Raw genomic sequence first — 144,179 nt, forward strand, 5'->3', positions numbered from 1 at the left:
ATGTGATACATCACATTAACAAATTGAACAAAAACTATGTGATTATCACAATAGATGCAAAGAAAGCATTTGATAAAATACAACACCCTTTCATGATGAAAACTTTAAAGAAACCGGGTATAGAAGAAACATTCCTCAACACAATCAAGGCAATTTATGACAAACCCATGGCCAGCATCCTATTGACTGGGGAAAAGTTGGAAGCATTCCCATTAATATCAGGAACCAGACAAGGATGCCCACTCTCACCATTGCTATTCAATGTAGTCCTGAAAGTTTTAACCTGAGCCATTAGGCAAGACAAAGAAATCAAAGGGATGCAAATTGGGAAAGAAGAAGTCAAATTATCCCTATTTGCAGATGACATGATTTCTATATATAAAGGATCCAAAAGACTTCACTAAGAGACTATAGGAACTCATAGAGGAGTTTGGTAAAAGGGCAGGATATAAAATCAATACATAAAAGTCAATAATAGCCTTTGTATACACAGACAATGCCACAGCTGAGAAAGAACTTCTAAGATCAATCCCATTAACAATAGCTACAAAATAAAATCAAATACTTTGGAATAAATTTAATGAAGGACATCAAAGATCTCTACAATGAGAATTACAAGACATTAAAGAAACAAATAGAAGACACAAACACATGGAAAAATATCCAATTTTCATGAATTGGAAGAATGTCATCAAAATGTCCTTACTACTAAAATCAATTTACAATTTCAATGTGATACCAATCAAAATACCAATTACATTCTTCTCAGATATAGAGAAAATGATACTGAAATTCATATGGAAACACAAGAGACCCTGAATACCTAAAGCAATTTTATACAACAAAAAACAAGCCCAGAGGCATCATAATAGCAGATTTCAAGACATACTACAGGGCAGTTACAATCAACACAGCCTGGTACTGCTACAAACACAGATGGATAGACTAATGAAACAGAATAGAAACACCAGAAATCAACCCATGCACTTACAACCAACTTATCTTTGAAAAAGGAGCTAAATAAATCCTGGAGCAAGGACAGTCTCTTCAACAAATGGTGCTGGGAAAACTGGTTTTCCATATGCAGAAGTATGAAGCAGGACCCCTACCTTACACCTTGCATAAAAATTCACTCAAAATGGATTAAAGATATAAATCTATAACCTGATACCATAAAATTATTACAGAACATAGGGGAAATCCTGCAAGACATTGGCACAGGCAAAGAATTCCTGGAAAAGACCTCAGAGGCACAAATGAGATTACATCAAATTGAGAAGCTTCTGTACTGTAAAAGAAACAGTCAAGAAAATGAAGAAGCAACTGACAGAATGGGAGAAATTATTTGCAAACTATGCAACTGATAAAGAATTAACAACCAGAATATATAAAGAGATCAAGAAACTCATCAACAAAACAAACAACCCAGTTAAGAAATGGGCCAAGGACTTGCACAGGCATTTTACAAGAGAGGAAATTCAAATGGTCAACGAACACTTGAAAAAATGCTGAGGATCACTAACTGTCAGGGAAATTCAAATGAAAACCACAACGAGATTTCACCTCAACTCAGTTAGAGTGGCTCTCATACAGAAATTTAACAAACAATAAATGCTGGTGAGGATGTGAGGGAAAAGGTACCCTAATCCACTGTTGGTGGGAATATAAACTGGTACATCCACTGTGGAAGACGGTATAGAGATACTTCAGAAATCTGAATACAGATCTACCATATGACCCAGCCATCCCACTCCTGGGAATCTACCCAAGGGAAATGAAATCAGCATATTAAAGAGCCATCTGTACCTCCATGTTTATTGCAGTTCAATTTGCAATAGCAAAGACATGGAATCAACCCAAATACCCATCAACTGAAGATTGGATAAAGAAATTATGGGATATGTACACCATGGAATACTACACAGAAGTAAAAAAAAAAATGAAATCCTGTCATTTGCAACAAAATGGATGAAACTGGAAAACATCATACTTAGTGAAATAAGCCAGTCCCAAAAGGACAAATACCATATGTTCTCCCTGATCTGTGGTAACTAACAGAGCACCTAAAAGGTAATCTATGGAAGTGAAATTAACACTTCAAGATGCAATGACTTTGAATAGCCCTTGTCTCGACTATTGAGTAACATTTTTGTTTTGTACAATTTGTTGAACTCTTTACTTGGTATCAGTTAATTAGATGTGTATAAAGTTAACTGAAAATATATCTTAGTGCCAGCACCACAGCTCACTAGGCTAATCCTCTGCCTGTGGCGCCGGCACCCGGGTTCTAGTCCCAGTCGGGGCACCGGATTCTGTCCCGGTTGCTCCTCTTGCAGTCCAGCTCTCTGCTGTGGCCCGGAAGTGCAGTGGAGGATGGCCCAAGTGCTTGGGCCCTGCACCTGCATGGGAGACCAGAAGGAAGCATGTGGCTCCTGGCTTTGGATCGGCATAGCGCACCGGCCGCAACGTGCCAGCCATAGCGGCCACTTGGGGGGTGAACCAACGGAAAAAGGAAGACCTTTCTCTTTCTCTCTCACTGTCTAACTCTGCCTGTCAAAAGAAAAAAAGAAAAGAAGATATATCTTAGTAACAAATAAGAATGGGAATAGGAGAGGGAGGAGGAAGAAGGATGGGAGGTGGGTACAGTGGGAAGAGTCATTATATTCCTAAAGTTGTATTAATGAAATGCATGCAGTTTGTATTCCCTACATAAAAGGTTTCTGGGGAACAAAATGTTGAGTAGGATATCCTTATGAATGCACCATCCTCACAGCCTGGTGGAATAAGCACCTTCGTCAGTGTCTCACCCTTCCACACAACTGATGAATCACCCACAAGTCTCTTCCATTTGGTGGGGTTCCAAGCCCCTTCACACACAGTCTGAGCTCTTCTGCTGACATGTGCTTCACACCTTGTCCACCTCTCTTGTTAGATATTGTTCCCAGAATTGAATATTGTCTTCCCCTAATAAGTCAGTGAGTGTGGAGAATCTGGCCCAAGGAGAAAGGATTCTGAAGCATCAAACAAGATACATTATCTGTAAAGATACTCATGATAAAGATATTACTTGCCAAGAAAGCAGAAGTGAGGTGTAGCCTGCATCTTCATTTACAAGGTGAATATGGTCTAAAGACCTTGGTATTGAGAAATTCTATGTTTCTCCTCCCTTTCACTAAAAATAATGGTACTGCTGGAAAGGGATCTATGAATGTGTTTTGCAAGCTCAGAAAACAGAACTTTTTGTTCCTCAACTTGGGAAAGCAATGTTCTGTATGCCATGAAGAATGTGAAAATGCCATCTTTTCTACTGTTGATCCATAGAGTTCAATTAGAAGATTAGCCATTTAGCCTAGTGGTTAAGCCACTAGATAAGAAGCCCACATATCATATCAGTGTGCTTAGCTCCTAATTCTAGTTTCTGGCTAGTGCAAATCCTGGATAGATCCTGGGAGGTAGCTCAAGTAATTGTGTTCTGTCACCCATGTGGGAGACCTATATTGTGTTCTCAGCTCTTAGGTTTTCCACCACCACCACCGCTGGCTGTGGAAGGCATTTGTGAAATGAACAAGCAGATTAGAGTTCCCTGTCTCCTTCAAATAAATTTTTAAATGTAAAAAATTCAATTAAAGGGCCTGGCACTGTGGTATACTGGGTAAAGCCGCCACCTGCAGTGCTGGCATCCCATAAGGGTGCAGTTTGAGACCCAAATGCTCTACTTCTGATCCAGCTCTCTGCTGTGGCCTGGGAAAGGAGGATGGCCCAAGTGCTTGGGCCCCTGTATCCATGTGAGAGATCCAGAAGAAGCTCCTGGCTCCTGGCTTTAGATCAGCCCAGCTCCAGCTGTTGCAGTCATTTGTAGAGTGAACCAGCAGATGGAAAATCTCTTTCTCGCTCTCTCTTCCTGCCTCTCTATAACTCTGCCTTTCAAATAAATAAACCTTTTTTTAAAAGAGTTCAATAAAGTAGGGTCATAGTTCTTTGAGTTCATAGAGAACATTCATCCTGGAGCAGGCAAACACATTGCAAATGTAAGCATTTCTCATGTTCTGACCTATGGGAATTTCTACCATCCCTGAGTGCATGTATTATCAGCAGTGCACGGACAATGTCCTACTCACCTTTCCCTAAAGCTTCAGACCTGGAGTGTTCTTCCCCTTGCCTTTGCCCCATGGCTACCTCAACCTAGTTCACTCCTCATAGTTCTGTGCTCACCTGAAAACCTCTTTCTCCTAACATCTCTAACATCTCAGGCCCAGGATGAATCTAACTTGTCGCTCAACCTCTTCGTGGAGGAACGACACTAGACCCTGCGCTGTTCTTTCATCTGCTCGGCCCTTCCCGGGTTTGCTGCTGGTTCTTCCCGGGTTGGCTGCCGTCCCTCCACCTCCGTGGAGGGGCGGGCCCCCTGCCACTTTCCCCACTTCCGCGGGGGAGCGGCACACCGCCGGCCGGCTCTCTCGGGGGCTGCTCAGATGTTATCCGGATGTTCCCCTTAGATGTTCCTGGTGCATGTTCTCTCTCTCCTCCTTTATAGTCCTCTTCCACCAATCCCAACTCTGCTACCCACACGCAGAGTATGCTGCTCTCCTCCAATCAGGAGCAGGATCAGCTCCTGCAGGTTACTGGTCGAACTGGAGGCAGCTGTGTAAAAGTTGTTTACTCCTCTCCCAGCGCCATATTGTGGGAGAGCAGATGCATAGAATAAGTCTTAATTCCAGTAACTTAGTCTAGTCTGAGTTGCTCCCCACACTAACTCCCATGGCATTTCCATTGAACTCTGTACCTGCTCCATCTTGAAATATAACACACAACACTATCATCTCCTTTTTGGTTTGTTCCTCTACTAGATTGCAATTTCTAAGATAATGGAAGCTATTATCTGTTTATAGTTGTAATTGAGCATAATCTAAGCATATGGTCCTGAATTAAGGCCAAAAATATATGTGCTATAAATGAGTTATTTTCCTCATTTTGGAGAGGTAGTAGGATATTAAGGCCAAGATTGCAATTAGGTCGGTTGGGGCTCCGAAGCCTGCATTCCTAGTGCACCTGTAACGGTCTCAGCACTACACTCCTACTTTGCATGCTGTGTCTCCTCACACATAAGCTACCTCTGTGAGAGACACACCCCTACCACCCCATTTAAAGATGAAGAAATTGAGCTCAGGGAGTTTAATACTCTGCCCAGGGTCTTATAACCATGGAGTCCAGAGCTAGGAATTGAGATGTTTAGGCTGCTTCCATGTCACAAAATTCCCATCTGGACAAACTGGCTGTACTGTGTTTGGTTTTCTAAACTTCATTTATTTTTAAATAGTTGAAAGGCAGAGCAACCAAATGAGAGGGGGGAAAAACAGATTCTCCACCCACTGGTTTACTCTTCAGATGCTCACAACAGCCAGCAATGGGCCAGAGACTCAATCCGAATCTCCCACATAGGTGACAGGAACCCAAAGTACTCAGGCCATCATCTGCTGCCTTCCAGCCACGTCAGCAGGAAGCTGGATGGGAAGGTAAAGGACTGACCTTAATGTGTTGTACTATGTGAATTAATGGTAAAACTAGTACCGAACAGTACTCTATACTTTGTGTGTCTGTGTGGGCACAAACTGTTGAAATCTTTACTTAGTATATACCAAGTTAATCTTCTGTATATAAAAATAATTGAAAATGAATCTTGATGAAGAATGGGATGGGAGAGGGAATGGGAGATGGGTTGGTTGCAGGTGGGAGGGAGGTTATGGGAGGGAAAAGCCGCTATAATCCAGAAGTTGTAGTTTCAAAATTTATATTTATTTAATAAAGTTTTTAAAAAGAAAAAAAAAGGAAAGGAAAGGCAGAATTCCATCCCAGGCACTTGGGAATGGGATGAGGGTTTCCCAAGCAGCCACTTAACCAATGGTACCCAACCTTCCCCCACCCCATGTTCGCTTTTTGAAAGGGAACACTGTTTGCAGCCCTGGCATCACACAGGCTAAATTCACACAAACAAGGACCTGTTCTTCCCTGGTTGTGTAACCTGGGCAAGGTTTCCAGGCTCCTCAGGCTCCACTCCTCATTTTCCAACTAAGTATGACAACCCAGTTGAGGTTACATGAGGATTACATGAAGTAATAGCACATGGAGCTATAGCACAATGCCTGGCACACGCATGCTCATTAAATGTGGGTGGATTCCTTAGCATGTTTTTGTTGCTGGTAATGGAAAACTGTGAGTCTACTAGTTTAAACAACAGAAAGTTATTGTGTCAAATAGTAAGACCAAAGCTCAGATAACTCCATCAACAAATCAGGGTTAATTCCTCAAGAGCTCACATCCCCTACGGCTCCAGTCTGTCCTTTGTGTGCTTCCTCAGAGTTCAGTTGCCCCCTGCTGAGCTCTGAAAAGTTCCAGACTGAGGGTCAGGATTTGACTCGACCAGAAGACCTGAAGTGGTGTTTTAAATCCACCCAGTGGGGCGGGTGTTTAGCCTAATGGTTAAGATGCAAATTAAGAGACCTATGTCCCACATCAGAGCGCCTGAGTTCAATGCTCACCTCTGGCTCCTCTTTCCAGCTTCCAGCTAGTGAATACCTTGGGAGACGAAGATGATGACTCGAGTAATTGAGTTCCTGCCACCCACACGAGAGACTCAAATTGAGTTCGTGGCTCTCAGATTCAGCCTTCCCCAACCCTGGTTGTCGTGGGCATTTGGAGAACGAACCAGCAGGTGGGAACATATTCATTCATTCATTCATTCATTCTCTATCAAGAGATAACCCTGGAACACAATGCTCAGTCCAAGTGCTGAGACATATGGAAGTCCTCATGTATTTGCCCTGTGTACCCAGTTGTTGCCTCCTTCCCAACAAACAAAAACAGGCACACACTTCTTCTGCCCTCTTCTAGGATCCTATGCTTGTCAGGCCTTACCTGGAAGGTTCTGGCTGTTGCTTGTTGATACAGATGCAAAATGCTGCTAAGATCCTGCTCTAGGCTTTCCAGATGCTGATATGGGGGTACTAACAGGAAGATTGGATAGGAACAGGTTAATCAGATGATGTTCCTAATAATTGCTGCCCCTAGGCCACCTTTTACCTGCCAATCCAGTATATCCACTCTCCCATGATGCACCTCTATCTCATCTGGGACTAGGAAGGAAGAGATGCCATCATGGCCATGTGGAAGCAAAGCTCTACCTGCAGAAGTCATAAAGCTCCCAGAATGCCTCACACACACCAAACCCTGCAAGACTCTCCTCTGGCCCTTTCAAGGTGGATATCTCTCCACGTAGAGTTGGCCACACTCTCACGTGAATATGTATCCACTCTCTCACTTTTAAATAAATCCTGCTCTCACTTCTGTACTGTATTTATGCCTCTTCTTTGAATTCTTATCTCTGTGAGGGCAAGAGCCTGGAATAAAATTGAGATACTTAAGCCCATAACAGTGTGAGCTGGCTAGTCCAAGTCTCTTAACCACAGGCCTATAAGAGCAGAAATTGGTGTCAATGTGCCAGCAATTCATGTCTTTTGAAACAGTTTTCATTCAATAAAAGTGGTAAAGGTAGAAATACCAGACACTGAGACTGCTCAATGAAGTGGATACTTTAGCACAACTAAACTGTTCACTTTTCCTGTAAATTTTGTTTTCTGCATATTTCCTATTATGCTTTTTCAGTTCTCATTTCAAAAGCAGAATCTCACAACAGAAAAATCTGAGGACCCAGAAAAAGAAAAACAAGCAAGCATAAAAACTTCTACCATTCCACACTATTAATAATCTTTTAATAGATAAATGTCAATGTATTTTTATACAAATACTTTGTATTTTTTTTTATTTGACAGGCAGAGTTAGACCATGAGAGAGAGAGAGACAGAGAGAAAGGTCTTCCTTCTGTTGGTTCATCCCCCAAATGGCTGCTATGGCCGGCGCACTGCGCTGATCCGAAGCCAGGAGCCAGGTGCCTCCTCCTGGTCTCCCATGCGGGTGCAGGGCCAAAGCACTTGGGCCATCCTCCACTGCACTCCCGGGCCACAGCAGAGAGCTGGGTTGGAAGAGGAGCAACCGGGACAGAATCCGGTGCCCCGACTGGGACTAGAACCCCGTGTGCCAGTGCCACAGGTGGAGGATTAACCTAGTGAGCCGTGGCACTGGCCCATTTTGTATTTTTAACAAATAGTCACATCTCTTATTCAGTTTGGTAACTGCTTTTCCAACTAAGCAACATGGCAGAAATTTTTTTATGTCAATAAAATTTCTCAAAATAGATTTTAACAGTTGCAAATTATTTCAGTGAATGGATATATCATAATGTGTTTCAGAAAGAGAACCTGTGGGACAACATTTTTTCATTACAATAATAAAAATAAAAACTAGGGGTTGGTGCTGTGGCATAATGGAGTAAGCTGCTGCCTGTGGCGCCAGCATCCTGTATGGGTGCTGGTTCGAAACCTGGCTGTTCCACTTCAATCCATCTGCCTGCTAATGTGCTTGGGAAAGCTGTAGAAGATGGCCCAAGTGCTTGAGTCCCTGCACCCATGTGGGAGACATGGAAGAAGCTCATGGCTTCAGATAGGCCCATCTATGGTCATTGCAGTCATTTGGAGAATGAACCAGCAGATGGAAGACCTCTGTCTCTAACTCTGCTTCTCAAATAAATCTTTTAAAAATGAATTAAAATTAAAAATTAGCCTGTTTGCACATGTTGAAGCAGGTGCATTCTTGAGCTTTAAAAAAAAATTTTTAGTAACATAATAGTAATACATTTTTATGCTACACAATGCAACATTTCGACACATGTAGATAACAGAAACGGATCAAATCAGGCAGTTAGCTTTTCCCTTCTTTAAAACTTTTCTTTGGCTGGAGTTGTGGTTCACTAGGCTAATCCTCCACGGCCATTTGGGGGGTGAACCAACGGAAGGAAGACCTTTCTCTCTGTCTCTCTCTCTCTCTCTCACTGTCTAACTCTGCCTATCAAAAACAAATAAACAAAAAAAAGTTTCTTTGTGTTTGGGGCCTGCCAGTTCCTCTCTTGCAGTTCTTTGTAGAGGATGTGATACGTTATTGTGAATGACACCATGTTACTTGCAGCACACTGTGATCTCTTATCCAGCACCCTCTCTGCCTCCTCCTTGCCAGCCTATAGTAAGCACAATCCTAAGTTCAGATCAACTCTCTGGGGGTTGGATCTTAAATCTCACAATGCAAGTGAGTACTAACACTTCCCGCCGTGAGACGGAATGAGGACTTTTTCTGACACTTGTTTTGCTCATCTTAAGATAGAAAGGAGACCTAGCCCCCAGGGTCATAGAACTGACACCACTGAAGGAACAATGAGAGCTATGAAACATCTTAGACATGAGGCTGATATTATTAGGATTACTCCTGGGTATGGTTATCTGAGCGTGTAAGTGAAAGTGAGGAGTCCTCCAAGGCCTCCCCGTTCACTCGTGGTCACTTTGGAAGTGACCGTGAATCATGTCACACTTTATCTGGAAGAGCAGACCTACTGTGTCTTAAAAGACTCTCCCTCATTTGATTTCTCCCCAGTCTTTCCAATGCTTCTAGTTGGAGATATTTCACTTTAGGCACCCAGGTTGTGTTCGCAGACCAGTCTCATGGCTGATACCATTTTCTTCCAGAAATCCCAACCTGTAAGCTAACTGGGGCACCCTTGACTCACTTGGAACCTTGCAGCACAAGCCATACATCACTGTCAGAGGCTGGGTGGCTTGACACGGCATGTAAAGGTTTATTTATTTACCAGCTCCCTAATGAGCAGGGTTATGTTACTAGTGCTCATGCTGTTGTCTTGCCATGCAGAAAATGTATACACTCTTGGAGGCCAAGGCTTAAGTCAGGGCCATAATATTCTGATCCCAGTGAGTGGTGATTTTCCACAGCCACAAAAAAAGCTTTAAAGAAACAGCAGCAGCAGGAAAGCCAGCCTACTGACCAGACGCTGGGGTGGAGCAGAGCTCAAACCTTAGATTTGGCTGCGATCCCCTGGGTTTCCTTCTTCGTCTGCTCCGCTCCCGTTTCCTTTCCCAACAGATCTTTTCAGGCCCCTCTCAAGTCTCTCATCTTGCATATACCTTCCTTGATCTCGTCGACCCTCTCAGATACATCTGTCCTCTCAGTTCTTTCAGCACTTAGCAGTCTATGCCGTATACAGAGGCACCTGTGAATGGTCATCTCTGTCCCTGTTCCCTGTACACTTGGGTTGTGGGGGGCTTTTTTTAACCCCACAGACAAGCTCACTCAATGAAGGACCACAAACACTTCTGCATCCAGAGGCATTAGCCAGAGTACAGCTCAGAGCTAGTGCTCAACTAGTTATTTGGGAAGACTGATTCAGAAACAGGACTGACTTTAAGTTGCATTTAACGTCAACCAGTGGTCTGTGTGTTCCAGGCTCCACACAAGACATTTCAAGGATGAGGGTAGCACCAATTCCTTCCGACACCATTGAACAATGGAGAAAACACCACTGACTATTCAGAATGCTGATGGTATGTAACACACATCTAGTAATAAGTAAACAGAGAACTTTCTGCTGCACTTGTCCATCCGCTCGATTATTTAGTGGTGCTCTTCCACATAGAATGGATACGAGACAGCACTGAAAGTGTGATAGCATCAGATAGATTGCAGGAGGAATCCAGCAAGAATATCCACAGCGTGAGTTGCCAGGAGGTTGTTCTGTGACAGAATCAGAAGAGCAAATCAAGCATAGTCAACGTGGCACAGGTCGGCAGGCCCTTGAGAACTCACCCAGTTACTCAGTGCACACTTGCTGGGTAACCTTCATGGTCAGGTGCTGCCACGGCTACAGACCGGGTGCCAACCAGGGCCTCATGGCAGTCACTGCTGCTCTGTCATCCACGCTTCTTATAAAACTGATGTCAGTGGTTTCACAGCATAGCAATGTTTGCATTTTATCACTTCCCTATTCTGCATAGGAAATATGTCTTTATAGCATGCCTAACTATTTCCTGTTATAGTGTGCCACTCATATATGGAGACTTTGGCACAGAATTCTGGGCATGTGGTAGGCATCTCAGCACATATTTACTGAAATAATAGAGAATTTAGAAAAACATGTAATCCAAAGGATTAAAAAAATGTTGCTGAAGTCATGATCACTGTCCACTTTAGTCTTGAATCCTTAATTGTAAATGCTGCATTTTAGGGTCATCTAACTTTTAAATGAAAGAAGGACAACAGATTTGAATCTCAGATCTCCATGCTATAAAATATTTATGCTAATACTGTAATAACTAACATTACTAAGACCTTCTTTTACAGAGGAGGCTCTGTCCCCCAAAGTTAAATATCCTGTTCAAGGTGACACAAGTATTTTTCAGACATCAAAATTATAGTTCTTTATGCTATAAAGTCTTTCACATTTCTCAGCGTTAGGCACTACAAAGGATGCAGTGTTCAGTGAAACAGTTATATATCAAGATTCCTCACACTAACAGACTCCAAGCTTTTAACTCATTCAGTTGTAAGGAGAATCCTAAATGAGAGTTTCTCAAGGAATGCATTTCAAGAAGACAACTCCCTATAAGGTAAAGAATCCACCAAATAAATAAAAATTCATCTAACTCTCTGAATGGTCCCTGAAGTACTTGCTATGAGAATCAAAATAATTCCTTTTTAGGGCAACATGCTCCAGCTCACAAATCTCACTTTAACTATGTGGTCCCTACCTGCAGCATTCAGTGTGTACTGGAAAACTGTACATAGTCCCAGCCTTGTCCTTGCAGGTTGCCGTAAGGAGTTGAGCCACAAAAGCCACTTGTGCACCAGTGAAAAATTTTAACAGTAACATCCACATAGGCTGATTCTACAGCTGCATTATGAATAATTAAACATTTTTTTTTTTACAGGCAGAGTGGACAGTGAGAGAGAGAGAAAGAGACAGAGAGAAAGGTCTTCCTCTGCCGTTGGTTCACCCTCCAATGCCTGCCGCGGCCAGCGCGCTGCGCTGATCCGAAGGCAGGAGCCAGGTGCTTCTCCTGGTCTCCCATGGGGTGCAGGGCCCAAGCACTTGGGCCATCCTCCACTGCACTCCCGGGCCACAGCAGAGAGCTGTCCTGGAAGAGGGGCAACTGGGACAGAATCCGGCATCCCGACTGGGACTAGAACCCCGTGTGCCGGTGCCGCAAGGCGGAAGATTAGCCTAGTGAGCCGTGGCGCTGGCCTAAACATTTCATTTTTATTTATCTATGTATACTTGACTTATTCATTGAAAATACACGTACTGAGCACTAGTATGGGCAAAGCATGGTGTTAGTAGACGTGGAGTCCTGTTTCTGAATCAGTCTTCCCAAAAACTAGTTGAGCACTAACTCTGAGCTGTACTCTGGCTAATGCCTCTGGATGCAGAAGTGTTTGTGGTCCTCCATTGAGCGAGCTTGTCTGTGGGGCTAAAAACGCCCCCCAAATCCCAAGTGTACAGGAAACAGGCCAATAAGACATAGATGCCACCTGCAAGGACAGGGCCCTGTGTTATGGGACAGAAAAGTGGCTTCTTAGCCCTCAGCTAGACTTTACCGGCTCATGTAACTCAGTTCTGGCTTGGAGTGAGGGTTGATCCAGCAGCTCAGGAACATTTTCAAGGCTCTGATTTCTTTTCCTTTTCCTCAGGGTCAAGTCTGTCCTCAGGCTCCAGACTTCCCGTGGCAGCCTCAGATGCTCCTCTGATGGTGGCAGGAGGCAGTTCCCCTCCCCCGACACCGTCCAGGGAAGAGAAATCTCTGTGTGAATGTCCCTGTAATTCGGAAGTCTACTTGGTTCCTGCTAACTTGAGGGTGGGCCACACTGTGAACACTCACGAGAGTTAGTGGTGGGCCCTGCCTGTGCCCGAACCACTTACTACCAACTGATCCACTTCAGCCAAGTAGGGCCAAGGCCAAGATCATGTGGGGACAACTGTAGAGTGGGGAAGGAGAGTTCCACACAATTATACCTCCGATTTCTGTTAGGCAGAGAAAGGGAAACGGAAAGCAGGGAAGCAACCCTCCCCCACACAGACCCCAGAGAGTCTCAGGGTGGGGCAGAAGTGGAGAGCCCTGGGCCAGGACTGCTTGCGGTGCAGCAGATGGCATTTGATGTGGCAGATGATCAACAGGGCCATGGTGCAGGGCTGTGAGAGGGATGCCTCTGCTGTCACCAGGAGGAGTGATGCTGCAGCAAGGCCCCTATGCTCCCCGAGACGTGCTTCACCCTCACAGAAGTGACGGAGGCTGAAACAGTAGAGTTAGGAACATACCAGAGGATTCCAATTCAATCCCATCAAGGTGGCATGTACCAATGCCATCTCACTAGTCCAAGTAATCAATTTCTGTTCACAATTGATCATAATGATAGGACTAAGAGTCAAAGGGATCACATAAACAAGACTAGTGTCTGCAAATACTAACCGATAGAATCAAAAAGGGAGAGAACGATCCAACATGGGAAGCGAGATACACAGCAGACTCATAGAATGGCAGATGTCCTAAACAGCACTCTGGCCTCAGAATCAGCCCTTAAGGCATGCGGATCCGGTTGAAAAGCCCATGAGAGTATTTCAGGCATGGAAAGCCAAGACATTCTGGAAAACAAACAAACAAACAAACAAACAAAAAAACCTAAATGAAAGATCCCTGCGAGTGAGATCCCAGTGGAAAGAACAGGTCATCAAAGAAGGAGGTACCTTTCTCTGAAGGGAGGAGGGAACTTCCACTTTGACTATGACCTTGTCTAAATATGATCAGAGTCGGTGAACTCAAAAGGCTTCCATAGCCTTGGCAACTCCTAACAAGAGCCTAGGGTGATTACTGATGCCATAAACAAGAGTGTCAATTTGTTAAGTCAACAACAGGAGTCACTGTGCACTTACTCCTCATGTAGGATCTCTGTCCTTAATGTGCTGTACATTGAGGCTTAATGCTATAACGAGTACTCAAACAGTATATCTCACTTTGTGTTTCTATGTGGGTGCAAACTGTTGAAACCTTTACTTAATATATGTTAAATTAATCTTCTGTATATAAAGAGAATTGAAAATGAATCTTGATGTGAATGGAAGGGGAGAGGGAGTGGGAAAGGGGAGGGTTTTGGGTGGGAGGGACGTTATGGGGGGGGGGAGACATTGTAATCCATAAGCTGTACTTTGGAAATCTATATTTGCTAAATAAAAGTTAAAAAAAAAAAAAAAAGAAGAAGTGACGGAGGCTGGGGAGTAGGGAGCAAGCTGGGGTCAGAGCCATCTGAGGACAACCAGCGGTGGAGATAACTGCCAGGGCCAGACCCCAATCAACCTATGTCCCAGGGCACTAGCATCGGCAGCAACTTCAACACACAATGATGTCCACATGACGCTGGCACCCAGATGTTAGGAAAAGATGGGGAGGGAAATATTCTGATGCCTGGGAAGAGCTTTGGAACGGAAGCTGCAAGTTAGTTGGGCACCTTCACAGGGAACTGTGTGACTTTGGGCAGCTCAACTTCTCTGGTCCCAATTTTTCTGCTCTATAAAATAATAATCCTTTTTGTTAATGTGATCTTACTACACTTCAGCTTGTTCCCAAGTAAACAAATGAATGTCTTACTCAGAGGTTAATTAATTGCTTAATGGATTTAAGAGAGGTGGCATGGTACTTATGGAACAAAAATAACATTGGAAAGTGAAGAGTAGATGGATACTCATGCAATGGGAAAAACCTGGAGGTGAACCAGAACCTACTAATTCCAGGAGCAGGTGACCTTGCTTCTGTGCCATATCCTAAGGCCGTAGGCTGGATGGACAGGCTCCAGGGCTGGCAGGAGTAAAACCATCGTTATCTCCTTATTATCATCTAAAGGCTTCCTGCTTCATGAATAGCCACTGTTTCTACTCTAAGTAAAAGTACCAGCCCCTCTGTGGGCCAAAAGCTTCTCTTAGGAAGACTTTCAAACAATCACCCTGGGAAATCCAGCCAGATTCTGACCTACTTCCTTTGCAGGAAGCACTTGCCCCACCCATGAATGTAACTACAGGTCCTGAACAAAGTCCTCGGGTGTGGCCAGCGCAGCAAAGCCCACAGGTTGGATTTCAGCTCCATTTCTACTCTCACCGTGTGACTTTGCATCAGTTCTTCTAACTTAGCACCTGTTCATGTTTTCATCTGTAGAAGGTGTAGGTACTACCACCTGGCCAGATAGTTACAGAAAAAGTTTGATGAAAAGTACTTTACGCATATTCACATAGCATTAGCGAGCAGTGGCTTTGTTGGCAGAAGCCACCTTTCTTGTTGTATTTTGAAATTTGGGCTCAGAAAATTTTACTATTGCTTAAATATGAAATATACTTCAGTGGAAAAGTATTTAATATTGTCGCTGTTGATTTTAAAAGTGGCAGCTAATTAGCATACTCAGATATTGTTTGCGATATGGCTGATGGGTTGCTGGTTAGCAGAACATAAATACTAGTGAACAAACAAACACAACTTCAGGACTCAATCACAGTTGTCAAAGAGAGGAAAGAATCCCCAAGACTGAATTTGAAAGCCCTGCCCACCTAGCCCCACACATCGCAGCTCTGCCCTTCCCTGGCTGTTGCCACTGCTTTAACTGGCACTGACAGCACAGGTGTGATGGACGGGAGCAGCCCAGGGCTGATGCAGGGAACAGCTCCGGAGCTGTCATTCATTGGCACTTTCTAATTAGCGACTCTAGCCGAGCTGTTTACACTCTCTAGTCCTCAGCTTCCTCGTGTATAGAATGAGGATAATAACATGACTTCAAATCATTGCTTCCAAGTTGAAATAAAACAACGTGGAGCAGCAACTTTGCCCACAGTGACCACTCAGTAAAATTGTTTTTGCATTTTGTGGTTTTCTAATTCTTCCTTAGGTCTTGGAGAGTGTTCGGTGCATTTACTTTGCCCTGTATTGCCTTTTCTAAGTAATATATTTCTAAACTGTTTTACCTTTCCTAGGTAACTCATTTCTAGGTAAGTCACTTCGAAAACTGTGCCTTGCTTTCTTGGTTAATTAGTAATTTTAGTGACTTTGGATGTCAAAGGGTTTTACTCTTTAGGAATCTGAGCCCAGTCATCCCAGACGGGGTTTGGATTCCCCACGCATTTTGATTCGTGGGTATTCTAAGACTCTCTGATTTCAAAGGTGAACAGTCATGGTCTTGTAACCGCTAGCCTGTGAGTTTATCTGCCCTAGGTTCTGCATCCTGAGGAAGGTCCTTTACCACAGAATGGACCACACAATTGTCTTTCCATTCACACTGCTTTCCCCACCCTGGAGAATTCCCAACTCCTTTACTGGCTGGTCTGCGTCTGGGTGAGAGATGGCTGCAGGTGTCTATCTGGATAGCTCCCCGAGCACTGTGCTATCAAACTGAGGGATTAAAACCCAAACACTGCTCTCTTATCACTACACTAGCTGTAGAAGTGAATTTTTATTGTACATTGATCCTGTTGATTTAAAAACTGACCCATGTCATAATGTATGTGTGCTATGGCTCATGAAGTATGTGCCAATCATTTGAAGATCTAGAAGTTTAGAGTCAAACTGGAGTAAGTGTGTGGGAATATATATATATATATATATATATATATATCTATCTCAGCAAAGGCACAAGTTACAAATATATTTGTTAGGTTATCTAAATAAACCACCAGTAGTAACAGCAACAATGATAAAAAATAACCGGAGAACTCAGAGGGCTTCCATAGCCTTGGAAACTCATAACCGGAGCATAGGGAGACTACTGATGCCATAGACAGGAGTGTCAATTGGTAAAGTCATCAACAGGAGTCACTGTGCACTTACTCCTCATGTAGGATCTCTGTCCTTAATGTGCTGTGTATTGAGATTTAATGCTATAACGAGTACTCAAACAATATATTTCACTTTGTGTTTTTATGGGGGTGCAAACTGTTGAAATCTTTACTTAATGCATACTAAACTGATCCTCTGTAAAAAAAAAAAAAAAAAAAAAAAAAAAAGAAAGAAAGAAAGAAATTATCAACTCCCAACTTGACTCTCACTGGGATTAAACATGACAATAGGTCTGATCTGATTTCATCATCATTTAAAAAAAATCATCTATTATTTCTCACTTTATGTTTCTGTGTGAGAGCAAACTGTTGAAATCCTTACTTAATGTATACTAAGCTGATCTTCTGTATATTAAGATAATCGAAAATGAATCTTGATGTGAATGGAAGGGGAGAGGAAGTGGGAAAGGGGAGGGTAGTGGGTGGGAGGGACGGTATGTGGGGGAAGCCATTGTAATCCATAAATCGTACTTTGGAAATTTATATTCATTAAATAAAAGTTAAAAAAAAAAATAAGGGCTTCGGGGCTGGTGTTGTGGCATAGCAGGTAAAGCCACCACTGCAGTGCTGGCATCCCATATGCACGCAGGTTTGAGTCCCAGCTGCTCCACTTCTATCCAGCTCTCTGCTATGGCCTGGGAAAGCAGTAGAGTATGGCCCAGGTTCTTGGGTCCTTATACCTAGAAGAAGCTCCTGGCTCTTGGCTCCTGGATTCAGATTGGCCCAGCTCTGGCTGTTAAGGCCATTTAGGGAGTGAACCAGCAGATGGAAGACCTCTCTTTCTCTCTCTCCCACACTCTCACTCTCACTCTAACTCACTCTCACTCTGACTCACTCTCACTCTGCCTTTCAAATAAATAAATCTTGAAAAAAATAGCTCTGGGGTGGGCATTACGGCATGGCAGGTTAAGCTGACACTGAACGTCTACATCCCACGTTGGAGTACCTGGGATCAAGTCCCACCTCACTTTCCACACAGCCTTCTGCTGACATTCATCCTTGGAGGCAGCAGATAATAGCTCAAGTACTGGAGTTCCTACCCCCACGTGGGAGATTCAGGTGGAGTATCTGGCTACTCCTGGCTTTGGATCAGCCCAGCTCCAGCCATTGCAGCCATTTGGGGAGTGAACCAGCAGATGGAAGGCCCCCTTCTCTCTGTCTGTCTCTCTCTCTCTGCCTTTCACACCAATAAAAATTATTCAGTAAAAAATTTCAAACAAAAAGAATGGTTTCCTACTTACTGAATGCCTCTTGTGGCCAGGTGCTGTGCTAAGTCTTACACAACATTCTATTCTTCAAATCTCATTTGAAGGTAAAGAAACTGAGGGTCAGAGAGGTTGGCTGATGTACCAAAAACCACACAGCTGGGCATGGGCAGAGATGCGCCATGAGAATGATAATGAGGAGCCTCCTGAGCTCTTATCGGAAGTTCACAGGCAATAGGATGAAAATGAGGCATCAACCGGCAGAGGTAAGCAAGAGCACAGTTGGTGCTAGAGGGCTAGGGCTAGGAGCACCTGTAGCCTCTTTTCCCCACTCCACCCTCTTGCCCCGAGGCAAGCACATCCCTGGGAGAGGAGGGGGTGGGCACAGCAGTCAAAACTCTGTTCTGTGGGCCTACATCCACTGCTCTTGGTGACATCGTCATGGCAACAGGAACAATGCTTCCATCATTCCTCTGGGAACTTGGAGGGGCCTCACAGAGAGACAGGCACTGCATTTCCTTTGGCCCTGGGGCTCTGTTCAATAAGCCAAGTGGGGAATAATAAATAATCTCATCTTTGTGGAGCCAAAGCCACAGCCAAGTTAAGGGGAGGTTGGGGGGAGCAGAACATCTTAGACTCTACAGGGGTGGTCAGTCCTCTACCCTGTGCCATTGGCCAAACCACCCTCCTAGTCTGAGAAGCCACCATATCTAATCTTTAGTGGAATCTTTGATTCCAGTACAGAGATATGATCACCTCCCTGAAGCCTGAGATGAGTAATCCATGAGTCTTAACTTAAAGTATGGCAATGAGGGACTCTTTTGTTGTTGTTGTTGTTGTTTGTTTTGTTTCTATCTCAAGCCACCACATTGAAGCTGTGTGGGCTCTGACTCCCTCAAGGGTGGTGACCAACTAACCCGTGCTGTCAGCATTACTCACCCAGGATATCCACCTTTGGGTTTCTCCTGCTGTGCCCTGGGCACTCACCAGGCACGGTTTTAGCAGCTTTCCCGGATTTGGCTTCCTGCCCATAGCGGCTGCTGAAGCATTGGCCTGGCTCCTGTGGTTTGGCTGCAGGCCGGAAGAACTGCAGTTGGCAAAGTGACCCACATCCCAAGGGCCCATGTCACAGGACATCCGGCTCTTTGTCTGCCTTCCTGACCTGGCCCCATGGAGCTGCTCGCAAGCTGTGCTGCCCACCACCTCCTGCTGCCTTCCTTGGGTTTCTCTCCCTGTGCGGGAGAGGAGAGAGCAGAGCCAGATCTATAGCGCTTTGTGGGTATTTGAGGATGTGAATTCATAGCACTCCTCTCTCCTCTGGATAAGGGAGAAACTGAGGGCCCAATCAGAAGCTCAAACACCAGTTGTGTCGCCTGTTACCACCGTTGTACCAAAGAGATGCTTTATCCAGAAAGCTAGACTGTAACAGAACTTCCCCACTCTCCCTCAAGGCCAGCGCTTTCCCTGGGAGCATACAAGATGGAGGAAAACACACGGAAACTGCAGCAAGGCAGAGACAGACAAGAGGGAGGCTGCCCTACCTGCCCCACCAAGCGTGCGGCCCGACCCTTGAACATCTTCCCGGTCCTGCCCTTTCTGGAGCAGAGGGAAAGGAAGGGAGAGAGATCGCAGCAACCGCCTTAATCCCTCACAGAAGGCTGAAGTCACCAAGCTCATGGGCTGGCAGGATCCAGGGAAAGGGGAAATGGCAGTCACCAGCCCACTCTTCCTACACATGCGTGAGAGCCGCGTGAACAGGCCACAGGAAAGGAAGAGTCTGGAAGAGAAGGAGAATGGCGAGGAAGGGAAACACTGGAAAGGAAAGGGCAGAATAGAAGGAAAGTTTGGGCAATCGGAAACACATGGGAGGATAAGTCAGCGATCCAAGTATCTATGATCTTGTGCATGGGTTTAAGTTACTGAACATCCCGCGCTGTGACCAGAACATAAGGTTACAGAAGGAGGAGGAAAGAGTGGTTGACCTTCTCCAGTAACAATTGTTTACTCCAAAATGGACCTTTTATGAGTTTTGCTGAGATTGGAATTTTTTTAAATGACCAAGCCTGTTTATTGAAGCAGTTAAGAGCTCTGCGGAATATACACTAAGACCACATCTCCATTATTCAATTAGCTCAGGATTTTAAATTGACCAAAAATAACTAGATTAACCCAGTTTTCAAAATGGTGCTTTTTATCTCCTTTGAAAATGCAGGAAGTTCAGAAATGGCACTGCCAGGTCAAAGGGAAATCGTACACTTGGGACAAAATAGCCAGTGACCTCATGTCAGGAGCTGCCAGCCACTCCATCCAATGGGAGGATTTCCTTCATGCTCAAGGAAATCACAGGTTTTCTATAGCAGGTGATAGGAGGGTGGGACGGGAGCCTGTGCTTAACAGTGTGACCTAGTGGGCCTCCCCTGGGGCATTCTACTAAGGCCACACAAATGGAGCAACTATTTGTTTAGGACAGCTGGTTAATCTTGGATTCATCAAGTTGGAACCAACTTGACAAGATAGATAAGAATAGCAGTGTATACTTGAGAGAACTCCCCATTAAATCTATTTTTAAAAATACCTAGAGACTTAGCACTTTGATAAAAATAACTTGGTATTCTTTACATACAAATGTGACCCATTTAGGGAGAAATTTATGACAGCTCAGTTCTTCAGTGATCTCATGAAAATATGAATAGGGACACATTTGCTTTTGAATAAGGGGAAAAGCTAGCACATCAAAGTGGAAATGATACTTTGCAAAGTTTTCCTCCCAGAATTATCACAGGTCTTTGAAAATATGTTGAATAGAGAGGGAGTTTCTCTTGATCCCAGAGCAGATAGAAGAATTCAAGGCTCTTGACACTCATTCAGATAATTCAAGCACAGATCACATTTAAGTATGTTTTAAGGCAGCACTTCTGCTGTATTTCAGAGCAGGTCTATTTAAATGAGCCATTGGATGGTGACATATACATGTGTATTTGAGTTTTTTATAAGATCTTGGCACCCATCTTGCTGGGTTCATTCCTTTGCTGGCACTGAGAAGCAAGTGGTCGTGTTAGGGAACCCCTTGTAACAAGGAACTCTGGGAGGTGTCAGGGAGTTGAGGATGGCCTCTCGCAGTAAGAAATGCAGCAGTTTCAAGGAACTGAATTCTGTCCACAACTACGTGAACTTGGAAGTGTGTCCTTCCACAACTGGGGCTTGCCTGAGACCACAGCACTGGCTGACACTTGGGTTGCAGTCTTGTTGGACCGGAAGCAGAAACTCTTGTTACACCATGCCCAGACTCCTAATTCACAGAAACTGACAGATAATTGCTATGCACTACTTTAGTTGCTGGTTGTGGAAATAGTGTTAGGTAGCAATTGAAAATTAATATTCTCCATCTCCTATAGTAGAATGATTATCAGTTATTACTATAAATGGTATCTTCAAAGAATTCCATATAAGAATCAAATAAGCTGATGATGTAAATACTTAAACCCAGAGTTAGAATAATGCCCCCAATTGTCCATTTCAGACCAGGACCTATTCATCATAGACTGCGGGAAGGCTGGGCATTTGGAAGGTCTTCAAACCCTAGCAGCATGCATACCTCAGAGATACTGAGCTCCCTACTTAAACCAAAAACAACAATATAGTCTCTACAATATATTATCAAGCTTTCACATGATATTGGAGAAAGTTCATTTCCCACATAGTTCTTATTAGACCAAAAAGATACCTTTAAAAATTAACCATAATGCAAATGTAGACACAGTAGGTACATCTTTCTCATTCCTTAAAGCAAAGACCAGATTTCTTTCAAACAGAGGCTCAAAGGTCATTTTCCTTCCTTGTCAGCCACTAGTGTGGTGTGGCACGAATGAGAGAACTGTGTTGTGCAGACTTCCTTCCTCCCATTTCAGTCTTTGTCTTCCAAGCTTGTTGTCACCAGGTTAATCGTGCTGTCTGAGCAAGGGGTCCTTTGGAGAATCCAATTTAACTAAATACAGCTCTGAGTAACTCATGACAAGGAAAGAGAAGCAGGGAGGCCTGAGAGACCCTAATCTCTCACTCCCCCCGGGAGAGCAGAGAGCTAAGCTTTGATCCACCCTAAGGGTAGATATATTAACCTTCATGACCTTTGGTTTCTAAAGAGGCATCTAGACCACTTGGGGGAAACACAGTTGTAGGTAAAATGAGGGAGATGCAAGGGAACTGACCTCAGCATGAATCAAAGGAAGTGCAGGGGTTGGGACCACTTAGTACTGCTCGCAGATCAAGGTACCAGCTCCAGTTCTCGGACAACTACTGGACCTCAGTGCTTGATGCTAGCTGCAACAGAGCAGGAAGGACTGCCCACACGAGAGCTAGGGTAGAGGCTCAAAGGGGAAACTTCAGGAAAGAATCCTCTCTTATGGAAGAACATGTGCTCCGCAGAGCCAGAACTTCAGGGTCTACACACCAGACAATCCAAGGAGAGCCCGCTAAAGGAGCCGCACAGCGGGAGGACGCGCGCCCTTGCAAACCACTCAGACCCCTGTTGCACGAGGAACACCATCAAGGCTACCCTCCAACACCTTCCCAAGATGAGTCAGGCAGACTTTCATTGCGTTTTTGCTTTTTCCTTGTTTTATTTTCACGTATTGACCCAAAGGCCCATGGGCCTAGTGACTTTTTGTGACAAAGTCTCTCAACATTTGATCCTAATCATCACAATTTCGCTAACATCCAGCAGTTTAAGTATCTATTGAAATAAAATGCTGTTTAAAAGCAAATCCAAGATAATGGTCATTTTTTCATTCACGTGTTGTTCATAGCCGTTGTCTATATTCCCACTAAGCTAGGGTCACTTTACTTTTTACTTGTTAAACTTTTTATTTTTGTTAAGTATTAAGTCTTTTTATTGTATGGTAATTTTAAAATGTTATCTCGGGGCTGCCACTGTGGTGTAGCGTGTTAATGGCCTGACCTGCAGCACTGGCATCCCATATGGGCACCGGTTCTAGTCCCGGTTGCTCCTCTTCCAGTCCAGCTCTCTGCTATGGCCTGGGAGAGCAGTAGAAGATGGCCCAAGTCCTTGGGCCCCTGCACCTATGTGGGAGACCTGGAAGAAGCTCCTGGCCCCTGGCTTCAGGTTGGCACAGCTCCAGCCTTTGCGGCCATCTGGGGAGTGAACCATCAGATGGAAGACCTCTCTCTCTCTCTACCTTTCTCTGTAACTCTGTCTTTTAAATAAATAAAATAAATCTTTAAAAAAAAAGTTCAAAAAAAAAAAAAAAACAGGGAGAAGGAAAGACTGGGAAGGAGGGAGGGAGTGAAAGGAGGGAGATAGAATAGGAACCTCATTATGCTCTTAGAATTGAATCTACAAATTACATTGAATCTTAAAAACTAATTAAAAATTAAAATTTTTAAAAAAGCAAATCCACAGTAGAAAATGATACTCTGCTCTACTGGTACAGAGGCCTCTCCTCTAAGTTGTCGAGAGAGACAGCTGCAAGTCACTCTTCCAGTCCCTGTGATAAACTAGTGCTGGGCTGGCCACAGATTTCCCTAATTGTCCATCTTCAGTTTGGCTCAGGTATTTTGCCTTTTGTAGTAAACTTCCTAAATGAAGCGGAGTTATCCACAAACACATCTGAACTTTGGCTTTAGCCTCAACCTTACAATTCTTTAATTATCAAAAAGTAGAAGAATGACACAGTGATCTCAACTACAGATCATACAAACCTAAAAAAGCCCACAAAATGCCCTTTGCTCACTCAGCAGCTTGGAGGGAGGAGCAAGTGCCGATGCCCTTTTTCTGATGGTGTTGTTAAAGGACATGTTTTGGGATCTAAAACGATTCCTATTGGTCTGTTTCTTCACTATTTCTACTTCTAAAGCATGCTGGACTGCTCCGGTCTGGCTTTTCTGAGAATCTAACTCCTGAACTACATCCCGGGTCTCCAGGGAATGTTTCCACGGTTCACTGGAGCAAGGGAAGCAAGGGAAAGGGGCCAGCAGTTCCAAACGGATCGTGAGTCATCTCCTGCAGCGTAACTAGGCTCCTGGAATCCCCACAGGGCTTGCCTACAGAGGCAGTCCAAAGTCCCTGAGAAACAGCTTAGTGTTTATGCTCTGTTCACTCAATAGAATACTATGCAGCCATTAAAATGAAGCAGTAGAAGCAGGTTCAACTTCTGGTAAAGCTATTCATTAACTTATTAATTATAAACCTTTCCATGTAGGTCTGGACAGCACAGGTATAAATAAAGTCAGAGAGCATAGACACAGCACTGCTAACAGTGACTATTTCTAGGTTAAGTAGGAGTTTTCTTCCTTCCCTTCTTCCCTCCTTCCTTAAAATGGTCTCAATATTCTACAATAACCATTTATGACTTTTGTGTATTTGCAAAGCTGTTCACTGGGTTCTCTGAGCACAACAAATGGATGTTCAGATCTTAAAGGCACTTTAGGCTCCTGCCTTTGCCCCACAGCCCTGCAGTGCTCCTAGGACTTGCTACTCTGGCTACCCTGGAAAGAATTAAAAAAAAAAAAATAGACTAGTAGTTGAATCCAAATACTGGTTCCAACTATCCAAAGGGTCTTTGTAAATTTGGTTAACACATGATCCACAGGTTTTTCTAACAGCCCTTCAAACCATGTGGAATCTCAGTCAGCTTTTTGTTATTGCAAATGAAGTAGCTAAGACAAACTACTCACGAAGGAAGGAAGCTTGACTCATAGTTTTGCAGTTTCACATGCAAGATTGGGTAGGTCCCTTTGGTTTGGCCGTCTCATGAGACCAGACAGCAATGATGGAGCATGGGGGGCGGGGGGGCGGGGACGATCACCTTGGTGGGCCAAGAAGCAGAGAGAGAACAAGGGAGCCCAGCCGGGCTTTTCTAAGGAACCCTCTCTATAGAGCTGCCTTTGAAGGCATGCCCTCAGTGACCTAAGGAGCTTCACTGGGTCCTACCGCTAATCACCATATTTGGATACCTGGATCATTTCTGCCCATTTAGTACTATTAACTTATGACCTTGGCGTTTAATAGCCACACGAGCTCAGGAGCCAACTTGTTGCAAACACAGCAACCTCACCACTGCAGGTCGTTGAGTGCTGCCGGCAGTGCTAGGACTGGTTGGTGCTAACCTGCGGCAGGAGGCAGGAAGCTTCTGCACCTGTGATCCCAATCGGTCATCCCTAAAGCAGCGCCTCTCAAACTTTAAGTCGCAGGAGAATCCCTGAAGGCTCCAACAAGGGCTGCTGGGCCCCAGCTCCACAGTAGGTTTCGTTGGGCTGTTCCAGTAAGTTTCCTGCTGATGCTCAAACTCCAGCCTACAGGCCATACTTAGAGGAGCCCTGCTGTAAGGCATGGGAAGCACGGGCAGGTCTATTTCACAGGCGCTCATAGGTTTTAGAAAAAGTTGTGGCCTCTCAAGTGGTTCTATGCAAACCTGGATGGGCCCACAGACCACTAGGGAATCTGTTTGTAAGTGGATTTTGCTTGAATAGGTCTGAGGCAGGCCATGACTCACAGGTGGTACTAATGCTGTGAGCCCAGTGTCCACCGCGTTTACCAGGGCTGAAACAGACCGCTAGTGGTTACCCACTTGCTTTCTACTAAAAAGGAAAAAGAAAAGGCTGTTCCCTCTTTAAAGTTATTTCAAGGTTCTTGCTCTCAGCCACTTGTCTGCTCTTCACAAAACTTGGACAACGCGTTCAGCTCTGCAAAATTCTTTTTTCAATTATCTTATTTAATAACAGATCCGAAGCAGCTTACAAAAACATAGAATACAAAAGGATAATGGAAAAATTCTACTCTGCCTCTATGGCTCTTGCTTGCCGGAGACAAAACCATTTCATGAGGGGAGACAAGAGCAGTGCTTTGACCCTGCACTTAAAATGCCTCATGAAGTGAGTCACCATGGAAGAGTTCACGCTCTTGAGTACAAATTTAAGAAGTGCTATCCTGGAATATTCTGATTTTGAATGGGGTAGGGGAGGGAGAAACACTACAACAGCTTCAAGAAGTTTATGGAAAATGAATTAAAAGATAAACTAATTTTGGTACAGAAAACTGAGAATTTCATGCCTATAAGGGGTCTTCAGAAAGCTCACAAAATGCAAATTATAAAGGAATTGTGCATTGATTTCACATTTTGTGACAAAACAAATTTGATTCCATTTCCTACAAACTTTTTGAAGTCCCCTCATATTTTAGTGCAGAACCATTTAGAACTTGTCAATGATTTGAATACATAAAAACCAGGAACAACACCGTGATGGATCTCAGAACTGAGGAAATTGATGCTGGTGGTCCCCCTCAGAGGAGAGGGGATTAGAAAGGGAGAGCAGGTCTAGGGAACAGGAGCAGGGGAAGATGAACAATGAGCTGCAGGTACTACAGTCCTCCCGGGATTTCCAAACATGGTTAGAACAGTGATGTTAAAGTTTAGAGGGAAGGGATAAGACCCTGGAGGAGGAAACTGGAGGGCTGCTCTCACAGCAGTCACTGTTTATAGATAGGGAGTAGGAATCAGAATTAGTAAGGAAAAGCTCCCAAGCCCAGGCCCATCAGGATCACCTGGAGAGCTTTTGTAGCAAAGATGGCCTTGCCCCCACTTGAGTTTCTGACTGTAAATCGAACTTGGAGGCCAATAATTCACATTGCTAATGCATTCCCAGTTCTGTCAGTTAGGTGACTACTTTTTGGAAATCATGGATTTAGAATCACTAGTTTAGCTCAGGGTTTCCTGACCTTGACATGCTTGCTGTTCCAGGCCAGATAACCCAATGCAGAGCTCTCCTGTTTCTTACAGGATGTTCAGCAACATACCTGGCTCCTACCTTCTACATGCCACTGGCTCCCCTACGTTGTGTCTATAGAAACTGCTTCTAGACATTATCCAGTTTCCCCAAATACCAGTTGGGAGCCACTGCTTTGCAGGAGGCAACATACATGACAGGGACAGTCTGAAGCAGCCCCGGAACACAGTGGGGCCTCAGCTTGACCTCCACCTTAGCATGAAACAAAGAATTTATGAGTGAGGATTCAAATGTTAGCTTTTGGAGAACAAATCCCAGAAAAATCCAGTTGGAACAAAGCTTTACTGTAATTCCAGTTGCGAGTTCTGCACCCTGGAGCCCTGAAAAGTGTTTCTATTGCATTTTCTCCAATTTGTGGACGTCCCTTTTTCTTTTCACATGTGGTCTCTCTGGATCACTGCTTCGCTTGATTGTTGTCCTCTTTATGACTTCCTTATTCTGAACACCGTGTCATTGGTTAGACAAAGCAGTGTTCTGCATCACGCAGGCAAGTTTATTCCGTGCTCAAAGTATTTTTTTTTTTGAAAGAAAATAATACTCTGGAACTTGGTGAATGTTTACAAATGTGTAGATCTTGAAAGCCATGTAAGCGTCAGGCCTTCCGACAGTATTAACAGCCCCAGGACTCTGCTGTGTCTTACCATGAAGGTACTGCCACTCAAACTGTGGTCCCGGGACCAGCAGCAACGGCAGCCCTGAGAGCTGACACACACGTGCAGACGCTCCCGGTGGGAGGCTCCTCGCAGGCCCATGGAAGTAGCAGCTGAATTTAAACAGGAATCCAGGTGATTCCCATGCACACCAAAGACTGAAAAACACTAGGTGAAGGTCCTGATATCTACGTTTCAGAACCTTCAAGGCACCATGTGCTTTTCAAGAATAACAATTTTGCATTTATTTAAAATATTGATAATTCTCTCTCTCGCTCTAGAATGAAAACCTTGAAAGAGTCATACATTTAAGAGTGTGACCCCAGAGCCACACACATCCTCACTGCTAGAAATATGTCAAGTGATTTAAGGAACTTGGCCTTAGTCTTGTGCCTGTCTGCTTTCCCTAACTCCCAACCTCAAATGGATTTCCAAAGAAGTGTAACTTTTTCTGGAAATGTAAATACATCTCCTGTTTTTTCCTATAATATTTATTTTTATGAGCAACAGGGAGGGAGTGGTGGGCAGAGTTCTTCCATCTGCTGGTTTACTCTGCAAATGCCAACAGCTGCGGCTGGGCCAGATGGAAGCTAGAAGCCAGGAACTCAAGCTAGGTTTCCCACACAGGTGACAGAGACCCAAGTACTTGAGCCATCACTGCTGCCTCCCAGGGTGTGCATTAGTAGCAAGCTGGATTGGAAGTGGAGATGTGCTTGACCCAGACACTCAGATATGGAATGTGAGCATCCCAATAGCAGCTTAACTCACAGCATGATGACACCTACTCCAAAGTGTTTTTTGTTTGTTTGTTTGTTTTTTGACAGGCAGAGTGGACAGTGAGAGAGACAGAGAGAAAGGTCTTCCTTTGCCGTTGGTTCACCCTCCAATGGCCGCCGCGGCCAGCATGCTGCGGCCGGCGCACCGCGCTGATCCGATGGCAGGAGCCAGGTACTTATCCTGGTCTCCCATGGGGTGCAGGGCCCAAGCACTTGGGCCATCCTCCACTGCACTCCCTGGCCACAGCAGAGAGCTGGCCTGGAAGAGGGGCAACCAGGACAGAATCCGGTGCCCCGACCGGGACTAGAACCCGGTGTGCCGGCACCGCTAGGCGGAGGATTAGCCTAGTGAGCCGCGGCGCAGGCCCTACTCCAAAGTGTTAACTCCTTATGTGTCATGTTCAAAAAACTTGAACTTTCTCAGATCTTGAAGAGATGGTTAGGAAGGATACACAAGGAACACACTTTACTTTTTGCTTGAATTATATTCATTTCCAAGATTTGAGTCCCTCAGCTGCTAAGAATTACCTGAGTATTGGAAAGAGAGAAGCCATTTAGTATATTTTGTATAATTCTGGCCAAGGACTTTTATTTTTGAATGCTTTCATTAATGTTTTTACTGCTGTTTTCTCCATCAGCAATGATTACTATGAGTAAAATATTGTAAATTAACAAAATCACCAGTAAAATAGTTTTTCACTTAACAATTCATATACTTTTTGCATTTTTATTTATATAAAAGAAACAGATATCATGTATTTCATATACACAGCTTTAAGAGCATAATGATACTGCCCAACCTATCTTGACCTTAATTTTTCCTTTAATTTTTAAAAATATTTATTTATTTGAAGGGCAGAGCTACAGGGTGAGGAGGGAAGGAGGGGAGGGAGAGTCTTCCAAACACTGGCTCACTCCCCAAATGGCTGCAATGGCCAGGGCTGGACCAAGCAAAAACCAGAAGCCAGGAGCTTTATCCAGTTCTCCCACATGGGTGCAGGGGCCCAAGGACTTGGTCCATCTTCCATTGCTTTTCCAGATGCATTAGCAAGGAGCTGGATCTGAAGTGGAGCAGCCAGGTCTCGAACTGGCACCCATTTGGGATGCCAGTGTTGCAGGTGGTGGCTCAGCTCATTATACAACACTGGTACCATCTTGCTTTTATTTTTACAATGACATGTTCAATTTACTTTATAGTCACAAGCTTAACTCTCCACTAAATAAAGAATTCAACTAGTTCTAGAAAAACCACTGTTCCTTAACAGTATAGACAAGAGCTATAATTAATAATCAAATCTCAAAATGTCAACTTTGCTCATATACATGACTTTTTTCGTACTTTGTGTATTAATTACCATAAACCAGGGAAAACCTATGATGTTTGTCTTTTTGGACTGGCTTATTTCACTAAGCATAATGGTCTCCAATTGCATCTATTTTGTTGCAAAAGACAGGATTTCTTTCTTTTTTTAGAGCTGAGTAGTATTCCATTGTATGTATGTAACACAATTTCTTTACCCAATCATCAGTTAATGGACATCTGGGTTGATTTTGTATCTTAACTATTGTGAATTGAACTGCTATAAACATAGGGGTACAGATAGCTCTTTCATATGCTGCTTTCATTTCCTTTGGGTAAATTCCCAGGAGTCAGGAGGCTGGGTATATGGTAGATTTATTTTCAGATTTCTGAGGAATCTCACTACTGTCTTCCATAATGATTGTATTAGTTTACATTCCCAACAATGAACTCAAATGCTCTACTACTTAACCCTATCCTCCCCCCACCAATAGTGAACTAGGGTACCTTTTCCCCCACATTCTCTCCAGCATTTATTTTTTTGACTTTTGAATGATAACCTTTCTAACTGGGGTGAGGTAAAAAACCTCACTGTGGTTTTTATTTGCATTTCCCTGATGGCTAGTGATTCTGAGCATCTTTTCATTTGTCCGTTGGCGTTTGTGTTTCATCCTTTGAAAAGTGCTTGTTCATGTCCTTAGCCTATTTCTTAACTGGAGTATTTGTCTTGTTGATTTCTTGGGCTCCTTATATATCCTGGATATTAATCCTTTATCAGATGTAGAGTTTGCAAATACTTTCTCCCATTCTATCTGTTCCTCTTTCTTTGTTGTTTCCTTTGCTGTGCAGAAGCTTCATAACTTGATGTAATCCCAGTTGTCTATTTTTGCCTTTACTGCCTTGCCTCTTATGGCTTATCCTACCTTTTCGTCAAAAAATCTGAAGCAAATGTTTACAGTAAAGCGTAACTAAAGCAATTTGCTAAGGCACAACAAAGGTCATAAAGATCTGATTGCTGATGAAAAGTGTGTTGTATTTTACAACCCAGAAATCACCATAATGTAAGCAGTATCTTTGTCTCCAGCCTTCCAAGCAGTAAAGAGGATTCTACTATGGATGACTTTTGTGTACTGTCAAGGTACTATGTCAACACACTTTTTCCCAGTCATTAAAAAAAAAAAAAAAAAAAAAAAAAACTCAAAACAATAAGAAACAGACCACTGGTATTAACAACAATATTTTTATTTACAAAGAATTGTTTTATTTGGCTGTTTGGAAAACCACTAACATTTTTCACTTTAGAAAACATTAAATAATAAACAGGCTGTTATACAGTACTTTGGATAACTTCTTCCATCAGTTTAGTGCAATGTATTATTGGCACCTAAGAATGAACTTCACAACTATTTTCCCCTTTCATCTTCAATTGTGCAGTTATCTGGCCAAAAGGAAATGAATCATTAAAAATGGGTCTAAAGCCATGTTTTTCTGGCTTCCACTCAAAGGCTTGGAGATTTGTATTCCCTGTCCAGTCCTGCCTCTACCAAGTTAAATGATAAAAGACTTTCTATTGTACCTATTGTTCCAAATGTGTTACCCTTCTGTGAAACCTGGGAGATCTCAACTGGTCAGGGAAACTGAATGGTGCCAACCAGGGGAAAGAATGGTCGAGAGGTATTGGACACTGCACCTTTTTTCAGAAACTAAGTTAACTTATCATATACACAGCGAAGAGAACGCACCAGACAAAAATCTCTCTGAACTGTGTTCCTTGCTAGGGTCTGTTAAAAACATCTGAAGCATCATCCATTGAGCAAGTGAAAGGTTTACACCTTAACCAAGAAAAAAAATGCTTCAAACATCACCGTGTTAGAGCATTACTGAGATAATATCTGCCTATCCTACTCTTTCGGTATAAACAGTTTTTTTTTTTTTTTTTTTAAATTATCGTTTACTTTTTGTTTGAATACTGCTAGGTTTGGCAGAAAGAGAGAGACATTTCAGTGAGCTCAGCCTTAGGTTGGCTTTTCCTCCTTTGATCTCCTTCCACTGGGGGCTCACGAGGGAAACACCTCAATTGGCGCTTAGTCCAAATTGCTTAGTTCTGAAGACTTTCATTACCTACTCAAAGGATCAAAACCTCTTCTGGGAGACTCTGTAACATGTTACTTTACCATGAAGTAACGACATCTTTACCCACCTTAAATCTTTATCTGATTTTTAAAAAGCTGCTGGGAGGCGAGGGAGGGGTGAGGAGTTGGGGAGAGACAGAGAGGTCAGAGAGAGAGAGAAAGAGAGAAAGAGAACGCTAGATTGTAGATCCACACTTCTTTTCATAAAGGATTCCAAATTAACAACTGTCCCTGTCAGGAAACGCTCCCTCATACTCTAGTTTGAGCCTGCTTCCTCCCGTTCTATTCTTAGTGCATATGGAGAACAGCTGCTCACCGTCCTCTCTGTGCCAACCCTCCATATCCTTGAAAACCATCAAGGGTTTGCCCCTCAGTCTTCTCTTCTCCAGGCTGAATAATCCCAGTTCCTTTATCTTTTCATCATAGATCTCTTTTTCCAACCCTTTAATCATCTTTGTGATTCCTGGCAAAAACAGCAGAAAACATTTTGATTACTTAATCTGAAATGAAGAAAAGCCTCAGGAGTAAGTTGCCTTTTAAGTCTTTTTTTTTTTTTTTTTAGAATAAAGGTAGAATATGCAAGGAAGAAATATCACTGGGCATTTATGGATCTTACAATTCCAATCTTATCCTGCTTCTCGGGGCAGATCTCATTCCAACACATCCAATGCCTCCAAGCCCAGGTCTTGCATCTTCTTCCATTTTGATACAGCTCATAACTTACAAGCTACACCTGCTTAAGTTGCATCAATTGAAAACAATATGAAAATCTGTCCCATGGCGCTTTCCCCATACTTCCTCTCACTCTGCTTCCACCAACAAGATATTTTCTCTGAAACAACCGGAAGTTTTACACGCTTCTCACAAACTACCCGAAAGCCATGTTATGATGGTAAAAGCTGTTAGTCTTAAAGTATAACTCGTAATAGTTACGATTAACTGCAGTTTCTTGTCTCCCTGAATGATTCACTATCCTTCATAGAGATCAAACTCAAGGCCATTAGAAAAATTCATCACTCTTCTACCACAACCTGACACTTCTGCTGATATTCTTTTGCTTCCAATATAAGGTCATAGAACCAAATGACATTTCACCATGTATTTTTTAACTCAAGAGATCACAAGCTGCCTTTTACTTTGCAACTAGAGTCTGTAAATCTTAGGAACACGTAAATACTTAATATCAATAGCACATTTACACGAAGCACAATACTACTTACGAGAGGTTACGTGCCCACTCTACATAATTGTCTTTAAAAGAAAAATACGGGTAACAAGAATAGATGCATCTTGATATATTACACACCCTTCTTTTACAAAGTAATCAACAGTGAAAGTCAGAGTTCAGGTCAGGCCAGAACTAACTAAAATGAGGAGGATAAACCGATTTCACAAGCACATTGTACATCTCATTTTAAGGGAAGCCAATACTACTCATGGTGCAACACTCAACAGACAACAGAATGGCCACGTGCACAGTTTTCTTTTGAAAACTTCCACATTTTGCTACAAGGAGCATCTTGTAACCAGGATGAAAGATAGTACGGATCACCACACCAAAGGCCTTCCTAAAAGAGACACAGGGTGGAAGGCAACACCAAAAGGTGGTTTGTACGTGTCTACAGGTGCCCTTGTCACTGCTCATTGGGATTGCAAAAGCAGGCCATTGAGACACGGGTCACCAACCAGACTTTCTCCTGACCCACTGACCCACTCTTCTCTTAGGCCTGTCAAGAGGGAGAAGAGGAGAGAAGGTGAGGATTGGAAAAAAGAAGAGGGAGCAACACAGTAGTTCATTGCTAGTTCTGGAGTTGCTAGCGTTCTTCGGAGCAGTGGCCTTTTTTCAAGCTCACATCATCCAATCCAATCTCCCCAGTGTGACCACGCCTTTTTTCACCTTTGAAGATGACCTAGGGAGAGAACGCACACACCAGTCAAGCCTCCTCTGCCCCTTTCCAGTGCCCGCTCTTTCAGCAAAACAAAGGCAAACCTTCCCCCAACCTCAGTTTGGAACTTATTTAACAGGAGGAAACAGAACGTAGTTGCCAGCGTCACTGAAGGCTTGTTTTTTTAAAAGACACTTGAGGCATCAGGAAGTTGTTCATCAGAGCACATTGCTCAGAATCAACTACCCTTTAAAAAGCCGTTCTAAACTGTAGACTATTTGAATTTATGAGCATACAAAGTATGTACTCTTGTCAAAGGTAACCAAGCTTAGGAGAATGTGACGGGATATGAGGGTCAGAAGTGAAGCGCCACATCTCTGAAAGATCAGAATCATGCAGTCTGTCTCAGGTGTTTCTTAGTTCCTCCTTTTGCTTCACGTGGCTTTGTTGCCAAAAATGGGATCAATCAAATACCATGATCCAATGACACTGTTAAAAAATAAAACCTTTCATTCTTCTAATATTTTATCTTCTGTAGAGAACCTCTATTTGTTTTAAAAAAGATTCAAATCCATCAATGATATGATTGGAAACAACTTATTATCTTGTTTTATTTCTCCAAATACTGTACTAAGAAAAATTTAAGAAAAAAAAGAAAAAATCAAATTACTCTGATAATAGCTGTATTAACAAAGTCGATTTTTTCTTCCTAAAATAGTTTCTGGAAAACTGTACCTAAAGAGATTGATGCAGGATTTCCTAACAAAATAAGTTTATAGGCATCAACATAAAAATGTTTTTCCAAATGCGTTCATCAATTTTGTTGTAGATTATTTTCTTGCTACCTAAGATAAAATTTATTCAATCCAAGTCTTTCCCACATCCTGTCCTGAATAGAAGAGTGCTTTCTAATTGCAGTTGTGGGTTCCCACTCTAGAGATCCCACTATGATCTCTGGAGCAAAGGGGGAAAATGGACTTTAAAGAACCATCTCCATATTAATTTATGGTAGTAAAAGTTCGAAGGAAAAGGGAAAGGAAGCATTGTTAAGCTCACCACCCCTGCCCTTTAAAGCCTCCATGAATTGTTTTTACTTTTCATTTTTTCTTTTTTTCATTGAAGATGGGTCTTTGGCAGGGTGGGGAGGGTGGTGAGGCACAGGTCGCAATGAAGAAGGATGAAGAGGCAGAATGCGATTACAGAAAGAGGCAATGAATGGAGTCAGCATGCCCAGAGGAACGCAAACCTTTGTCTGAGCCTGAATTCACAGAGCGAGGCCTCTTCAAATTCAGACCCCAGAGTTCTCCTATGAAAGGAAAAGCTCCCAGGTTCAGCCTCCTTTGCAGATCTACTTACGCTCTTGACGTCAGCCCCTCGCAAGGTGATCTGGGTCTGCCTCCAGCCATGGCCTCCATTTCTTCCCCACAGGGCTGCTCCGTGGGCCCCGTGTTTCCTCACAAACACCTGGAGGCTGCCTGAGTGCAGCCCCTCCACCTTGTGCCTGAAGGACAGGCAAAGGTCCCCTGAGTGCATGAGATGGCCGAGAGGTAGCACCAAGCGGGCGGCTTTTCCCCCTGGGGCTTTGGCTGCCGATACGGTCAGATACCGTCCACCTGCAATGCAAAGGCAGGACCGTGTGTACGTGAGATTTCCCCTGCTGGCACAAACAGCTTGGGCAGGAGCTTGCTTTCTTTGTTTTAACAAACTCTGGACTGTGACAGTCCTCTGTTAAGAATTCCAGACGACTTATTTCAATGCCTGTCTAAAACTGTGTGTGCTTACAGAAAACTCTCACTCACTCTGCTCCTGGAGAGTAGAAGTTACACCAAGGATACACAGCCAACAGAAACCTGAGCACTGTGAGTATTCCGAGGGGAAATGATGAGACAAACATCGGTGTCCACGGACACACCCATTCAGCATCTCCTGACCCTCAGCGCTTTATGTTTGTGTTGTCCAGCCCCTCAGCAGAATCAGCTGGGTGTCTAGTAGAGGTGACCCCAAATTGCCCGGGAGAATTTCCTGTGTGGACAATCCACCTACAGACAGGGTGATTTAAAGGGGACTCCACCTGTTTATTCTCTCCTCCCTTTGTTTTTGAATCTCTAAAGATGGAAGGATCTTTAAACACAAAACAACAAAAAAAATCCAAACTGGAAATCGCCATGCCTGTCACACTGGTATACACCTAACTCCGGAAGGACACAGAGGGGTCTTGGAAGCCCTAACCCATCTTCCAAGAGCACCAGCTTTCTTTGGAGGTAAGTACTTCAAAATATTTTTATGTTGAAACAAACCTATGGCATTATTTAGGGATATATTCCTTTACATATAAATACCCGACCACAATGCTCATTAAAACTTCCACTTTAGACAGGTTACTTGGTGGTGTCCTCAGATACCTAGCGCTACGGAATTTGCATCCCTCTGTTGTTAGGGAAACTACAATTTTAAGTAAAAGTCTAAGCAACAGTGAAGAGGGGCTGCTACGTCTCCAGGGAGAGTTCTAAGTGGTGTTTTTGAAACTCAACTCTGCACAAGTGAGACTCCTCTGGGGCTGCTTCATGTCAGCCAGCTGAAAAACATGATGCTTCAACACTTATGTGTCCACAGGAAAAATGAGGTTGGAATGCTGACCACATGTGACTGCTTTGGTAGGAAACCCACTTCCTTCTCAGTTAAACGAGAAATCATCGTCTCTTTCTGGTACTTCATTTATGTAAGACTTAAGATTGGAATGTCTTCTCCTCTCCCAAGTCCCCTCTGGTCTCTCGGAGGCCGTGGGTGATTTGGTGGGGCTGGGATGCTTATGATGTCCTAGGCATGGTGCTAAGTGCACCCAAAAGGCAGTTTGAAGTCAGCACCTTTCTCCCAAACCTCCGCATTACACTCTTAGCATGAAGTAGGTGTTTGAAGTTGTTTGTTGAATGAATAAACGATGTTCTAAGAAGATAGCAAGAAACTGTAGGGAGACAGTTGTTTGACTCAGATACTTAAATCACTAAAAACACAGACACAGTTTCTTACTTCCTCTCACCAGCACACGCCTTTCCCTAACATTTCAACCCACATAATATTTGGGCCCAAAATATTTACATGGATTTTAAGTGTTTCCCTATAAGATTTTGAATCAATACAGGTATTGTGATAAAGACTAAGATATGATGTTACGACAGTTAACCTGCAAGTTTTAAGAAAGCAAAGCTGATGTTAAATGTCTATGGAATTCATACCCATGTCACTCTGTGCAAAACTGCCAGCAAACATGACAACCGGGTAAACCAAAGCTCCTGATAAGATTCAAATTAATCATTTTCTACGAGTATCTAGAACTCTAAAATTTTAAGCATGATGAATGAGGTTACATGCAGATGAATGAGGTTACATACAGAGCTGCTGAGGGCAACAAAGTTTTGGTTTTAATTTTTTTTTTTTTTATTTGAGAGGCAGAGACAGATGGAGCTCCCTTTTGCTGGTTCAAATGCCTATAACAGCAGGGGCTCAGCCAGGGCCAGCTCCAAAGGGAGTCCTTCTAAGTGGGTTGCAAGAACCCATTAATTGAACCATCACCACTGCCTCCCAGGATCTGCCTTGGCAGGAAACTGGAGTCAGGAAATGGAGCCAGGAACTGAACCCAGGAACTGTGATGTGGTACATGCATACCTTAACCATTAAATTCTATTTTTCACTATGAAGAATTTTTTCCTTTTGTAATTACGGAAATGTTATAAAATCAGAACAGAAACTAAGGGAAAAACCAGTCCAGCCTCCCAAGCAAGTTTCTTCTTACATAAAAATTTCACTTCTGATTCTAAAATATTGGATCAAATACAAAACTATATTAAATATTTTCATTCAGTTTAAAGTATAACATCAAAAATATTTTTGAGATGCAGGGAGAATAAATAATGTATACTGGAAAACTTAATCAGAAAGCTATGTGATACAATTTAATTTTTTAAAAGACTTATTTATTTCAAAGGCAGAGTAAGAGGGGTTGGGGGAGAGAGAATCTTCCATCCGTTGGTTCACTCCCCAAATGCCTTCAACAGCCTGGACTGGGTCAGGCCGATGCCAGGAAGTCTCCCTGAGAATGGCAGTGACCAAGTTCTTCAGCCATAGTCTGCTGCCTCTGCTGCCTTCCAGGATACATTAGCGGGAAACTGCACCAGAAGTGGAGGAGCTGTGACGGAAACCAGCACTCCAGCATGGGATGTGGGCATCTTAAGTAGTGGTTTATTCTGCTGTGCCATAAGACCCACCCCTAAACTTTAATTCTATAGTGGTTGGTACCCTATCAATGCAAGTGACAAAGAGAACAACATAGAGTTTATTACTTTAATCAGTTAACTCCTTGGTAAAAGGAAGGTATAAGGAGTTTCACAGTGATGTTCTTTGTATTTTATGGTCTACCTGAAAAAACAGCCCAGGAAGAAATAAAATCATTATGGTTTGCTGGCATTTACCCTTCCAATGCAAACTGCTTAATTTTTTTTTTTCTAACAAATAATCTGTGTCCACTGGGAGAAAAAGAGAAGAACATACAGATTTAAATAAACCATAAACCCATAACCCAGAGACACTTCTAACATCTTGATGTCTGCACTTTTCAAATACATGCATATAAATATGAACATTTAAAAAATAATACTAAATTTGCAATATTGGGGGGTGGTATAGTGGCATAGTACGTAAAGCCACTGCCTGTGACGCCACATTCCATATGGGTGTTGGTTTGAGTCCCAGCTGCTAATGCACCTGGGAAAGCAGTGGAAGTGCTTGGGCCCGTGCACCCACATGGGAGACCCTGGTGAAACTCCTGGCTATTGCAGCCATTTGGGGAGTGGACCAGCAGATGGAAGAGCTATCTCTGTCTCCCTCTCTCTGTAATTTTGACTTTCAAGTAAATCTTTAAATTGGCAACATTGATAAATCACAGCCATTTTATCTCAGAAAATATAGACAGTTCATAGCTGTAAGTATGTTGTTAATCATTTAGTAACTTCTTATTGGAGAGCATATGGTCCCAAATTTTTACTTTTTTAAGATACAAGCAAGCACTTGTAACACGTGAAAAAGGGAACATTTTCCTTTTTATGTAGATAACTTTTATCAGTCAACACTAAAAAATAAGGAAAAATAAGACGCATTAGAAAAAAAAGTTTTTTAAATATATGAAAACCTGGTCAACTTTTTACAATTACGAGTGCAAATTAAAGTAAAAATGACTTGCCTTTTCACCTACAAGCTTGACAAAGATTAAAAGCAAATTTTATAGTACCTGTGCTGGGATGGTTCTTAAATATTGTTAATGGGTATATAAACTGTTACAACTCTTATAAATGGCAATTTGGTAAAATCTATCAAAATTCCAAATGCAAATTCCCTTGACCCAGCAATTCTGTGTCTAGGAATTCATTCCACAAATATGATATATTCAAACAAATATAAAGCAATATAAATACAGGGCTATCCTGCAGCATCATCTGAACCACCAGCAGGCTGGCATGTTCCTCTGTAGCAGGCTGGTTACATACACTGTGTGACATCTGGTGACCAACAGTAACAGCTATGAACATGGCTGAAGGTGTTTTGTAAGGACTGATCCAGGACAATCTTCAACCTCCATGGCTAATACCATTTTAACAGTAACTCTAAGCCAAACATGGCTTAAAATGGTTTAAATATGTTCGGGAGATACTACTGATCATGCCTATTTCAGTCACTTGCTTAAGGTCAAAGCTAGTAAGCTATAAACAATGGGGCTAGGTTTCAGCCCAGCCATCCTGGCTTCCAAGTCCAGGTTCTGGTTTACTCCCAAGATAATATCATTAAGGAACGACAGCAAGGTACAGAGGGGGGGTGCTGTTGTGTGCAAAAATATCTCTCTGGAAAGATAACAAGAGACTGGCTGTATCTGGGGAGGGTGGATGGAAGCCAGAGATGGCAGGGTCTCCCACTTTCGTTATTTTCCCATTTATGTGTATTTCAAAATAATGTTTTTACAGTTGTATGTACAAACTAGCATTATTAGGAGTTATTTTAGGAAACTCCTGTAGCTTTCAGTAGTGGACAGGGTGCTGGTTGCTTTTAACTCTTGTTCTCCAGGGATGATAGCTCCAGGAACGAGCCCCAGGCCTAGCCTTGCCATCTACAGGAGAAAGGAGTGTCCTCAGGGCCACAGCTACCTACCTGGAGCACAGCACATCTGTCAGCAGCACAGTTTTCTGTTTCTCAGAGGAATGCATTAATCTTACATCTCACAATTAGGCTCAAGAATGCATGTGATAAATAAAACCTAGTAGCACCAAGAAGGGCAGTTTGCAAATTCACATGTTTTGAGTTGCTTCTCAAGGTTTCAAATTTGTTTGAGAGTTTCCTTAGGACTTATATTGGCATATGAAAGTATTTGGCAGTCTAGATCTTGAAAAGAACCATATACCATTAAAATAAGTCTAACTAGAAACCCAAATATATATTCTTTTACAAATGGTTTAATCTGGATAGAAACAAGTAAGCAATTTGGTAATTAGAATAACAGGCAGAAATTATATAATTGCTTATATTCTGTTCTTTGCATGTGATACACACACACACACACACACACACACTTTAGCATTCTCCTATTTGGGTATGGTTACAATTCCCTGGTATATTTTGCAATTCCCCTGACACAGACTGTGCATTCCTTCCCCTTTCTGCCAGCTCTGTGCCATCTTTGGCTCTCCCAATCCTGTTTTAATTTTAATATTTACTTATTTATTTGAAAGGCAGAGTTAGAGAGAGAGAGAGAGAGTTAGAGTTAGAGTTAGAGTTAGAGTTAGAGTTAGAGAGAGAGAGATCCTCTATCTGCTGGTTTACTCCCCAAATGGTCATAATCGCTGGAGCTGGGCTGATCGGATGCCAGGAACCAGGAGTTTCTTCCAGGTCTCCCACTTGGGTTCAGGGGCCCAAGTACTTGGGCCATCTTCTGCTGCTTTCCCAGGCACATTAGCAGAGAGCTGGATATGAAGTGGAGCAGCCAGGACTTAAACTGGTACCCGAATGGTATGCTGTGCCCGAAGGTATCCCAGAGTGCCAGCTCCCCATCCTGTTTTCTAAGCTAGAAGCCCACTCAACAATACACTGGAGATTGCCTGGGACATTCCATTCTGAATCAGAGGCTCTCAGAGCTGGCTTGAGAGATGTGCAAATCCAACATTTATGTGACATGCAAAACAGCCTTCAATAACACCTGGCCACATGTCACCCAGTCAGATGCCTCCAGCACAGAGAACTCATTACTTCCACATCAGCCTGCTCTCTGTTTAGATGGCTCTGCATATTATAAAGTTCATTCTAAGAGTGAACCAAAATCATACTTCCTGCAGCTTTCAGCCATTTTTTGTACCTCTCATCTCCTTGTGGGCACAGAGAACAACTCTAACTCTGGGACAATTATTTGAAAAGCAGCCTTGCTCTATTACATCTTTTCCAGGTTAAACATTATGGTTTCTTTACCTGTTTTCCATAGGCTTCAAGATACCTTTCCTTCCAAGTCATTCTCTTTTCAGTAACATACAGTTCTCAAACCAAAAATAACTACAAGTGGATTAACCACTGAACCAAAAATGGATTTTTCCATTCTGGAAAAATACCAGATTTCTATGAAGATGACCCATCTTTTTGGTAGCAACAGCATTCATACTGATTCTATTATCCACTCACATTCTAGAGCTTTTCACATTTAGTGCTCAGTCCCACCTTCCCTGCACCCCCAAGCTGTGTAGCTGGGTTCTAAGCCATAAGCCATACCTTGTATGCATCCCTAACCTAGCTTTTATGATGTTGGCCACGCCAGCACACACAATCACTTTCCCTTCCAGCTCTGAATCAACTAGTTAGGTCAACGTGTCTTCCATATCTAAGTTCAATACCACGGGGCTGGGAAAACTTAAACCAGCCCCAGAAAAGCATCCTCCAGGGGCCAGAGCCAATCATCAGGAGTCATCAGTCACCCAAGCAGCAACCACTTCCTTTCCATCTGTTCTGCACTGAAACAGCCCAACGACCATCCCAAATGTGTTTTTTTTTTTCTTTCTTTTTGTCTATCACCCTAATTTCCAACCCTCTTCCATTTATCCACCAAAAGTTCAAGGGGAATTTGGGTCACAAAAATTTATGTATAATAAAAAATGTTGAAGAAGTCCTAAATTGTTCTAAAGTATAGCGTTCAAATTCTAAAAATCAAATATATTACACAGACTATCAGCATATAAATAAAATATATTTGTCTGAATTTAGCTTGAATTTGCTCCCCAATGCACCTTACCTGAAAGAGTTATTCATTATGATTGTAAAGATTGTTCACCATTCTATCACACACGACTGCCAGAGTCGTGTAGCAAACTGCACCAGGTCAGCAGGCAGTCAAATCTACAGACCTGGGATCTGCTGCACACTGCCACATAACTGAGGCCGGACCGTGGGACAGTGACAAATGCAGAACAATGCTGCAGATGTTCTGGGGGTCAAATTGCCGAGGAAGCTGCCTGGGTGGTACAGAGACCTGGACATAAAGTCAGAAATTCTACCTCTATCTAGCTCTGTGGCATGAACATCTCTGAGCACCCATAATTCCTCTGTGAAATAAAGACAATATTAACCACTCACAGGATGGACAAAGGATTCAATAAATTAATGAGATGATGAATGAGTTAGGACTACAGCATTTACTAAATTTATGTTGTTTTTCTCTCTTATTCACATACAGTTGTGACAAAAATAGCACTGTCCTGTTCAGAGGTAACCTTAAATAGGAGAGTATTTAAGAATGAAAGCCAACATACTTTGTCTAGGGTGTTAAGTGATATTTCCCCTTCAAACTAAAAAAATCTAAAAACTCAAAGAAATTTTAGTTTATTGAATACTCATATTTTTAAACTTTACCTAAAATGTTTATTTTTTAAATTTTATATTGCATTCTTAGAGGATCTCATGAATACGTTTTAGACACATTTTTTAATAACTTGATACTCAAAATGTACACTGAGGACCAGCACCGTAAAATGTACACTGAGGACCAGCACCGTAAGTATCTCCAGGGATCCTGTTAGAAACACACAGAATCTGCATGGGACAAGACCCTAGTTGATTTGTGTGCACACTAAAGTTTGAAAAACACTCCTTTTTCAAGTTAACTTTTATGTTCTGTGTTTTATCTATACCCAAGGCACAGTATTTAAGAAATAAGCTTTTAAAATAAATGAAATAATACACCTTTTCTTCACATCTTCTATCTTTTATTCTTATAATCTAATATCAAGAGTACAAAAAAAGGAGAAAGATAAATCAAACTCCTCACTGTTGCATTCAGTTGGCCAAGGGGAAGAAAACAACAACGTGTAGCTTTGCCTCCTGAAACTAGAGGACAAAACACCTTGAAAGTCCTGAAACTTGAGATTAAGAGGGACTGTCTAATCTAAAAATCACCCCAGGGGACTATGTCCAAATCCACCTTTCTAGTATCCTCTAGTTAAATAAGTGCTGGTAACATGGCTATTTTTGCCTGTATCCAATTTACAGTGCATTTTTTTTTTTTGTCAGACTGATAATCACAACTTTATAGAACCTTCCACAGGGACCACTAGCATGGTTGATATAACAACATGTCATCTCCTTCATTCCTGGGAATAACTTGAGAAGTCTATACCAGAATGAGTTTAAATGTTTAATTTACCAAAGTTTTGAGAGAAATTAGCTGGCCTTTTAATTAAGTACTTGTCTCCCATAATAGAATATTAGTTGAGACCTAACAAATTTGACTCACTTCCAAAAAAAAAAAAAAGAAAGAAAAATGCTAGGCATGTTTTTTTATTCTGACCTTCTTCATTAAGGAAGCACAGAGACACCCTATAGTATACTTGATTCGTAGAACTTGCTCCTCAGGAGGACTGAACTGAACTGTGTACCAGAAAGAGTCAGATGACAATGGCTTTACCTGCAGGGTCCCTGATGGGTTCCCAGTGCAAGTCATTTTCTTTTTCCCTGATCCATCCACAGAGTCCATGGTCAAAATTACAACTGTGTATCAGAACACCTACAAAGAAATGACCAGAAAGAAGAGTAGATCACAGTCAATGGACAGAAACAGATCTGTAAACTCGGAGCATCTGCACAAGTGTTCTCTCCTACCCACACTTAACTATCCCCCCAAAACTTCTTTCCGTGAGATCAAAAGGAAGTCACATGAATACTTTCTCAGCATAATTGTGCCTGTAGAATCAGCTGTAAAAATAGAACAGAGGTGTTGCCAAATGATGACCCTGTTACACTGTCACTTGTAAAATACGATTTCCTTCTCACAATATAAATACTATTTTAATACCTTTTTAAAAAGAAAATGATGATTCATAATTACTTCTGCTCAACTGCTTTAACTACAATGGAAACTGAGTTATCAAAAAAGATGCAGCATTTTCCCAAATGATACCAAACGATGTACAATTTAAAAGTCATTTTCAGGAAATGGAGGAAAATAAATGAAGACATCTTAACAGTACTAGGAGCGCAAGTGTCTACCTGGATCGTCCTTGGCTTCGTCGTCTGCACTGACTCCTCTTTCTATTTCAAATATTTCAAAGAGATCATTTGAAGGCTGCCGTGGAACTGGAAAAGAAAGAATTTCAATGTATTGGTTTGTTTATGAGGTATTGAGGCATTACTTTTTTTTCTCTTTTTTTAATACACATAGAAATAGATTTATTTTAAGGAAGTGGGCCATGTGGTGGTATTACTTTTAACAATGGGCAAGGGGAAAAACTGAGGCGTTTCACTCCTCTGAAACAACCCGAAATCCATAACTACATCTCACATGAAAATTCATGTTGTTCTGCAGCGATTTATATTGTAACATTGATCTCAGTGTGATTCAAAAAATAATTTTCAAAAGTTTCTAAAATTCAACATGAAAATAGTGCAAAAGTCTTCATCTGTAAAATACACTTTAAAAGAACTTTCAAGTTCTACCAAAACGTTCATCTCTCTGCAAGTCTAAAATCCACCTCCATGAAAGGTACATTGGTGGCCGGCGCCGCGGCTCACTAGGCTAATCCTCTGCCTTGCGGCGCCGGCACACCAGGTTCTAGTCCCGGTCGGGGCGCCGGATTCTGTCCCGGTTGCCCCTCTTCCAGGCCAGCTCTCTGCTGTGGCCAGGGTGCAGTGGAGGATGGCCCAAGTCCTTGGGCCCTGCACCCCATGGGAGACCAGGAGAAGTACCTGGCTCCTGCCATCGGATCTGCGTGGTGCGCCAGTCGCAGCGCGCCTGCCGTGGCAGCCATTGGAGGGTGAACCAACGGCAAAGGAAGACCTTTCTCTCTCTCTCTCTCTCTCACTGTCCACTCTGCCTATCAAAAAAAAAAAAAAAAAAAAAAAAAAAAAAAGGTACATTGGTATTTACTTTAAGACTGTTGCAACAGCCAACGCATGCCTGCAACTGTAGGGTACAGTTTGGTTTTGGAACCACAGCATCTATTCCCCTCCAATGAGCCCTGTCCACTGTTGCATTCTAATAGATATTTCTTACCATGCATCCTTCATTTAAGCAGGTGCCCTGGCTCCTCTAAAACTAAATCCAAACTTGTTGGTGCAGCATCTGCAATCCTCCCACCAAGATATACAACCCTGTCCAAACAGAACATTCATTCTCACGACTCCAAGTCCAGCGCTCTCTTGTCTGCTAATTAACCTGCCAAACATCCCGTCTTCAAGGCCCAGCGTAAATGCCACTGCCTCCGTGACAATCCTCATGCTCCAGGCGGCTCCTTTCCTTCCCTTGTGCTCTGACAGCTCATGTTTACACACCTCTGTTGCATGCTTTCATAAAGAAGTGTGGTTATCCACACACACACATGTGCCAGTCCCTGAGCTCCTAGGGGGCATCGGTCACATCTTATCCATGTAGCATTTCCAGGGCTTGACCTGGTGACAAGCACTCAAGAAGTGTTTACGGAGTGAATGCAAAGATCTGCTCAGGAACCCATGCATTCTGTCAACACTTTTCTGCAAATGACACAACTGGGACAGAGCTTAAAAACCCATTTCAAAAATAACTGATGCATTTAAATCATCTATTTCTTCATGCAATGCCCATCTGCCAACCAAATGCTGGGCACTGTGATAGCACCGTGGAGACAGGGTGAATGGGGTGAACCAGTCTAACATGGCCCCGATTCTAATTCTAGTGGGAGAAGCAGACACTAAACATGGAGATAAATGAGCCTGGTAATTCTAATTCTGAAAAGGGCCTAGAAGGAAAAATGCCAGAAGCCATCCTGAACAGTAACTGGGTTGGAATGTGCTGGAGTGGTGGTGGTGGTAAGAGGAATTGCTGGCCAAAGGCCAAGGAATACTCCCTGCTCTTTGCCAGAACGTCCATTAATTAGTTCTATTTATATAAGGCAGGGAGTGAGACATGTAGAATACCACGGAACACACATCATTCAAGAGGGTACACTTTTCAGTGATGGCTCCTGTTATTTTTAGCAAAATTTTTAAATTAAGTCACAATCTAATAATATTTGTACTAACTGTTTCTAGCTTACCGCTACTGATTTGTTTTCTTTTTATTTCAAAGAATCAAGCCATGAAGCCCCCTCCCTTCTCACAGGGACAGGGATAGAAGAAGCTGGGACAGATGACAGACGACACGTGGGACTCAACCTGATCAGCAACATCATCCAGTTACATCTTCCCCTTCCTCTGGAGGCCTGAGAAGGGGCTGCTCTGCTGGTTACTGGAAATATGGCAAAACTGTAGGCAAGCGTGCACCAATTCCCATGACACAGAGCTATAAACACTCTACTCAACAATTCCGCTTTTGTTCCCTTCTCTTGTGGTAACCTAAATTATCTGTGAAGTGGGGTAGCTCAACTTTTGCAGGACCGTATTACAGGGAAGGAATGACACTTTTTTCAGCTCCTCGTTGTCACCCAATGAAAGATTGTCAAATGGCAAATTGAGTCAGGGAGACGAGGGTGGATAACGCAGTTCCCTGGCATCAGGGGCCTGTTTTTCTAAAGTGCAGTCAAGGAGGTTTTCTCTGGGGAAGCAACACTTAAACTGAGGCAGGGCAGGCATGTGGCACGCAGGGGTCAGGACACCTGCAGCTTACATCCGAGTCCTCACTCTGCTCTCAATCCTGGCTCCCTGTTAACGCGCACCCTGGGAGGCGGCAGGTGGTGGCTCAGGTACTTGGGTTCTTGCCACCACATGGGAGACCTGGGTTGAGTTCTAGGCTCCTGGCTTTGGCCGAGGCTAACCCCAGCTGCTGCAGGCATTTAGGGAGTAAACCAGCAGGAGGAAGATCTATCTCTCTTTCAAATTTAAAAGAGACACTAAATAAAAAGACAAACAAATAAAATAAGCTGAAAGGGGAAGAATGCGGAATTTTCCAAGCAGAAAGCCTGGAGTTAGAGTAGGGGGAAGGGGGCTTGTGGGCAGCAGTTACAAAGAATGGAGTTGGAATATTTAGAGAAAGAAATTGGTGGTGGCTAGAAGACACTTAGAAATGGAGAAAGCAGCCCGAGATGAGGTTTAAGAGAAAGGAAGAGATGAGATCATCCATTTATAAAAGAGCAACCCAAAGAATTAGTCACTTAACCACCTGCAAAGCATCAGCTGTTCATTAGTATTTGAGGCACTTGGCTTCAGGAACGATTGAGCTTAGCATCGGGCGATCCTGCACACCTTCATGTACCTCGCTGGGAAATGTCCCAGGGAATGCAGCGACCTGAAATGCTGAAATGCTGAGCAGCTGTCGGGTCTCACAGTGCTGGGGCTCTGCTCTGTGACATTTCACAACTATTTAACGAATTCTCCTTCCTCACACATACCACTACAAGTTAAGAGCATCCTATTGAAGCGTCGAGAGAAGGTACACTACCCACTCCCTGGAGTATTTCAGTTTATGTGAAAACATAAAGTGAAGGAAGTTGTGGAAAAAATCACTCAAGTAGTATCAGCTTATCATCTCAAGATAAACAAAAGGGACAAGAGAAAGAGTGACGGGGCTGCCGTTGTGGCCGGGGTCAAGCAAACGATGGCAATAACAGCAAGAGATTTCAGTTTATGTCCCAGTCGCTTCACTTCTGATCCAGCTCCTTGCTAAGGCACCTGGGAAAGCAGTAGAAGATGGCCCAAGTGCTTGGGCTCCTGCACCCACATGGGAGAGTTGGATGGAATTCCAGGCTCCTGGCTTACACACTCTAACAACACATGGCCCTGCCCCAGTGTTACAGTCATTTTGGAGAGTAAACCTGCAGATGGAGGACCTCTGTCTGTCTGTCTCTCTTTTTCTCTCCGTCTGTAACTCTGCCTTTCAAATAAATAAATCAATCTTTAAAAATAAGAGTGAAATACATGAAAAAAGAGTGAAAATCAGTATACCAAAATGCTGGTAGTGGTGGGCTAAGCATTGAAAATTAAAGTGATTTTTTTTTACTTCTTGATTCATTTTATCTTTTGTAATTCTGTATTTTAAAGATTGTTTATAAAAAGAAACAAATTTAATTATGTAAAAGCTTACCTAAAACATCTGAAGAAAAAAGTTCTGTGAGAGTATATATTATAGAGGAACTGTATGACTGTTATTTGTATTTTGATTACTTAAAGAGAACTTTAAGAAGTCAATGTAAATATTATCATACATACCTCCACTGCCCACTTCTTGCAAAGAGTAACTGTAGCAAAATAGAAGCATTATTTGCTCAAGATAGGTTTGCAGATTCTGTCTCCGTTCTAAGTCTGTTCTCATGACATTGCCCAGGCCAGTTCTGGCGTTTCTTGCTGGACTAAGAGATTAAAGATAACACTGTTTTACATTCTTCCTATGCTTGGGGGTCTAGTTTGTTGAAGAGAATGGAACGCAGTAACTCTCTTAATATTCTGAAGGTTCATTCTGGTAGAAGACAGAAATTTTTAGAGAGCACAGGTTTGAGGGTGGGAATGGATGACAAAGATTATAGGAAGTACTTGCTCCCTTCCTCTCCCTCCAGAGGCAGGATATATGGATTTTAGCTTTAAATGACCAAAAAAAAGTAAAAGGCCTGAAAATAGATTTCTGCAATTTCTTTACTCTTATTCTTGAAAATTCTTAACCACCTATTGATGACTGGTGAAAAGAAAAGGGTTTCGGCTGGCGCTGCGGCTCACTAGGCTAATCCTTCGCCTTGTGGAGACGGCACACTGGGTTCTAGTCCCGGTCGGGGCGCCGGATTCTGTCCTGGTTGCCCCTCTTCCAGGCCAGCTCTCTGCTGTGGCCAGGGAGTGCAGTGGAGGATGGGCCAAGTGCTTGGGCCCTGCACCCCATGGGAGACCAGGAGAAGCACCTGGCTCCTGGCTCCTGCCATCGGATCAGCGCGGTGCGCCGGCCGTGGCGGCCATTGGAGGGTGAACCAACGGCAAGGGAAGACCTTTCTCTCTGTCTCTGTCTCTCTCACTGTCCACTCTGCCAGAAAGAAAGACAGAAAGAAAGACAGAAAGAAAGGAAGAAAGGGAGAAAGGGAGAACGGGAGATAGGGAGAAGGGGAGAAAGAAAAGGGTTTCTACATTCCATAGAAATAAGACTTTGCCAAAGCTCTAACCTCATGGGAAGAATTTACAATGTTCAAAAGCTCTCTTTGGACTGACAGTCCAGAGCAGAACTGGAAAAATCCTATCTGGTGAAAGGCGGAACACAGACATGGCTCCTCAGTTCCTGGACCCACCTAGCGCTCCTTTCTGTTGCATGCACCTTTAATGAAGCTGCAGAACAACTCTCTGGAGAAACCCAGGGGAAGGGAATCTCTGAATGGTGCTTCTCTTCTAACAAGACTGTAAGGATCACAAACACCTGCTAGAGTACAGCCAAAGCCCACCTCCTGTAGGGAACGGATGTCAACATGCTCAGGCCCAAAGAATCTATTTAAAGGGAGAAAAACAGCTGTATTTCTAATATTATTCATCCAATCTCTCATGCGAGTTCCCCATCTACACAGATTCACCTTTAAAAAGGCTATTGTCATTTCTGCATTAAAGAGATTGAGTGGATGTAGTCGCTATTTTAACATCACAATGGTTTAACTTGGTACTATAAACACCTAAGTAAAATCTAATATTCCAATTATCTGGCAACATGCAAGGGAGACTCATATATAAAGTAGCAAGTTTCTGTTTTCATTTTCTCTGCTCACATAATGGCTCACACTGACAAATCAACTCACTTTAAAGGGATCTATGTAGCGAAAAATAATGTTAAAATTGTAAGAAACCATAATAAAAAAGCATCTGAAAAATATAAACTCAGAACTAGAACATTGGGCTTTTTATGAATTAAGTAGGAAATTCTATTATTACTGTATAAGTGAATTCAACAGCAGCACTAGTAACAGCTAATAAGTATTACATTCTTATTTTGTGGTTAAGAGTCTTATATGCACCCTCCCATCTAATTCTCACAACAGTCCAATGAAGTAGATACTACCATTATCCCTGACTTACAGAAGAGGAAACAAAGGAATAGAAAGAGTTAATAGCATGCTCCAAATCACAATTTTAATTTGAACTCTCTGGGAAAAATGTGCATGTAACTTAAAAAATCTGACTTTTGATTTGGGTCACATTCAACAAGAACTCCATTTATACTTTCCAGAGTAGACTGTTTTTTCTTTAGCAGCCAGTATGGGATCCAATTAAAATATAAATCAAAAATTTTGAAAACTTTCAGAATTCACTGTACTGGATTCTGACCTGTAAGCAGCTACAACTCACTCCTGGAAAACATGAGCAAAAATTTAATCTTCGGGGAGGTATCAGACATCTCCCTGGGTCTCTGTAGGCCTTACTGTTTACTGGAGAGCAAACTAGTTTGAAGACCTTTTCACCCCTCAGCAGAAACAATTTTTTACTCATCATCACACAGAATGAGAAAAAGAGACCATCCTATTTCCATGACTAAGAGCAAGTTGGAACAAGCCACAGAATCCGTAAAATGTGTAAAAGGGGAACGAGGGAAAGAAACTCAGGACAAAATGCAGCAAAGCAGCAATCAGTGAAAATTAATAAGCTTCTTCTTATTGCTTGGTGCTCTGGAACTGCAACATAGCCTTTTACTGTACAGCAAGAGAGAGTGATGAGGTTCCTCCTGGGGTATGGGCACTCATAGGAGCACCTGATACATACTAATCACATTATATCCTATAATCTTGCTGCTACAACACCTTTCCTGTTTATTTTATATGACCCAGGTGGACAGATGTCCAGACACAAGTGCTCTATTTTCAGCATCCTACATCTGGCCAAACCTGTCTCCATTCAGTGCGTGCTTCTGCTGGGTTTAGCTGCCACCGTGGTAAAGACAGCCATGCTCCCAAAGAGTGGTCCACAGATCAATAGCTTTACCCGTGAGCTTGTTACAAACGTAGAATCTTAGGTCCTACCTCGGGCCCACCAAATCAGCATCTTGGTTTTAACCACCTTCTTGTGTGATGTGTATACTCATTAAAGACCAAGACTTTCCCCTACAGAGTCTGATTTAGTAAATATGTTGTAGGGATTAGGATTCCACATCTTAAATAAGCATCCCAGGTCATTCCAATTCAAACAGGCTTCTGAAAAAGACTTTGGAGGGGAAAAATATTTGCCAGCTGGTACAAGTGATACTACACTCCTTGTGGTAATTAAGAATTTCCTAGCTAGAACTGGACATATCTGACATCCTCAATTGCAAAGAAAATTTTGAAAGGATAAAAATAAAAGTCATTAAAACTTTTACTGAATTTCCGGCCGGCGCCGCGGCTCACTAGGCTAATCCTCCGCCTAGCGGTGCCGGCACACCGGGTTCTAATCCCGGTCGGGGCGCTGGATTCTGTCCCGGTTGCCCCTCTTCCAGGCCAGCCCTCTGCTGTGGCCAGGGAGTGCAGTGGAGGATGGCCCAGGTGCTTGGGCCCTGCACCCCATGGGAGACCAGGAAAAGCACCTGGCTCCTGGCTCCTGCCATCAGATCAGCGCGGTGTGCCGGCCGCAGCGCGCTGGCCGCGGCGGCCATTGGAGGGTGAACCAACAGCAAAGGAAGACCTTTCTCTCTGTCTCTCTCTCTCACTGTCCACTCTGCCTGTCAAAAAAAAAAAAAAAAAAAAAAAACTTTTACTGAATTTTGAAAAACCAGTATGTCAACATAAAATTAACATGATTAAGGGACCAACATTGTGGTGCAACAGATTAGCTACCACTTTCAACACCGGCATTCCATATTAGAGAGTTGGTTGGGGTCTAGCTGCTCTGCTTCCTGTCCAGTTCTCTGCTAATGTGACTGGGAAGGCAGTGAAAGACAGCCCGAGTACTTGGAAGACTCTGTCGGAGTTCCGGGCTTCTGACTTCTGCCTGGCCCAGACCTAGATGTTGGGGGCCCTCTGGGGAGTGAACCAGTGGAGGGAAGGAAGATTTCTCTCTTTTCCTCTCCCCCCCCATCTCTTTTTCTCTCTCTGTGTCAAAAAATTTTTAAAAATTTAAGTTAACAAAATTAAGGATCAAAATTCCCCAGGGCACCTCTTCAAAACACACAACTCACTTTTCCACCATTTGAGAGCATGGGATTCCACTGTCACTGCCTACTCTAAGGAAACATTGTATAACAAATTACTGCTTGCTGTAACAATGGGGAGAAAAAGTTTAAAAATTACTGCTTGAGGGTTACAAAATTAAATAACTAAAATTAAATAAATAATAATTAAACCTACCCAAAATATCATAAACTAGATAACATATCCATGGTTACTATTTCAGTCTTTTTATATACATACATACTTACGCAGATGTGTATTTTGTATGTTTGTTGTCAAATGGTATACATAGTTCTATGACTTTTTCATTTAGCATTTTTATGCATGTCTATTTCCCCAAGTTATTAAATATTTTTCAGAACACACCACTGTTAATAGTTGAATAATATTTCATTTATTATATTGCTAAACCAGAATATATTTTCCCCAAACTCCCATTACTTTGGCTTCTATGTAAGTTTTTTTTTTTAGAAAACTTTTATTTAATAAATACAAATTTTGAAAGTACAACTTTTGGATTATAGCAGCTTTTCCTCCCATAACCACCCTCCCACCCTCAAACCATCCCATCTCCTACTCCCTCTCCCATCTCCGACTCTTCATTAAGATTAATTTTTAACTATCTTTATATACCGAAGGTCAACTTAGTATATACTAAGATTTCAACAGCTTGCACCCACACAGACACACAAAGTATAAAGTATGTTTGAAGACTAGTTTTACCGTTAATTCTCATAGTACAACACATTAAGGACAGAGGTACTACATGGGGAGCAAGTGTACAGTGACTCCTGTTGTTGATTTAACAATTGGCACTCCTATTTATGGTGCCAGTAATCACCCGAGACTCTTGTCATGGACTTCTGCATAGTTTTTCTCTTATTTTCTCTGCCCTGAAATAACTCTGACCATCTCTGACACCAGCTTTTCGTCTTTGGTTCTTGGTCTCCAACTTTGTAGAAATTCCCTGCAGCATACTCTGGCGCCCATGCGGCATACTGCTGCTGAAGTCTGCTTTTCTGGCTCTCAGTCTGCCCAGTACCCTTCGGCCCCCCCAGCCCCCATCCATCTCACTAGGCTATTTTGGAACACAAGATCAACCAACCCATTAGTCTCAAAAAAACATGCAATGAGAGCTAATTAGTGAGGGCAACAAGGTTTTGTGAAGAGTGATTTTCAGGCTCTTTAGTTCAGCACAGCCTGGCCTGAAATCGGCTGCACTGAACTCTAATCCCAAGAGTTAAATAATCCCATGGTTAAATCCACTCGGGAAATGTTGCACATCACTCGTATATGCCTCTCCTAGAGATTTATAATGACCCTTAGCACATTAAAGTATTAAGAAGTCTTACAGTTAACAAAACTACTTAACACAGCTAAACCTAGGATTTCTCAAATACATTTGACCTCAGAACATTTTTCGGCATACAGTTGCAATAATAGGACAGAGAACGAATGTCCCTGAAACACACTGAGTGAAACACTTAGTCTGTCCCATTCATGAAAGAATAACAATCCCACATTGTCTTAGAGGACTTTAATGCTGCTCAGATAATGCCCATAGCAGTAGCCCTGAAAATGTACTTGATTATATTTACAGTCACATGATCTAAAAGAATTAGAATTCCTCAAATTAAAATAATTTTTAAAATATGCTCTTAGAAGGACTGGCACTATGGCATAGCAGGTAAAACCACCGCTTGCAGTGCTGGCATCCCATATAGGTGCCGGTTCGACACTTGGCTGCTCCACTTCTGATCCAGCTTTCTGCTGTGTCCTGCGAAGCAACAGAAAATGGCCCAAGTCCTTGGGCCCCTGTACCTCTGTGGGAAGACCCAGAAAAAACTGGTTCCTGGCTCTGGCTGTTGAAGCCAATTGGGGAGTGAAGCAGCAGATGGAAGACCTCTCTCTGTCTCTCTCTCTCTCTCTCTCTCTCTCTCTGCCTCTCTTTCTATCTCTGTGTAACTCTGACTTTCAAATAAATAAAAAATATTTTAAAAAATATATGCTCTTAGGTCTCCAGCAGCACAAAAACTAAAATTGGAATGATACAGAGATTAGAATGGCCCCTGCACAAGGAAGACGTGCAAATTTGTGAAGCGCTCCATATAAAAAATATGCTTAATATTTCAAATCACACATGAAAGATTGTTTCCTTAACACTTACTCTAGAAATCCTCCCCATTGTGGTTGTTTACAGTAAATAAATATAGTAAGTAGTGTTTCACCTATCTTAGTAATAATTCACAAATGCTTTTACCTGTCTTTGAAGCCAATCTGTGCCAAAGGAAGGCTATTTTACAGATGAGAAAACTGAGGTAGAAAGCATAGTAGCTAGGCCAAAGTCACATAACTCATAAGTAATGGTGGTGAGAACCAAAACCATGTCTTCTGATCGAATGTATTCTATCCTTAAGAGTAATTAAAAACTCTCAACTCCAAATGCTTCCACCCTATTTTTATATTCCCTTTATGGGTCTTTTGTTATTTCTCAACATTATTCTTAAAACTTGTAAGTATATTAGGCTTTGACTTTTCTAGAGAACGTGTATTTTCAATGGCTTTCATCAGCCATATCAGGATAAGAGAAAGGCCTTGATCATTTGGGGAAGAACTATCAGATTCAACAGGTGAAATGTAGCTAGTTTACGTACATGAAGGATTACTTACAGAGAATGAAAAGAAACTGCACCCGGTGTAAAATTCCATTTCACTCCATTCAACAAATATCTTGGAGTGCTTTTATGTACAGGCACTGTGTGACCATTTGAAGGAAAATTCCTAGGGATTAAATGACTGCCCACAAATCTGCACTATAACACACTTCGTGACAGAGGCCAATGATTTAGCTTACAAAACATGAACCAAACAAAATAAAAACACTCCCTTTGTGATCAGTATCAGGTCAGATCTGACTATTAAGTATCTTTTGATCCCACTGTTTTAAGACCGATTTGAAAAGCAAAGAATGTTCAAAGGGCACAGCCAAAAATTGCTAGGTGGGTTGAAAGACAGTGTTTCTAAGAAAAGAATACTAAAACATAAATTGCTGAGCCCAAAGAAGAAACAGTTGAGTCACTTCCAGAAAGTATTCCTTGAGTACATGGAATACAGGATCTGGGGACTCTGTTCATTACCTTAAGTGTCTGACAATATTTAAAAGTATACGTGGTAGTTTCATGTTTCATGAACTTAGACCAAACATAAGGAAGAACGTCCCGATAGTAGAATGAGTTATTGGAAGGGATTTAATCATTTTTAGAGATACTGGGGATCATTTGGGATGATTTAAAAAGAGACCTTGGAGTAGGCACTTGGTGCAGTGATTAAGACACTGTCACGTGGGATATCTGTAACTCTTATCAGAGTGCCTGGGTTTGAATCTCAGCTAGGTTTCCGATTTTGGCTTCCTGTTAGTACACATGCTGGCAGGCAGTAGGTGACAGCTCAAATACTGGATCCTTGCCACCTATGTGAGAGACTGATCGGGTGCTAGGCTTCCAGCTTTGGCCTGGGCCAACCCTGGATATTGTGGGCATTTGGGGAGTAAACCAACAAAAGGAACACCTCTCTGTGTGTCTGCCTCTTGTCTCTCTGCCTTTCAAGGAAAGAAACAAATAGAAGTTAAAAATACATAAATAAATAGACCTCTTAAGAATAGTGCATTTCCTTGATGTGAATGGAATGGGAAGAGGGGGTGGGAGATGGGAGGGGTGCGAATGGGAGGGAAATTATGGAGGGGGAAAGCCACTGTAATCCATAAACTGTACCTTGGAAATTTACATTTACTAAATAAAAGTTAAAAAAAAAAACTCAAAAAAAATAGTGCATTTGAATACTTAATTAATGGCGATTTAGAAAAAAATATTTAGGCCTCAAATTCAAATGTCAAAAGATTGTAACTATTACATCCAACCACTTGAAGTTTAAGTAACTTTGTTTACTGTTTTGTACCCCTTTTTTTTTTAAGATTTATTTTTATTTATTTGAAAGTCAGAGTTACACACAGAGAGAAGGAGAGGCAGAGACAGAGAGAGAAAGGTCTTCCATCTGCTGGTTCACTCCCCAATTGGCCTCAACGGCCAGAGCTGCACCAATCCAAAGCCAGGAGCCAGGAGCTTGTTCCGGATCTCCCACATGGGTGCAGGGGCCCAAGGACTTGGGCCATTTTCTACTGCTTTCCCAGGCCATAGCATACAGCTGGATAGGAAGTGGAGCAGCTGGGACTCAAACCAGCACCCATCTGGGACGCCAGCACTGCGGGCAGCGGCTTTACCTGCTACACCACAGTGCTGGCCCCTCTACCCCTTTCTTTGTGAGAATAGTAAAAGGACAAAAATCTCCAGTGTAAATGGTACATTATACCTTCAGAAAGCATGTTTTAAGGGACTGTTTCTTAAGTCTTTCTTGCACTAAGAAAGTTGTATGCCTTAAAGCAGGTCAACTTTTAAATAACAAAAGCATCAAGTAAAAATTATTTAAGTAGTTTCAAGAGTTATGAAATACAAGGGGTCTTCAGAAAAAAAATGGTATTATGAAAATCCTATGCACGGATTTCAAAATTCTTTTGTGCCAAAATAAACTTTTAAACATTTTATTTGTTTGAAAGGCAGAGAAAGACAGCATGTAGCATGTTCCCATCTGCTACTTCATTCCCCAAATGTCCTCAATATCTGGGGCTGGGCCAGGTTTGGAGGTAGGAGTCAGGAATCTAATCCAGGTCTGACATGTGAGGTACACAAACCAAGTACATGAGCCATCGCCATTGTCTGCATTAACTAGAGGCTAGAATCAGGAGCTGGTGCCAGGAATTGAACCCAGGCAGTCCCACATGTGATACAGGCATCTTAATGAGCATCTTAACTGCTAGGCTAAATATCTGCCCCAAATAAACTTATCTTTAAATTTCAGTTTTCCAGGAACACTTCAATATCCCCTAATACATGTTTTGGATATATTATCTCTGAAATGATAATAAGTTCCCTTTTTGTTAACATTAATGCATTTCACTGTGGGACAATCAACATGGAATGGTTAACACTGTTCTAAAATCCATATTCCACAAGTCATCTGGCTAAGGGACTTTGGACTTGAACTTTCGGGAAGAGATGACTTAGGCCAGGATGGAGAATGGGAAAAGGAGGTAGGTTGGCATGGAGATGGTGAGAAGGGATCACATTTTAGGGACAATCTGAAGCTAAGGCTCACGAGACTTCCTTACAGCATGGATGTGAGTATAAAAAGAGCAAGTTATGAGGACTCCACGTTATTTGGCCTTAGAAAAGGAGATAAAGGCACTATGACTTGGGTTGGGAAAGACCGAGGGCAGAGCCACTGGGGGAGTTTTGGAGACATCCATCGTCATCCCAGTGGAGAGGGTAAGCAGTCAGCTGACAGACACGTCTAGAGTCTGGGGACAGTCTGAACTAAAGATATATTCTTATAATTCATTTTCTTCCTTAAATTTATTTTAGAATACCTTTAAGTCATTTCTCAGGGGTCAATATATATAAAGAAAAGCTCTCCTTTAGAACTTCTTCCTCTAAAAAAAATTGTACCCATATTTAGATGCAATTGCCATTTGCTAATTAAAAATAAACGTTTTCAAAAAAATCTCTCAATGTAAAGAAAAACAGAACAGTGATACGGGGTTATTTGTAGGAGACGGGCAGGTTGTGTCCATAATTAATATCACCTGCAAATTCATGAGGTGAGTCAAGCCAAATTCTGTCTTCAGATCTGGGTAGAAAAAGGATGGTTTAAGAAGTGAAGAAAATATTCACTGGAAAAATGGTCTAGGAGGGCCAGCGTCGTAGTGCAGCAGATTAAGCCACTGCCTGCAATGACAGCACCCCATATGGGCGCCGGCTGAGTCCCAGCTGCTACACTTCCTACTCAGCCCCAGGCTGATGTGCAGTAGATGGCCCAGATTCTTGGAGCCCTGACACGCACGTGGGAGACCCAGAAGGAGCTCTGGTATCCTGACTTCAGCCTGGCCCAGCCCCAGCTGTTGTGGCCCCTTAGGGGAGTGAACCAGTGAATGGAAGGTCTCTCTCATCCCATCTCTGCCTTTCCCTTTTTCTGTAATGCTGCCTTCAAAAAAATAAGTAATTTAAAAAAAATTTTTTTAAAGAAATGGTGTGGAACTAAAATAGTTTTGTTTCCTTTCTTGTTTTCACAGTGAATAGGCGCTAGTTATTTGTCCTGAATGAAGAACATAGAACCCTGTCCTTTTTCCAATACATACTGAAACCACAAGACAGCAAGAAGTGTCCAGAGGGTTCTCACACATGCACACAACCAGCAGCTTCCGCTGAAGATGAGCAGGGTGTGGAACGTGACTGCTGGTGGGAGTGTGTGCAGCAGCGCTGCTATCTGTGGCATGCAGCCCTTGGCACAGGATCAAGGAAATCCTTTCCCGGAGCACATCTTCAGGATCACACACTCTTAGAACGAATGCTCTTACGCATCACCTAGTTCCCCAATTTTATCTTGATACATGCTATCCGTGAACTTCGGTATTGTTTTTGATTCACATATGTGTTGGTACAAAGAGCAATCACAGGAAGTAAGACTTTTTAAAAAGGAAAAATAGCAAAAGGAATACTCAGAGAGACACTGATTTCTGTTAGGATACCTTTGAAACATTAAACAGCCAGATTTTATGACTCTTAAGATAGTAGAAAAATGTAAATACTACATTCACTGAAGCATTATGAATAAAAATCCCGTTTTGTAGTCACAAAGAGATTGGGAAAAAAAGAGTAAGAAAGACAGCTGTATATAAAGTTAATTAAAAATGAATCTTGAAGAGGGAGAGGGAGTAGGAGATGGGACAGGAGTGGGGGAGGAAGGGTGGGTATGGGGAGAGAAAAACACTACATTCCTAAAGTTGTACCTATGAAAATTGTATTCATTAAATAAAAGCTCTAAAATAAAAAAGAGAGGGAGGAGATAATTACAAAGATATGAATTGAAAATCAAAAACAGTTTTGTACACATAAGATGTATATTTTTGAGAACTACCATCCAATTCCCCTAAAATTACATTTGTTACCCAAAATGTGCACAACTACAGCAGAATTACAGAATCTCAATCTCTTTTAAATGGACAGTGACTGAGAGGAAAATATTTGGGAGTCACATACAAGCAAAAACGTGCTTGAATTTTTTTCTTTCAAAAAAGTACAGGGGGCCGGGGCCGCGGCTCACTAGGCTAATCCTCTGCCTGTGGCGCCGGCACCCCGCGTTCTAGCCCCAGTCGGGGCACCGGATTCTGTCCCGGTTGCCCCTCTTCCAGGCCAGCTCTCTGCAGTGCAGAGTGGAGTGCAGTGGAGGATGGCCTAGGTCCTTGGGCCCTGCACCCACATGGGAGATCAGGAGGGAGCACCTGGCTCCTGGCTTCGGATAGGTGCAGTGCTCCGGCTACAACGTGCTGGCTGTAGCAGCCACTTGGGGGTGAACCAAAGGCAAAGGAAGACCTTTCTCTCTGTCTCTCTCTCTCTCTCTCACTGTCTAACTCTGCCTGTCAAAAAAAAAAAAAAAAAGTACAGGGGCTGGTGCTATGGCACATAAGATTAAGCCACCACCTGCAATGCCGGCAACCCACATCGGTTGGAATCCTGGCTGCTCTGCTTCTTTATTTATTTATTTGAGAGGTAGACAGAGAGAGAGAGAGAGAGACAGCGAGAAAGGTCTTCCTTCCATTGGTTCACTCTCCAAATGGCCGCTATGGCCAGCGCTGCGCCGATCTGAAGCCAGGAGCCAAACCGGCGCCCATATGGGATGCTGGCACTGCAGACGGTGGCTTTACCCACTACACCACAACACCAGCCCCTAGAAGATCTTTTTTTCTCTGTGTCTCCCTCTCTCGCTGCCACTCTTCCTTTCAAGTAAATAAAATAAATCTTAAAAACATTATGTACATCAGTATTCTTTCTATATACTAAAAATTATTATTAAGGTATTAAATAAAAATGGTATAAAGTTTGGTGCCATGGTAGGGGAATAGGATATGGCAAAGAATAAGAGGACTGAATGCAAAGGTAGCTAAGAAAAAGCAAAGTGACGGGGCCAGTGCCTTGGCTCACTTGGTTAATCCTCCGCCTGTGGCGCTGGCATCCCATATGGGTGCCGGGTTCTAGTCCCAGCTGCTCCTCTTCCAGTCCAGCTCTCTGCTGTGGCCCAGGAGGGCAATGGAGGATTGCCCAAGTGCTTGGGCCCCTGTACCTGCATGGGAGACCAGGAAGAAGCACCTGGCTCCAGGCTTCAGATCAGCACAGCGCTGGCCATAGCAGCCATTTGGGGAGTGAACCAATGGAAGAAAGACCTTTCTCTCTCTCTCACTGTCTATAACTCTACCTCTCAAATAAATAAATAAATAAATAAATAAGAAAGAAAGAGAGAGAGAGAGAGAGAGAGAGAGAGAGAAAGCGAGCGAGCAAAGTGACGTAGGACAAATGGGAAAAAAAGGAACAGATAAAAGTAAAAATCTAAATTTTGGTCTAGTAGCTAGAAACAACCTTTTCTTCCTTCAAAACTTGCTCCTTCTCCCATAGCCTCTACCTCCACTGATGGTACCAACCTGCACCCAGACACTGCTATAAATCTGGGGGCCTTTACTCGAACCTAGCTCCAGTCTACATTAAATCCCCATTTAACAGCAAGTACAATGAGGGTGATGCTGCAGCTTCTTTCGTCTCTCCCTGCCCTGACCCTTCAGTGTTCCCATGGTTTATTGTGTAGGTCACGCTGCCTACTGCTTCTGCACCTTTGCTGTGCTGTCTCTGCTAACTACAATGCCTCCTTTCTCTCATTGCCTTTGCCACATTTCACTCAGGAAGCCCTCCCGAATACTCCCCATCCAAGGACTGACGAGGCACCCCTTCCAGTCCTGCGATGTCCTACACAAAGCTATCACTAACATGGAACAGGGGTCTTCTGGGTGCCTGCTTTTCCCACTAGTCCATGACCTTTTCGGTTTGACCTTCCTAAGACTAATGTCTAGGGCATGGCCTCGCATACAGAAAGGTTCTCAAGAACGATCACTGAGTGAATGCACAGATTAAAAGTAAAATGCCACAGGATATGGTAAGCTCCCCATTTCTGAATGTTTCAGGTGAATCTGGCTGTTGGGAGGATTCCAATACTGGGTAAGAGGGCATCTATCATGTGACTTTGTGATATTCCTTTCACTTCTGCACACGTTCCTTCCTGCTTGCCCAACTACACTGTTTACATAGCTCTCCATAATATTTGTCAATAGGGTTATATCACCTTACACACCTACTTCATGAGTTTGACTCTTACTCAAGACATGGCCTGTGGCTGAAATGTCAACATAAGGCACCTACTAAAAATGTACTAACATTTATGTGACTTACTGAACACATCTCCTCTGGGTTTCTGAGGATCTGTCTGTATCCTGTTGTCATCTGTAATCCCTCTTGCAGAGGTAGTGGCAGCTGGTGCTTCAGTTGTCAGCCTGGTGGTTGGCCTTTCTGGGGTTGTTGGTGGCGGTGTTCTGAGCTCTGTTGGCAGGGGGGGTGGTGGCGGTGGTGGAGTTGGCTGTGTTGTTGGCGTTGGTGTAGGGCTTGTTGTTGGCTCAGCAGTGGGCCGGTAGGTAATGACAGGAGGAATATGCGGTGTCTTCAGAGGCCACCTGGTACTGCCAACATCGGGAATCCAGTTACTGTGTCCTCCATCACCATTTAAAATGGTACCATTCCCTTTTGGCACATGAATTGGACCTGAAGGCTCAATCATGACTTTTGGGATATCTGAAAGAGTTCAAAGACTTACATTAGTGTGTGACTATTTCTTCCTAACAAGTAAAATATTAAACTGTGAAAGATCAGAGGAAACATCTCATGCCAACTAGTCTTGCTTTTCACCTTTAGAATATTTCCTACTGTAAGTCAAGCTGTTTTTCAAATAATAGATAGAGGTGTGTTTATATACATACACAGACATCATATTCATATAGAAGAGTACTTCAAAAAGTTTCTAGAAAATGGATATTATATTAATTTGAATTAATAAAAAGTTTTCATTAACTTTTTTAAAAGATGAATTTATTTATTATTTGAAAGGCAGAGTTAAAGAGAGAGGGAGGGAGAGACAAAGAGAGAGATCATCCATCCTCTGGTTCACTCCTCAAATGGCCCAACTGCTGGAGCTGTGGCAGGTTAAAGCTAGAAGCTGCATCTGGATCTCCCATGTGGGAAGAAGGGTCCCAAGCACTTAGGTCATTTTCTACTTCTTTTCCAGGTGCATTAGCAGGACTGGACTGGAAGTGGAGCAGCTGGGACTCAAACCAGTGCTCAGATGGGATGCTGGCATTCCATGAAGCAACTTAACCCACTGCACCACAATGCTGCTCCTGTATGAACTTTTTTTTTTTTTTTTTTGACAGGGAGAGTTAGACAGTGAGAGAGACAGAGAGAAAGGTCTTCCTTTCATTGGTTCACCCCCGAAATGGCTGCACGTTGCGGCCGGCGCGCTGCACAGATCTGAAGCCAGGAGCCAGGTGCTTCCTCCTGGTCTCTCACGTGGGTGCAGGGCCCAAGCACTTGGACCATCCTCCACTGCCTTCCCGGGCCACAGCAGAGAGCTGGACTGGAAGAGGAAAAACCGGGACAGAATCCAGCGCCCCAACTGGGACTAGAACCCGGGGTGCCGGCACTGCAGGTGGAGGATTAGCCTAGAGAGCTGCAGCGCTGGCCTGAACTTTTTGAAGTACCCTCATATATACCTTGATTCATCCTTTGGGCTTATGCAAAAAAAAAAAAAAAATGGGTGTTTTTCTATAATGAATATATATTATTTTAACCACAAAAAGAATTTTAAATATTTATAAAGTAGAAACTGACAATGTTGGAGGAAATTTTGAAATAAAGGGAGAAACGCAAAAAAAAAAAAAAAGAAACTGACAATGAGATTTTTTAAATGTAAATATTCTAAGTTTTTTAAATATGAGAAATGTATATTTAGACTCTATGTTAAGTATCTCTAGGCTACATGTATATTATAAAGTCATGTTTAGAATTGCCTAATGACTAATAATTTTCTCATTCACACTATGTACACATATATAGTTCATGTGAAAGAATTTAGCTAAACCTTCTACAGATTGCTTTATAGGTTTTTTTTCCTGCCCTTTCACTAATTTATAAAATCAAATTTTACCACAAAGGTCATCTGTGGACTCTTTTTCCTTGATAATCTTCACCAAAAAGAATCAATATTTAATCTGCCTGGAAGTATATATTTCAGACTACATGATCCTTTAAAAATCCTTTAATCCTCATGATTTTATGCCCCATGGTTTTCAGTAAATATTTTACTAAAGTAATTTTAAAAAATTATCTAGTGTTACTTGAAATGTATGCTAAATTATGGCCTTTGGTTTGTACACACTTTCATCTGGGAGGGTATTTTTTTTCATCTTTATCTATTAACATAGTCACCATTCCAATAGTCAAACTATAGTCAATATAGTTTACAAAAATTTTAAAAGCAAAACAGTCCTGAATATAGAGGAAATAAATATGAAAATTATTTTTAATAGTACAGCTAGAAGGAATAAAACAGAACAACAAAGAAGTAAACTATATTCAGATTATCATCACAATCTAACACTAATGGCAATCATTTACTTATGAATTTAACAAAAGAAAATTTCTTAGTGAGGGCTCTATATTTTCTTTCTAGCTAAAGTAAAGTTATTAAGGAATTTTAGTAAATAAACCTGAATGTTTTTAAGGTTAGAATGTATTACTGAGTCTGGTTTTGGAAAACTACCTGAACAAGTGAATTTGTTGTTTGTATAAAACATAGACTAGGATTATCAGCTATAGGAATTGTACTTCTTTTTATTTATTTATTTATTTATTTATTTATTTTTTTGACAGGCAGAGTGGACATTGAGAGAGAGAGAGAGACAGAGAGAAAGGTCTTCCTTTGCCGTTGGTTCACCCTCCAATGGCTGCCGCGGCCGGCGCACCGCGCTGATCCGATGGCAGGAGCCAGGTACTTATCCTGGTCTCCCATGGAGTGCAGGGCCCAAGTACTTGGGCCATCCTCCACTGCACTCCCTGGCCACAGCAGAGAGCTGGCCTGGAAGAGGGGCAACCGGGACAGAATCCGGCACCCCGACCGGGACTAGAACGCGGTGTGCCGGCACCACAAGGCGGAGGATTAGCCTAGTGAGCTGCGGCGCCGGCCGGAATTGAACTTCTTTAATAATTAATCTTGTTCCTTGTTTTCCCTAGCAGTGACCTTTGTGTAATGCCGTTATTTCCTGCTGGGAGACAAGTGCTACTCACACACACAAGTCAGTCCAGTGCCCTGGTACCCTTCTTTACATTTACACTTGTAGGACCCGTGTACGTTGTAGCATCGAGCAAAGCTGCTGCACTGGTGCTGACCTCGGGCACATTCATCTATATCTGCATCAGGAAGTAGGGAAAGAAAAGGTTTGGTTATGGAATAAATATAATGGCATGAAAATACATACAGTTTCAAAAAAATTTATCTAATTGACAGATCAACAAAATAAAGTATATGTGGATCCAGAACTCATAGCCATTGAAGCAGGCATCAATAGTGCCTTCCTCTGCCCCTGACATCCCACCCATCACCACAGTAAAGAGATCTTTCAGTGCTACAGGATGCAACAACACAAAGCAATGTCTGGATTTCCTTACCATGACATTGGTATTTGCCTCCAATGTACATGAGGTCGAAGCCTGTATGACACTTGCAGATGTAACTTCCGAAAGTGTTGACACACTGCCTGAATCTAGGGCAGGAGGCTCTTCCAGTGGCACACTCATCAATATCTAGAAACGTAAGTTAATTGTATCTTAGGAGGAGGGAGTGCGTGTTCAGACAGACTGGAGTTTACAATAACTGACTGCACACTGTTGCCTGACACACAGTGGCTCACCATAAACAGGATCCAGCTGGCTGCCCCCAAGGGGTACATACATTCCACATCTCCAAATTTTAATTCATCTTGTAAACCAAGTTGTTTTTGGTCTATGAGCACATCCTACACCTGTATCTACCTAGCTCCTTGAACTAAACATGAGTCATCCTTGACAAACCTCTTTCCTGTAACTCCCAGATCATCAAGTGCCATTAATTCTCCCGTGGAGGTGTTACCCGAACTTGTCTTCTCTGCACCTCATTCACTGCCGCTGCCCTATTCCAAGCTACCACCTCCTGAGTTAGACTCTCACAAGGGCCCCCACACTGATCTTTCCCCATCAATCTTACTCTCTCTCAAGCATTCTCCGATGGTCAAAATTATTTTGCTAAAACATAAAATCAAATCATTATTATGCTTAAAACCTCACGATTGTTTCTGCTTGCCTTTTGAATTAGAGCCACCTGTCTCCCCATGTCCTTGAAGGACTCTATTTTTTTTTCAAATGTTATCACAGCTCCTCATTTAAAAAATATTTATTTATTTGAAAGTCAGAGTTACAGAAGAGTGGGACACACACACACACACACACACACACACACAGAGGTCTTCCATTCACTGGTTCATTCCCCAAATGGCCTATGGCCAGGCCAAGGCCAGGGGCCAGAAACCTCTTTTGGGTCTCCTGTGTGGGCAGCAGGGGCCCAAGCACTTAGGCCATCTTCCCCTGCTACTCCCAGGCCATGAGCAGAGAGCTGGATTTGAAGTGGAGCAGCCAGGACACACACTGGTGCCCATACTAGCATCACAGGCAGTGGCTTTACCTGCTAGGCCACAATGCCAGCCCCGGCCTTCTTTCTTTAAAAATCTCATACTAACCAATCTCTCTCTCAATGAAGTGCCCTGCAATGTTTCCACAGGATTGACTAATTCTTCACATGGCTTATGATCCACGTTAAATTTATCTGACCATTATTTTTTTTTTTTTATAAACAGCAGCCTGTGACTGCATCAGCAGATTGGCTTTTCTTCTTCGTGCACCTCAAGGCCGGTTTCTCTGACCATTATTTTCTAAAAAGACCCTTTCCAGCTTTTGTCTTAGTACTCATGTTAGCACTTAGCGTGCCCTGTAGTTTTATTGGGTATTTGTTTCTTTTCAGTCTCTCCTACTAGAACATCAGCTTAGTATCAAAATCAGGCCTGCTTTGTCCATTTCCGTCTATGACTTAGCACAACGTCTGGAAGAGACAAAGCACTCAACAAATAACTCCTGAATCACCAAATACCCACAACATGCTAGACACTGTGCTAAGTTCTTTACATACATGATCTCATTCAAGCCTCACAATGGTCCTAGGTGGCGTTATTCCCATTTTATAAATATGGAGACCCAAGCTCGAAGAACGTCTATTGCCTAAGATTGCAGAGCCATGTTTGAAACCAGAGCCAGGGAGCTATACTCTGACACTGCCTTCCTAATTTACCAGAAAAAGCAAAATCTAACCTCTATGGTGCAACACGTCCTAACCAGCTCTGTAGACCTATTCAGCTCCAACACTCATTGCTCCCCCTTGCTTCTTATCTTCTAGAAACACTGAGCTCTTCTTGTGTCCCTGAACATCGAGCTCCTTTGAACATCAGCGCCTTTGCACGTGTGGTTCCCTCTGCTTAAAGTTTCCTCTTATCTCTGACTTTTCATGAAACAAAGACCCATTCGCGAAGAGAGGTCCCTTCCTTCTGGGCCATGTGCTGTGGGCTGGAGGACAGCTAATGACCCAGAGTAATTGCCTTTCCCTCCGCCCACAGGACCTCCCACTTTCCCTTACTCTGCAGAGACTGCTGACAGAGGTGCTTGAGCCGGCAACTCACCCACACAGGTCCTCCCATCGGGAGCCAGCTGCAGCCCAGGGGAGGGGCACTGGCACCGGATCTGTCCCTTGACAACATCACAGCCGTACTGACAGTTTGCCATGGAGCACGTCAGGGCACCTGGGAAGAAAGCAGCTGGCTGACTCAGAGAGGTAAAAAACGAAACTTGCGCTGAAGTAACTACGGTTTCCACTTGTCTTGAAATCACTGACACTGAATCAACAACAAAGACGAGGAGGCCTCAATGACCCAACATTCTAGAGTAAGTCAAGAGCGGAGGGAGGGACAGAAAGCTACACACCCGCCCGACCTCCGCCACACACACTTCCCCAAGGGTGACTAAGAAGCAAACCAGCTCTGTCACCATTGTGCAAGAGGAAGACTGCTGATGCACTTAAAACACAAATGTAAAACTTCATCTCACACAGATTATCTGGAAATTTTTCCAGTGACCCAGGACGGTGTAGAATGAAGATGTGTTCCAGATTACTCAAGCTCAGTGCTGTTCATGACCAAAACATCCAAACAGCCATCTCAACTCGCTGTTAAAGTCCACAAGGGGCGCAAGAGATTTCCCAGTGAGCTGCACAAGGTTTAGTGCATTCTCACTGTTAACACCATCTATGCTTATACAATCCTAAGGAAAATTAGCAAACTTTTTAAGTTTCAGAAAGTACAACTCAGCTTACTGATAATCATCAAAAATTAAAGTCAAGGTGTTATTTGTTGGATATCAAATAAAAACTTCAATTCAACATTCAGCCTGCAGAAAATATTAGGGCATTTTCCATCTCTTAAATACATCCAAATGATAGTAGGAAACACCGATTCATTTCTTCCCTACAAAGGCATGGTATTCTTCTATTTTTTTTTTTCATTTTACGTAGTTTTATTTCAAAACTCTTAGACTATTGTAAAAGTCTAAAAGTCTCTATACTATTAGCAAGAAATATAAAATGAAGTGAATGCTTGTGAATGATTTTATAATCATTTAACAGACCTGAAGAATTTTCTTTGCATACTCCCCAAATAGTCACTAAGGTTTTTTTTTTTTTTATACTAGAATAGTTCTTCTAGTCCCAGATAGAAAACAGGAAAAAAAAATTAGGAAATGCACTTAGTTTGATGATTATTGGTTTGAATACCATTTCCAAATCAATTTAATACAGGCACCAATGGTACACGAACATTATACATCTAAAGTGGGTGCCACTTATTTTGATTTTCAATTCCTCAGACACACATATAAACACACACACATATCCCACTTAGAAGGGCGTGGAAGGCCACTTTCACAAAGGCATGTTGCCAGAGTATAGCAGCAATCAAGCCCAAAGCACTTATAAAGCAGTTGAGATTCTTGACATACCTGAGCAGGACCCATCCGGCATAAGCATGTATCCGTTGAGACAGTAGCACTTGTAGCTGCCGTAAGTGTTCATGCACCTGTGCTTACAGGGCCGAGGCTTCAGGCCACACTCATTCAGATCTGAAAAGAATGTGGATTGAAGCAGAAAAAATCACAAAGCCTCAGCATTCATGTACAACATCTGAACTATTTTTGTATATTGAAGAATGAAGGAGAAAAGGAGGTCCAGATAGAGTAGCCATCATTTGTAAAAGGGATAAGGCCTGTTCAGACAACCCAAATTTGATCGCTGGTTATGCTAGAAGTGACCAGGAGTCAGATGGCCTTTATGGAACTCTCTCTACAAAGGGCAAGTTGATTCTCCTCACAGACAGGTGTCTACCTGACCATCCCTGGAAAGAGCGGCACACGAATCTCCTCATGGGTACAGGCACTCTATCATCGGTCAACTCAAACTTCTGGGTTCCACTACCAGCCACCCCTGGCAATCTGTCTTACTCTTTCTTTCAATGTCTTCTTTAAGAAGATATCACATGAGCATATTTTATTTTACAGGGAAGTGTACAGATTATAATTCACTAAACTGATTTGACTTTCCCAAAAGAACGCTACGGCTTCAGAGATAAGAACGACATAAATCAGTGATCACTAACGTAGTTTTTCTTGCTGTGTTGTAGATTCTATACTGATCTCAGATTAAAGGAAAAACTTCAGAAATGCATTCAAGTCACAAAATGAACTTTAAAAAATCCTGCCCCCAACATATTTTCAATTAAGAAGGGCACATGGATGTAAATACTAATGAAAAAAGTAATGAATTATTATATATTTTAGAAGTATTGGCTTAAATATCAATATAAGTGAATTAATAAATTTCACATATGAAAATTTTCCACGTGAAGTTGAACATTGCCTCAAGTGAACATAAAACTCATAATGACAAACAATGAAATAGTAATGCCCCCAAAATAGACTTTATTAAAAAGAAATGTGACCACATGTCTATTTTGTCTGGAACCACCAGCATAAAGTAATTATCTATTAATCCACGTCATTGAATAAGAAATATACATATCCAGTCATAAAGTGGTTTTCAAATCTGAACAAATTTAAGCCTGATCTGCTTATTTTACTTCACTAAATCACCACATTACATTATGCTTTGAAACCACCAGATAATTATTGCACCTAAGAATATTTTCATCTCATTGACTTTCCAACTAGTTTTTTTAAAAAACCACCAAATAATTATTGAACCTAAGAATATTTTCATATCTCATTGACTTTCCAACTTAGTTTTTCCCTACCTTTAACACAATCGTAGGCAGATCCCCAGCAGTAAAAGCTTAAAAAGGTTAAATAAATAAACTAAATACCTTTGTCATCTCATAAGCTTTCTTCAATTTTCTACTATATTGTTGTTCTTCCAAGTCAAGGGTTTTCAAAATAGAACTGCATTTTTGAATAATTCAAAAAATTTTATTAATATGATGTGTTCTGCAGATTACAGCATCAAAAATACTGATTTATTCCTCTTTAAGTAAAAATTAAGAAGGAATGTGTGAGCAAGAAATTGTCTTCCTCTGCCATATTCTTCTACCTTACATTTCAACATTTATAAAAAATCAGAATTGGAGAATCTTTTTTTCACCCTCTAAGAGGACTTAATTATTATTCCTAAGATGCCCTGCCCTGGATGTGAGAAATCCATGACTGATACTATCTAAATAGTATTTAAATCTGAGTACATTGTTAGAGAAAGGCTTTGCGTTTTAAATATTTTTCTGCACTAAAAAGTAAATAAATAAAACAACACAACAAAACATTTCAAGTGAAGACTTTTTGAAGGATTGTAAAATGAGTCAGTTAAGAATCCCTAGGTTTTTTTCTTAAAGAACCACAGAAATTTCTGTGGGTTCCTCATGGGAATTGGTCAGAGTTTACAGCTCTGGGCATTTTGAAATAAGCAGTGTCTATGCTGATGGAAAACTCTTCTGAGGTTTTGCCCATAAAGCTGAAGCTGAAACCCAACAGAGGCAGCTCTTCCACAGCCTGACTCCAGGCTTGGTGGATGAAAGGCCTCTTAGAATCGCTTAAGGAATAGTTAGAGTCCACAATGGGGTTGCCGGTGTTCTTAGGGACTGACTCACCCCAAATTCATCCTTCTCTTTCCATGAGGAAGGCACTTTGGAGTTAAGAATAGATAAACGACAAGGAAATAAACAACAGTAAGATGTCATAATTCAAAGAAAAAAAATCTGGGAATCATTCTCTGTGAAATAATATGGAAAAGGAAGAAAATCTGCAACAAACATAAAATGTCGAGACATTCATTAGCTATTCTACTCCTTTTAAGCTGGTGTCTAAGAATCCAAATACATGGAGAGCAATTTGAGAAAACTGTATTCTAACAGCTGCTGATGGGCTGGATGACATCCCTGGCAGGTGGCTGATGTTAATGTCCGCAGTGACTGCCACCATTGCCCCATGTGCCACAGGCAGATGTTGCCTAAAAATTTCACAATGGCCCCTACAAATGTTTAAGACCACTATAGAAATTGCAACATAGGGTCCCACAGTCATCCATGTTTATCAGTATTTTCCAAATACCACGTTTATGCTAAAGTAAGGAGCTTCAAAATATCAAATGCATGTGGTATCCTAGTGAGGAACCTCATTACCCTCAATTTTCTCAAGGGTTTCTATTCTGTAATAATGTTACCTTATTTTCTTATTGGCCTAAAACCTTATAAAATGAGTTAATGTGTGGTGCCTCTAGTAACTGCTACACTCACCATCACAACCTGTTGACTGCAGACCTAGTAATGCTTATATTACAGAATTAAGTCAGAAATTCAAAAATGATGCTTTAAAATGGTAGTAATATTCCAATAATGATAAGAAGAACACTATAAAGGCCATGAAAACTCCCCTTGATAACACTGTTTCAAATAAGTCTTAAAAGTTGCTAAGAGAACCTAGAAAACAAATCTTTAGTGTTTTTTACATTAAATTTAATCTTTATGTTTTTCTGGAAGTTTAAAAAGTAATACAAATTATAAGGAAAACCTATAAATAAAACATTTAATGAGTTCTATCATATGCTTACACACCAAATGATAGATCTTTATGATTAAGTCACTTACATGTAAACACTTTAATTATGAAGTACATAGCTCTTAAAGGGAATCTATTACCAGTCAGGAGTACATTTAAGCAGGTTGGTAGATTCAGGAGCTTGGGTGGGAGAAGGGGGGAAGAAGGGAGCTGGTTCAGAACATCAGTGCAAGCTGCACAGCATTACTGCATTTCAGGAAAAGAAGAATCAGAAATTTTATTAGCATGCGCACACTAAAAAGTAGCTGGAAAAATCTAGAAGAGCTCATTGACTAAGATAACCCAATGGATTTTTTTTTTTTTAGGGAAAAGAATGTATCATTCATTTTAATGCATTTGGACATTTTTTTCCCTCTGACGCTTAAATTGGGCAATGTTTCACAAACCTATGCCTGCAGATTTTTTTCTGACTAAATTGGACGTCATAGGCAAACAGATGTCAATAGGTCAACTGTCACGGCTTCTATTCTTTACGTTGTCAAGGACTCTGAAATTAATCCCATTACTCCAATTCCTTCAGCAGAAGGTACAGAAATGCATAAAGTTCCCTTTCAGCACAACCAATGAATTGATAAACTATTTTAATGTAGTTATTCTAAATTCGTAAACTTGTGGGTGGATAAGGGATAGAATTAAGCTATCACTTTACTTTCCTATAAAACTTTCCAGCACAACTAAAACATTAATATTTTTGGTGTTCCCATCCTGACACCATCCTTGCAGGCAAATAAGGTAGGAATTACTATCCCCCTGTTACTGATTGGTTTGCTAAGGTCTCAACACATTTAAATGACTTGCTCCCAAACACCTAATAAAATAACATCCTGGAATCAGAAGTTAGGTTTTTCTGATATTTGGCTTGATCTTTAGGCAACCAGACATCTCAAATAGATGGTGGTGGGGAAAATGACTTGATAACTTTTAAAAGTCAACTTAGCAAAAGGCAGTAAAACCCCAGTTTCAGGTGCTCTATAATTTTGGGCTTTAGGCCTAAATATGAAAACAAAATTATTTTTCTATCTGATTTTTAGAAAACACATCGAAATCCAGAGAAGAAGAGAAGCAATGATACTTGGTGCATTGACAGGACAGTGGAGGCTCCATGCTTGCCAGGTCACAGAGAATGAGCACCAGGGAGTAATTCCTGGGGCTTGCTTCACATGCTCAGGGCTGGAGGCTGGACACTCCTGCACCAGTCTTCAGAACATTTGCAAGAAGTGACATAACTGCAGGAAGCCGTGCAGGTGGGAGGAGCAGACCACCTGAGACAACGCACGCTCACCCCTTGAAGGTAAACTTGTGGCTTGATCCAGGGGTTGAAAAACAGGCTGTTCACTGCCTTGGTCAAGAGGAGTTGGGTAGACGTGCTCGTCTTCACACCAGGAAGAAGGTAATAAGAGTCAACTTTGAACGGATGTCATTTTTAGCCCTAAAAATCTTTACAAGTATATATTAAACAATTACACAAAGTTGGTGGGGTTTAAAAAGAATGCTTTAGATACTTTACAAAAATATTTCTAGTATTTCTAGTCTCTCTTCTTTCATTTTTATTTTCCTAAAAATTCAGTATAGTCCCAAGGATAATGCACACTATAAATTATTGTCTTCCATCATTCTTATGCCATGTTTTCTTAAACTCCAAAAAACAAATGGCCACTTTTAAAAGCATAGTTTTAGTTATCAATGAAGATAGATAATAAAAAAATTATTCAAATATCGTTACAACCAAACTGCTGTTTAGGGACACTGAAGCCTTAAATAACCAACATAAGATTTTTTCCTATATTTTGATGTGGTACAATGGTGGTTTAAAATACTCGGAAATTAAGCACAAATTTACAATTTTCCTAAAGGCTTTAAATAATAGCATGAAAGATCATCAATGCTGCTATCAACATCTAAGAACTGATGATACATTTAGGTCACATTTAATTAGAACATACATAAAAAGCTTTTCAATAGTTAAGAAAAAATGTTAACCATTGCCATTAATAGTTTACCAAATATTATAAAGTGGATGAGTTTCAAAACAGAGACTCAAAAAGGTAATCATATTCTGTTTCAAGACTATTATGTTACAAACAGCAAAATAAACTTTCAAATCAAGTGAAAATTGGTTTCTGGGGTTGAAAGCATAATATTCTTCAAAAGATAAGGCTGTACATTAGGAACATTAGGGTTGAAGCACTTAGATTGTTGTGCTTGGGAAAACAATCAACTTTCAGATATAACTAGTCTGTTAAATAAAACTTTGTAGAAGGCCTTAGATTTGCACTGGGCCCAACAGACCAAAAATCCAGGTAGAGTTTAATCACAGTAACTGAGTTTTAGTTGGTTCTAAGAGGCCTGTAGCCAATTAATTAATTAGATTGAGAACAATTAACTAAGTTATAACCAGTTGACTAGTTGATCAGGCTATAGCCATTTAAGTTGCTTTCTGTGTCTCACCTGTTTTCTTATTAATGCTGTCTGATCACATTACTTGTTAGTTTTATAACCTGTTCCGGTTCTGGGAGCTGTCAGATTTGTGAATAGTCTTTATTTTGCTTTGTTTTGTTCAAACTACCAAATTTAATTGGTCTAAGGAATTTTCACTAAAGTTTAATGCATGCTCTGTACTGTATGACACTGATTCTTTTCTTGGGATGAGGAAATCAACATATGAAATAGAAGCCATAGTAAAACATTAGTAATTGATCACTTTAAGTTGTTTCTTCTGAAATTATTATAAAATACACTGTAACTTCAAAAGAATGTTTTTCATTTTCAAAATTCCAAGGTTTTTTTACACATTAAAAATCATCCCCAAATGGGAAAGTTATACAAAGATTATTATCCATAATAGTATTCTTTTTTTGGCCAGGGAGAAAGAAGACTTTAGTGGGTACAGAGAATCAAGAAGAGGAAAAATAGGCATGAATGAAATTACTGGAGAATTTAGGGAAATGTGGAGGGAAGTAAATGATCACAGAGAATTTTACCAGAATTTGGGTTAGAATTTCATCTCCTGTGAAGGGTTTCTGTGCCTTATAGGGTATGTTACTGATCAGTCCATGCCTATGATCTTCTATCTTCTCTTGGTGTACCCAATCCAGAAAGAGACACAGAGGGAAGAGCAAGCCACCAGCAGGCCTCACTACGCCAGTTCCAAACTGTGGCTCACCTGCTATTCTAGTTGCTCTCCGGGCAGCCCTGAAAGCACAGGCTAAGGACTTGTCATTTATTCAGGCTGTTTACTCTCCTCAGCAAGTTTCCAGAGGGCTAATAATTAAAGTTCATAACTCCCAACAAAATCTTGGTGAATACCTGCCTAGCTAATACTTAGATCCAAATCTACTTTTGATCAGAAACTAATTTCCAGGTCTATGTAATAATTTCAAATTCATGTCTTGGTATTTGTCTCGTCAAGCACACAGAGACCTATTTGATTTCCTGTGTCTCTGAGGCATGGATCTACATCTTATAGAGGTGTGAGCTGGGAGGACTCCAGTGTGAATCTGTTATGGAGCAGTGATGGACAGTGGGCTCTGCTGCCGCTCTCCAAGCAGCTCCCACACTTACCCAGGTCACTCGCCCGTAGCCTCTTGCACTCAACAGGGCTCTCAGTCCAGATTCAGAGACTGGCTAAGGTGTACCGGAACCATTATATGAAACAAATGTTTCATGAGCACTTAACACGTGCAAATCAGGTTAATAAGCGTTTTCAGCTACCGAAACCAGAGAGACACCACAAAGGGTTTCTGCTCCCAAAGCACAAACCTTTCCCCAGGAATGTGCCACAACTCATTGTTTTTGGCTTTTTCTTTTTGTAAAGAGGGAAAAGTAAGAGATGATTAAAACACATAGGTTTATTCTAAGCTGGAGTTTTATTTTCAAGACTGGGCTTGAAATGACATTTTTAGTGTCAGCACTATTTTTACAAGTGTAAAATCCCATTTGCTACTAATGAAATCCTTTCCTCCCTAGGGAATATGATTCTGGGAAGCAAGATTTTTAATTCGGCATATGCTCTCTTTTATTTTAGGGAGACAGGTACATGTTATAGGAAAAAAGCCTGGGATAGACAGCTTTTCTGAAAATAAGAGCTACCCAGTGAGAGAGCTTTATTCCCAGAACAGTGTTCGTTTCTTTGAAGCATGTTAAAGTTGAGGTAGCTCCTGAAACTAAATTTAAATGAATTTCTCTACAATTTTGAAAGTGGCTTCTTTAAATTGTCTTCTTTATGTAAATTCCTGGCATCAAGAAAACAAAATTTCATAGTGCTGACAAATGAGTGAAGTTGCTGAGGGTTGGAGTTGACTACTTAAAAAAAAAAAAAAGGCGGCAGCAGCAGCAGCAGCAGCAGCACACCGGGATTCTAGAACGAACGCTGATAACTCAATAGCCAGAATGGAGCATGCTGCTGCTTGTGAACTGGGGGAGGGAAATCAAAACTGAGATAACAAAAGCATCATTTATTTCAAAAAGACTACCCAGGAATGTCTGATAAATTCCAAGTTATTAAAATATAAGACAGAAAATAAGCATTGGGAGAGTCTGCTATAAATCAGACAGCAGATAATACATGAACAGCTTCTCCTGCCATGGGACATGCCACATTTTACTAGTGTGAATTTCATCTGATAAATAATTACATTTACTTTCTAACAACAGAGTTCTGGATGGTTGTAAAAACCAGATCTATAAATCACTAGTTTGCATGACACGCCTCAAGGAGGACCGGGAATAATTTAAATACGGAAGAATGGTAGAGTTTCAACAGTATCATTTCTGTATCCGATGAGATCAGTGAGTCTTCATGGGGTAGTTAGGCCCAGATCACTGTTTCATTTGACATTTGAAATGATAGGGAGTATTTCAGAAACAAGTAAAAGTTGATTCTTATCCTGTTATCTTTTTGTGAAATCTTGCCCTAACTTTATTTCTAGCTTTTTAGCTCCCAATAGAAGTATTTAGCTGCAACCAATTTAAAAAACAAGCCTTGTCTGATGTTTCAGGATGAGTCAGAGGATCACATTTCCACTTTTATTTTTTTCATCCAAAACTAGTATGGTAGAAAGACTATGGATAATACAGCAGTAATTCTAATTTGACAAATAAGTTCTTTTACCAATTAATTCTGTGATTTTGGGAAAGACACAAAATTCTTGAGCTTCAATCTTTTCAAGTGGAAAAAACAGAATAATAGTTATTTATACCTTAATTACAATAAATAAAACTCTACTTCCTAATGTAGTTGTAAGGATTAAAATGGATATTACATATAAAATACCTGGGACACTGACAATGTTGGATAAATGTTTTCATGAGCAATTGATGCTGATTTTTTAATCACTTGCTAAATTGGTCAGCATTTTTATTTCTCTTTTTTCTTCTTTAAAGATAGATTTATTTATTCAAAAGGCAGAGTTATAGAAAGAGAGGGAGAGATAAGGAAAGGGAGAGAAGCCTTCCACCCACTGGTTCACTCCCCAAATGGCTGCAATAGTAGGGACTGGGTCAGGCCAAAGCCAGGAACCTAAAACTCCATCTGGCACTCCCAAGTGGGTGGCAGGGGCCCAAGCACTTGGGCCATCCTCTGCTTCTTTTCAAAAACAGAGCAGCCAGGCCCTGAACTAATGCCCTTGAGACACCGGTGGAGGCTTAACCTGCTGTGCCACAACACCACCCCCCAGCATTTTTATTTCTTAGAGGGGCATCCAACTTGGTCAGCAGTTGAAGAGAGATTTAGTCACAGAACCGAAGCCCTCCACGCTGGAAGAAAGCTCTAACTTTCAAGTCAAATCTCCTACCTGACTTCCACTATTGAAAGAGAGCACTAACTAGGGTGTGAGGAGGTTAACAGTTTGCTCGAGGCTTCCAACTAGTAATAGAAGAACAAAGAGTACCAGAATGTAAGGCTTCTACTTTACGGATACAGTGATTATCTTCTGCAAAATATAAATAGTATCAGAGAAAAAGAATAAGGGGTTAGAATTCATTTAGTTGTCCTTTGCAAAAAAAAAAAAAAGTTTAACAAGTTTCATCATTTTTATCTATCGGATGACTGGCAGCTCACGTATTTGGAACAAATAGCTATGGAAAGTAGTTTGAGATGAGACTTTAAAATTTTTGTTTGGTAGGAATACAGGAGGCTCATGACTGGGTATTTATGCCAGACTGCTGTCCTACCTTGGTTGCAGGTTTTTCCAGCATACCCAGGATGACACTTGCACTTGTTTGGCCCAATACATTCGCCATGCTTGCATTGTGGCTGGCACACAGCTGTGAAAAGAGAATATCATGCATTATTTCTATATCAGCAGCATAGCAACCACATAGCATTGATGTCATGTCCTAGTTTGATAATAAAAGAAAAATGAAGAACTTACAGCAAAGTAGCAGAGAGACACAAAATCAGTTCTTAGAGACTGTTTATACTATACTACACACACACACACACACACACATATGCATACTTTATGTATATGTATGTGTATCACTTGGGGCTGTGAAGTTTTCTAAACTTGAAGACCATATTCAAATACTTAAAAAGAAAGAAAAGTAAGTAAAATTATGCATTAAATATAACTGATGCTTCTCAACAGTTTTAACTTTTCAATAACTTATATCCACAGTTTCAAATCCATTCTCTCAAACACACTTCAAAAAGTATTTCTTAATCCAAAGATACAAAGCAGGTATGTAATCTGGATAAATTTCCAATAAATTTCTAAGTATAAAATCATTCAAAATGAAACAAAAAGTAGAATTCAATTCCTTTTGGAACTAAAATTTTTAAAGATTTCTGTCATCTTGATCTTGCTTAACCCTAAGATGCATTACAATTGTTCTTCAATCTATAATGATCTCTCTCTGGCCTCCCAAAGCAAGCAGAAAGTTCTGTTTGACACTCTTCTACAAACCAAGCTCCACTGCTTTTAAGAGCTCAAAATGCTGTCCATCTTTACCCAAGCCTTTTCATGGTCTGATTGGAATTTATTCTGTTTATTCTACGGCAGTGGTTCTCAATGTGGGGTACTGTTGCCCTTCAGCAATGCTGCCAGACATTTTTGGTTGTCACACGGAAGGGTATGGGTGCTGTTGGCATGTAGTAGGCAGAGGCCAGGGGTGCTGCTGAACACAGTGCTCAGACAGCTCACCACAGAACAAATTATCTGGCCTCAAACATCATGGTGACAAGAATGAGAAACTGTGCTCTATTACAAGTATGTGTACAATGCATTGCAGTAGATGAAAAATAGAGTATGGAATATAACTGGTCTCAAGAATCCTGCAATCCAGATAAAGAGAGATAATAATCATGAGCTTGTAATTCAAGGCAGCATTTTTTTATCCAAATGGATAGCATATATGAAATTTGTGAAAAAATCCATCACATAAGAAAATCTACAGAGTTGTTGACAGAAAGTCTCATAGAAGAGGCTTGCGTTGGATCCTTCATGAAGCATGTGTTCACAGAGACAGGAGAAGACTACCCAAGGAGAAGAGAATTATGCAGCAAAGTAGACCATCATTTCATTAAGGGACACTCAGGGTACATATTGAGCAAAAGAGATGGTGAATGCTAGCAGAAGTGTGGGAAGCACTCATGGGGGAGAGGTATCAGATGACTTTCCCTCAATTTAGACTGAAGAATGTACACTTTATGTGTAGGTAACAGGAAGCTGCTGTAAGTTTATCGTCAGGAGAATTAGCTCTGGAAATGTAATGGTAATGGTGATGCTACATAGGATGGACTGTAGATCCTACGAGGCAGAGAGTGCATTCAGAAATCAAAAAAGACACTCAGGTCTCAGGTCTGACATGAGGAAGCCACAGGCTGCAGTAACTACTGATTAGGGACTGGAATTGGCAATGACTCAGTGTTGAAGCCCGGATACCTGTTCCTCCCCATTCATTGTTTGCCCACGTTGTTCTCCACTCTGGGAAATGCTACAGTGTCCTCCCTGATGATGCTTAAACATTCTTTTTTTTCAAATTCCAGCAGTCCTGCCAAGCTGGTGTGCCTGTGTGTGTGTGTGTGTGTGTGTTGCTCTTTTGTTTTCTAGATCTCCTCACTCAACAATCACTAACCCTCCCTCACCAGGACCCCACAGGGCTCATTTACTACTTTGCTTGTTTATTTGTCACCAGAGGTAGGCCCTGTAGCACTGGATCTTTAGACAATTCTGCTCAGGAGGTGCTTAATCTAAAAAGCGTGCAGAAAGAAAGGATGAGCAGAGTGCAGATGGTAATATGCGTGGGAAATTCCTAAACTCTGCTTTTACACATAGCATAAAATTCAAAGGGGGAGGTGGACATTTAGCCTAGCAGGTAAACCTCCAATTAAGATACCAGTGTCAGGGCCGGCATTGTGGCGTAGTGGGTAAGGCCTCTACTTGCAATGTCAGCATCCCACATAAGTAAAGATTCCCGTCTCAGCTGCTCCACTCCCAATTCAGCTCCCTGCTATTTCACCTGGGAAAGCAGTGGACGACGGCCCAAGTGCTTGGGCCCCTACTACCCATGTGTGATATCTGCAAGAAGTTCCTGGCTCCTGGTTTTGCCCTGTCCCAGCCTCAGCCATTGCGGCCATTCGGGGAGTGAACCAGTGGGTGGAAGACCTCTCTCTGTGCCTCTCCCTCTCTGTAACTTTCAAATAAATGTGCCAATCTTTTAAAAAAAAAGACACCAGTGTCCAACACTGAAGTGCCTGGGTTCAGTTTCCAGCTCCAGGTCCTAACTCCAGCTTCCTGATATGGCAGACCCTGGGAGGGTCTGTGACTGCTCAAGCAATAGGGTTCTTGCTTCCCAGGTTAGAGGCCTGGACTGAGTTACTAGCTTCCAGCTTCAGCTTTGTCCAGTCCCAGCTACTGCAGACATCTGTGGAGTGAGTCGGTGAATGATAGTGCTCTCTCTCTCTCTCTCTCTCTCTGTGGGTGTTGTGTGGCTGTCTCTCAAATAAATAAATAGACTTTTTAATATAATAAATTCAATGGGAAGCAGTTTTGTTCAGATCTGTCAGAACAGATGAATTCTGGAGGAAGGCCTTTCAATATTATTCTTCAGCCAACTGAATACCTGATAGATGGTTTATATGCAGTTTTTAAAACAAGTCCCAGAAACAAGCCACTCTTTATGAGATTTCAGGCCCTATCACCAAAAAATGCAAGTTTAAAAAAATAATCTTAAAAAAAGATCCCATAAACCTTAACATTTATATATGAATACAACCTGAATAGTCACACATCACTGAGGCCCTCAGAATGACATACTCAAAATGAAAAGGAAATAACTCAAGGTCGTGACACACCAAGTGAACGTGATAACCTCTACAACAGTTGGCATTTGAAAATATCCCTAAAAACGTGAAAGAGTTGTACAGAAGATAACCCTTGAGAACACGACGCAGCCCAGTGAGAAGGGCACACACAGGAAACAGTTTCCTTGAGCCCCCAGATTGTATTGCCTTTGACCCCCTGACCATTTGATGGCATTCCAAGTATGGTGCTTGCAGGTGCTTTATGGGAACAAAAGTTTTTATTGTTCCTCCTCCCTTTTTCATTGTTTGTCCTCAGCAGAATGCCTAATCTTGAGCACATCAAATGCACACATTCCAAGAGGCCCAGACTGTCAATGTTTCTTCCAGGTTTAGGGAGTCAGTATTTTAAAACAAACCACTATTTGCACTTCTATCTGACAAACTATTCACTGAAGTAACCAACAACCCTGAGATTTCCCGACAGCTATTAAATATGATAGGATATGCCTAAGCTGATGAAAACCCATTTTCTTCTTCTTACAAAAAGAAAGAAAAAAACTTTCATAAAGGTTGCACAAAAGTTACTTTCTCTTGTCATCTTGCCAGCATTAGGTTTGGACTGGAATTCAACAAGTACATATTGAGTATTTGTTCTATGCAATGTCTCATCCTAGGGAGGTATGAGGGGGATCAGAGTCACAGAGGATATGAAAAATTAACTGTGGGATTCATTTGGGCTAAGCCATAGCTATGATAGCTTCAGATCTCCAAATGGCCCCATGTGTGAACTACGATCCGGGAAGTCTGTTAGAGGTAAGGCAGCATGGCATGGGAGACAAAAGCTTTCCCGCAGAGTGGGGGCAGGAGATACTCCTTGGGGATTTTCAATGAGGGTGATGTGTTCTTGAGCGGCTATGGTGCAGAGTACTCATAACAGCAGATAAGATCAAAGATGGGCTGCAGCGGACCCCAGAAGGCCAGCCAGAGACTTGACCAACCTCTCCCTTTCCCTTCTGCTTTGATACAGAATAGATTTTTTCTTTTTTGTTTTTGAGTGGAGGACTCAGCAATAAAATTGACCTAGCAATGGAAAACTACATTCCCTACATATCTCGTTGGTAGCTATGGATAGCCAAATAACTAACTCTGGCTAATTGTAGTGCAAGCAGAAGTTACTGGGTGGGGCATCTGAAATTCTGCTTCCATGGGGGGCTGTCTTCTTGTCTGGAATGTAAAAGTCATTGCTGAAGTACAGTGGCCTTTTATGACTATGAAGTGATCTGGAAAACTGAAAGAGAGGTAGGGAAAGATGTCCTAATAGTAACCCTAAATGGACATCCCAGCAATTGAGGGCACTATCTGTAGCACTTTTACATACAGCCAAACACAATTCCTAACTGACCGTCCTTGATCACTAGGCCATGGAATCTGGACTTAGTCTGTTTATCATTCAGCCAGCAAAGATTTTCTTTGGATATACAGGTAGAAAGGAAGTGTTTTGAGTATATACCAGCACATAGATACAACTTGTCAAATTTATTTTATACCTGTTATTTCATATATGCATGAGTCTAAAATAATTTCATTTCTACATCTAAAGAAATGAAATTATAAAATACATACCCCATTTCAAAATTAGATAAAAAGAATTCCTAACTTGTGTATAAATTGGCCCCCCTTCTAGTATCTCATTCCACTGTAATACGTGTTCAGAGGTCCAGGACAAACCAATCTTTACAACCTGCATCACTCTGTGACTAGTAGGTAACCAGCATTAGGTCCCAAAAGAAAAGGAGAAGGGATCCATTTTCAGGGGTCCATTTACAGTGGTCTTCAAAATATCAAAAGTAGATGCCATGACTTGGAGGCAACACCGTGCCTCCTGGTGCTTCTGGTTATTTACAAAAGGCAGCACTGCATCTCTGATCTTCATGGGGATCCAGAGCAAGCAGTTGGGACCACATTTGATGGCCCCCATCCCTGGCATCCACATATGGTTTAGCAGCTCTGTAGATAAGGCAAGATAACGTGACAGATGTCTTTTTCCCCGAGATCAGTAGCCAAAATCAGGCAAATCAGCCCGAATGAGTGAATCACACTCAAAATATACCAACATTCTTGTAGCACAATCTCCAAAGTGCCCTTAAAATAACCTCTAAATCATTGTTTTGAACTAGAAAAAGAAACAAGTCTCAACTGGCTGGGCAAACACAGTTCTTTAATGTCACGTGTCCAAGCCTCTTCTATTTAACTTCAGGCTAAAATTTTACTGCTAAAAATCCATCCTAACTGATGTAACTGGGGATCTGAGACCTACACAGTATTGTCTAACTCAGATAGAAGTAGTTAGTTATCAAATACGTTTCCTACTACCCTACTTTTAGTGTAATGTCAGTAATTCTATACTCAAATCTAAATTCTTGCTGCAGTAAAAACTGACTAAAAGTGCCTCTGATTGTTATCACCATAAAAGACAATCTATTAAAAGCTCTCATGAATACCCACTTTATATAACTGACCAAATTTATCCACACAATAGCCACATAAAGTAGAAGAGAAGCAGACACTATCTTCATTTTTACCATCCAACAAGGGAAAACACAGAAGATTAAGTGAATTCACCAATTTCAATGTAATTTTCTTATTTTTGTTCCAGGCTCAACCCACTAGTTCTCTGGTGGTCCAAAAAGCCAGCATGAGGAGTGGATTTGGAAGGGAGGGGAGTGACATTATAATAAGATACCCTAGGCAGGAGGGACGAGGGTATGGAGAACACCAACAGTGATGACAGGTATAGAACTAAGTAAGTTATACTTCCAGGAAGGAAAACCTGTAGTTCGTAACACAATCCACAACATAAGAAAACCAAAGTAACTCTCCCAGAGAATTTTAAAATAAAATAATCTCTTTGTTGCTTGTTTGTTCAGATGCTAGACTGTGAACTACTAATTAAGTACAGAACTGTCATCTCTTTTGATGTACTGTGACATCTAGGATGGGAGTGGGGCCCATCTCTAATTCAACATTACTGTAATTCACCAGTCATGAAGTATACTCAAATAGTCAACGTTGCTCAACTGGTAGTAATTTATAGCATGAAGCTGAATAAGTAAGGCCTGGCTTGGGAATGTGGCCTAGTGGTTAAGACCCGGTAAGGATGCCTGTGGGGAGCAATCCGGACTAGACTAAGTTACTCGAATTAAGACTTATTCTATGCATCTGCTCTCCCACAATATGGCGCTGGGAGAGAAGTAAACAGCTTCCGCACAGCTGCCTCCAGTTCAACTAATAAATTGTAGGACTTGCTCCTGATTGGAGGAGAGCAGCGTACTCGGCGTGTGGGCAGCCGAGTTAGGATTGGCGGAAGAGGACTATAAAGGAGGAGAGAGACGGCACGCACCAGGAACATCTATGGGGAACATCTAAGGGAACCCGTGCAGCCCCCGAGAAAGCCGGCCGGCGGTGTGCCGCTCCCCTGCGGAAGTGGGGAATGTGGCCAGGGGGAACTGCCCTTCCACGGAGGTGGAAGGGATAGTAGCCAACCCGGGAAGAACCAGCAGCAAACCCGGGGAGGGCCGAGCAGACGAAAGAACAGCGCAGGGTCCTGTGTCGTTCCCCCACGAAGACGGGGAGCGACATAATGGTGCCGTGACTCGGATAGGAAACTTAGGACGGATATGAAACTTAGGAGGGAAGAAACGGGAAGAACTAGGGAAAATATCGGAGAGAGAAACTAGCAAACAGCCTAGGGAAAAGCCGGACGAAAAAGGAGCCGGAAGAAGCTATTGAAAGCCTAGGCATAGACTCGAAACAGCCTAGGGAAAAGCCGGACGAAAAAGGAGCCGGAAGAAGCTATTGAAAGCCTAGGCATAGACTCGGATACGGACTACGGGGGGAAGCTGGGAGAAATCTCTAAGGGCGAAAGCGAAAGTGAAAGCTAGAACAAACAGACTCGGATGCGGACTGTGGGGAGAGGCCAGGAGAAATGAGGGAGGAGTATTGTTGGAGGAAAGCTTGGGGAAACATACCGGGTAGAGAAAAATGTTAGGGAAATTGAAGCCGCGGGGGGCAGGCCGAGGCGGATACGAAAGCCACTTTGGAATTCTCAAGTTAGCCCGGGAATAGGGGGCGAAAAGTTGAAACCAGAAGCTGAAACGTGAGCCTGGTTGGGATCCGTCTGATTAGCCCGGGGAGCAAAGGACGGGAAGCCAAACCGTGGGGCGGAGACGTACGCTGGGTTGAATTCGCCAGGCTAGCCCGGGGAACTTAGATTGAATGCTAGTGGCGGACACGTAAGCTACGCTGTGTTACTTGCGGAAGCCGCCGCGTGCAGAGAGAGCACGGGGCGTGAATAGATAGGGAACGGGGCTGGCGTAGGCCGTGGTGCAGACGCGAAGGGCGTGGAGACCGCGGAGCGCGCGAAGCCAAGCCGCGCAAAGCCGGGAAGCTGCGCAGATGAGAGAGGCGCGGGCTGAAGCAGCTCAGCCGGGAAGCCGCCGAGAAGTAGCCTCGGGGCGGGCAGCGGGAAGCTGCGGGGATAAGAGAAACAGAAGTTTGGAAGTGGAGTGAGAGAAATGGGAATGTTGGCAGATAGAAGTAAAATGGGAGAAATAGGAATGCCCGGAGATAGAGAAATAGAGAAATAGAAAGGCCTCCCTACAACACTGCAATGTGAGAGCTTGGATTCGGTCTGCCTGATTAAGTGAGGCGATGAGCACGATGAGCACCTGCGGCGGCTAGCAGCTTATGCGCCGCAGGTCACCGAAGACAGGCACGAATTAACATCAGTAAAGCTTCCCCACAATGCAACAATTAGAAGGCTTGGATTCGGTCTGCCTGATTAAGGCGGTAAGCGCCAGCAAGCAGCTCGACCAGAGTATGAGCTGCAGGTCACCGAAGATAGGCACGAACCAACACTAATAAGTCTCCCCCACAATAAGGCAATGAGAAGGCTTGGATTCGGTTTGCCTGATAGGTCTTGTAAGTCCCCTGCAGGCAGAGCAGAGCATGCGCTGCAGGGCACCGAACACAGGCACGCATCAGCGCCTAAAAACCTCCTCACAACATGGCGAAGAGAGGACCCGGATTCGGTTTGCCTGATTGATAGGACTTGTAAGAGCCTGTGGCAACTCTAGCAAGTAGAGCAGAGTGTGTGCCGCGGGACACCGAAGACAGGCGCGTATCAACGCTAAAAAATAAAAAGAAAGGGGGATCTGTGGGGAGCAATCCGGACTAGACTAAGTTACTCGAATTAAGACTTATTCTATGCATCTGCTCTCCCACAATATGGCGCTGGGAGAGAAGTAAACAGCTTCCGCACAGCTGCCTCCAGTTCAACTAATAAATTGTAGGACTTGCTCCTGATTGGAGGAGAGCAGCGTACTCGGCGTGTGGGCAGCCGAGTTAGGATTGGCGGAAGAGGACTATAAAGGAGGAGAGAGACGGCACGCACCAGGAACATCTATGGGGAACATCTAAGGGAACCCGTGCAGCCCCCGAGAAAGCCGGCCGGCGGTGTGCCGCTCCCCTGCGGAAGTGGGGAATGTGGCCAGGGGGAACTGCCCTTCCACGGAGGTGGAAGGGATAGTAGCCAACCCGGGAAGAACCAGCAGCAAACCCGGGGAGGGCCGAGCAGACGAAAGAACAGCGCAGGGTCCTGTGTCGTTCCCCCACGAAGACGGGGAGCGACAGATGCCCATATTCTACACTGGAGTGCCTGGGTTCAAGTCCTGGCTCTGGCTCCTGATTCCAGCTGCCTGCCCTGGGAGGCAGCAGATAATGGTGCCAGGTGTTGTTTCCCTGTGGGAGGCCAGACTGAGTTTTCAGCTCCTGGCTTTCACCTAGCCCAGCTCCTGCTTTTGCAGGCATCTGGGGAGTGAACCAGTAGATGGAAGATCTTTGTCTCTGTCTCTCCACCTTTCAAATAAATAAAAGGAAATAAATCATAAAGAGAAACACTGAAGAATCATGTGGAGACATGAAAAAGACTTAGAAGGGAGCTTAGATGACTTGTAATGGCCACATCTGTGATTATTTGGGCATCAAGAAAAACACTGATAGCAATCGGTAACAAGTAAATAATAAAATGACCCATAGGTCTGAGATGACTCTAGCAAAGAAGATTGAGCCCTTCTTTATAGAAAAATTCTAGCTAATAGGGGAAATGATAGTCTGAAAAACTCTGAACATCCTTGATTAGATTTGAATTTTTAAAGAACCATAGAAACTATTATTGAGACAACTGAGGCAACCTAATGGATTGCTCACTACATAGTGTTATTGTGTCTGTGTTATATTTGTTAAATATGATACTGAGTTTGTGGTTAGCAGGTAAATGCCTTTGTTCTCAGGAAGTGAATGCCGGAGTGTTCAGGCATGAAGTGCTGTTATTTCTATGGTTCAGCAAGAGAGTGACAGGGGGAACAGGAAGAGAAAAGGAGGGAGCCACAAAAGTAGAGAAAATGAATAAAATGCTCACAATTTTAGATGAAGAGTATTTAGGTATTTGCAACTCTTACCATTTCAATCCCTCTATGGATTAAATTTCCCAATACAAAAATGGGAAAAGTATATGAATAGAAGTATGATAATATGGATATCTTGCCAAATATTATTACTTAACTTACAAGCTTTTTTTTTTTTTTTTTTTTTTTACTTTTCAGTGCACTTTAGAGAAGGGTTAGGAGCACAACACTAGAATTAGACTGCTGGGTCCCCAGCTCTACACCTAGGAACCCTGTGAACCATGTATACCCAATTCCTTTCTGCTCTCAAATGGAAGTCATAGGTTGAACCGTGGGAACTTGCCAGATTGCTATTTTTTAACTCAAAAAATACTAAGTCCACATGATTCATGCAGCATTCACTCCATAGGTTTTTAGGAAGACTAAATGAGAAAAAAGCAAACAGAGTACTTAGAATAACAAAATGCTAGTGTGGTACAGATTATAATGAAGACAAGGAGGAAAAGTCTAAGACACAAATTAAAAAATTAAAAAGTCTAAGACACAAATTAAGAAGGGAATAAAAATGAGTAGGAGACCAAGTCTTCATTATTACATAGGTAAATTCAGTAATGAGACAGCCTTGCACAGAAATGCTTTATTATAGAAGCATGGTAAGCACACAGAGGAGGCAGTCATTAATCACATAGGAGGATTAGTGAAGTCCAAAAAGGTTTTGAAAAGAAGTAGTGCTAAAAGAAATTCTTTCAAAAAGAGCATTTAAAGATATCTGAGTTCAATAAAAAATGATTAGGATATGATGCAACATATTATTTTTAGTTGAAAATTATCATTTTGTTTTAATTAAATGGGGGCTGGCATTGTGGCACAGGGTCTTCAACACCAGCATACATGACAGTGCCGGTTTATGTGTTGGCTACTCTACTTCCGAGACAGATCCCTGCTAATGCACTTGGGAAAGCAGCAAAGGACGGCCTAAGTACTTGAGCCCTGTCAACCATGAGGGCAACCAGGATGGAGTTCTTGAATCCTGGCATTGGCCTGGCCCAGCCCCATCTGTTGGAGGCATTTAGGGAGTGAACCAGTGGTGGGAAGACACACTCTTTCTCTTTCTATTTCTTACTCTGTCTTCCAAATAAGTAGGTATTCTTTTCTCTTTTTTTTTTTATAAAGAAAACAAGATATTATACACTAATTTTGAGTAGGTTTACTGGGGAATCATCACAATAGGTTAGAAATTTTTAATGTAACCATTATCACCTCTTATAGCAACCAAAATCCCTGTTTAAAAGAATCAGCTTATAATGAGTTGAGCTATACACTATTTAAGAAATTAAATAAACTTTGTGACTATACATAGATTACTATGTGAGGCATTTACCAGTTTGGCCTTCTGTATTTTTTTAAAAAGAAAAACACTAATTAAATTCCAAATTCATCTGGTGAAGAACATTAAGAATAATCTGAGACAACCTAAATGTCCATCTATAAGAGATAAGTTAAATAAGTGATGCAACAATGGGTTTTATCACTCCTACTTTAACCCAGGCCAAAACTGCAAAAACTTGCTAACCCATGATTTCAGTGAGCCACTCCTCTCTTACACTTACTCACTCCCATGATTTTTACTCATTTAATCATAGTAGTTTTAACAGTACAGCATGCAAATACCACATTTCATGACTTTAAACTTTTTCTAAAGTTTTTTGTTGTTGTTGTTTATTTGAGAGGCAGAGTTATAGACAGAAGGAGACACAAAGAGAGGTCTTCCATATGCTGTTTCACTCCCCAAATGATCACAATGGCCAGAGCTGGACCAATCCAAAGCCAGGAGCCAGGAGCCTCTTCCAAGTCTCCCACAGGGGTGCAGGGGCCCAAGAACTTGGGTAATCTTCCACTGCTTTATCAGGCCACTAGCAGGGAGCTGGATCGGAAGTAGATCAGCTGGGACTTGAACTAGCACCTATATGGGATTCCTGCACTGCAGCCAGAGGCTTAAGCTACTACACCACAGCACTGGCCCCATCATGATTTTTTTAGAATATTAATTTATTCATTTATTTGAAAGGAAGAGCAACAGAATTTGGGTGATGGTATGTAGAGGGAGGGGAGAAGGGAGGGAGAGAGAATTGGCTCACTCCCCAAATGACTGCAACAGCCAGTGTTATGCCATCTTCCACTGTCTTCCCCAGCGCATTGGCAGGGAGCTGGGTTGGAAGCAGAGTAGCAAGAACTTGAACCAGCACTCCGATATAGGATGCCAGCGTTACAAGCATAGCTTAACCTGCTGCACAACACTGGCCCCCACATTCCATGATTTGACTGCTACCTATCCTACCAGCCTCATCTCCAATCACATCCACAAACACACAAGCCAACAGTAGCTCCCGCCAAAATAACATTCTCTAATACCCTCCATACTTTCACATGGCATGCCATTCTTCCCCTTGTCTGCTGGACTGATATCTAGATCAGCTTCAACATACAATCTAGCCATCTCCAAGATTTGCTTTACCCCTCACAGTAACTTCATGGCCCTCATCACTGCCTTGTCAGCCCCTGTGCATACGTCCAACATAAATTATGGATAGTTCAGATTTATTTATAAATATACAAGTATATTCATACACAGCTCATGTTACATTTCCATAGTTATTTTTTAAATTGAGCTTCCCCTCTACACTTAGAGATCTTTCAATACACAATACCAGCTCTGAGACAGCGTCCAATAATCTCCTGACAAAGACAGCCATGACAGGTGTGCAAGGTGTTATAAGAGTACAGAGCAGGAATTTCTCTGCAGCGAGGCAGAGAAGCTTTTCAAGAGGAAATGCGAGCCGAATCTTCAAGGATCAGCAGGAATCCAGCATGGGGATAGGTGCAGGGAAAGCCAGGAACAGGCAGAAGGTCAGGCTGTGCAAGGGTAGTCCACTGGGACCGGTGCATCTGGTCAAAAGCTGTCCTTCAGAGACAAGGCAGCTGTCAGCCTGAAGAGCCTGTACTAGGAATCAGAGTTCCAGTCATAATTGCAAACAATCAACAGACTGTGAGCAGCAGATAATGAAACCAGATTACAGTTATGTGTTTTCAAGCACGAAAACGGAGTTCTTTTTAGGATCTTAAGCAAGAGCTAAGATCTATGATATAAAATAAGATCTTAAGATAGGCAGGCAATTAAAATGTATTCTTTTCCCAGTAAAGTCTCTTTCCTGAAAACCACAGGTTTTTTTTTTTTATTAAAATAACATCTTTTTCATCTTTTGGATTTTTAAAATCTCTTTAAATCGAAATGTCTAGCCCTTATATCTTTACAAGTGTACTGAACTGATCTGGATTAAACCCCCTTCATGGAACTAACAGTCTGGCTGAACAAATGATATAGATCCACAAATAACCACAACTTTGGGCAGTATGAGATAGGCTCTGTGCAAGTGTCAAAGTGAAAAGTAGAGAAAAAGAAAATATTTCCTGCTACAAAAGTCAGGAAGGCATAGAAGAGAAAGTGGCACTTGAGTTGTGGCTGATTTTCTATATGTTGAGTTAGGAGAGAATACAAATTTAAAAATTAAATGTGGTCATTTGTTCCTAATGATGATTCACTTACAGCCAAATATTTGCTTAGAATTACAAGCAACAGTGACATAAAATCAAAAAAGCCAACCAAAAAAGGGAAAGAAAATTTGCAGTAGGAGATATTTTTTTCAGCTCTTGATATAACTGAATATTGAAGTATTAGTTTCTTTCAACTGTGGGCCAAAATCGTAAGCTGGAAAGATGTTTTCAATAACTAGAAACTAGCAGGTGTGAATCAGTGTTTTGCCTACCCCACCTCGCTCCTCTCCTGTGTGAGGTTGTTCCTCTATCAAGGGAGTAGTGGCATCAGTCGAGGTTGCCTGAGGGTGATGAAGTGAAGGCAGAAAGGTTTCAGTGGGACAGAGGCGGGAAGACATCACATCACATCACAGCCTGTGTCCCGCTCAGCTCTTGCCCCCCAATCCAACCACAGAGCAAACCTTTCTACCGCGATGCCCCACAGGCACTTCACATGCATACTTCCAGTACTGGCGTCATTTTCTACACCTGCTCCCCATCATCTGCACCTTCTCCACGTAGTCTAGCTCGTCACACACAGGCCAGAAACTTGGGGGTCCTTCTGGATAACATCTACTCCACTCTCCACAACCCTCCTCATCACAACCCCAGCCACCGCGTTATAAACTGAATGCAAGCCAGCTGCCCAGCTAAGTGCCTTCTCAGTAATTTCTCCTGTGATCCTCGTTTTAAAAATGATAATAGGACTATTATCGACATTTAGCAAAAAGAAGTCGGAGCTCAGGAGGGTTAGGAAAGTTCCTCAAAAACACAGTTTGAAGTAGCTCCCTCTGCAATGCCCTGCTGCTGCAGGCCTCACTGTCTTTTCTTCTTAGTGTCTTTCAATCTCTCTCTCCTCTTTGCCCCTACCATCACTACTTAAAATCAAGCCTCGCCTCTCAGTAGGTTGACAGCAATAGCCTCTAGTCCTGAGCCTCAAACAGTTGTTCTCCAAATTGCCCATGTGGAAGTTCAGAACCGGGCATGCAACCTACAAGTCTCAGCCATTTGCCCTGAACATGGTGAGACCCTAGACGAACTGAAGCACAAGTTTCTTTCAAGTGGGGTAATTACCTACGCTCACAGCCAGCAATGCGATGCAGCAACACGGAGCTACTGATGTTCAACACAGCCCGATACCATATTTCCTTTGAAATGCTGGCAACTATTTAAAAAGATGTGAAAACACTCAGAGCAAAAGTACATTCACTTATGTGCTAGATTGGACCCATTAGTACCAGATCATAAGCTCCAAAATATTATGTAATTTCTCTGTTTGCAATCTTTATCATGTTCCTCTAGACTTGGGGATAAAGGCTAATCTATGTAACACGACACCAAAGGCCTTCCGTGAGCAGCCATGCACCTCTCATCAAATAGTCTTGAAACACACAATGAACTCTGCTGGATTGAAGGTCTTACATTTCCTGGAATGTACCCTTAACTCTGGCTTCTGAGGCTGCAATGTATTTCTCTGTCCACCCAGGGTGCCCTTCACTTGAGTGACTCACCTCTTGAGATTTAGCTGGGCCCTCACAATTCCAGCACTCCAGGTCAGGAACACTGTCCCTGAGATGTGTTCCTGCAGAATCCTACCAATGCATGGCCTGTGCTAAAACACACTCCGCAGTGTCATTAACCGTGGGCCTTCCAGGCTAATGATGGAAATCTGAACACCTGGAGCTTCATTTTATTGGGGTGATATCTGCGGTGGTGGGCCTAAGATAAGGCAAGCAATGAGGGCTCAGTTCCCAGCTGTCGAATGAATGCATCTACTGAACACCGAGTCCACGGAGTTTTCCCTGATCCTCCCCAGAAGGAAGTCATTCTCTCCCCGAGTCCCCCCCCCCCAAAGCTCCACCAACTCTTTTGCCCCCTTTTCTACTTTAGAATCATACCAAGAATAACAGCTAACCATGTACCGAGTTGAGCTCCTCAAAAGTAAGGGTCCCTATTTTATTAATATTTATATCTTCTCAGCACTTAACTTAGTTCTCAAATATTTGTCAGATAAATCACAGTAACTCTAAAGGCTAAGGTTCCACAGTTCCATTCTATTTCCTTCTGGTTCCATTTCCAAGTGCAAACACTGTTAGATATCACAACCGTTCCACTCTGAGGGCTGTGCATGGATATAATCAGAGAAATGAGAAAGAAATGTTTCAGATGCACAGACAGCTAGCCAGTGAAAGGTTTTATTTTAGGAATGAGTAACTGAGAAAGCTCCTACTTCCACTCCATTATTTATTCCCAAAAGTCGCATGGTAAAACAAAATGTACCTAAAAATATGCTTTACACTGTGTATCCCTGAAAGACCCTTGCAAAAGGTAACTCCCAGTTCTCCACCTGCATTCTGTAAGTTGACCACACACTAACAACAGCACACACTTCCTAAGAACTGTTCTATAGGAGGCATTCTACTTATGGTCAGCAACAATTCGTGGTGTAGGTTTAAGGAAATTGTGCTCAGAAAAATTAACTCTCTTTTCTCACAGCTGCAAGTCCTAAGAACACAGATCCTGAACCCAGATCCGTTGGTGACAAGGCACATATTCTTCTCTCTTCTGTGCATTGTCTCAGCCATAGCTCCCCTGTAAATGTTAATAACTAAAAGATACATACACTTGGACTTTTTTTTAAGTCTCCCTGAGCAAAGAAATCCCTTAACTTTTATTTCTAACACTATCACTTTTCCCCAATGTTTTTATTAAAATCCCACCTCAAAAACATTTTCTAGGACATGTGATACTATCTTTCATTAATCAGTTTAAAACACGTTGTATTGATGGCACCAACTCCATTAAACATTAGAATTTTGCATACTTCACAAAAATTCCTGCTAAGGTGTCATAAGGTGATTTATTAAGCGACATTATTCATTGCCAAAAAATATTTTAAACAAGAAATCCTGTATATACTAAAACAAAAGCATGAATACCCATATTCACCATTATAACACCTTATATATTTTGTACAATAAAAATATTTCTTACCTGAATTGTTCCACGGAGAATTAATGAACATGAAACATAATCCCCTCAGGTTAATGATAGGCTGGTGTTAGTAATTTCATTTGGTGGACTTTGTTTTTTATATTTGCTTCTTTAAGTATTAAAAATATAAACTGTCCTTTAGGTTAGAATGGAGGTCAATTTATTAGATTCATAGAACAGGAAAAAGGAATTATGAACTGAAAGGGCAAAGATTAACGTATAACTGAATCAAAATTAATTTAGTACAACTGTGAACAGAATAAGCACACCTCTATGGAATAGAGTTTTCCCACAAAGAAGCAACTCAAAAACACATCAAATGTTAAGTTTTGTTTATAGCTTTGTAAAGTTATTATGCAGAAGTTATGCCTTTCGAGACATAGATTAGCCAAAATTATTTCAAGAAATATGTTCATCTAACCTTTGAGCTGGCACCTTATCCTGGCTATTCTCTGCCTTAAGACGTAGAAAGCTGCAAAACAAATGTCCAAAAAAAGAAATTCCAGATCTTTTCTCTGTAAGGAGGCTGGACTTGGGGATTTATCAACTTGTTACATTCCCGGAGACTTACACATATTCAACTTTCAGTGCTTTTCTGAAACAAAAAACATCTAGGACATGTTTAAAATAGTCATATTTTAGTCACCATCTTGTTATTTTAAAACATTTTATAACAAAAACATGAACCAATAATTGAAGTTATGCTATTCTTCAATAGTCCAAATAGTTCAGACCTTTTTGACACTGTATCTTCCAATCCAATTTTTCACTTTCAGAATATTAATTTTTGGTTCCTAGAGACAGTATCCTTTTATTTAAATGCTGTTAAAAAATTGCTGTTAAAACATCTGTAAAAAATTAAAATTTTTGATCCATTAGTAACTAAGGCTGTTATTTTTAAATTGATATGTCTTGACTTACCTGTTTCTTACAGACTATATGTTTCCTTTTCTCTCCAACTTTGGGGAGAAAAATATTAAGTTTTTTTTCTTCCCTTCCACAGCATATTCTTCTGGCATAGCTGCTGTGGTTGTCAATAGCAACAAGAATTACCATGAAAGTTCGGCCATTTCATTTGAAGATACATAAATAACCCAGCTTGAAGAAAGTAAAGGGAAGAAACGTGAAGCACTATAAATAATGGTCAGTGATGGACCAACCTAGAGATGCTTAGAGAGGTAAGAGAAGAGATGGTTTTTGTCCCTTCTCTTTTTGATCTATGCCTTCCTGCTTTAAAGCATAGAACATCCACTTTAACTTACAATTGGTATCTTTCTTTGTAAAATTTAAAATTAGATGAATGGGGCCTTCTTTGGGGGTAAAATCAGAAGAAAAAAAACAGTCTAAATCAAATCAGATTCAGTTGAAGCAATAACTTAACAATTGATCCAGAATGCTTGCTTTGTGTTCTTTAAGGCAATCATTACTTTTTTTTCACGTTGGTTAGGTTTACAATAAATCAGTGTTTTGTTTTTATTGTTGTTGTGAATTTTAAAAGAACTCACCATATCTTGATGTTGACACATTTCTTAAAATAGAATAATGAAATACATCAGGCACAATCTAAGCAAACAGCTGAAAATAAATCAAAGCATAAATAGCAAATTATATTCTGGATCACATATTAAGGAAAACTGTTTATGATTATGGTTATATGTAAGTAGGAAAAAATATAAAAGGATACCGTTTCTGTAATACTCTTTAATTGCCAATTTTGAATAATCTATCAGAAAAAATTTGTAATTATTTTGAACAAAGGTAAAACAACTCAATAAAGAATAGCAAACATCATTATTTTCTAACTAGTTGTATTAGTACCAAGCAGCCAAACAGTTCTGTATAGTTTATTTTCTTCTTATAATATCATATGGATGAGTCATGTTTTTCCCACTTAACATAAACTATCCTTAATTTTATGGTACAAAAGCATAAAATTTTAGCCAATGTCCTGTATTCTAAAATTTGTACTTTAAAACTATACAAAACTGTATTTTAAATCAAAGCCATGTGAACACTATAATAGATTACTTCCAGAAGTTTCTAGCACCTATTCTCTATTGCTGGGTAAGAAAGTTTTCACAGGCAACCATCACCACAATTTTTTGTAAAGATGCCCTAGATGCATTTTTTGTGTGTAAACCCCACTGTGAGAGGTAGTAAAGCAGGATTCATTAGTAACACATAACAGAAAAATCTGTCCCATATTCTGATAATCTGTTCTCTCCATCCATTGTAAAATGGCCACAGTCATAAATACATGCAGCACTGCCAGCAAAGCCCCTCGGTTAGAACTTACAACTCCAGAACCGTCTCCTGCAGCGTGCCCCAGAGCTGAGGGTTTGTGTGACATCAGGCACCTTACTATATACATGGTTAAAATTAATAAGCACTTCGGTGATTTTATGAAACTGTGATTCATGCAAAACAGAAAAACTAAACTATTTGGGGATGGCTTCTTGCTTGCTCAACACAGGTTTATGAATTTGGAGCCAGTCCTGGGCTTTGGATGGTGCTAAAGAAAATGAGGGATAAGAAACTTTGGGAAAGTAAGCCTTCTTCCCACCTAATGGTATGCGTATCTTCATGTGACTATTTTAACCTTGCAAAGGATTTTAAAATACCCAAATATCTGGCCATGCATGGCCTTTGGAAGGAAATAATACCATGCAACAGACAAAGATGGCTGACGTAGTTACTCCATGCAGTTATGACTCAGATCGGAGGCACGCAGCCTTGGAAGCAAGCAGCACGGCACGACATAAGCCCCGCTCATAGGTGACTAGTGCCAGGTACGTGCATGGAAGGGAAATGTCCTCCGTGACGTTGCACTTTTCCCTCCCAGCCCTAATCATCAGCTAGGAAAAGTCATAACTAAAAAGTTCACTACAACCCCACCTTAAATTTCAGGTAATATTTTTCATTGTCAAACAGTTTCTATGCACCCTGCAAACTCTTCACAGGCCACTACTGAAATCCGTACATTTCTAACACCAACACCTAGCACAACAGACTCAATGAACACCACATTAACTAGGAATCTGCATGATCCCATTTTCAGTACACTTCTTTGCATTAAAGATACAGACAAATGCACCAGAACTAACCACAAGATTGGAGAGCAGAACACTGAAAAGCTCTACACATTAATTCTTCTTAGCTTTACAGATAATTTTTAAAAATAGTTATTATTTCAAAGACACTTTGGCATTAGTTTGGAAATGAAACTATCAATCAAAATGTCTTAATTCTTGACCATAGAAACCAAGGTATGAGTACAATAAATCTTTTAATTCATCAACTATTTTAAAAATTCAATTTAAAGGACAGAAGAGCACCTCAAAACCACCACAATCTATGTGAAACACCTTGAAATATTCACATTATCATTTGAACTTGAAACAATGCATCCAGTAGAAGCTATTCTCATAGAATACGCAATATGAAATCAGTTCTAAACATCCACAGACATTTAAAAACATATAACTAAGCTGAAATTTTATGTTTTCTTATTAATGATTAATGGCTTTGCTACTTGTCATGCACACATTTGGCACATAATTATCAAGTCCCTGTAAAATCTTAACACTGAAATAAGACAGAAAGTCCAAAAGGCTTTGGAAAAATATTTTGGGTAGCAGGGACCTTATATATGGTAAGTCTATCCATGGAGTTTCTGTAAATTTGGCAACTCACACCAGTGACCATTTAAGGACCTTTCACAGAAATTGGATTTAAGAAATCCAATTTGCGAAAAATCATGCAAAGTTCTTTGAAAAATAACATTGTTTTCAGCAAATTAAACATAAATCCAAGAGTTCCTAATTGTTTCCTCCTTTTGTGTACTTCAGCACAAAACTTAAATGATATTTGCTAAAATTTCAGAATAAAACAGTCATATTTAGAAAAGGCAGGGCTGACATTGTGGTGTAGCAGGTTAAGCTACCCACAATGCTGGCAACCCAAACGGGCACTGGTCAAGCCTCAGCTGCTGCCCTTCCAGTCCAGCTCCCTGACAATACATCTGGGAAAGCAGCAGCAGATGGCCCCAGTGCGTGGGCTCTGCACCCGTGAGGGAGACCTGCATGAAGCTCCTGGCTCCCGGCTTTGGCCTGGCCCAGCCCCAGTGATTTCAGTCATTTGAGGATTGAATCAGAGGATGGAAGCGCGTGCTCGCGCTCGCGCTCTCTCTCTCTCCACAAGTTTGCTTTTCAAATAAACAAACAAATCTTTTTGTAATAGTTACTTGGGGAATAATTAAAAGGAAAAAAGTCTGTATATGTTCAGTACAGAGACGATTGTTTTTAAAAGAATGCTCGGTTGAATCCACAGATAGAAAGGGCCAACCGTACTCCTTTATGCTGGCTTCATTTGGAAGTTTATTCAGGATCCCATTAGGACAATAATTGTCCCTTTAATTATGTACTCAGTAGTAATTCATGAAACAAAAAAATTTAAAAAAAAAAGCTGTAGTGTATTAAAACAGAACATTTCTGGGGTTGGCTTTGCAGCACTGCAGATTAAACCAACTCTGGCATCATAGATGGGCACCAGTCAGAGTACCAGCTTCTCTCTTTTTTTTTTTTAAGATTGATATATTTATTTGAAAGGCAGATTTACAGAGAAGCAGAGAGAGAGAGAGGTCTTCTATCTGCTGGTTCACTCCCCAAATGGCCGCAATGGCTGGAGCTGGGACAATCTGAATCAAGGAGCAAGGAGCTAGGAGCTGCTTCTGGGTCTCCCAGGTGGATAAAGGGCTTGAACACTTGATACATCATCTGCTGTGCTCCCAGACACATTAGCAGGGAGCTGGACTGGAAGTGGAGCAGCCAGGACTTGAACTGGCACCCATATGGGATGCTGGCACTGCAGGCGGCAGCTTTACCCGCTACACCGCAGTGCCAGCCTCCCAGCTTCTCTACTTCTGATCCAGCTCTCTGCTAATGTGCCTGGGAAAGCAGCAGATAGCCTAAGTGCTTGGGTTCCTGCACCCATGTGAGAGACTTGGATGAAGCTCCTGGCTCCTGGCTTTGGCCTGTCCTAGTGCCAGCCATTGCAGGCCATTTGGAGAATGCACCAGCAGATGGAAGCGTGCATGTTTCTCTCTCTCTCTGTCTCTCCTCTTCTTTTCTCCCTCTCTTCCCCTCTCTGTAACGCTATTTATTTGAAAAATAAAGGAATCTTTTAAAAAACAGAAAATTTCTTTATATTTGATATTATTTAACTAAACTCTATATTATTTTTTTAGTAACTAGGTTTATTTTACACCCCAATTCGCCCTAGCAAGTTCCCAGGGATGCACTGTCAATCACATTAGGCCTATATTACTAATATTTTTCTATTCAGAGTTGGTGGTTTCATCACTTTGAAATCTTTTTTGAGCCAAACGATCTTGGGTACATTCTACTGTCTTGAGGACCATTGATTTGTTCCCATGAAGGGGCAGAAAACGCTGGCCTTGGCAATGCTAACTCAGCTAGCTGCCCTCTGAGTTGATCCAGAGGGACAATTCAGGCAGGTTAGATTCTTTGTTCACTCTGGTGGCCTCTGAGGTAAAGGCCTCTATGCTTCCCCCTAGTAGCTGGGCCCTTACTGAACTCGTGGCCTCTCAGGACTCATGTTGAGCCATATTTCAATATTACTGCTTGGTTTTGTTTGTTTGAGAGCTGGATTCCCCCAGAGCATGTGTTCATCAGGGTTTCAGGTTCTATTGCACCTAGAGCTGGCTCAGGGATATATAAGAATCAGTCTTTCTGCGCACCTCAATGCAAAAGAGTTAGGATGGTGATGGGTAGTGTACTTATTTCCCACATAACTCTGTTTTGAGTCTGTGCGGGCCTAAGTGGTTGATATAAAGCAGCCCTCCTTGAGATCCATGTTGATAAGGAAACCAATTAATGGCCACTGTGATAATATTCACACACTGAAACCAACCAGGAGTTCTGGAAAAATGAATACGGGTCAAAATTCTGTTGCGGGTTCCCCAGCCCTTATCTGTGTTAACAGAGCAAGCAGGATCAATGCTGCATAGACAGAGTTTGTGCCTCTTCTTACTTCCAGGCATAATTAGCATGGAAGTACCAAAGTGTGCAGCAAAATGGTGATGAGTTTATGTATCCACTGGATATAAAATTGATACTAAAAATCTTTCATTTATTTCTTTGCAAACTCTTCTTATACTAGGGCAGAGGAGATTCCTATTTGCACTTCATTCTTAATGTTACTGGATCCAACTCCATCAACTGGTGACAGATCTTCAAAATATATATACTAAAAAAGAAAAGGAAAGAAGAAATGTGCCCTGACCTTTACATTATGAAATAATACAGCAAGCTTTAGGTCACTGCTAGCAATCCTGATTTGAAATTGTCTTGCCTTACCTGAAACTGTCTAGCCACACATCACAATTGGATACTCGGGGTACAGTCATGCCAAACCATCACAAAACTAAGTACGCAGATGCTGTTTCTTAAATCACATGCAAAACAGCTTTGCATGAGCTGCACTTTTATAGTAAGGGCCTCATCTTCCATCAGAGGAGCCATCCAGTGGCTTTGCAAAAACCACCACTGGCTTCATGACAGAAATGTTCCTGCAGTGCTTTGCACGCCCTCCTGCAACCCCCTCTGCAAAGGGCCACGGGAAAGTCTTCTCTCCAAACCACATGCAGAAGTCATAATTTCCCCATGCCCTGTTTTGCTTTTTCGCCCAAAAAACATCATGAATTATACAGCCTTTTTCCTTTGGCCACCAAAAACTAACAGCCAAGTTAGAAAACATATTTAGGATCCTCTCACATATCCACATTTTAATAACCCTCTCTCCTGACACCTTTTATGTTACCCCTTTTTTCTCCTTCTGGCCCTTGTTAATTTTATTTTACTGTTTCATTGCATGAATACCTAGAGGCCACTTTACATCCTTTCTCAAACAATATAGACTAATAGAAATAAGGAAATTGGTTCTGTTTATATTTTACGGTCCTTTCCAAGGAATCAAATATAAAAAATAACTGAACAGAAGGTTTACATTCTGTAAAATTATTCATGATTTATTCTTCTTTGAGTTATATATTTACCTAAGAAAATTTATAACAATAAAATGAGACCTCTTCAATTATTGTACTAATAAAGAAGGAAGCTGTCTCTATAATTCTTCCATTTCAAAGTGAGTACAATAGTATTGATATAGGCACAGACATTCATTACAGCATATTCCACCAAAACAAAAATGAAAACCACTCAGTGTGCATAAATGAGTGATTAATTGGGACCGGCGCCGTGGCGCAGGTTAATCCTCCGCCTACGGGGCCGGCGTCCCATATGGGCGCCAGGTTCTAGTCCCAGCTGCTCCTCTTCCAATCTAGCACTTTGCTGTGGCCTGGGAAAGCAGTAGAAGATGACCCAAGTGCTTGGGCCCCTGCACCCACATGGGAGACTGGGAAGAAGCACCTGGCTCCTGGCTTCAGATCAGCACAGCTCCGGCCATTGCGGCCATTTGGGGAGTGGACCAACGGAACAAAGACCTTTCTCTCTGTCTCTCCCTCTCACTATCTGTAACTCTAACTCTCAAATAAATAAATAAAATCTTTTAAAAAATAAGTGATTAATTAATAATGGTACCTACATAGCAAGTGTACAGCCATTTAAAAGAATAACTCAGTGGCTGGTGTGGCATAGCAGGTAAAGCCACTGCCAGCAATGGCGGCATCCCATATGGGTGCCAGTTTGTGTCCTAGCTGCTCCACTTCCAATCCAGCTCCCTGATGATGGTCTGAGAAAAGCAGTGGAAGATGGCCCAAGTGCTTGGATTCCTGCCATCCTGGTGGGAGATCCAGATGAAGCACCTGGCTCCTGGATTCGGCCAGGCTTAGCCCTGGAATCCTGGGAAGTAAACCCGCAGTTGGAAGACCTCTCTTTCCCTCTATCCCTCTCTCTCCATATCTCTGACTTCCAAACAAATAAATAGATCTTGAAAAAAAAAGTCAGTTTTCATGAGTTGATAAGTACTGGTCTCCAAAATGTAAAATTATATGAAAAAGGCATAATACAAGAAATGTTGTACTTTATACTATTATTCTATGGAAAAGAAAAATTATGAAAATCTTTATAAATCTCTGCAAAGATCATTAAGAAACAGTGGTTACCCATTAAGGGTTGGCATTATGTATCAGGAAAATGAATAAATTTGCTATGTTTTTAAATTTTTTCCTAAATATTCATTTCTCACTTTTCAAAAAGAAGACAATTTAAATATATAATTGGGATAAGGATTTAAATAACTACTGGAAAAGATATACCCTTACAGTTTTAAAGTCATCCTATAAAGTATTCTGGTACCAAAGTGTTTTGGTAGCTATTGAAAATCTTTTTATCATAACAGATATCCCTAAAAAAAACAGTATTCAGATCTCAGAGTTCTCCATGTGCCTCTCTAATCAACCACAGGTCTAGGGAAAAAGTACATATTGCATGCATATGGATAAAAATGATGGTTAAAGGATAAAAATAAGGCTGGTGCCGCGGCTCACTAGGCTAATCCTCTGCCTGCGGTGCCGGTACTCCAGGTTCTAGTCCCGGTTGCTCCTCTTCCAGTCCAGCTCTCTGCTGTGGCCCGGGAAGGCAGTGGAGGAGGATGGCCCAGGTCCTTGGGCCCTGCACCTGCATGGGAGACCAGGAGGAAGCACCTGGCTCCTGGCTTCGGATCGGCGCAGTGCGCCATGCCGTGGTGGCCATTTGGGGGGTGAACCAACGGAAGGAAGACCTTTCTCTCTGTCTCTCTCTCTCACTGTCTAACTCTGCCTGTCAAAAAAAAAAAAAAAAGGATAAAAATAATAGATCAAGGAATTACGCAATTCTTAGAAGAATGTGTGAATCTTTCTTACAAAATAAAATAATACCACATCCCTAAAAAGTAGACAACTGAGAGGCAGGAGTTCAAGGTGAGACCCTGGCCAATGGGCAAAACCACCACGATCTCCCAGCATCAGCCAATGGCCTCTGCTCCAAGGAAAACAATGAAAAATGAGATCAGACAGATCTTTACCGACCTGTCAGAGGATTTTTATGGAAAATGTCTCCTAAAGTCAAGTAACAGATCTGAGTCTGGGTCTTGGGTTGCCAGAGCCTTTATTGAGCATTACCATCCTGTCTTTCCCATTTATCTAGTCACAGATCAGTGGCCAAATGATAAACATTACAAATGCTTATCCTATTTGATCACATATAAATTGTCTCCTGCAGAAATACTAGAGCACATACAAAACAAGTCCATTATAATATCCAACATTATTTTAGAATTGTTGGTATTGGCAAAACATTAGAATCCACACAAACATCCATCAATAAGAGACAGTATATGAAGCTATGGCATAGCCATACAACACAATACTATGAATCTGTAAAAAAGGAGGTTCTTCATGTACAATAAAGACAGCCCTTCAAGATACATGTTAAGAAAAAGAAGGAAGATACAGAGCAATGAGTGATACAGTATGATTTCATTTATATCAAACAGGTCATGGACAGGGGCACCTGGAGAGATACAGGTATAGGAATTCACCCCTAAGTATGTAAAATATTTCTGAAATGTATACAGAAAACCAATAACACTTATTGTTCCAAGAAGCAATATTTGAGGAAATTAATGCATTTTCTCTTAGGAAGCAAACTAGATTTTAAAGATTGGAGGTGAAAAATTTAAAAACTTAGACAAAATTGATGGGAAAGGGGCAAAAGTGTTGGTATGTGAGGGGTGGGAGAGTAACGAAGGTGAGGACATGAGACCTCTTCTCTCTCGCCATTTTGTCTCCCTAGAAAGGAGGCCCAGCTTCCGTGATGAGCATCTTTTCTTACTTGAAGGGTACTGCATGGCATCACTCAATATCATCTCACCTTTTCACCATGAGAGCATAGAGTTGATTCAGTTGACTCAAAACACATATAACATGGATTCTACAGATGAAAAGCACCAAATAGAAATGCTGAACACTACACTTTCTACCAGAGGGTGGGTGGGGTGGGAACAGACTTCCACTTAGGGAAGCCTATCCAAAAGCTCCAAGCAACCATCACAAGTCTTTTCTAGGGCCAGCAGCACCTCCTTGGTGCCCATGTGTATGTGCACGGGCACAGTCAGGCAACACACCCCTGTGGCAGGTGTCTGAGGCCATATCTAGCAGCTGAACTTGCCAAGACTAGAGAGCTTCCCTCCACTTGGCCTTTCTTCCAGCTTGACAAGCACTAAAATCTCTAATCCATTAAAGTTAACATCTGTTCAGATTAACTTTATGCAGGGTTCTCAGGAAATCAGTGGATCTTAATAGTGTTATGTCAAGATCAGTTCTAATGAGAGCAAGGAAGGAAAGAACTAAGTAATTTCTGTGAAACTTACCTTTGAAGAATACACATACTCAAAAATTACCTGTTTGCAAAGGTCAAACTTCTTCAACACTGATTTTCGTTTGGAATCTGCATTCCAAGACCACTTGAAGATACCCAAAGTACATGGTGTTCTTAAACAACCTTTCTAGGAAAGTGGTAGTTCAATAATCTTAACCAAAAGCTTCACTTCCTAAGGATCTGCAGATTCAAGCTTAGGGCCAAATGAAATTATACAACAGTGTATTGCATTTTTTATGCCTACTCAAAAAAGAAAAGAATCAGATTCTGCATTCTCATCCCAAAATCAGGGGAAGAAGCTAATCAAGTCAGGACAATGAAGTATGCTTAGCTCCATTAGGCTTGTCCCAGAGCCCTGCCAGCAATCTTCAAAATGGGTCTGAACAGCACAGCGTTCCCCCTACTACCCACTGCTGCCATTTACTCCAAAGCCTGGTATCATGTGTGGGTATTCTGAAAATGTTATATAGGAAATGGATGCTTGGCCCAGCAGTAAGGACCCTACATCCCCAACTTCACATCAGAGTGCCTGGGTTCCACCCCCAACTCTAGCTCCCAATTCTAGCTTCCCATCAATGCAGACTCTGGGAAGAGGCAAGTGATGCCTAAAGTGGCTGGGTCCTTGCCAGCCATGTGAGAGACCTACGTTAAGCTCCCAGTTCCCAGTTCCAACCCCAGCCCAGCTGTAGGCATCTGGGGAGAAGACCAGCAGATGGGATTTCTATCTCTCTCTCTCATTCTGTGTCTCTCTTTCTACCTCTCAGATAAATAACTTTTTTAAATGTTAAGTATATAAAATACTAATTCATATTCAGTGGAAGTTGCCATAGTTGTTGACTACAAACAAAAAGGCAATATTTATCAGAAATGTCCTCTATGTGGGGAAGCCACTATGTGTGGCCTTCAAAGAAGATTGCAATCTTTATTATGTACTCCTGTTATTTTAAAGAGTGTTCAAGGGGCTGGCATTGTGGCATAATGGCTAAAGCCACTGCCTACAACACCGGCAACTCATATGGGCACCAGTTCATGTCCCGGCTGCTCTGCTTCGAATCCAGCTCCCTGCTAATGCACCTTAGAAGGCAGCAAAGAACTGCCAAAGTGCTTGGGCCCCTGTCAGCCTTATGGGAGACTCAGAAGAAGTTTCTGCCTCCTGACTTCTGACTTCAGCCTGGCCTAGCCTTGACTGTTGTGGCCATTTGCAGAGTGAACCAATGGATGGAAGATCTCTTTCTGTGACTGTCCTTCTCTCTGTTAACTCTGCCTTTACTAGCTTCAGGGAAGACAGAGGAGGAAGTTAAGATTCAGAACTAACTGGAGCTGGTGCTGTGGTGTAGCCTAGGCTAGGCCTCCACCTCCCAGCACCTGTTCAAGTCTCAGCTGTTCCACTTCAGATCCATCTCTCTATTTATGCCTTGGGAAAGCAGTGCTTGGGCCTCTGCACCCATGTGGGAGACCTGGAAAAAGCTCCTGGCTTCTGATTGGCCAGCTCAGGCCATTATGGCCATCTGAGGAGTGAAACAGCGGATGGAAGACCTATCTCTCTGTTTTTTCCCTCTCTCTATCTGTAACTCTGCCTCCCAAATAAATAAGTTAAAAGAGGTAGAGAGGTAGAGAGATAGAGAGAAAAGACCCAATAAAGCAATATCTAAGTGTAGGTTTTCTATCTCTCCAATATCTTCAGAAGAAACATAACATCTGCATTTTCTCCAGTCTTAAGGATAAAAGATATAAAACCATCCTAATCTGCATCATTTCCTTCAAAAACCACAAACTGCTCACTAACAGCCAAAGAACTCAGAAAGTAAATAAGTTTGTTGAAACTTGGAACTAGCTTGAGTTCTTCTTCGCACCTCGGGAAAGTACTTTCCACAAGAACACTACTGTCCTAAGTCGCACAATGGCCGAATCTCCAAGTGAACAGAAAGACAACTCTGCAGGGTTGGAGTATCTGGATCCTATGTATCCCTTTCTACATTACGGATGTTCTTGGGTGGCTCCAAAGGCCACTGAAGATCTGCTTGCAAAATAGGAAAACTGCAGCTGGAAAATGTTAGTTACCTCATCAGGTACAAAAGTCAGAACTTGAACTCAGGCTCCCAAATTATCTAATGCTTTAGCTAAAAACTGTTTCCATAGTATACACATTCTGTTAAAATAAAATATACAAACTCTGACAAATCTGTTTGGCAGTCTTCAATTGGTAGGAGCAGATAAAATTAATTAAAGTGAAATGCACCACTGAGATGATAGAAGAGTTAAGGAACAGAGTAATTGCGTAGCAAGAAATAGAAATATTTTGTGACAATTCCTGAGTACGATTAAAGTGCTGTGTGCTGGAAATAGGGAACCATCAGTGTGTGAACATAATAAGAAATTTTCACTTGACAATAAAGAGCCACATCAATATTCATTCAAAACTGAAGGCGATTAGAAAATCACACTTTGAATTTTCAATAGCTAGACATCTATTTATAAGTCAAGAACACAAAACAATCAAATAGAAAGAAGCCAAGGGTATGACCCACAAAAGAACTATGAAAACACAACCTGCCTATTTCTGGAATGGGCCATGCTTTCCCAGTAGGGGAGGGGAGGAATGTTAGGACTGACTGTTGGGTGGTTCAGGCAGGAAACTGGAGGGCAGATTCTATGCCCACTGGGGTGGTATCTCTGATCCACCCCTCCTCATTCCCAAAGGGAAGGTTAGTAAATCTCCCAGCTGAGTATGGCTTCATGGCTCGAATAAGGAGCCAGGAGGGGAGGTCTGGCAACATAGCCCCCTCATCGTAGTTGTTCTCTCGCCAAACAAGTCCACAGAAAGGAGGGTGGCAAGTGAACATGAAACGAAGCATGTTTTGTGTAGTATGTATACTGCACTCTCATTCATATTGGGTCAGAACATCTCACAGACACTCACTCAGATGGAACAGACCTTCACCTACACATCGCTGCACTAGGTCATGGCACTGATCTGATTACTATAACAAGGGTGCCACTTGCTCCTGCTTACACACACACATCTCCTAAGAGATAGATGCACAGGGAGGTTCTGGGCACAGGTGGAAATAGTTGCCTTTCACTTTGCTGCACAAGACACCTCTGTCAAAGAAGGGAGCATGCTCCTCATGGAAGAGAACCCAGAGATTATAAAAGGGTCAGACAGGCAAAAACATTTTCTGCGTTACATCTCCTAGAAGCTCTTTGCCATTTTGATGGGTAGTCCATTACGAGATCTAATTGTTGAAGATCTTCAAGGTATTTCCCTTGAGTATGTACAGTGATCAAGCATTGAATTGCATCAAGTCTTCCTTCTAAACACACTCAGGAGTTCTCAGAGCCACTCCATGCATCCCCGTAAGTAAGTCTCTTTTGTTGCTTTTCTGCTCCTTGGAACCGACCTCTGGCCCCCACATTCCTCTACCTATTTATATCAAAACAAACACAGACAGAACTAGGAACTGACAAGAGACATTTGGACCATCTGAGATTCCGGAAAAATAAAACACACAGAAGGAACCATCCATCTTTGAACTCATTTTTACAATCTTGTTATCTTCAACATGCATGGTAAAGAACCATTTGGCTTTTTTGATCTAAAAGGGAATTTTATTTTACTGCCAACACAGAGAACCTTTATTTTGGCAGCATAAATATAAAAAGTATACGTATATATGATGCCTAATGAACAAAGAATCTGACTGCACATGTGTATTCTGTCCCATAACCTTGTTTTAGTAGTAATATTCTTTATATTTCTTTAATTTTACCACACCCATATGCAGTATTTACTCTGTGTGAGGAACAGTGTGACATGCTTTAAAAATTATAACTCATTTAATCCTCACTAAGGTCCTCTGAGAGATGTACAATTTGTGATTTTTTTTTTTAGATTTTTATTTTTATTTGTTCGAAAGGCAGAGTTACAGAGAGGCAGAGGCAAAAAGACAAAGGAGTTCTTCCATCCGTTGATTTACTCCCCAAATGGCCGCAATGGCTGGAGCTGAGCCGATCTGAAGCCAGGAGCCAGGAGCTTCTTCTGGGTCTCTCATGTGGGGCTCAAGGACTTACACCATCTTCTGCCACTTTCTCAGGCCACAGCAGAGAGTGGTCAAAAGTGGAGCAGCCGGGACTTGAACTGGTGCCTGTATGGGATGCTGGCACTGTAGAAGGCAGCTTTACTCGCTAAGCCACGGCACCTGCCCCTAGACTCATTTTTAAAGGTGAGAAAATAAAGCACAGAGAGGCTAAATGACTTGCCCAAAGTCACATAGCCAAGAGGAGATGAAGCTGGAATTTAACCCCAGTCTAGCTCCAGCCTAGGAGCTATTTCAAACATTCACCAAATAAGCAATAAAATGTGATTTGTGAAAAATCACCCTATATATTTTTAATAATATTACCATTCAATAATTAATTCATGTCAAGTTGCCGTTTCCTCAGATTCTGTTAGAGGAAGAATGGGGCCAGTGCTGTGCTATAGTGGACTAAGCCTCTGCCCATGGCACCAATATCCCATATTCATGCCGGTTCTAGTCCTGACTTCTCCTTTTCGGATCCAGCTCTCTGCTATGGCCTGGGAGACCTGGAAGAAGCTCTTGGCTCCTGGCTTCAGATCACCCCAGCTCCAGCTGTTGCAGCCATTTGGGGAGCAAACCAGCAGATGGAAGACCTCTCTCTCTCTCTGTCTCCCCCTCTCTCTATCTGTCACTCTACCTCTTGAATAAAGAAATATCTTTTTAAAAAACAGTAAGAATGAAAAGAAAGAAAATGACAACATAGTAAATTAGTGTATGTATCTGTTAGGAAAGTTACTGTGCAAAAAGTGAAACACTAGAAAATCTGTTGTTTAGATTTGGTACTGTCAGTGTAACTTTAAAAAGTCTCTACACTCATCCAAAATCATGATCACCAAGCTAGATCCACATCAGATAAAATGTAATTGCATGGTACAGAAAAATAGAAAGCTCTCAGAGATGCTTCCTGGGGAATCCCACGTTTGATGAGTCTCTCAGGGATCCAAGAAGTTTTCTCCTTGGAATGCTCTCAGCACACCTGCAGATAGCCTATGTGCCCTAAGCCCCCACCTTCAGAGAAGTGCCGTCCATGGCTGCCTAGGGCCTTCTGCCAAGGCAGCCTGGGCCAGGGTGTGGCTCTAGGGCTGCACATACCTCAGAGCACTTGCATATTCGATCTGGGAGTCTGCTGCAGATTAAAGCGAGCCAGGAAGGAAGAAACTGTCTCCATTCCTGCATTTCTCGCTCTGGAGGGGTGTAAGTACACACTCAGGAATATGTGGTAGGGTCCTTGGCCTCCTCCACTGCCACAGCTGTGGCCTCTAGCTGTGCACATACTCCAGACAGTGTGGGAGGAGTGGCAGAAGCCCAAATTGCACCAGGCATCATTCTTCTCTTTCACCATCTTCCCTTGAAAGCAATGTTGACCAGCAGTTCCCCAACGGGGACCAGCAGTTCTTCCTTTACTGAGAACAAGTTACCACGATCCCCCTGTCCCCTGGGCAATGGCCCAGCCGTGCAGAGGAGCTAGCCCAGCGGCTTGCAGGGTGCAGGCAGACACAGCATCAGTGCCTTTCTCCTTCCAGCACCAACCAGAGCAACAGCTTCAGGCAGCCGGCGACTGTCCCTCTCCCTGCTTCACAAAGTTAAGGATGACCATCACAGGCATCCTCAAGAGTGAAGATAGCAGAGGAACTTTCTGGAACCTGAATTTACATGACTCCACATCCTGCCAACCTCCTTCTAAGACAGGCTCCTCCACTGCCAGTTCTCACCTTCCTGATCCCTTCGTGAGTCCTCCCTGCCCTTTCCTGGTGAGTGATAAAGCGAATATCCCAACGTGGAACTCACCTTAATTCCCATTACCTCGCCGGTGCCTGCCTAGCACTGAAAAGACACTCAGAGGGGTTGGCCTTGTGGCGTAACAGGTAAGAGAGAAAGACACCCTGGAAACAGACTTGATCATTTGGGGATTTCCCTTTTTGCTCCTGTTTTTTTTTTTTTTTTCTTCTAGCAGAAAGACAGGGATAAAATTTTATGATCTACACAGATTGCTGGAAACAAATCTCCTAAGTGTCTCAAACTTTTGTGATGAGGTTCTGAATCTTAACATCAAAATATCCATTTGTGATCATGAAAAACTAACACTCGTGTTCTGATGTGGCACCTATTACACGAGGTTGATTACCCATGGAACTTCCAAGTGATGTTTTTCCAGAGATCTGTCTGTGGTTATACTAGGTGGTCCATTTAGAACACTGTCAATTCAACCTCACTTCAAAAAAAAAAAAAAAAAAAGACTTACACATGGGCCACTTTACACAACAGCTATGGTGTGGATTTTGTAAGTACTCTCAGGCTCAGAGTCTATTTAGTGTAAATACAGTCTAGACTTATTATCTTACTCCCATCTCAGCCACCTCAGCCTGTAGCAAAACAAGGAAGTAAGCCTAATGAGAAAACAGAAGCTAGAGAGACCGGGGAGAAATACTAACATCCTTAATGGCTTTTATGTGAACGACAAAGCCACCCCTCTCCTCCAGGTGGCTCAGGTTGGAAAGGGGCAGGATAGGAAGTCAGAGACCTTCCCCGGAAAACTTCCAGGTCAGGCTCTCAGCACCAAGCCCTGCTCAGGCACTGAGCACTCCCAGGTGTGGCGTGATGCCCCGCCCCCCAGAGAGGTGAGGTCCCAGGTCTGATACTCACGTTGACACTGTCCCCAGGACTGGCGGGCCCAGCCCCAGCAGCAGTCAATCCTGCCACCGTAACGACACAGGCCAATGGACGACACTATCTGCCTGGGCCACCTACCAAGCAAACAGATTCAAAATAAATAAGGATCCTCTTGAGATCAAAGATAATTTCCTTTTTGTTATTTGAGAAAACTTGGCAAACCACACCCAACAATCTGAAGGCAGGTTTCAGACAGTTAAACAGATACACCGTCAGCACCCGGGGCTAGGAACAGAGCCGAGGGCACCATCCTTTCTCAACTAGAAACAGCACCAGCTACAACGCAGAATTCTCAAGGCTGCCACTCACAGGGTGGATTCTGAAGCCTGAAATAAAACAGATTCCTCAAAGACCCACACCTGGGGGCGGGGGAGGGGGAGGCGGCGCGGGAGCAGTTTGTACTGAGTCATCATAAACTGAAAGGTATTAAACAATACAAGATGTGGCACAGCTGAAAGAAAAAAAGTAAAAGGCGGATTGGGAAAGGGGCAGAAGGACGGGGTTCCTCAGAAACCAAATGAAATGAAGCGTTTTCAGACGCCGCACGTGGAGCTTGCTGCAGCAACAGTGCGTGCTCATTCCCTCTCTACTGTAAATAATGACTACAGAAAGTATGGGATTTCAAGGTACTGGTTTATCCACCGCATGACACTTGGACAAACTGCGAGGACTGGGCCACTTGCTTTCTTGCTCAGATTCGCACCTAAAAGACTTCTCCCTCCGAGAGGATCCACAAGGGAATTGGGTGTTCTAGCCCTCTGGTTAAAGCTACTTTAAAAGCGGACGCACGTCACGTGGCGCGCTTGCGGTAAATAGGCGTACAAGAAACGCACAGCGTGCCCAAAGGTGGGAAAGAGTTGCCTAAAAAACAAAAGGCGCAGCCTCGGGCGGCGACCCGTGTTTTCTTTCAACTCCCTGATCTTTTCAACTCCCCTTTCCTCCACCTGCGCAGGTCCAAAGTTCAAAATAACCCCAACTCCGTATTTCCTGCGCCCAGGTGCTCCACAGGCGGGGCCGTTTCCCCTCCGCGCTCCACTGGGTCCCGTCCTTTCCCCTCCCAGGTACGAGGCAGCCAATCAGTCGCGGAATTGATTCGTCCTAAGATTGCAGGTGGAACAGGCGCGGCGTCTCGCTTCAGGGCTGCGCCGAGGGGTCGGGGGCGCCGCGGGACCTCTGGGGCTGCAGCCCTCGCGCGCCCGCCGGGAGAGTCCGGTCTGCAGGTGCGCGCAGGCGGGGGCCGGGCCCGCCTCCCGAGCCATCCCCGTGCTCGGTCAGTCACTCACTCACCCGGCGCCCGCGCGGACCCCGCGGCGGGAGCGGGGAGCTGGGAGCGGCCGCGCCAGGGCCCGCTGAGCGGCGGCAGCGACGCGGCCCGGGGTTGTCGGGACCTGTCAGAGCACGCAGCAGGCGGGCGCGGTCTGCGGAGCTGCTAGCTCTCTCTCCCCATCATATACTCCTGGCGCCCCCCACCCGCAGTCTTCATTTTGAGGCCCCCATCAAGGGGGCGGCAAACAGGTCCCCCTAGTAAGCCCCAGCCGCTTCCTCGGCCCCACTCTTTGTTGTGAGGGCCCTGACAGCTCCGCCCCGCTCGCCCGAAGTTTTCCCCCACCGAACAGCAGTCTACACCAAGAGTCAGTGTCCCGGCCGGGGAATGCCCCCACGCGTCACCTCTGCTCTGGCAGCCCCACCGCGCCCTCGGGGCTGAGCTCCACGGCCCGCGCCTTCCTACTCCCGCAGCCCCAGTTCCCGCGCGGGTTCCGGGACTGGCCGGGGTCGCGCGCTCCCGGCGGCGGGGCAGCCCCTGGCCGCGCTGGACGGCGCTCGTCCCGCGGAGACGGTGCGGCCGCCAGACTTCGGCACCGGGGAGACGCCTCTCCGACCGCGGAGAGGGACTCAGTGGCGCGGACAGGAAGGGAGCGCGGGAAGGAGGAGAGGGCGCCCCGAGGCCCCACTCACCTCCCGTCGAAGTCGGCGGCCGCCTGCAGGGAGAGCGAGGACACGAGCACCAGCGCCAAGGGGAAGTCCATGCTGGCCGGCGAGCCCCGGGCGAGAGCGCGGCTGCGAGCGGGCACAGGTTGGGTGCTGGGCGCGGTGAAGAGGCGCTCCCGCCTCCTCGGCTCCGCGGAGCAGCTGCGGGTCCCGGGATCCCTCTGTCGCCGCCGCCGCCGCCGCGGCTACCGCTGCCACTCCTGGAGCCAGAGGCGCCGCGCGCAGCCGGAGCAGGTCTGCGGCGCTGCGCCGGGAGTCCCCTCCGCCACCCTCCCCGCGAGGGGAGGCGCTGCAGGGGGAGCTGCGCCGCCCGCGGGGAGGGGCGCCGGGCCGGGTGGGGGGCGCGTGCACCCGCCCCGCCGCGCTCGGAGCCTGGCGAGCGAGGAGGGCACTCGGCCCCTCCCGGGGGCCCGGCGGGGCGGGGGCGCTGCGGGACCAGTGGGGCGAGCCTCGGGCTGAAAGAAAAGTTACAAGCCCGACCTGGGAAAAGGGTGAGCAGAGGAGAAAAAAGAGGCCCGAGACGAGGGTGCGCTTTCGGCCGGGTCCGCCGGAACAGGTGGTGACCGCGGGAGCCAGCGGCGCCTCTCACCGGGGGTGGGTAGAGACGCCCCAGACCCACTGGGGGTTTGGGGGCTGGAGCTGGGCACTGTCTGCGTTTCGTGAAACCACAGCACGACTTGGACAAATTAGCGAGGGCAAACTCTGCTTCTCCCGCAGAGCTGGCAGAGGCGGGCGTGTATTTTTTATTTTCTAACCAACGGAAAGAAATGTCTGACTGGCCAGTGGAGTCGTGAAGAAGCAAACGTGCTGACGGTTCCCCCTGAGAAGTGCCAGTTCCACTGAGCACTTAGGGCAGTGAGCGGCGCCCCCTTAGAGGCACGTGCGGTCCGCGAGGGGAGGGCTGTGACCGCGCGGGAGTCGTGGTGCCGAATCTCGCGGAGATCACGCAGAGACATTTTAAGTTGCTGTTGCTCTGTTGTTGCAGAGCGCAAAGCACTCTCGTCTGTTCAAATGAAAATGGGCGAGTAGCCTACCACGCTCCTGAAATGCGATCAAGGCATCCCCATTCTCCAGCCCCATGGCGCTCACCCACCACGTGTCACGTCTCCTGGTTCACGGCCTACCTTTCACGACGCACACACCAGACATGACCCCACCGTGGGGCCACCGGACCCAGGCACCTGCAGGGTTCACAGCCTCACTTCCTTAAGTCTTTGCTCAGAGTGACCTCCCTAAAGAGACCAACCAGGACCACCCTGTTTGAAACGGCAACTTGCCCTGTCCTAAGGCTTTCTGACCTCTTTCTACGTGGGCTTTTCGCCACACCGTGCAGCTTCTGCTCCACCGTACGATGTGCTTATTTCTTGTTTGTGTGTCTTTATCCTAGAATGCAAACTCCACAAGGGCACGTTTCTTTGTTTAGTGTCTAGAACGGTGTCTGGCACACAGTAGGTGCTCGTAAATGTTTGTTGAATGAATTTGCCACATCACAGACCTTTTCCTGTGTCTCAGTTTTCTTTTTGAGATTTCTACAACTTCAAAATTTTAATGGAAAGTTCTGTGGCAGGGTGATCTCACCAGCCTGGTGTCTTCGTGTGTGTAAGAACAGGAACTTTCTGCAAGAAAAGGAAAAAGAATGGGTTCCAACTTAAATGACTTCTTTGATTTCCAAGTTGTTTTCTGTTAGCAAAACAAGTTTCTATTTTGATCTCAGGAAACATCCATGCCAATTCAGGCTTGGGACATTATTTTAGGCAAACAGCTTGGTGTCATCCATTTCAGTTCCTTCTAATGAAGTCCAAAAATGTGGGAGTCAAAATATTTTTTCTGCAGAAAATCAAATTTGTGTAAGCATCATGTAGGCTCTGTTCCAGGCTCCAGGGCCTACTCCTTAGCTGCTCTCCCTGTTTATTGATTCCTGGATTGGATTTACAAATAAGCCCACTGGAGCAATGGATGATTAGGTAGAATGAGGCTAACCTACTGGCTAAAAAAGAGGAGATGGGAAGAAAAGAGGAAGAGTAATGGGCAAAACTGGAATTAATATCGGGAGCAAAAGTGTAACGACCCATTAACATGCCTCCTTTCCTTTTTTCCATGTATTTTCTTTGGCCTACAAAACCCTCCATGCATCTTCCTTCTTCATTTGGACAATCTGCACTTGCCCTCTGGGTCGCAGCTTAGCTGACGCTTACCCAGGGAAGGATTCCTGCCTTTTGGCTCCCCTGAGATGCTTATGGTATGTGCAACTATCACATTGCATTCTCCCAAGAGTAACTCTTAAGGTATTGTGTTGAAATTGCCTCTCTGCCACCGTGGGTCCCTTGGGACACTAGTCTCACCAAGAACAGGGTGAGGACAGTGGCCATCTTGTCACTATATCCTTTGTGTATAGCACAGGTCCTAAGTTCAGTAAATATTAAGTAGACTGGGTTGGATTGATTTGAACTCTGCCTGTAGTAAGCAGTGGCTAACTGCATCATCTTTGTTGAATCATGGAATGAGAAGACTCTAAAGAAGTTCCAGGGTCTCACTGGAAGCTCTCGCTGGGAGCTGCAGTTCACTGTCTCAGTCTTTAAAGAAAAAAAAAAAAAAACTAGCAAGAATGAAATCAGAACAGCTTACTTTTAATAACGACTACTTTTCTGGTAGGATAAACTTGGTTAGGTTTCCTTAGGTAATGATATCTAGGTAATGAGTGATCATCTTAATTGTCTAGTGCACAATTGTTCATCGCTGGTCACCATGTCATACAGATAAATGACAAAATGCAGTGAAGCAAAGACAACTTCAAATAACTATAAATCAGAAACTAATAATAATTTCATGAGTATTTGTGTTTCAGTAAATATCAGTTGAGAGCCTGGAGTGGATTAGCCATTTCCAGGTGCTGAGATTTCAGCGCAGAACAAAGACAAAGCCCCTGCCTTGAGGGAGTTTGGAGTCCAGCGGGGAAGCACCACAGTGAGTGCTCGGACAGGGAAAAGGTGGAAAGAGAAGACAAAGGGAGGTGAAGGAGATAGAAATCGAGGCAGGGTGGGATTTTAGATGGAGGGGTTTGGTCACCATTGTGAGGGTAACTTTTGAGCTGATTCTGAGTGCTGTGAGGGCAAAGGGTGGGACGGGTGTCCAGGCAGAGCTTAGAGCAAGATCAGCTTTTTCTATCAAGTTCTGAAATGACTTCTCATAGTCAAGTGTCATGGAAACCATGAAACAAGCTATGGCTTCCTGCATACCATACACACTGGTGGTAACAGGCACAGGACTGTTGCTCTTAAAAACTCCTATTAAGAAAAGGACGCACACCAGGTGTTGTTATAGCAATTGTGAGTCCCAGCTGAGCAACTGTTATGACTACTCTGCTCTGGCATTGGAGAAGACCCCGCTAGGGAAACTGTGCTGTCCATAATCTCCCAGGGGCTACTTTACAAGTGACAGTCTGAGCATCTGCCCTCCTTAAAGGCTGTGCATCATTCACAACTCACTGCCCATTTTCTCCTAGTACAGATTCAAAGGCCTGTATGTTGCTTTAAGGATCTAACAGAGAAAGACGTTTTCAGGCCAGATTCATGGTTTCTGTGGCAACTGGATTTCCTTAAAACCTTAATGGGCTTCTGATCTAATTGCTTCCAGTCAGTTCCTTGTGCAGATAACCACAACCACAGTCTTGCCTCGTCTGGTTCCTAAGCCTGCTTGCTTTCTCTGCTTCCTGTGTCCATACTTTACTCTCTCACCTTAACAGAGGCCACCTTGGGGCTGGCTGAAATACTAGGGTTGTTTGCGAGGGCAATGCCCTTGCTCTGATCTTTGCCACAAGGCTTGGATCCCTTCATTTGTATTAATGTTTGGGGCACAAAGCAGCCATCATTTTTTCAACCCTCAGGGGCCTTCCTTATTTCCTTCCACTTTGCTTGCAGAGCGGCCAACTCTTGCCTGAGCTCACCTCTCTCTTAAGATACCTTACTAAAAGCAACAAGGAGCAGTGACATGAACTAACATTCTCATTTCTTTCAGCCATATTTTCTTGCTCTGGATATGCGTTGTGACTTCCAAACGACTGCAGGCAAGGACTTTATGAACTAGCACAGGTATCACCAGCTTTCCACCTGCACACAGTAGCTGCCTGTGGTAATTCCTTGTAAACCACAATAGGATCATATCCCTCCAATGGCTTCTCAACACAAGCAGAGTGAGAAATAAACTCTTTACTCTGCTCTCCTGCCTATTTCTCTGCATGTTTATGCGATGGTTAAGAAGACGCAGGTTTTGTGGTGGGCGTTTGGCCTGGTGATTACGATGCTTGCATTCCACATTGGTGTCATGGCTCTTGCCTCTAGTTTCCCCCTAATGCAGGCTCTGGGAGGCAAGCAGGGATTGTCCAAGCAATTGGGCTCCTGCCACCCATGTGGGAAATGTGGATTGCATTCCTGGCTCCTGGCTCCAACCCAAGCCAGCCACCCGGCCACAACTGCCATGGGCATTTGAGGAGTGAATCAGCAAATGGGAGTGCTCTCTGGAGAGAGGGAGAGGGAGAGGGAGAGGGAGAGGGAGGAAAGGAGGGAGGGAGGGAAGGAGGGAAGGAGGAGGGAGGAAGGGTGGGAGGTGAAGTGGAAGGAAGGAAGGAAAAGACAGAAAATGCAAGCTTTTTTTAAGATATCATCCCTCCCTTCTGGTACCAGTTTCTATTTCTGCTAAGGTAAAAGGTTAAAATGCTGTAACAAAGAGACTAAAGAAGGTAATGGCTTTTACAAAATAGGCATTTACTTCCTCATCATGTAGCAGTCTGCAGCGAGTGTATCAGGGTGGTTGGCAGCTCTGTCTCAGGTAGTCATTCAGATTCCAGGCTGTCAGTGACTCTGCTACCTACACAGCCACTCTAATAGTTACCATTGTAGCCAAAGGTAAGGAGAAAAGCATGGGGGGAGGTACATCTGCTCTCCTAAAGACTAGGGCTAGCAAAGAGCACCTGTCATTGCTACTCAGCCTTCACCGGAGAGAAATAAATCAGATGATCACACCAAATTTCAATGGAGGCTGGGAAATATAAAGTATCCAGGGTGCCCAACCTTCTCTCTTCCAGTGGAAGGAGAGATCAGAATTTGGGGAGCAAATTCATATCACAGACGGCTATGAAATATCGATAAGACATTCAAGTGGAAAAGTCAAATAGTAAGATTATAACTCTAGAACTCAGTGGAGAGTTTTTGTACTCTGGCATAAATTTGGTAATCAGCAGTAGTGCTTAAACCTCCGGGAATGGAAGAGGTGAAGAATGAAGTGAAAACAACAAGCATTCATGATTAGGAGAACTAAGGACTGAGCCTTGCAATGCTCCAAAATGTAAGCGTCAGGCAGCAGGGTGCTAATACAAACCATGAGCCTAAGAAGGAGGATACAGGAGTGTGGTAGAAAACTCGGGAGAGTGTTTTGTCTTAGAAGCCCGGAGTAGAAAGGGTTTCATTAAGGATCTGAGAGTAGCCAGCTATGCTATGTGCTGCTAAGAGACGAAGTACAATCAGGACTGGGAAGTGATCATCAGATTTCACAAGGAGATCTGTGGAGATCTTGCAAAGAGTAGTGTTTGTGCAATGGTGAGGTCGAAGGCATGATTCTACTGTCCTGAAAAGAAAAGATGAGAACGAAATTAAGTTCTTTGGAAGCTTTGCTCTACAAAGGGAGCAGAGAAGTGGAGTAGTAGCTGGAGTGAGAGATGAAGACTGGAGAATGAATTTCATCTTTGAGGAAAAGATATTTATGCATGTGTATATGCTGATGTGAATGATCCCAGAGGAAAAAGAAATAATTACAAAATCAAGCTACTTTAGGAAGTGACAAAAAGTTAAGATTCAGTGTCCAGATTGAAACAAAAAAATGATAAACGTCAACTGAACTTGCAGACCTTCTAGAAAGCAGTGATTAAAAAACATTATAGGTAGCTATTCATGTATTGTTACGCCTGAACTCTAAGGAAAATTCATAGCCCTAATGCTTACATTACTAAACAAAAGATGGTAAAATTACGAAGTTTTCAACAGAAGGAATTAGAAAAAGAACCACAAGGTAAACTAGGAACACAAAAAGAAGGAAGCAATATCAACAAGAGTATAAATTCAATGTATTAGGTAGGGGCCAGCACTGTGGCATAACGGGTAAAGCCACCACCTGCAGTGCTGGCATGCCATATGGGCACCAGTTCAAGTCTTGGCTGCTCCACTTCTGATCCAGCTCTCTGCTATGGCCTGAGAAAACAGCAGAAGATGGCCCAAGTCCTTGGACCCCTGCACCCACGTGGGAGACACAGAAGAAGCTCCTGGCTCCTGGCTTTGGATCAGTGCAGCTCCAGCCATTGCAGCCATCTGGGGAGTGAACCAGTGGATGGAAGACCCCCCTCCCTCTCTCTGCCTCTGCCACTCTGTAACTCTGCCTTTCAAATAAATAAGTCTTTTTTTTTTTTTTTAATGTATTAGGTAACAGCAATAGAACTGGTAAGTATGTGTTAGAGTTGACTCTTTAAACATTTTTTTTAAAATTTATTTGTTTGAGAGGTAGAGTTACAGACAGAGAGGGAAAGACACAGAGAATCTTCCATCCATTGGTTCACTCCCCAAATGGCCACAACAGCCAGAGCTGAGCTGATCTGAAGCCAGGAGCCAGGAGCTTCCTCCGGGTCTCCCACATGGGTGCAGGTGCCCAAGGACTTGGGCCATTCTCCACTGCTTTCCCAGGCACAAGCAGAGAGCTGGATCAGAAGAGGAGCAGCTGGGACATGAACCAATGCCCACACAGGGTGCTGGCAATGCTATGCCACAACACCGGCCTAAGAGTTGATGCTTGAGGGAGAAAAAAACTATTAAAATTTTTAAAACACTAGCTTGTCTAACAAGATAACATGATTGAACAAATATTCAAATATAGAAATAAAAGGAATGGGCATAATTTTAACACAGCAGAAATTAAAATGGGCTTTGGATCTCAAAATAATTATCTCAAGAGAAATAGAAAACCTAAACTAACCAACAACCTTGAAGTAAGATAAGTTGTTTTAGAACTGCCTTCCAACCCTTCAAACTATAGACAATTATAGAGCTATTTAAAGTTTTCTAAAATATCAAGAAAAAATGTTTACACATTATTCCAGAGAAGTCCTTGATATTTGTCTAAATTTGGAAGGAAAAAAATCACCTCACAAAACATACACTTCTGATGTCAGATACAGATATCGATGCAGAAGTCCTACATAAAAGACTAGGAAGTATAATCTGGGAATATATTAAAAGGCTTTATTACAATCAAGTCGACAGAAAAACTCTGTGTGGATAAAGGGTTAACAAATTCCTCTCCCCTCCTTCATGAAAATGTGACCTGATGGAAACTCTCTCCCTTCCCCCAGCAACCTGATAAGGTGGTATGTGAATTATGTTGCTCTGTTGCTGTTGGAAATGGTTCCCTGATTGGTAAGCTGCCTTTAGACAGGGAGAATCAAATATACCTGATAGCAAACCCGAGCACTGAGCCCTCCTTACAGAGCTTACTCCTCGAAGGGACCCTGGACTCTGTGCTTGTGGTATTGTCTCAAGAGATGCTGCAGAGGGGCATGAAGGTGTTAAGACCAGGTGGTTTCACGTGTGCTGAAAGTGGTTTACACCTTGCACCTGCGCTGTGCTGCTCTGTGCAGAGTTCCACATAAGGAGCACAGCAGTGCTGGCCACTGTGGTCTCTGCTGTAGCCTTCTGAGTACATAGGTGGCCCACGTGGCCATGAAAGCCTCGTGAACCTGGGTGTTTGCTTACACCCATGATGAACTCCAGACGGTGCTGCTGACCCTGGGATCAGCACTACTGAGCACTGAATCTTTTTTTTTTTTTAAGATTTTATTATTTATTTGAGAGGTAGAGTTACAAATAGAGAGAGGGAAAGAGAGAGGTTGGTCTTCCATCTGCTGGTTCACACCCCAAATGGCCACAGTGGCCAGATCCAAGATCCCAGATCATCTGGGATGATCCAAAACCAGGAGCCAGGAGCCTCTTCTGGGTGTCCAAGGAGGGTGCAGGGGCCCAAGCATTTAGGACATCTTCTACTGCTTTCCCAGACCACAAGCAGAGAGCTGGATTGGAAGAGGAGCAGCTGGACATGAGCCGGTGCCCATATGGGATGCCAGCACTGCAGGCGAAGGCTTAGCCTGCTACAACATGGCCCAGGCACCCCACCACCACCACCCCATACTGATTCTTTTAAAGACCTACTCATAGAATAAGGGATTGGTCTTAAGCTGATGTATCTCTAACAAAACTCCAGAATATTATGTAATGAGTACTAGGAGGACTTTTATTAATATCAGGAATGAGATAAGGATGTTCTTATCACTTTTTATTTTAGAATAGTTGTGAAATATTTGTTACAATTAGACAACATGTCAATTTTTGAAAGCAGAAAGCCAACCTCTCATTATTTAAAGATGATATAATTATTCAACTACATCAAATAGTCACTTAAATCTATTGGAGGAGCAGGCATTGTGGCACAGTGGAGTAAGCTATTGCCTAGGGTGTACCATAGGGTATACCATCGGAGTACCAATTGAATCCCTGCTGTTCCTCTACCTATTCAACTTCCTGTTATGCGCTTCTTGGGAGGAAGCAGATGATGGCTGAAGTGCTTGGGCCTATGCCAGCCACGTGCAAGACCCAGATGGAATTCCCAGCTTCTGCCTTTGGCCTGGCCCAGCCCTGGCTGTTGTGGGCATTTGAGAAGTAGACTGGTGGATAGATCTCTGTCTGTGTCTCTGTGTTTTTCTGTCAGTTTCTCTCTCTCTCTCTCTCTCTCTCTCTCTCTCTGTTGCTCTGCCTTTCACATAGGTGAAAATAAGTAAACATTAAAAATAAAATTCACTGGACAAATAAGAATATTCAGTAAGCTAATTATTTACAGAAATTGATAATTAAAATATATATCAATAAACACATATAAAACTCTAAATATAATGAAAACATTACCAATTTAAAAGAGTGATCTTTAAAATTTTAGGCCAGCTTTCTCTTTATAAGCTGAAGACATTGATTTTTTGATCTAATATAGTGCATATGAGACACCACAGCTTCAGGTACAACTAGTACTGTGAATGTTTCTTACCCATTTTCAAATAATTCTGCAAAAGACAATGGAAGATTTTATTTGCTAGGTCTTGGATTCTATTTTACTATCACTGGAAGAATTGAAAAAAGCAAGAAAAACAAGAAAGCTGTTTCAAGAATTGTAAAATGGAGTTATATTTTTACTCTCTACACTCCAGCGTTTTTTAAAATTGTGTCAATGATCTCGTACAAACGTAAAGAATTATGATTCATATTTTATTGATAAAAATAGGAAGATTCTTCTATGTTGACAGTTAACATTTTAGTATCACAAAACCAGGAAGAGTAACACGAGCTATTTTCTAGAAAATACTACAACCACCATCTTTGGCTTAACGTGATAAAAATTCCTTTCAGTTATGTAAAGTTTAATGCATGTTGGACAGCTCTTCCAAACTCTGCAAGTGGCTATCAGGCATCTTTCCCCTTCCTACTGTGGTTCTCTCTTACTGGAGTGCTCCTCACATGGCCACTTGGGAGACAGAAGAAAGATCATAGATTATCATAACTTGGGATATATATATATGTGTGTGTGTGTGTGTGTGTGTGTGTGTGTGTGTATCACTGGCCACTACCTAGTCATACGGCCTCAAAAGAAAACATGGAAAAATCATTTTTCCAGTGTACCAAGGAGGAAAATAAAAAATTTTGATTGACTACATAGTTTGTTTTTGCCATGGTCTCAAGAAACGAGTGAACTTAGTATTTAATTACTGCTAGAAAAAAGGCTGAACATTAATTCAGATATCACTAAAATGATTCTCCAAAATTCATTTAGTCAATGATTCTTATCACATAGCAAGTCAATTCATTTATTTGAGAATTCTTAACATATAACTCACCCATTTGAATTAGGCACACTGCATAAAGTGCCTAGCTCAGCACATGGCACAGTAGTAAGTACTCAACAGGTATTGATTGCCTTCTCAGGTAGAGATCTTACTACTGGAATTAAGTACTTTTCTACTCAGGTTTTTCTCTGTCCAAGGCAGGCAGCTACAAGCACTTGCACTGAAATTTTCTGTGCCTTTTACAGCTCTGACATGCTGTGGTGTGAATCCTTACATCTTCACTGAGATTTTTTTCAAAGTACTTCCACTAATTCTAAGTCGCCTAAAATTACCCTTACCTCCAACTGCCACGTGGGGGAAGTGCTAGTTAGGCTTTTCACCTTTCATAATAAATGTTCAACCTACCCTTCTGGTCTGTAAAATATGCATCAGTTTTCAAACCACAGAACACCAGTTCTTCAGGCAAAATTATAGTGCTTATTAAAATCCTTGTTAGGTGCCAGAGTCCAGCTACAGCAGGTCCAGGGGTTCCCGAAGATGTGGGAGGCGATGGCTCATGTTTATTAAAATCCTTGTTAGGAGCAAGTGTTTGGCCTAGCAGTTCAGTTGTCTGCATTCCACATCAGAGTATTTGGGTTTGATTCCCAGACTCCAGCTCCTGATTCCAGTTTCCTGCTAAGGCAGACCCTGAGAGGCAGCAGGTGAGGAGTCAAGTAATTGGGTTCCTGTCATTCACTTTGGAGACCTGGATGGAATTCTGGACTTTTGGCTCTAGCCCTGGCTGTTGTGGGAGTGAATCAGTGAACAGGAACTCTCCCCACTCCCATTCTTCCTCCCTCTGCTTCTTGAATAAATAAAATGTTTAATAGATTAAAAAAGATCTTTGTTAAAATAAATGATACTTATAGGATATAGTGTAAGTAAAGGATACATTAATCTATCACCTCTTCTGGATTTCCCAGATTTAAGGTTGGATCTACTTAGTGTCTTGAAACTTGATTTAGAATCTAGAAGATTCTTACACAGTTGGACTTTCAGCTTTTATGAATTTTTTATAAGAAATAGTCAAAGAAACTCTCCACCTGTACTTTCTGGGAAACTACTGTGGATATTATCTCATAAGTCTATCTTGAGCCCATAATGTAACTCATTTTTTGTAGAATTTAGGAACAAAAACAATCATCATCTCTTCTGAGAAAATTTCGTGTTTTCTGTTTCTGATGAAAATTTACCTCTTCGAGGCCGGTGCTGTGACTTAGTAGGTAAAGCTGCCGCCTGTAGTGTCGGCATCCTATATGGGCACAGGTTTGAGTCCTGGCTGCTCCACTTCCAATCCAGTTCTCTGCTAATGGCCTGGGAAAGCAGCAGAGAATGGCCCAAGTGTTTGGGACGCTGCACCAGCAAGGGAGAACCAGAGGAAGCTCCTGGCTCCTGGCTTCGGATTGGTATGGCCCTGGCTATTGTGGCCATTTGGGGAGTGAACCAGAGGATGGAAGATCTCTCTGTCTCTGTCTCTCTGTCTCTCTCTGAAACTCTACCTCTCAAATAAATAAATAAATCTTTAAAAAAAAGTGTATCAAGTTTCCCTTTAATAAGTGTGGATGCCAGAAAACGTGAAGACAGTAAAAAGCAGTGGTTGACAAGGCTGGAAGGAAGAAGGGATGAACAGGCATAGCACAGAGGACTTTTAGGGTAGTGGGACTGCTCTGTATGATACTATAGTGGTGGGAGTGTGTCAGTCTATATTTATCCAAACCCTCAGAATCTTCAATAACAGGAATAAGCCTGAATGTGAACCATGGGCTTCTGGTGATAATGATGTGTCAATGCAGGTTCCTTGACTGAGCAAATGTTCCATATTGACGGAGGGGGAAGTTGTGCACGTAAGGGCAGAAGACATATAGGAAGTCTCTGTACTTTTTTCTGGGAACCTAAAACTCTAAAAATTTGTCTATTTTTAAGTAGCTACTAGGAAACTCAGAGTTACATTCTGACATGAGTTATGTTAACTTTCAGGGTAGATTAGCCTATGCCTTCTTTTTCTGATCACCTAGTCTTGATTTTCTCATTCTCCTTTGTTACCCTTATTTTATGTTGTCATTTCCAGAGATTTTTCTCCAAGTCCATTTTAGAAAAAAGCTCAATAAACACGATAATAAAAGTATAAAGATACTCCCACAACTATTAACATTTAATTTAAAAGTTAGAGTTTATTTGTTTATCTGCTTGTTATTTTACTATATTCTATCAAGGTTTTTGGGTTTCTTTTTCCTGATATAACTCTGGAAATCTTTAAATTTTGAATTATATGGTCTTTCCTATATACAGGAAGTTTACCTTCCATATTAGTCAACTTTTTGTTGCCGTAGTTAAATACCTGAGTGGAGCTACTGAGGAAGGAAGACCCTTTCTTTTGGCTCACAGGTTTGAAGCTTGCTTCTCCAAGATCAGGCAGCCCCCATTGATCTAATGTCTGATAGGGGTGGTGGACAGTGGAACGTGTGCATAGGGAGGATCATATGTTAAGCTAGGAAGCAGAAAGAGACACAGGAGGCGTACTCTGCTTATATAGACAACTGGCTCATGAGACCTGTCTTGGGATGGCACACCCCCCTCCCCATTACTTAAAGACCTGCCACTGGGCTCACCTCCCAGGTAGCATTTAGATCAAGTCTCCACCTTTAATCCATTGATTGTTAACATTAATCCACTAATTGTTAAGACAGAACTATGGGATTTAAACATCTGCATGTGTTGGGGAAGCCAAATCCTATTCAAACCATGACACTTTCCTTTCCCCCTTCTGTGTACATAGTAAAATTTGTCTCCTGTGGAATGGATTATCTTTCCCAAAATGAAGATGCAAAGCACAATGCCAAGATGTCATAACTCTTTGCTGCATAATTCTTTAAATGCAATCTTAATCAGTTCAGGTTACTTTTACTTGTGCTACAGGTGGAAAAAACTAAACTCTTCTATACACAGCTTAAGATACATGGTCTATTGAATGAGTAAGGCTTTCGTTCTCAGTGCAAATAACCTGAAGTGTAAAATTCATTGAAATTGAGGTTGGGGGATATGGGTAGATTAATGTTTTTTATTATAGTGTCTTCAACTCTGCTAAATATGCATACTAATCATGATTAATATGCAAAATGATTTCATCAAAGAAGTAAAATGCCACAAGTATTATCTCATTTTTCTAAAAGAACATCTGGGAGTATAGTGTAATTCTGACGAATTTTACTTAAGAAAAAATTAATGCAGGATAGCACTTAGGGTCAGATTTCAGATTTAAACCTGCTCATAAATACCAGATAAACTAATCACTTCACCTGTCTGAGCCTCAATTTCCTCTTCTATTGCTTAGAAATACTAACGTGGGTCTTACAGAGTTATTGTGAAAATGCAATGAGTGAGTATATAATGACGTGACCACTGTGCCAGTACATAGAGGACATTCAGTAAGTGGTAGGGTAAAGGCGAGTAGATCTAACACAGGAGAGTAGATCTATCAGTACAGCATTTAAGATCCCATCACACATCCTGCTGCTTTTCATAGCATCTGAGATAGAGGAATGCTGGGCCATTTGTGAATTCATAAGGTTTTTTGTTTTGTTTTGTTTTGTTTTGTTTTGACTACAGGGGTTTCCTGTCTCTTAGAAACTAGAAGTTGAGACACCTGCCTTTCAACAGCAGCTATGCATTGCTTCCTGCTAAGCAGCCAGTGTAAGGCTCAGGAAGCTCCCCTAGAGGGAAGGATTCACCTGAACCAGAGACAAAAAGAATTTCCTCTTTTTAATGAAATGAAGATGAAAGTGGCACATACCAATTCCGGACGAGGCAAAGAAAAGCTTGGCTGGATTGGACATCCAGGTTTGGTTCCTAGGAGCAGTGCTAAATGCTGTGTGCCAGGTGGAAGGTTTCTGTCAGCTCTTTAGCTGCTGTCAACTCTTGGTGCAATCAGATCAAATGAGTTTATAGTCTAGAAGGGAGATTTACTTTTTTCAATAAACAATTTACCAGGTACTTAATTGCATAACTTTTATGGGTATTTTACCGAATTACGTCTAAGTCCTACCCTACATCTAAGGCTGTGGTTGAAGCTAATATCATTCCTGTAGTCCCTATAATTTGGCTTGGTTTTCTTAAAACAACAGCAAAACAGATTGTCACCATGCTGTGACCTTTTTCTATGCTAATAAATCTATTTTACTCATCAAAAGTGACCCTAGAAAGGGTCAGAAACTAAAAGGTGAGGAATAAAGGCCTGCCCAAGTCTTCATTAACATTTTCCAGGTATCCATGATGATGTGATTTATAACATAAAAGAATAGATTTGGATTTCCCTGGAGATATTTCCACCTTTTCTTGTTGACCTCTTCATGCCTTTAAAGGCCATTTTCCCCAGTAAAATTCATGTGGCAGGCTGTTTGAAATGGTTCCACTTATTTTTATAGAAGTCTGCAGAAGGTCATCAGATATACAACGAAAACACAGGTGAGAGTTCTGCTGCCCAGAATGGTAGACCGAAATTTTTGAAGTAACCCAACTAACCCTGTCTTTGAGAACAATTAGAAAAGCTATCTAGGCCACAAGGAACCAGGATGGTGGGGATCCAGATAGGGAACCACAAGAAGCCCAAAGAAAGGAACCTGTCTGAGCAAGGCTTTCAACAGGGTTAAAAAAAAATAGACTTCAGAGCTTGCCAAAGAGGATGGGTTTTGGTAAACTCCTTAGGCATCCAACTGGGATCCTGAAGGAAGTGAGAGAAAACTAGGAGCCTGATTGATTGGTAACCTGCATCTGCTGTCTTAGCCCAGCTGCTTGCCAGAGGCAAAACGAACCCTCTCTGGAGGAAGATAACATCAGCCACACCCTCAAATATCCTGGAATGTTCCATACCAATATTTGGCACACAGTTAAAAATTATCAGGAATATAAGCAGATGAGATGGGAAAAAATACAGAGGATAATAAATATAGAGTTGCATTATCAGGAGATAGATATTGGAGTTATTCAACAGACTTTTTTTCAAACTTTGGTTAATATGTTTGAGAAATTAAAAAGCACGTTGAGAATTTTGGCAGAGAATAGAAATGAAAACAAAATTGAAAAGTAAAAAGGAAATTCTAGAATTGAAAACACAATAACTTTAAAGGATTCAATGCATGCATTTAATAGCAGATTAGACAATTGAAAAGGAATCAGATATGTCAGAAGGAAATAATCTCAACTGAGTCACAGAAAGGCAAAAGGACGAAAAACACAGAAGAGTGTAAAAAGCATATGGGATAGCTGAATAGCCTCATGACTACGTAGTTATAATCCTAAAAGGAGAGGGAGATCAGGAGACAGAGAATTAGAAAATGAAGAATTAGAAAATGAGACAGACAATGAAGGTATGAAGAGATAATGGTTGAGATGTTTCCAAAATCGTTGGAAGATACTAAGCCACAGATTTAAGAAACATTGTGAATCCCAAACAGCATATATTAAAGAGAAGCATATCTAGACAATACCACTAAAACCAAGGACAAAAATGTTAAAAGCAGGCAAGAGAAAAAAGATATAAAAGGTGCTTGCTGTTCCTACTTCCTTCCTGAGCTGGTGATTTAACAGGACAGTTTTGCAAGGGGACCTGTGCAGAACATGGACAAGTGAACTTGGCTTTGCTTCACTCCATGTTTCTGCGTATTTTCAATCACTTGGGAGACAATGCAGCAACATTCCTCATTTTCAAAATCCTTCTCTTTAACTTAATGACAATAGATATTCACTTGGAGTTTAAAACCTGCTATGCTTTGTATATATAATTAACTTTGAGTGCTTATGGTGTGGTACACCCTATTATTATCCCTGACTTTAGCAAACCAAGGCATGGAGAAATTAAGTAATTTGCCTAAGGTCATGTGGCTAGTAAGAAGTACAGCTGCATTTCACACTCCTATCTGACTTAGGGCCTTGCTCCTTCCCCCTTCATTTATGTCATCCAGTAGAAACAGCAAATTCCTAATGGAGGGATTATGACGCAAACTTTGCCTTACCCCTCACGCTGCCTAAGCTTGTGCCTTTTGGACAGTGGTTGCTCAATAATAACAAATAACATTTACTGAGCACTTAACAATACACCAGGACTCGCCTGCTGCCCTCTTGTGGGATGGGTACTAGTATTATCCCATTTTACATACTAGAACACTGAGGCATGGAGAGGTTACATATACTGCAAGGTCACAAAGCTGTGAAGTGGTGGAACTGATATGAAATTAAGCGATTTGGCTTTTGAGTCTGTGGGGTTTTTTTGTTTATTTGTTTTTTTGGTTTTTATTGACAGGCAGAGTTAGACAGTGAGAGAGAGAGAGAGACAGAGAGAAAGGTCTCCCTTCTGTTGGTTCACCCCCCTAAATGGCCGCCACAGCTGGCGCGCTGCGCCGATCCGAAGCCAGGAGCCAGGTGCTTTCTCCTGGTCTCCCATGCAGGTGCAGGGCCCAAGGACCTGGGCCATCCTCCACTGCCTTCCCGGGCCACAGCAGAGAGCTGAACTGGAAGAGGAGCAACCGGGACAGAATCCGGTGCCCCAACCGGGACTAGAACCCGGTGTGCCGGCGCCGCAGGCAGAGGATTAGCCTAGTGAGCCATGGCGCCGGCCTGAGCCTGTGTTTGTAACCACCACATGTACTGTTCTTGCTCGGCTATTTTTCACTAAGAAGAACAGTTGTGGAAGAGGGAGTAGTGTGTGTCCATCATCAGAACAAGGGTAAAATCTATGATTGTAAAACAGGGTACACACTGACTACGGAAGGCCACATTTTTAGATATGCCAGAAGACAGATGACCACATAGGAAATGTCAGATCATGCCATTTGGCATGAGTGTAGTCAGGTGCATTTTCCCCACCAGGTGAATTCCCTACTCAACTAACCAGTTCTTTTAATCACTTGGTTTTCATTCTCCTCTATTTTGGGGAAAACACTTTTTTTTTGTATCTTCTCAAATTTACTTTACTTTCATCCCTCAGGCGGAAAAGTAAATGAACAGATTACACATCAGAAATAGTCCTTTGTTGGTTCCCAAATTAGTTGAGGCTTAACAAAAAATGCTGAAGTCCCCAGAGCTGGTTTAGCCGTGTTTGCAAGAATATCAGCATGGAAGGGACAGGCAGATTCCGTGGGAAAGACAGTCAATGTTAACAAATGCCGGGAGAAGGCAGAACTATTCAGCAACCATCCTTCTTCGTCAAGGAGAATGAAGCATCTTCACACGGGAAAGAGTAGGGCAAATGTAAAGTGAGTCATAAATTTCACAACTCACTGTCCACAAAGGATGAATTGCAGAAGATGACAGCCTGACTTTCTCTAAGGCGATATATATCCAAGTTGGTACTGTAATTAACATCAAGTGTAAATGTCGATAGTCTCAGAAGGATGAATACAAATCTTGGATGATGGTATTTCAAAGACGTCATTACCAAGTACTGCCTTTCTGTGGAAGAAGTTGGGTAGAATTTTTAACAGTCTATGGCTTCACTCTGTCTGAGGGCTCATTTGGTTGCCAGAAACAAACCCATTTGGCTACTTAAAGTAAAGGAGGACTTATGATGGAGCAGCTCCTCAAGGAACCCAAGAGAGGGTGATGGAAAAGTCTTCAGGATCGAAGCAGGCTTTCTCTGGGGCTGCACTACTCCCACCTATATATTTCTTTTCCCTTGCCTTATCTAGCTCCTGTCTGTGTGTTGCCCATGCACGACCATCAAGAGCATCCTTAGTCACTCATTCCACATGACCTTGCAGCTCTAGGCACATCATCACCTGACTGCAGCCTGTGTCTCTCAGTTCAAAAGCTGAAACTGATCAGATTGGCCTAGTTCATGACTCAGGAGTCCACCATTTTTATAATCAGAAAAGGTTGGGTTTCTTTGGCACAGACATGGGAGGGAGGGCTGTTTGATGATGCTTTTTTTTTTTTTTTTTAAAAGATTTATTTATTTTATGCAAAAGGCAGAGAGAGAGAGAGAGAGAGAGAGAGAGAGAAAGAGAGAATCTTCCATCTGCTTGGTCACCCCCCAGGTGGCCACAATGGCCAGGGCTGGGCCAGGCTGAAGCCAGAAGCCAGGAGCTTTTTCTGGGTCTCCCACATGGGTGCAGAAGCCCAGGGACTTGGGCCATCTTCCACCGGTTTCCCAGACCATTAGCAAGGAGCTGGATTGGAGGTGGAGCAGCCGGGACTCCAACTGGCACCCATATGGGATGCCGGCACTGCAGACAGTGGCTTTACCCACTATGTGTTGTAAAGAAGAGAATTGGAAAGAACGTTCAAAATGTGTCCCAATCACTGTGATCTGGACCCAGTGCTTCAGTGTTCTGGAATCCTCATGAAATTTTAAATAACTGCCAAGGACGAGTTCCCATATTGTGACAGGAGAAAATCTACTAAAGGGGAAAAACAAGTATCAAGTATGTGAACTCCTCAAATGAGGCTGAAGCTTATTAGTTTCTCTCCCCCAGTGAAGTGAAATTCTAAAGTTGGAATAAAATGTTTAGTGACACATTTGAACATTGACCCAAGATTTTAAGGACAAACACCAATGAATCTGTACATCTAAAATCCACAGGATGCGAGGCATTTACCAAAGAATAGTCAATTCATGTCCAGGCAATAAACAATTATCAACACATGATTTTTAAAGCAGAATTCCTCTTTATCATGCTATAGCTTGACTGAGACACTGGAAATTTTCAGTAAGCCAAGAGTTGCCTTTTACATTTTTCCTTTTACCCTTTGGGGTAAATCTACTCAAGGCAGGGTCAGGATTAAGATGTTTCCAGGGCACAGCCCCTGCTGCCACCAACTGCTTCAAATAAGATCCAAGCTCAGAGCCAGATACTAGCCTGCCCAGATCTGGGGGCCAGAGAGAAGGGGTATCAAGGGACCTGTGCTCAGGTTGGCTGACTTTCACTTTCTAGGGTCATCCTTTCAGGATCAGAACTTATCCCTGGCAACAAAATAGTTAAATGGCAAATAGCATTCTCAGCTTTTGATAATTTTTGAGTCCTTTTAAAAATACAGGGCATGCGATCTTTTACATATAAACATGCTTTAAATTTTAAAAAATAAATGGTTTTTCACTCTTGAAGCAAGAAATCATTTTGTGTATATAGGTGTATTTTTTGAAAGTTTTGAAACTTGAGTTTTTAAAACTTTCCAGGTAAAATTGAAAAGGAAAATTTAATTGTCATCTATTTGATTGTAAATTCTGTTTGAAGCATGTGTGATTCATTTTTTTCTTTTGAAATCGAGCTTCATTGTCACTGCATAACTATTGTTGTCTTATGTCTGAATCCTTTCATGTCAAAACTTTAAATATAGTTTTGTGGCTATCATTTTCAGCCAAAAGCTATAAAAATTATATAATTTGTATATTGTTCTAATATTTGAGGATATTTTACATCCAACTGGTTTTTTAGCAAAAGACAACATTCTTCTTTAGAGGTAAGAAAATGTCTGATTGGGGATTATACTCATTCCTTGACCTTTATTTGTAGAGGGGGAATGGAAGTTGAATAAGTAAGCAGAATTTTTGAGTTGCTTTTCCAGGAAAAACAAGTACCCTGGAAGGTCAGTATTATCCCTGGTTTTCTAATGAGAAATCTGAGACCTAGAGAGGTTAAGCTACTCACCCAGTGTCACAGAGCTAGTAGTGGCAGAGTCTGGTTACTAACTCACTTCTGTGCGACTCCAAAGCCATTCTCCATCCACCACACCCCGTGGCCTGCTGGTTTCCCAGACTGTGGATTCTCAGCACTTGTTCTAGGGCAGTAAAAAATGTATGCTGGAGTTAGTTACAGCATAATCCAGTCTACAGGCTCTGTTTTGCGTGCATGTGTGCATATGTGAGCATGCTGGTATGGTGAGAAAGCTCTCACTCCATTATTACAAACTTAGACTCTGGGAAAATGGCCTTGTGAAAGCCCATTTTCTCCTGTGAAGACGGAGAAAAGAGCTAATAATATATTGCCATAGAACCATGTACGGTACACCCGCATTAGGTTTGAATTATTATAGCTAAAGTAGATATTGCAGCATGATTGCAAATAACAACCTAAAAGCTACTCAGCTCTTTAGTATTATTAAAGGTGTGGCAAAAGGAATATTGCTTCACACTTTTGGATTTAAAAAAAGCTTTTAAAGATTTTATTTGAAAGGCAGAGACATAGAAAGAGACAAACAGATGGAGAGAGATCCTCCATCTTCTGGTTCACTCCTCAAATCCCTAACAACCACAGCTGAGTCAAGCCCAAGCCAGGAGCCCAGAAGTCCAGCCAGGTGGGTGGCAGCGGCCCAAAGTACTTGAGCCATCTTCTGCTGCCTTCCCAATAGTAGTAGCCGGAAGCTGGGTCAGAAGTGGAGTAGCCAGGACTCCAAGCAGGCACTCCAGTATGGAATGATGGTATGCTAAGCAGTGGCTCAATCTCTGTGCCACACACCAACCTCCATCTGGGGACTCTTACTGAAGAAAAGCTCCGAAGTCATTTAGACTCAGCTGATAGGTACAAAGTGAAGACTAATTAGAATATTTAAGTTTTAGCACTGTCTGTGTATTAAGACGGAGAGTCATGGATGGAACCAGTTAAAATAAAAGTATTCCTGTGGCCTCTCACTTCAGGCTGTCAGTTACCATCTTCCTTGAGCGGAGTCTCCCAGAGGGCATCTGCTTGTCTGCTTTTAATGGATGACAAGAAGTGGTTCTAAAGACGAAAGAACACTGATGTAGAACATGCATGGGAAGCACTGAAATAATTTTTCCTTAAGTGTTAAGAAGAAGTAACATTATTAAGTTAATTATCTATAATTTCATATTTGTGATTTAGGTATCTACATTAATAAATCAAATATTTTAAACCTATGGTTATTACATTTATTTAAATTTACATACACAAGTGAAATAAAAAGGAAATTTGGAGAAGGAATATCTCACTAGAACAAAAAGGATTTCCAAGTGGGAGATCAGGATGGAGTTTCTGGCTCCTAGGTTTGGACTGGCCCAGCTCTGACCACTGTGGTCATTTGGAAGGCAAAACAGTGGGTGGAAAAACTGTCTCTCCCACACACCTATCCCCTCTCCCTCTCTCTGAAACTCTGCCTTTCAAATAAATGGATAACTCTTGAACAAAAGAAAAAAAGGAATTCCATCATTTGTCATTTAATGATTGATTTTTTAATGTCTCCATTTGTTCAAGTGTTTATTTCTACTCCTCAGTAGATCTTAGGTAGGGAATATTATGATGATAAAGGTCTCTAAGAAAGATGATTATGACAGCTATGAATAAGTGAATTGGAAAATTTAAAATCTGGAAAGGAGGCTATTATAGTTATAAAAGAGTACAGGAGGCCGGCGCCGCGGCTCACTAGGCTAATCCTCCGCCTTGCGGCGCCAGCACACCGGGTTCTAGTCCTGGTCGGGGCACTGGATTCTGTCCCGGTTGCCCCTCTTCCAGGCCAGCTCTCTGCTGTGGCCCGGGAAGGCAGTGGAGGATGGCCCAAGTCCTTGGGCCCTGCACCCCATGGGAGACCAGGAGAAGTACCTGCCTCCTGCCATCGGATCAGCGTGGTGCGAAGCCATTGGAGAGTGAACCAATGGCAAAGGAAGACCTTTCTCTCTCTCTCTCTGTCCACTCTGCCTGTCAAAAAAAAAAAAAAAAAAAAAAAAGAGTACAGAGAACTGTAAAGAAACACAAAGAATCTCTACCAAGAACAACTCAACAAATCTTAGTGAAGGAATGGGTGTAAGGGATCACATTATAAATAAATGAGGTTAATGTGATCCTACCTCCAGGCTCTTGCTTGGGGATGTGCTCAGTAGTAGCAATATCAGAAGTGGCATTATGATTCTCTTGATCCAAATTCTTCATATTAAGGCTGGGCTTATTTTTCTCCATGCTATTGTTCACTCTATATCTATTGAGTGTAAATATGATTGATGAGGACTGGGGTAACAGGTTTTTTGTGATATGTTGTTACTTTTCCATGTAGTAGTGTCAGGGTACTGACTTCTGTTCATCCCCAGTCCTGTACAAGTATATTCTGAATGATTATTCTAATTTTTCTCCTATGTCCATAGTGGCAAATTGATGTGTCAATTGAGTTAGTATAAAGTTTTTTTGTTTTATTTTGTTTTGTTTTTGAAAAACCCTAGTCAACACTTCGGCTGATATTCTCTGATCATCTCCTGAAATGACCCCAACAACCAGATCTAGGCTAGGCAAAACCAGAATCCAGGAGCCAGGAACTCCAACCCAGGCCTTGGGTCATCTCCCATTTTCTTCCCAGGCACATTAGGAGGCTGCTGGTTTGAAAGTGAAGCATCTGGGATTCGAACCAGCGCTTCGAAATGGGATGTTGGCGTCGCATGCAGCAGCTTAACCCACTGTGCAACAATGCTACCCTCGTACACCAACTTGTTTAGACGCTAGAGTTTGTGAAGTCTGATTAAATAATTTGTTATATACAGTCGTAATATTTTTATATGTAGTAAAATATTTGGGGACAAATTACAAGAGACATATGAGAAAATGGAACTAAAACTATAGCTTTCACTAAAAATGGGGAAACTATTTTACAAGTTGATCTTGAAGACTATGGGGCATCTATGCTAGGGGCAATCTGAATTCACCTACCTTAGACCCTTGATCAGAATATCATCTCTCCAATTCATTTGCTCCCAATGCCTGTCATACAGTTATGTCAAATACCAGAAGAAAAGTGCTTTGTTTTTACTTGGAATATCTCTATTGGCCTTCTCTTCCATAAGAATCTTGTGAACAACTTTCATCTTCTCAGTGCAGGACAAATTAGGCAAATAGTATCTGAAGCTATTTTTCTCTCCGGAAGTCTGTCAATAATTTAAAATTTACTTGCTAACATGATATTTTGTGCAAATACACCAAAAATGTGTAATGCCTAGCCCTCTTACTTCTGCCTGCATATTAACATGATAGAAAATATTTGTGGCTAGATATTCATCAGAGTAAACATTTAGTCACCTAGCTGTGGGTCACAAAATCATTTCACTATGTTTAAATGGAATTTTATGCAGACCACAGTAATTCTTAAATCTTTTTAAGAAACTCTGTAAATAATATCTTCAAGAATATTCAATAGCCCAAAATAAATATGATGGTATCATTGTTTAATGTACTGGTCAAGTAAAACTTAGCATCTGCTTGAAAATGATCCTCATTCCTTTTTTTTTTTTTTTGTAAAGTGATGAATCACTCTTTTTTGTAAAGATTTATTTATTTTATTATTTAAAAGGCAGAGTTACAGGGAGGCAGAGGCAGAGGCAGAGAGAGAGAGAGAGAGAGAGGTCTTCCACCTGCTGATTCATTTCCCAAATGGCCACAAAGGCCAAAGCTGTGCTGATCTGAAGCCAAGAGCCAGAAGCTTCTTCTGAGTCTCTGACGTGGGTGCAGGGGCCCAAAGAGTTGAGCCATCTTCTACTGCTTTCCCAGGCCATAGCAGAGAGCTAAATTGGAAGTGGAGCAGCTGAGACTCGAACCAGCACCCATATAGGATTCTGGCACTGCAGGTGGCGGCTTTACCCGCTACACCACAGAGCTGGCCCCCTTCATTCTTTATTTAAAGACTAAAGTAATAATAAAAAATGTAGCAATTAGCATTGCAAAAGTACTTACTATGTACATAGAATACCCCATTTATCTAAAACAATGTAGGGTGGGAATTTGGCTTAGTGGTTAGGATGCTGCATTCCACATTGGAGTACCTGTGTTCAACTCCAGGCTCCAGCTCCTGATCCAGCTTCTTGATAATGTGGACCGTGGGAAGCAGTGATGATGGCTCAACTGACTGAGAAACGGCCTTACCAATGCACCCAAAGAATGGACTCAGAGTCAGGAAGTACAGCAAAAGTGAGACTTTATTGATGATCTTGTAAGATTGAGTGTCTGGTGCGACAGTCTTGTAAGATTGGGTGCCTGGTGGGTTATGGCAAGTTATTTATTTTGTGGCATGCAGGTACCTCCCCCAGTTCCTCACTGGTTGAGTACTGTGGGGTTATAATCTTCCTGAAATTTCTTCAGCTGTTTTGGCCACTCCTAACATCCTGTTTGCCTGTGAACTTTCCAGATGCATGTAACTTAGCTGTTCCGCTAGCTAGCTACTTGCAGCTTTCCATTCATCTACAAGCTGTTACAGTAGCTATTTGTCTACTCACAGCTGAACACCTTACTTGGAAAATGAACTACAATTGGGTTCTCACAATTGGGTTCCTGTCACACACTTGGGACACTTGGGAGACTTGGATTGAGTTTCCAGATTCTGGCTTTGTCCTGGCTGCACCCTGAGTGTTGCGGGCATTTGGGCAATGAGAGTAAGTAGATCTCTTTCTCTGTCTCTCTGCCTCTCAAATAAATAAATAAATAACAATGAAAAAATATTTAAAATGTAAAATATGTAAAGTGTGTACTAACATAAAATTATAATACTAATTATATAATATTAGGACATGTAGATAATGTATAATATTTATGATGTATCTACTTAAATATGAAAAGAAAATTTCTGGGTGACATTAAGACACATTTAATAGTGAGGTAATCACAGGTGTTTGCCCACATCGTAGCCATTGCCCTTCTCTCTTGCCAACACAGCAGGTGATGAATTATCAGATCAGTCAAGCCAATTTCATTCTCTTTTGCCAATAGTGAGTTTAGGGATAGGCAAGTGACTCAGTTTTTGCCTGAGTAGTGAAGAATAAGGGAGATCTGCATGGGACTTCTGGGGAGGACTATCTTCCTCATGAAATAGAAATGTGCATGAAAGAAAGCTTATTTACTTGTATCCATTACCTTTCTGCTTAGGAAACTTTCATCTGAAAATGTGCTATCTGGAGCTGTGTTAGCCACCCGCGACAATGAGGTGTGATATTGCTGGCAACTGTGAATGAAGGGTGGGTTCTTGATTGTCAGGATCTCTGAGACCATGTATTTCCGAACTTCTTATGTAAATTAACAATGACAACAGTGTCAGTATGGTTTTTGCTACTTGCAAGGAAAACATTCACAATTGATTGATAATTACTTCTGAGGAGTGGGACCAGGAGTACAGGAAGGGAAAACAGAGTTTTACCTTCAATGGTGTATCTTTTCATGCTGCTTTAATTTATTTTGCCATATTTGGACAACCCTTTTAAAATTACACAGCAACTAATTTTAATTTTTCAAAATTGCATTTCTGATTGCAGAAAAGGGAGCTCACTGTTGGTGGGAAAATAAATAAGGGCAACCATTATGGAGAACAGTATGAAGGTTCCTCAAAAAACTAAAAATCAATATTCCACATGACCCAACTCTGAGTACATATCTGAAGGAAATGAAATCAGACATCAAAGAGATACCTGCACTTCCATGCACACTGCAGCACTATTCACAATAACCAAGATACAGAATCAAGTAGGTGTGCATTAATGGATGAACAGATCAAAGAACATTTTGTATATATACACAATGGCACGTTACTCAGCCATGAAAGAATGAGGGGCCAACATAGTGGCACAGCGGGTTAAGTCAGCATCGCATATCAGAGTGTTATTTTGAGTTCCCAACTGATCCTCTTCAGATCCAGCTTCCTGCTACTGTGCCTTGGAATGTAGCAGAAGATGATCTAACTATTTGGATCTCCATCACATATCTTCCTGGCTCCTGGCTTCCACCTGGCCCAGACTGTGCTGTTGTGGTCATTTGAAGAATGAATAGTGGAAAGAAGGTCTTGCCATCAAAAAAATAATGAGAGAGAGAGAGAGAGAGGTGATAGAGTTAGATGATGCCTACAAAATCCTCTAGATAAAAAATTCTAAGTTAAAGTCCAGTGTTTCTGGAAATGAATGGACAACAGAATTATTGGGAGCTCCTAAAGTACAAGCTCCTAGACTCTTCCTACAGCTATTCTGATTCATTCATTGAACAACTGATTATCAAGGGTCTTAGGTTGTATGATAGGTACACAATGTTCAATGAATCAGGCATGGTCCCATCCCTCCTCAGCCTTCACAGAACGGAGATAGAACCTAGTGATCTGTGTTTATAAAATACCCTCCAGGCAATTCTGAAAACTAGACAGTCTACAGAAGCAGTTTGGCAGAATGAAAGCAAGCAAAAATGTTTCTTAGGGATCAATTTGACTTGGAATAAACTCTGATTTTACACTTTGAGAAATGTTTCTGTTTTTAAACTATAGTTCTAAAATATCTTCTCTAGAACATATATATGTATATATATGTAGATTGAAACGTATATGTTGACAAGAAGAGTAGTCATACTTAGTAGATGTAGTTACAATACATTATATTGAGTAGGTTTTAACAAATTAACATTGGTGCTTGATTCATTAACCATAGACATCTGTACAAATTAAGGAAAAATCATTTGTGAATTAAAGTTCACCTTGCTTGTGCAAATATTTGAGTCCTATTATTTACTTTGATTTGTCCTTTAAGGAATTTTAAAACAACCACTGTAATGTATAGTGATTCAAAATATATGCTGAAGTATTTTATTACCTATTAATGCTGAGACTTACAAAAAGACATTATATGGTTGCTGCAGTCGTATACTCTACTTCCCTTTGAACAATTACAGATGAATGATTTTCCAAGATAAAGTATGTGAAAAATCTTGGTTATACTAAGAACTCAAATGGGAAAGGTAATTTGAACTAAGTCCAATAAATGGATCACTAGGAGACAGTAAGGATAAATATTAATGAAGGTCTATGCATGGGCAAATCATAATTATTTAATTTGTAAATTAGAACCTTCATCACAAGTTTTTTCCCCACTATCAACACTTATATTCCAATTTAGCCAGTAAAAACTAAAATTGATAATCCTTATATTCTTAGAATCATATGTATGAAATACATGAACTCTTCCTTTATATTAATAAAAGTGCTTAAAATAAATAAAAATGTCTATGTCCCACAAAAAAGATAAGTTCAAATCAGTAAAAGTAAGTATTTTTATTTCTCTCTATCAATATGATGAGAGTTCCAGCGGGTAACAGCACCAGGTGATTTTTCTTAGTCCATTCCTGCTACTATAATGAAATAGGGACTGTATAATTTACATTTTTTAAAAAAGATTTCCTTATATATTTGAAAGGCAGGGATACAGAAAAGGCAGAGGCAGAGAGAGAAAGGTCTTCCATCCACTGGTTGACTCCCAAATGGCCACAACAGCTGGAACTGGGCTGATCCGAAGCCAGGAGCCAGGAGCTTCTTCCAGGTCTCGCATGCAGGTGCAGGGGCCCAAGGACTTGGGCCATCTTCTACTGCTATCCCAGGCCATAGCAGAGAGCTGGATCGGAAGTGGAGCAGCTGGGACTTGAACCGGTGCCCACATGGGATGCTGGCACTGCAGGCGGCAGCTTTACCTGCTATGCCATCGTGCTGACCCATGGATAATTTATAAAGAAGAGGATTTTCTTGAAGTTTGGAAGCTGAAAAGTCCAAGGTCAAGGCACCCACATAGTCAGTGTCTGATGAGGGCTGCTCTCTTCTTCCAAGATGGCACATCTTGCTGCATCCTTCCATGGCAGAAGGCAGAAGGGTGAAAGGGGCAAATGCCGTGTGACGCTTCTTTTAGAAGGCAATGGCCTCATTCACAAGGGTGGACATGACGTAAACTGCGAAAGGCTCCACCGTTTAATATTATCACATGGCAGGTAAATTCCAACACAGGAATTTTGGAGGACACAGACCATAGCATCGTTCAAGTGATAAGACCTTAATGCAAGGAGCACAGACGGGTATAGGCAAGTTGAAGGAATAAAGAAAAGATGGTGAGATGTTAAGAGCTAGCAGAAGTGGGAAGCAGGTCAACAGTCCTGGGTGTAAAGGAGTAAGGCAGAGCCATAGGCCCTGAATCATGGAGGAAGGGCCCCTCGCCAGAGCTGTAGTTGTGAAGGCGCAGTGTCCCAGACGCTGCGCTAAAGCAGGAGGCCAGGAGCGGTATCTTTGCCTCCCTCTCATTCATCCTGCCTTCTGAGTTTCTGCCAGTGCTTCCCCTGAGTCAGCTTCTTGGCGGCATCAGCAAGGCAGAGAATGGACAGGGAATGTGTGCACAATTTAAGGAAACACAGGAATGCGCTAAACCAGCAGAATCTAAAAGACAGTTACAGTGGGTGTTTCTCTTTTTTTCAACTTTTATTTAATAAATATAAATTTCCAAAGTACTACTTTTGGATTATAGTGGCTTTTCCCCTCATAACCTCCCTTGCACCCGCAACCATCCCATCTCCCATTCCCTCTCCCATCCCATTCTTCATCAAGATTCATTCTCAATTATCTTTATATACAGAAGATCAACTTAGTGTATACTAAGTAAAGATTTCAACAGTTTGCATCCACACAGAAACACAAAGTATAGAGTACTGTTTGAGTAGTAGTTTTACTGTTAATTCGCACAGTACAACACATTAAGGACAGAGATCCTACATGGGGAGTAAGTGCACAGTGACTCCTATTGTTGATTTAACAATTGACACCTTATTTATGACATCAGTAATCACCCGAGGCTCTTGTCATGAGCTGCCAAGGCTATGGAAGCCTCTTGAGTTCACCAACTCTGATCTTATTTAGACAAGGCCATAGTCAAAGTGGAGGTTCTCTCCTCCCTTCAGAGAAAGGTACCTCCTTCTTTGATGGCCCTTACTTTCTACAGGGATCTCATTCGCAGAGATCTTTCATTTAGGTCATTTTCTTTCAGTTTCCATGCCTGTGAAACTTTCATGGGCTTTTAAGCCAGATCCAAATGCCTTAAGGGCTGATTACAGTGGGTATTTCAAACTATACTCCATTTTTTATCCATAGACTTTTTACTTTGTGGATCCATGACTGCTTTCGTATTTAAACCCAGTTTTTGGTTACAAACACGTTTTTAGTCTCTATTTTCACTAAATTTCAGCTGAAAGAATTATATCCTTTTATATTATGTCCTGTCAGTTTTCATATTATTCACAGTAAAATTGTAAGCAAGGAGCCAAATCTAATATAAAATGATATTTTGGATTAGCTGTAAATTGCTTCCTTCATTTGGGTAAATCCAAAATTTGATTTTAGTGATTAAAATAATAGGATTAATAAATGATTTGATTTATTCTTTCTTATTATAGGGAATTGGCTAGGTAGTTATAGAATCTCTATTATTAGGATGGATGTGGGCCTCAGTCAATACTCACACAAAACTTGTCTTTTTGAGCTTCAGTAATTGAAAATGCCAAGATACGTTTTATGAATTCAGCAAGAAACAAAAGTAATCATCATTAAAGCTCCGGACAACCTGGATGAATAATTGGCTTTGAGATACTGCAAGATGAAGATGACAGCAGCTCAAATGTCATTGCCTCTAGGAGGACAACTAGTATTAGGGCAGCTGCCATTCCTGTGATTTCATGAAAGGTTACCCAGAAGGGCTGTTCCCCTCTTCAAGAAGCACAAACATCATTGCCAGGACCTTACGTTCTTCAAGAGAAGCGATATAAAGACCATTTGACCCAGGATGATAGACTGCGCATCACACACAATTGATTTGTAAATCCAGAAAGCAGTAGCCCTTTCCCAAGAAAACAGTTGAAAAGTTACATTGGAACACTGGTATCACAGATAAATATATAGTTACTAGTCTTAAGAGACTGATGTACTAAAATAGCAATCTCCAGTAGAAAAGGTAAATTTTCCTCCTTTCTTCATGGGAAAATCAGAAAAAGTGTAGGGAAGCCCATTCAATACTATTCTATTTGCAAGGTGCAAGTGAAGGTAAATATTGGTCATTTGTGTATTTGCAATTATTTTCAGATAACCTAAGTAAACTATTTCATAACAATTTCAAGTTTCATCATATATATAAGTTTGGGGTCATCTGAAGATTAAGAGACTGTTGGTAGGAATTGAATACATAATATTATCTCCCCTTGGGTTACTCCTTTGCTTTTACAATCCCTGGAGCCCAAGAAAATCTCTAGAAGACTGAAGTATAGATAGTCATTAGCTCTTTCGTTCTGTTTAATTTGCACCAGTCTATCTATTCTGGCCATAGCAGCAAGCTCTTTGGAAGCTCCATTTTCTGTCCCTCACTGGTGAGAGTAATCTGTATCTCTTTTGTTGGGAGATGGCCAAGTGTTAATTTGCCACAAATACATAGGTGTTTCCTGTTTCTTAAAATAACATCTCAGTCCATTACTACCCTCCCCAAAGAACTGAAAGGCTTCTCATTGTAGTTAAGACCGTCACAGAATCATATATTCAGATATTTGTTTGTGGATTGGTTCTTTTTACCAACCAGTACTTATTATCACTCTCTCTCTCACTCCACAAAAAGAAAAGGGAGAAGGGTGCCAGGCTTATAATTTTGGGGCATCTGTTGAGGGTTTAAGCAGAAGCAACTTGTCTTTTTCTACCTTTTTCAAAAGTTTGAGCTGTAGTTCAGGCAAAGCTTAGCAAGGACAAGGAGAGGAGAGAAATGGATATCTTTGAGGAAGGGCACAGGTAAGAGGGAAATCTTCCACAGGCTCAGGAAAGCCAGCGAGTCCCTCATGGATGGGAGCCCCATACTGCACTCTGAGGGTGTGATCGGATTTCACAGGGAGAGCCGGGTGATATACCCGGTGGGAGTGGACCTCTAGCACAGAGGGTCCCCGTGCAGCAATAAGCTAAGATTTTCCTCAACTTAAAGATGGCAAACATTACCTAATTAAACGTCATAGACAACTCAATAATTTAAGAATCTTTGGTGAGGAGGCACTGTGATGTGTGATCTTAGGGATCACACCTAGTTTCAAATCTTTGCTTTGCTATCACTAGTTATATTTAGAATAAATTATGTATCTTCAGGGAGCCTCAGCAACTGTGTATGTAAAATGAGAGATTAGTAACCACCAGGCAAGACTGTGAGAATAAGAGATAATGAATGATGTGTGACTTATATAGTCAGTAAAAATAAATAACAAGAATTACAAAAATTTTCATGTTAAAAAATCCCTAAACTGACAGTATTTATAAATTTTTATACATTTTCATCAGTTCAGGAAACCTTTTGGGTCCATTTTTTTTTTAAGGTGAGAGAGAGGGAGAAAGAATTTCTTATTTGCTGGTTCACTCTCCAAATGCCCACAAGAGCCGGGGCTGGGCCAGGCTGAAGCCAGGAGCCAGTAACTCTATCCAGATCTCCCTTGGGGGTGGCAGGCACCCAAATACTTGAGCCATCATCTGCTACCTCCTTTGGGGTGAGTTTTGTGAATGCCATTTCTTCTATTTCATTTCAGAAGCCATCAACAGAATAAATGAACAATATTCATGTATAGCATTACTTCTTAAAATATTTCAGGGCACAAGGTCCC

The 144,179-nt window shown here is 42.2% G+C and overlaps 1 protein-coding gene and 1 non-coding gene across 7 annotated transcripts; one reads left to right on the plus strand and one right to left on the minus strand.

Annotated features, from left to right (window-relative positions):
• Positions 1-30,764: 30,764 nt before the first annotated feature.
• NPNT (nephronectin) lies at positions 30,765-113,258 on the minus strand. Of its 6 annotated transcripts, XM_008267522.5 has the most exons (14): positions 112,818-113,258; positions 110,835-110,935; positions 94,137-94,187; positions 77,594-77,686; positions 72,705-72,794; positions 68,306-68,425; positions 66,937-67,056; positions 64,844-64,978; positions 64,463-64,585; positions 61,520-61,915; positions 44,122-44,208; positions 43,541-43,639; positions 34,918-35,174; positions 30,765-33,585 (listed from the first exon to the last, which is right to left on the minus strand). In XM_008267522.5, the coding sequence occupies exons 1-14, from the start codon at positions 112,886-112,888 to the stop codon at positions 33,490-33,492; spliced, it is 1,839 nt and encodes a 612-aa protein (XP_008265744.1). In that variant the 5' UTR covers positions 112,889-113,258; the 3' UTR covers positions 30,765-33,489. The 6 variants fall into 6 exon arrangements, with proteins under 6 accessions (XP_008265744.1, XP_002717228.1, XP_008265745.1 ...); XM_002717182.6 differs by lacking the exon at positions 72,705-72,794 and having other exon boundaries at positions 112,818-113,256; XM_008267523.5 differs by lacking the exon at positions 94,137-94,187 and having other exon boundaries at positions 112,818-113,255.
• Positions 54,144-54,250, plus strand: LOC127483323 (U6 spliceosomal RNA). Its single transcript, XR_007909521.2, has one exon. It is a non-coding gene; the product is annotated as a U6 spliceosomal RNA (small nuclear RNA).
• Positions 113,259-144,179: the final 30,921 nt, after the last annotated feature.

This window comes from Oryctolagus cuniculus, chromosome 8 (assembly GCF_051225735.1).
Source record: "Oryctolagus cuniculus isolate XC-2025 breed Fujian yellow rabbit chromosome 8, ASM5122573v1, whole genome shotgun sequence".
Classification (NCBI taxonomy): Eukaryota; Metazoa; Chordata; class Mammalia; order Lagomorpha; family Leporidae; genus Oryctolagus; species Oryctolagus cuniculus.

Excerpts from the sequence above, each read along its gene's own strand:
- NPNT (XM_008267522.5), bottom strand. The coding sequence starts at position 112,888 with ATGGACTTCCCCTTGGCGCTGGTGCTCGTGTCCTCGCTCTCCCTGCAG. Across the intron at positions 64,586-64,843 it reads AGGCAAATACCAATGTCATG|ATATAGATGAATGTGCCCGA; the intron begins GTAAGGAAATCC and ends TTCCTGATGCAG. Across the intron at positions 43,640-44,121 it reads CGAAGCCAAGGACGATCCAG|GTGTTCTGATACACAGTTGT; the intron begins GTAGACACTTGC and ends ATTTCTTTGTAG.